The sequence below is a fragment of the Callorhinus ursinus genome, unplaced genomic scaffold, assembly GCF_003265705.2.
Source record: "Callorhinus ursinus isolate GAN/ISIS: 27379988/994484 unplaced genomic scaffold, GSC_fseal_2.0 scaffold81, whole genome shotgun sequence".
Taxonomy (NCBI): Eukaryota; Metazoa; Chordata; class Mammalia; order Carnivora; family Otariidae; genus Callorhinus; species Callorhinus ursinus.
Window position 1 is genome coordinate 1,873,698 of NW_027397143.1, and position 107,739 is coordinate 1,981,436.

A 107,739-nucleotide genomic window follows, 5' to 3' on the forward strand; every position below is an offset into this window, starting at 1 on the left:
AGAAAAAGGAGGAATGACATTCAACCTTAGAAATAATTACATAAATGAGAACAATGTCATATAAATAAAGTATAAGTCTGTCATAGGCTTTGGATACCAGACTGTGCTTAATTCATACCCTCCTAATCCTGTCTCCCCATTCATTCTCCTGGTCACTCATACACTTTTCCCTTCCTTAAATTAGCTTCCTTTATTCTTTTAGTCACCCTAGTCCTTCTGCCCTCATCCATTATTGTTTTATATGTTACTTTCCTATTTATTCCTCTTGCTAGTATCTATTAGCCAGAAAGCAAGCCGTTATTTAAATATCATTAATATTTATTCTTTCTACACATTAAGTCTCAGCCAATCATGTGAATCATTAGTGATTTTTTTTTCCCCCAGGATGTAAGAGCAGTCCTAAAACTACAAAGTCAACTCAAACCCAAGATTCATCATTTCAGGGGCTTAGAAGGAAAAGACTCAAAAGGGATGAACCCTGGAATTTCATATCAGAAAAACCCTGCATATATGAAGACAGATTAAAGAAACAAAAGGACAAAAAAGAAAGTTTACAAATAATTTCAATCACCCATACAAAAATCCTCACTGTAGAAAGAAGCCATAAAAATACCAACTTTGGCCAAAATTTCAGCCTGAACTCAGTCTTTGTTAAGCAACAGAGGGTTGCTAGGGAAAAAACACCCTCAAAATATGAAATACAAAGAAATAGTTTCAAGCAGAATTCAAACTTACTTAACCAACCAAAAATCAAAACAGCAGAGAAGCGGTATAAATGTAATATATGTGAAAAAGCCTTCATTCACAATTCTTCCCTTCGTAAACATCAGAAAAACCACACTGGAGAGAAATTATTTAAATGTAAAGAATGTTTGAAAGCTTTCAGCCAAAGTTCAGCTCTTATTCAGCATCAAAGAACTCATACTGGAGAGAAACCCTACATCTGTAAAGAATGTGGGAAAGCTTTCAGTCATAGTGCATCCCTTTGTAAACATCTAAGAATCCACACTGTGGAGAAATCCTATAGATGTAAAGAATGTGGTAAATCCTTCAGCAGAAGGTCTGGCCTTTTTATACATCAAAAAATCCATGCTCGAGAAAATCCCCATAGATATAACCCAGGTAGGAAGGCATCCAGCGCATCCCTTCCCGGGTGTCAGAGAATTCATCTCCGAAAGAAGTCCTATTTGTGTAATGAATGTGGCAACACCTTTAAGTCTAGCTCATCCCTTCGTTATCATCAGAGGATTCACACGGGAGAGAAACCTTTCAAGTGCAGTGAATGTGGGAGAGCCTTCAGTCAGAGTGCGTCTCTTATCCAGCACGAAAGAATTCACACTGGAGAAAAGCCCTATCGATGTAACGAGTGTGGAAAAGGTTTCACTTCTATTTCAAGACTTAATAGACACCGGATAATTCATACTGGTGAGAAACTGTATAACTGTAATGAATGTGGCAAAGCCTTAAGTTCTCACTCAACGCTTATCATTCATGAAAGAATTCACACTGGAGAGAAACCATGTAAATGTAAAGTGTGTGGGAAAGCCTTCCGACAGAGTTCAGCTCTCATTCAACATCAGAGGATGCACACTGGAGAAAGACCCTATAAATGCAATGAGTGCGGGAAAACATTCAGGTGTAACTCATCTCTTAGTAATCATCAGAGAATTCACACAGGAGAGAAACCATATCGATGTCTGGAATGTGGGATATCTTTCGGCCAAAGTGCAGCTCTTATTCAGCATCAAAGGATTCATACAGGAGAAAAACCCTTTGAATGTAACACATGTGGGAAAACTTTTAGACAAAGCTCATCACTTATTGCCCATCAGAGAATTCATACTGGAGAGAAACCGTATGAATGTAATGCATGTGGGAAACTATTCAGCCAGAGGTCATCACTTACTAATCATTATAAAATCCACATTGAAGAGGATTCCTTGAAAGTAGATTTGCATGTGTGAAAGCCTTAAACCAAAGCTCAGCAGAGTATACATACATGAGATTGATTTAACAAATGTCATGAACATGAGAAAACTTTTCAATTTTAATTTTGTTTCATCAGATATTAAATTCTAAGGATAAAAAGCTCTGACTATGTGATAAATATGTGGAAAACTTTCATACCTGTCAGTCACTTTTTAAAATATCCCAAGACAAGGAAATCACAATTGTAATTTGATTGCAAAATCACAATTTTGACCATTTGTAAGATAAAAGGTGGGGTTTTTCTATCTCTTTATACAGCATTATACACTATATGTGATATGTAAACATGAGAAAAATCTGGGTGTAGGAGTGCTGGATTTCTCATTAGAAAGACACCAACTGTATAAGCCAGCAGCATATTTATTAGAATTTATTAACATTAACATATTAACATTTTAATAGCAAGCAGAACTGATCTTAAAATATATGCATATGTAGACCAAATAATAGATTTAAAAAAAAAAAAAAACCCTGCAAACTACCTCAGTCTCTGGAATCTGCCTTTTCCTAAACTGTTGTCAAACTTTGTGCATGGTTTTCATTAAAAAAGAGAAAGAAAAAAAATGAGTTCTCTTACTCCTTTATTCTAGTTATTTCCAAACTACATCTAACAGTCTCCCAAAATTTTTTTGCACAATTTCTCATTTTGTTTCAAAATTACTTTTGTTGCCTTGAAGTCATTTATTATTGAACTGTACTTGCTGTGTTCCGAACAGCATGTTAATTTAAGTAGAAAAAATACGGTTTTTTGGCAGTCACTTCAAGGTTAAAGCTATTAATATTTTTTTAGTTGGCTGCAAAAGAAATCCTAAGAAATAATTTAAAGAACATGTCACTGTGGCAAAGTCTTGAAAAGAAATCCATTTCATGAAATAAAAGCATGTTTTCCCTATTTGAGGTTTTCAGATTTTTAAAAAAAAAAATTCAGACTGCAAAAGCAAATAAAGGAAATAATTCTAAGCCTTAGAAATGATTCACTCAGTAAATATTTGCTTAATCCTAGGGTTGAGCCAGGTACTATCCCGGGCACTGGAAATTGTACAGAAGAAACAGGTCCTAATCTTCAAGAAGTCAGGAACTGAGAGGATGGGGTTAAGGGAATAGAGAGTAATTAAGCAAATTATCATCATGTGTTGAAGTTTTCATGGAGAAAGAGATGTTACAATGATACTGTGTTACAAAACATCTTGTAGAGATTTGCACAGGATTCAGAAAGAAGGGAATGGAGCCTAACCAAGGGAGCTTGACCAGGTATAGTGTCCCAGAGACAGGGCCAACACTGGAAGAACAGGAATTCTCCAGAGATTGAGATAAATACTTAAAAGAGAGGGAGCCACATATGTAAAGGTACAGGTGGGTGACAGCATGGCGCATTTGTAGAATATCTACTAAGTAATGAGAATGACAGATGTTGAAGCTTGAGAAGGAGGCAGAGACCAGATAACCAAAGGTCTTAACTGCCATTCTAAGGAACCTGAATTGATTCTGAAATTATGGAACTGATGAAAGATGATATATAAGGGAAATTGCTCTGACAATAATGTATGGAGAATGAGTTTAGGAGGTTGAGGACAACTGAGCACCTGGAGCCTAGAAGTATGGGCTGTTACAGTAACTTGAATGATTGGTAAATGAGGCTCTAAACTCAAGCAGGGGCAGTGGAAGTGAAGAATATGTGACAGATACTAATGTGGTAAAATATGGCATGGTTTTTACAATCAAATAATTGGAAGAGGTGAGTTAAGAAGGAAGGTAGGTTGACTCCCAGGCTTCTTCCTGTTTAATTGGATGGATGATGGTGCCATTCGCTAAGCAGGAAATACAGGAGTGAACAAGTGTGATTTGGCACACGTTAAGTTGATCATTCAGATCCAAAAGGGAATTATGAGTCAGACTAGAATTAGGAGTAATTAAAATACAGTGGGTAGTCAAAACCATGGTACGTGAAATTGGTCAGCAGAGTACAGATTAGAATGAGAAACAAAGGAGTCACAGATAAAACTCAGGAAAACAACATATAAGGAGTTGGTGAAAGAGGAATTGAACTAGATGAAAAGGAATGGCTCTACAGCCAGAAGAGTGATGTCACTGAGCCTAAGGAGAAATGAATGTCAGACGGTCAGTAGTGTTAGGTTACAAATCAAGTAAGAAGGAGTAAACTGGAATAGTAACCAGGAGAGTACTGGAGACAACTTCAGTGATTTACAGTGAATGGAAGCCAGATTATTCTAGGTTGTATTATTACTAGGAAGGCGAGAACTAGTGGGCTGTTTTAGACATGTTTCAAGAAGCTTAAAGGAAGAGAAGAAAAGAGGGCTGTATTTAGAGGGGAGAAAATGATTTCCATGTTAACGGGACAACTGTATACACATGCTGAGGGTGAATTAAAGAAGAGACCATTAGGTGAGACAAATTTTCTGCGATGTTCTAAGGGAATTAGAGTTAGAGCACAGGTGAAGAAATTAACCTTATCTTAGGCTGGAGGGAAAAGCCTACAGAAAGATGGGAATGCAGATTAAGTTTCTGTTTGATTTGGAGGTGAAGAAATTTCCTCCTGCAGACCTTCTGTAAAGCAGGAGAAAGATGTCATTTTTTAGAGATGTTAATTATAGTAGCAATTTTGGGGTCTTTGGGTGCCTAAAATATGTTAATGAGTTTTGATCTGTGATTTGCAGATGTTCTTAGAAAGTCATGGCTCTGAGTTCATTCTATATTCTTGTGTCAAAAGCTCTGCTTTTATCGCTTTTATATGTCTGGCACCTGTGTTACTTTTTTTTTAAGAAAAAATTTGCTTGTGAATTAGAGTTTAGAAACTGCCTAGGAAGGGGTGGGTGCCTGGATGGCTTGGTCGGTTAAGCGTCTGCCTTCAGCTCAGGTTACGAACCCCGGATCCTGGGATCGAGCCCCGCATCAGGCTCCCTGCTCAGTGGGGAGCTTGCTTCTCCCTCTGCTCCCCACTTGTGCTCTCACTCTCTCTCTCTCAAATAAATAAAATTTTAAAAAACAAAAAAACGACTTAGGAAGGGGAAGAAAGAATGCTTTATGAGTGATAAGCCTGGAGACCGGAAAAAAATGTTCAACAGGTGTGTGAAGGTAGATGGAAAGGCATTCACATCAGATGCATCAGAGGAAAAGTTTGTGCAATGATGAGGAATCATGAGAGGACACAATGTGCTCACTGTACTACTGTAGACAGCATTTTTTAAACTTCATTTTCCAATTCTTTGTTACTAGTACATAGAAATACAACTGATTTTTGTATATTGACCTTATATCCAGTAACCTTGATAAATTCACTTTTTTCCGATAGCTTATTTGTGTATTCTTTTGGATTTTCTGCATATCATCATCTGTCACAAATGGCTATCTTATTTTTTCTTTTCTACTTGTAATACCTTTTAAATTCTTTCCTTACATTATAGTACTATATGGCACAAGCCAGTGCAATGCTGAATACAAATAATAACATTCAGTATTTTACCATTTAATGTGTTACCTTTAATTTGTGGTTATCTGTTATCAGAATAAGGACATTCCCTTGAATTCCTAGTGTGCTGTGAGTTTTTATCACAGATGGTAGTATTTGGGGCGCCTGGGTGGCTCAGTCCTTAAGCGTCTGCCTTAGGCTCAGGTCATGATCCCAGGGTCCTGGGATCGAGCCCCGCATCGGGCTCCCTGCTCCGCGGGAAGCCTGCTTCTCCCTCTCCCACTCCCCCTGCCTGTGTTCACTCTCTTGCTGTCTCTCCCACTGTCAAATAAAGAAAGAAAGAAAGAAAGAAAGAAATCTTTTTTAAAAAAAGGTAGTATTTTGTCATATTCATTTTCTTTTTTTTTCAAGACACTGAATATGTTTTTATTGAGCCTTTTAGTTTACAACATGAGGTAAAAGGAAAGTCATTTCTCCTTAACCAATATTTTACACAGCTGTAGTAAAATATTTCGAACTTTAGGGAATTATAATGGATTACATATATTAAAAGTTGGGGATTGGGTAAACAATATCGGAGTTCTTGAATTCTCCAGTTGACTCTTCCCTTACAATAGTAACCAGCTCTAATTAGTTACATAAGTTTCTTCAAGGCCATGTTTTATTGTTGCTGATGTCTTTATATCCAAAGCATTGCTATTTCAGTCAATATCCACTAACTCCACTTCAAAAATGAGTTTTGCATTTGGTGGAATTTTGGCATCAGGCTGTCCGTCCTTTCCATAAGCCCATTCTGGTTCAATCTCTAGTCGAGCCTTTTCTCCTTTACTCATAGTTAAGAGTGCTTCATCCCATCCTCTGATAACTTTGCCTATTCCAACCTTAAAACTTAAAAGCTTGGCATTTTTCTTCTTCTTTGAACTCGTTTGAATATTAGTATCAAAAACAGTCCCATCCTGTAGTGTTCCTGTATACCAGCAGTGAACAACATCTCCCTTTTTGGGAAAGTTCGTTTTATCTCCTTTTTTAAGAACAGATTTTATATATTTTGGTGGGCCCTCATCCAGTCTCTTCAGACTTGGTTTCTTTGGGTTTATCTTCATTAAGCTTCACATTTTTCACCTGCTCAGACACTTTACTTATACTTTCAATACCCTTGAAACGTTTACTTTCAAAAAGATGGTTGTAGGCTGTAACCAAATGGTCCTTGTTAGCTGTCTTGGCCACATTTTTAATGTTTCCTAGTAACTTATGTTCTGCAAGAAACGAATCTGAACCGTGGTCCTGTAGAAACTTGATAATGTCCTTCTTGGGTCGCTGCACAGCTGCTCCACGGTCCAGGCCCGCTGTGGTACGGCCGCCGCCATCTTCCCCCGCTGCCTCTGCTTTACTGAGCCAGCCCGCCTCCTGTCATATTCATTTTCTGCATTGGATCAAAATGACCATATTATTTTTCTTCATACTTTATTTTCTAAAGATTTTAATTCTTTATTTGACAGAGACATCGAGAGAAGGAACACAAGCAGGGGGACTGGGAGAGGGAAAAGCAGGCTTCCTGCTGAGCAGGGAGCCCGATGTGGGGCTCGATCCCAGGACCCTGGGACCTGAGCCGAAGGCAGACACTTAACAACTGAGCCGTCCAGGCGCCCCTTCTCTTCACACTTGAATAGAGAAGTACATTGACTGAATTTTTATGTTAACCAACGTCATATTCCTGAAATAAATCCTACTTCGTCATAATATATCATCATATATGTGTATGTGTGTGTAAGATCGGGTTTCTTCCTTAATAAGTAGAAGCCTGAAGAATCGACCAAGACTGTATTCTAAGAATTCAGAGCAGAATTTTTATCATTCAGATCTGAATGGATGGAATCATAATACCTGGAGAGGAAAGAAAAGGCAAGGACAAGTGTCCTATGGGAACAAAAGACTCAGAGGGAGAGTGAATACAGCATCTGTGGGGACCAGCAGGGAAACTAGCCTTGCTGGTGTAGAGGGCTCCTGATAGGACAAAAGAAAAAATAATACTGGAAATGAAAGCTAGAATTAGGCTATCAGAGACCCTGAGTGCTGTCTGAGACTATAATAGCTGGGGTATGATCCTTTAGATATTAAATCACTATATCTGAGGAGCAAATGGTCAATTTGAAGACTATGTTGTCTGATGGGACTGAAGGATGATTTAGTAATTTCTGGCTTGTGAAACTGGCTGAAAGACAGGTTCTTGGGAGTAGGCGTTGGGAGGGTCTGTGAAAAATGTTCTCAGTGAGTAGTACAAAGAGAACAGAGGGTAGCTCCATTCTTGGTGCCTGACAATTGTCCTGGTCTTTTGTCAAATGCCACAGATGATAAAACTCTTAAAGCTGACCTTGTGACATTTTTCAAAATCAAGGTGCAGTTATACTTTCAAAATCAGAAGATACAATCCAGTTAGTATTGTAGGCCAGTATGTTTCAGGTTATAAAATCAAGTGTTTCAGGTATACATTTTCTAAGAGCTCTAAGAAAAAGTTTTTCATTTTGAGAAATAACTTCCTATTGGAAGACAAAGAGTCAAGAGACCTGCTTATTTGTCTGTCCCCATTCTGCTTCAAGTTATATAGTCTCCAGCCTTTTCAACTCTACAAAGTCCACTGTGTTGTTTCATCTACTGCATCTACTTTCATTATGGTTCCTAATGGTGTAGATCAACTCAAAATTTTATATTTCTATTTTATGCATTTTTGTGTCGAAATGTTGAGATGAGCACAAAAAGAACAACAAAGAAATCCTATTTTCATCAATCAAATTGTTAGTAATACTATTAGCACATATTGTTGGATAAAATAATTAAATTATACATTATGAACTAAAAATTTCAACCTAAAAATGAATTGTTGTAGGAAGAGGGAGTTGACAGATTTCCCTGGTTTCTCCACTAAGTACACCTAAAAACTCATAAAAAGACTAAAAAGTGGAGAGAAGACATGTCAGGTACGAACCTCAGGAAAAGAGGAGTGATGTGATTGTGGAGATTTTTTGCCTCATATGCCCCAGACCTGGAGCTGAAGAAGCAGGAACTTAGACAGACACACAAAAATATTGCAAAGCCCCAACAAGAACCTGCTTTCTTTAACCAAAGGGCCAAGAAAGGGGTACCCCTAGCAAGACAAAAAACTCTTAGACATTAACCACTCTACTCTAGCCAAACAACACAGAAAAAACTGGTCCTATCACTACCCACACCAGCAAAGGCTGAGTGGGGAGTCTACATGTCCCCCCTGCTTGTGAGGCTGTAAAAAGAGCTCATAAAACCCTGCTGGGTGGTGTCTGAAAAGGCCAAGTGCTAGGACATGCATCCATGCTGGCTGGCAATAAACACCCCACTTTCTCAGCAATGACAGTGGAGACCATGTGGGGAACCTGGACATTCCCCACTCCCACTCAGTGGTAAGAGAGCATCCCCTCCCCCCTCCCTTCTGGGGTGGTATCAGAGGAGGCCCAGTGCAAAGCCGCAACTTCTACTCCTGCCCAGGAGTAATGAGCCGCAATCCCACCTTATGGTGTCAGTGGAGGCCAAAAGAGTAGTAACAAGGCACTCTAACCCCTCAGCCAGAATAATGTCAGTGAAGGCCTAGTGCAGAACTAGAAATCCCACTTACCAAAGCAATAAAAAGGAGACCCTTACCTCCTTGGGTATTTGGGGAGGTGGGGAGGGAGCAAATGGGGAAATTGGGCTTCTACCCTCCATGGCCATAATGAAGTAGCACCTCCTCTTCCTTTGCTAGAGCAGTATCAAAGCAAGCCAGGTGAAATAGAAGGTTCAAATAAGATCCAGAGTTTCACAGCAATATTCAAAATGTGCAGGATTCCACAAGACTTACCAAACCAAATCATGACCTTAGCCAAAATCAAGAGTGGGATGCTTAACTGAGCCACCCAGGTGCCCCCTTTTCTGTCAGTTTTTGCTTAATGTTTTTAGTGCTCTGTTATTAGGTGCATTTATATTTTTAATTATTATACTTTCTTTTCTGATTAAGGGCTTTAATGCAGAATATATAAAGAACATTCACAAACAGGCCCCCCAAAAGATTTGACCCTTCACTTAAGAAGATACACAAATGTAGAGTAAGCACATAAAAAGCTATTCAAAATTGATTATTGGGGAAATGCAAATTATAACCACAATGAGACAGCATATCACACACACACACACACACACACACACACACACACACACACACACACAGAGCCCAGAATGCCTAAAATTTAGAAGACTGACAATGCCAAGTGCAGCCAAGGATACAGTACAAGTAGAACAGTCACACATTACTGAGAGGAATGCAGAATGGTTCACCCCTTGAATTATTACATATTCTTAATGGAATGGCTTTTTCATCATTATAAAATGTCCTTCTTCATCTCTAGTAACATTTTTGGGGGGGAGAGAGAGACAGAGAGGGGGAACAAAATTTACTCACGTAAATTTCCTATTTGAGAATTTATCCCCTGGAGATGTAATCATTGGAAATAAAATAACTTTTGGATTGTTCTTGTTGCACTTTATTTTTCAACGTGGTGCACAGTCTCACAACCCTGACATCTTGACCTGAGCCAAAATCAAGAGTTGAAGTCTTAACCGACTGAGCCATCCAGGTGCCTCAACATTTTTTGTTTAGAATTCTAACTTGTCTTTTACTAGTATAGCTAGTCCAGCTTTATTGTGATTGCTTTTTGCATGAAATATATTTATTCGTCCTTTTATTTTCTATTTGTATCTTTGAATCTAATGTATCTCCTGTAGACAGCAGATGGTTCAATCTTTTTTTTTTTAAATCTAGACTGACAATCTCACCTTTTTTTTTTTTTATTTATTTGAGAGAGAAAGAGAGAGATCATGAGCAGGGGGGAAGGTAGAAGGAGAAGCAGACTCCCCACTGAGCAGGGAGCCTGACACGGGACACTATCCCAGGACCCTGAGATCATGACCTGAGCTGAAGGCAGATGCTTAACCGACTGAGCCACCCAGGCACCCAATCTCACCTTTTGAATGTGTTGTAATCCATTCACATTTAAGGCTTTTATTGACATAGTTTTATTAACAACTGCATTTTAGCTTTTGTTTTCTGTATGTCTTATGTATTTTTTGTTCCTCTATTCCTCTTTTACAGTAAGCGGAAATTTTATAAAATAACATTTTAATTTCTATGATTTTTTCACTATAATTTTTAAAGTTGTTTCTTTAGTGTTTCCTCTAGGGCTTACCTTCTACATCTTAACTTACTAAAATCAGCTTCAGATTTATTGTAACTTAGTTCCAGTGAGATATAGAAACATTACTCCTATATAACTATTCCCCTTCACCCCTTCTTGTGGTATTATTGTTAGACATACTATATCTATAAATGTTACAAACCCAACAAGTACATTGTTATAGTTATTATGTAATGTTATGACTTTTGAAGAAGCTGAGAAAAGGAGAACAAGAAAATATTTATAGCTTTTTTTTATATTAACCTCATTATTTACCATTTCTGGTTTTCTTCATTCCAGTACATAAAAAGCTATTCAAAATTAATTATTGGGGAAATGCAAATTATAACCACAATGAGACACTATCTCGAGTAATATTCTTTTTTTTAAAAAGACTTTATTTATTTATTTATTTGAGAAAGAGAATGAGATAGAGAGAGAGCACATGAGAGGGGGGAGGGTCAGAGGGAGAAGCAGACTCCCTGCTGAGCAGGGAGCCCGATGCGGGACTCAATCCCGGGACTCCAGGATCATGACCTGAGCCGAAGGCAGTCTCTTAACCAACTGAGCCACCCAGACACCCTTGAGTAATATTCTTAGCCCCAAACAGCTTTACTTCCACCTACCTTCTTTGTGCTGTTACTGACAAATATATATTTCTAAATGTTAGGCCTGACAATACATTACATGCATATTGCTTTATGTTGTTACTTTTTAAATCAGTTAAGCAAAGGGTAAGAAATATGAATATACACTTTTATAATTACATGATTACCTTTTCCAGCATTCTGTTTTATCATGCCAATTTAAATTATCAACTGAAAAACTTCCTTTAATGTTTTGCAAGATGGGTTTGGTAGCAACAAATTTTATTTTTATCTGGGGTTGTCTTTATTTTTGTCTTCATTTTTTAAAGATAGCTTTGCTGAGGGGTGCCTGGGTGGCTCAGTCGGTTAAGCATCTGCCTTCGGCTCAGGTCATGATCCCAGAGTCCTGGAATTGAGCCCCACATCAAGCTCCCTGCTCAGTGGGAAGCCTGCTTCTCCCTCTCCCACTCCCCATGCTTATGCATGTGTGCTCTCTCTCAAATAAATAAAATCTTTAAAAAAAAGATAGCTTTGCTGAATATGTGATTCTTCTCTGACAGATTATTTTTCCTTTGAGCTCTTTGAATATGTTAGCCCACTGCTTTGTAGGCTCCATTGTTTCTGATAAGAAGACAGCTGTTATTCTTACTAAGTTTCCCTCCTAAGTGATGAGTGATTATTCTCCTGCTGTATTCAATATTATCTCTGTGGTTTTGGCTCTTTGTATTTTTAATATGATGTATCTAATTGTGGATCTCTTTGAATTCATTTTACTTGGAGTTTGTTGACCTTCCTGACTCTGTGAGTTGTTGTTTTTCAATAAATTTTGGATATTTTCAGTCACTATTTCCTCAAAATATTTTTCTGCTCCCTTCTCTCTCCTGGTACTGCCATTAAACATATGTGGGTGTGCTTAACCATGACCTACATTTTCCCTGAGTCTCCTTTCATTTTTCTTTATTCTTTCTTCTCTCTCTTTCAGATTACATAATTTCTGTCCATCAATCTATTTTCAAGTTTGCTAATTCTTTCTTTTACTAGTTCAAATCTGTTAAGACCCTCTAGTAAATTTTTCATTTCAATTGTACCTTCCAGCTATTTTGAGGTCTTTTTCTGTTTAATCCAACATCTATTAACAGGCAGTTTCTGGGGCCTGCTTATTTCCCAATGTACATACGGGGCATCCTTTCCTGTCTCATATTTTTTGTTGGAAACTGGACATTGTACATAATGTGTGGCAATATGGTAGATAATACTGTGGCAAATCTGAGTATTTACCACTCCCACAAGATCTTTATTTCTATTTGCTGGTTTATTTTTTTAACTGGCTAGATTATTTTAGTGAACTCTACCCAACACAATGTTAAACCTCTGATATTGCAATTCAATGGGTGCAACCCTGGCCTCTCAAACAGAAGTGGGATCCAGGTTTAAATGACTTTAAGTTCCATCTTTAAGTCCTAGATCCGGTTTAGAGTCAGACCACCACTGTTGCTGGGGCCTGAGGTCTCCAAGCAGAAGTACAGAAAATGGGTATAGATGTGACCAGCCAGGAGCCAAGGTTCCCAGAACCCATCCCAGTACTTGGGTGTCCTCAGTATAGTTTTTTGTGGGAGGGACCTCAAACTGACCCTCAGGAACACAGAAACGGGCCAGGCCTGGAGCTGGTCCTGGGAAGTGGGACATGGCCATGTGCACAGGGAAGGCTATATGGAACACTTTCAGGGCTGGGTTAGGCGGCCCAGACCTCTGTCCCTGGATTACTGCCTCAAAACTTGCCTTCCATTGGGATCATGGCCACTCTGAACAGGCTGGCAGCAGAATCCCATGGAACCATTGCTTTGGGCCCAAGTTGTTGAGGAGGAACCAGGAAAGAAAGGCAGGGACAAGCTCGGAGTGTTAAATCCTTTCCAGTCTCATGCAGATAGGACCATGGGCAGAAGATGGTCTCATAATTCTCCACCCTGCTCAGGGCACAATGTGGTGGCTGGGCCAGCCCACGTTGGTCATTTAAGAGCCATAAAGTCGAATATAGAAGAGACCTACCTGAGGAGATATGTTCCTCCCAGTTCTGGCCCCAGCATCTGCTTCAGGGCTTCTCCACAAGGACAGGCCAGGGTTCACTTGTTGGCCACATGTATAGTCAGTCCAAGGTAAGTCCTGCAAACTCATCAGCATCTGGGGACATTGTTGCCAGCTCTTCTTTATGGCCCTGGGCTTGGGCACAAAGCAACTGTCCTTGTCAGGATGTGATTCTTGGGTTCCTGGGTGGCTCAGTCGTTAAGCATCTGCCTTCGGCTCGGGTCATGATCTCAGGGTCCTGGGTTCAAGCCCCACATCGGGCTCCCTGCCTGGCAGGAAGCCTGCTTCTCCCTCTCCCACTCTCCTGCTTGTGTTCCCCCTCTCACTGTGTCTCTCTCTGTCAAATAAATAAATAAAATCTTAAAAAAAATAAAATCTCGGGGCACCTGGGTGGCTCAGTCAGTTAAGCGTCTGCCTTCGGCTCAGGTCTTGATCCCCAGGGTCCTGGGATCGAGTCCCACATCGGGCTCCCTGCTCAGTGGGAAGCCTGCTTCTCCCTCTCCCACTCCCCCTGCTTGTGTTCCCTCTCTCGCTGTGTCTCTCTCTGTCAAATAAATAAATAAAATCTTAAAAAAAAAAAGGATGTGATTCTTCTTCCTTGACTCAAGATGAAACTAATTTCCAAGGACTCCCCATTCTTGTAGGAAACTCTGGATTTCCTGATCTCTCCAAGGACTGGCCTGGAAGGAACAGAGAAATGTGGATGCTCCTTGGCATGACTCACTCCTGATATGTGAGTGGTTTTCAGAGACTCTCCTTCTATGCTGATAAGGCCCATATATGCCTTTATGTCTGCTGGTGGGAGATGAGAAATCCTTAAATGGGAAGGTCAGGAACCAGTATCACTGGGCAAAGTAATGTCCAATCCCCATACTCATAAACCTATCAGGAGGCATCTGTATGTCTGGATATTATTCAAGTTCATGAATGAAAAAATCTGAAAACTGACTGAACAAAAGAATTTTAACTAAGGAATTCCTGGCCTGGAAGGGGGATCTTCCTTTGTTTTAGGGAATGTGGTACCTGTCCTTGTAAGGGGCCTCATTTACCTTCCACTCACCAGGATTCTGTGGGCAAAGATAGGGCTCCAGGTACCCAGAGTCACACCTATCATCCACGGAGTTGCCCCGTGGGCCAGGACAGGAACTTAGGGCTGGTGAAGGTCCTAAGGCTAAGGTGGGAAATATGGAGAAAAAGAAAAGTGGCTGTTAAACTGTTGTGACCAGAAGGCTGCTCTTGTCCCAGAGTTTTTTCTTTTTTTTTTTTTTAACATTTTATTTATTTATTTGACAGAGAGAGAGTGTGCACAAGTAGGCAGGCAGGCAGGCAGGCAGAGGCAGAAGCAGAGGGAGAAGCAGGCTCTCCCCTGAGCAGGGAGCCCGAAGTGGGGCTCCATCCCAGGACCCCGGGATCATGAGCCAAGCCAAAGGCAGACATTCAACGACTGAGCCACCCAGGCTTCCTTTGCTGCCTTAAGATTTTTAATATTTCAGTTAACATAATGCCCTAGGTCCATCTATGCTGTCACAAATGGCATGATCTTATCCTTCTTTATGTATGAGTAATAATCTATTGTGTTTATATACCACCTCTTCCTTATCCATTCATCTAACAATGATGGACACTTGGGCTGTTTCCATATCTTAGCTCTTATAAATAATGCTGCAATAAACATAGGGGTGCATATATCTCACAAATTAGTGGTTTTGTTTTCTTCGGGTAAATACCCAGTAGTGGAAATATTGGATCATATGGTTTTTAATTTTTGAGGAACTTCCATACTGTATTCCACAGTCACTGCACCAATTTATATTCCCACTAACATTGTACAAAGGTTCCTTCAGTCAGATTGAGAAAGACAAATACCATATGATTTCACTTGTATGTGGAATCTAAAAACAAAAACACAAGAATAAGCAAACAAAAAGCAGAATCAGACCAAAAAAACAAACTGATGGAGGGGAGTGGAGAGATAGGCAAAATGGGTAAAGGGGAGTGGAAGATACTGTCTTCCAGTTATGGAATGAATAAGTCACAGGAATAAATTAATGGTACAGCATAAGGAATATACTCAATGATAAGGTAATAGCATTAAATGGTGACAGAAGGTAGCTACACTTGTGGTGAACACTTGTGGTGAACAAGTGTAAAAACTTGTCAAATCACTATGTTACACACTGAGACTAATATAACATTGTGTCAGCTATACTCGAGTTGAAAAAAAGAAAAAGATTTTTAATATCTCAGTGGAGTCACCTTTTTTTAATTAATTTTTAAAATTTTTTAATTTAATGATAAAAGTTATTTTAACATGAGGCAATCTATTAATGTCTTACCTGCGAACCTGTTAAAACATGGGAAGTCACAGTATTGAAAATAATCTAATGTTCTAGGAAGTAAGCTAGAATCATGTCATTTTTTTTAAGACTTTATTTATTTGAGAGAAAGAGAGACAGAGACAGCATGAGCAGGAAGGGTGGCAGGGGCAGAGGCACAGGGAGAAGCAGGCTCCCCACTGAGCAGGGAGCCCGATGCGGGGCTCGATCTCAGGACCCTGAGATCATGTCCTGAGTCGAAGGCAGCCGCTCAACTGACTGAGCCACTCAGGTGCCCCATGTCAATTTTTTTTAAAGATTTTATTTATTTATTTGAGAGAATGAGCAGTGGGGAGGGGCAGAGGGAGAGAGAGAGAGAGCACAAGCAGGGGAGCAGCAGAGAGAAGCAGACTCCCTGCTGAGGAGGAAGCCCGATGTGGGACTCGATCCCAGGACCTGGAGATCATGACCCAAGCTGAAGACAGACACTTAACCAACTGAGCCACCCAGGTGCCTCTAGAATCGTGTCATTTTAAAGTAATAAAGAGTCCCAAGCTTCCCCTTCTGCCTGTGATGAAAGCCTAAGATCCCGACTTCCAACACCAAATGAGTACAGAGACAGATGAACTATATGAAATGTAACAACAGGAGAACAGGACAGCGTCTGGAGGCAGGAACCAACTGACAGGAGCCCCAGGGCTGTCCCAGCTCAGAGCCTGCAGAGCTTCCAGCATGCAGTGAGGAAGGGATCCAGGCAGAGAGTGGGGGTCCCCCTGAGTTAAGGAAACAGGGATGATAATTTGAGGAGGGAAAGGCAGCCTCAGGTCCAAGTACCAAGGAGGTACTTGCTGCAATGAGGGGCAGTTGAAAAAAAATCAGAGGAGTCCAATGAGAATTTGGTAAAAGAATCTGTTAGCACGACTGTCCCAATCTCTAAATAGTTCCCTTTACCTAAATTTTTAAAGAAGTTTCTAGTCTTTTTAAAAATGTCTAATGGGGTGTGCCTGGGTGGCTCAGTCAGCTAAGCTGCCAACTCTTGATTTCTGCTCAGGTCATGATCTCAGGGGTATGGGATCGAGCCCTGCATCAGGCTCTGCATGCTCAACAGGGAGTTGTAGCCTGCTTGAGATTCTCTCCCTCTCCTTCTGCCCCTTCCCTTGCTTGTGTGCTCTCTAAAATAAATAAATAAATCTTTAAATAATATCTAATTGTCGCTGTGAAATTACTTGGCTTTTATGATACCAATTCTTTGAAATGTTTAAGACTACTTCATAGTGCTTCCATTTCTAGTCTTGCTCTAGTGTTTGGGTTTTCTTTGTGGCTGCCCAAGATGAACCTATTCTTCGGGAAAGTGAAACCCAGGGCTCTGCCACCCAGCCTGACTGACCGCATTGGCACGGTGGACAGCAGGGCAGAATCCATCGACAAGAATATTTCTCGACTGGATGCTGAGTTTGTGAAGTATAAGGATCAGATCAAAAAGATGAGAGAGGGTCCTGCCAAGAATATGGTCAAACAGAAAGCCTTGAGGGTTTTAAAGCAAAAGCGGATGTATGAGCAGCAGCGGGACAATCTTGCCCAACAGTCATTTAACATGGAACAAGCCAATTACACTATCCAGTCATTGAAGGACACCAAGACCACGGTTGATGCTATGAAACTGGGAGTAAGGAAATGAAGAAAGCATATAAGCAAGTGAAAATCGACCAGATTGAGGACTTACAAGACCAGCTAGAAGATATGATGGAAGATGCCAATGAAATCCAAGAAGCGCTGAGCCGTAGTTATGGTACCCCAGAATTAGATGAAAATGACCTGGAAGCAGATTTGGATGCACTGGGTGATGAGCTTCTGGCCGACAAACAGCTCTTACTTGGATGAGAAGCAGCATCTGCACCTGCAATTCCAGAAGGTGTTCCCACTGACACAAAGAATAAGGATGGAGTCCTGGTGGATGAATTTGGATTGCCACAGATCCCTGCTTCATAGACTTGTGTCATTCAAGTACATCATGTAAAATAAACACATATTGTGGGACTAGGAAATATTTATCTTTCCAAATTTACCATAACAGATTTAGGTTTCTTTCCTTTGTTCAAAGGAAAGTTTAATTATATTGCTCTTTCATTTTTTTCTGAAAAGAGATTCATTGTTTGGGGGATGCTTTCCTCATACTAAACTTTATTTCCTTTCTATTATGAAAAACTAACTTACAAGTATCAGCGACTTGTTTTCATTTATTAATAATTTGAAATAAAACCAAGGAAATGGAATCTTGAAATTCTATGATCGTGTAACTCCACAATCTCAAACTGACCTGACAAATTGATAAACAAAGATGAGATTACTGGGACCGTTAATATTATGATTCAAACCATTTTCTATTGTGGTATTATAGGTTGGTTAAAGTGATAGCCTTTTTTTGATGGCTTTTGTTGTGTCTTGTGAGTAAATCATTACTATCATGAGTGGATATTTTGATTCTGTGGTTCCCTCAGTATTACAGCCTGACTTGTAAACAATAATGACTATTTCTTGATATTTAATGTATAGGACATTTATTTATACTCAATACTTTTCAAAAGGAAAAAAAAAGACTACTTCATAGCCTAGCATGAGATCATTTTTTTAAAAAGTGTAATAAAAATGTGTTTTCATTAATTTTTGAATGCAGTGTCCTGTATGTCTATTCATTAAATCAAAGTTGTTTATTTTGCTCTTCAGAAATTCCGTATCTTTAGTGACATTTTGGGGGGAGGAGTCAGCTTTTCTACCAGCTACTGATAAAGACAGGTTAAAAATACCTCTGTAATAGATTTGTCAATTCTCCTGTCAAGTTTTGCTTTATATATTTTGAAGCTACATTGTTAAATATATGAGTTTATTAATATTTTTTCTTGAATTAACTTTTTATTGATATGTAATTACCTTTCCTATTTCTAGTAATATTTTTTTCTCAGTGTGTTATTTTTTATTTAAATGTAGCCACATGAATTTTCTTTGGTTAATATTTGCCAGATGTATCTTTTTCCAACATTCTACTTTTAAGATGTGTGTATCCCTGTTTTAGCATATAGCTATGTTTCTAAAAATCTAGTCTTACAGTATTTTACTTTTAATTGGAAAGTTCAGTCCATGTGCCTATCTAGTGATTACTGATAGACCTGGATTTATTGCTACCATCTCCTCGTGTATCTTTAATTTGTCCAAATTTTTGTTTCTGGGTTTTTTGCGTATGTGGTTTATTTTATTTTATTTTACTTTATTTTTTTGTCCTCCCTCTCCCCTACCCCATTCCCTCTGCCTACTTGTTTGGAAACTGCACACTCTATGTTGTGAGTTTTATCAAGGGCCATTTCTCTATCAGAACAACTATGACGAATATGTTCATGTAGTTTCTAATGTAAGAATGACCTGTAGTGGTGGAGAAACTGGTTCAAGGTATTTGTCTTACTGTAGAGCCATATTTTTACTTAGTTTGGTGCTATCTGGGTTACTTTAGCTTGATTAAATGAATTGTGAAAACTTTCATATTTTTCAATACTTTGCAATAGTTCACCCAGCTCTCAAGAGGAAATAAAGTTAGTTAAATAAATTAAGGCACTAGTTAAAAGTAATAAAGAAATATTTTATTCAGTACTACTTCAATAGGGGAGAGAGGCTTTAGTAAAACTGAACTCAACTCCCAATACAGCAAAGACAGCTGGGGATTTACAGTAACACAGTTGGGATCAGTGGATGGAAAATTACCAAAAGGAGACAGCAAGTTGGGGGGATTCTTGCAAACTTGTCTCAATAGGATTCTTGTTAAAGGCAGGCCAAGGATGTAGACATCAAGGGTAGGGGATAAGGAAATTGATCAGATACCAAGAATGGGTTTCTACCTAAACTGACTTCGCAGGACTCTGGCTAAAACTAGGGCACCGCAGGCTAGGGCTGGGCCCAACGTGGCCTAGGAGAAAGAGGACTCAGAGGTAACTGTCTGAAGTTTGTGGTCAACTCTGTCACAGCTATAAAAAGAGGCAGAGAAAATAAGCATTTATCTTGATAAAAACAAGTATCACAATCATACGATACCATGTAAGTCCCAAATGTCACGTATTTCTCCAAGTTCCGGCGACAGATACAGCTGAAACAACCCTGGCCATACGTTTAATTAGACACTTTCGCCGCATTCTACACTGGGCAGATATTGAGCACCTAGCGTAGCGCCCGACACCGAGCTAGCGGTGGGGGTACAGTAATCACCAGTCACGGAGGGCCCACTACGTATACGGTACCTTACTACCTTCTTCTGACAACTTTGCAGGGGACTCATTTCACAAGAGAAAAGTGAGGCTTAGTTAAGGCTCTCTGCCCCTTCTCCCCTCCGCATGGGTTAAGCACCGACAGGCTCTAACGAGGAGGGGCTTCTTTCGGGTAGCCGGGGTAAGGTCGTTGCCCAGTACCCTCCCAGCTTCCCAAGACAACATCCGATTAACGACAGGCAGCCATGCTAGAAGCCCCCACGGTCCTACGGTTGGGATCGCCCCGCCCTCCCGCGGGCTCGCGCCTGCGCACTCCGACTGCCGCGCCGCGCCCCTACGGCCTTGTGGGAAATGTAGTCCGGTGCCCAGGGCGTAGGCGCCGGGCAGGGCTGCCTCCGCACTGGTTGCTCCGGCTCCAGCTGGGAGAGGGTGAGTGCTGGGCCGCGGTAAGACGCACCGTATCGGGTTGGCGCCAGGCGAAGGCCCAGGCAGGAGGAGGCCCGGACGGCCGGGCGAGGCCCCTGAGGGGCGGGGCCAGCGGTGCACGGGCTGGGGGCCGCGTCCTCTCCGTCCCCGCGCGGCGCCGGGCCGCTCGCTCCAGGTGCGCCCTCTCTCGCCCCGGGAGCCCGGCCGGGTGGGAACACCGAGAGCTGAGGGCCGCCACCTGTCGGGAGCGACGAGGGCGGGGGACGTGGTACGGCGGCCCCGGGCCGGAGGGCTCTGGGAGTCGCTCAGATCCTGGGTTCCTCCCCGCCGCGGGCTTTCCCAGGGCCCCGCTCCGGAAGTCTCGGGGGATGCTGCACCTGGTGCGCGGTCTCGGGGCTCCAGCACCTGCCCTTTGTGTCCGCCTCATCTCGCGGACGCGCGCTCTGTGATCTCCGATGCCGAGAGGCGCTGGCGTGGACTCCCCTTGACCCATCTAAGAATGGGGAGTCCGACCCCGTCCACGTTTCTATTTCAGGGACTCCTTTTATTTATTTTTTAAGCAATTTTTTTCTCCGCTTCAGCCCCCCAAAAAGAGTAAGTTCACAATAGGAATAAACTAGGAATTTCAGAGCAGCATTAAAGAAAAAATTATTTGAAAACTGTCAAAAATCTGCATGTCGGCGTATAAACAGAGAAAGGGTTTGTTTTTACACAAAGATGTGGATATTAGTGTCCTTTTCTCCATTTACTTTTAAAACTGAGCTTTGAAATACATTTGGAAAGGGTTTAAAGTGCACAAATATTAAGCTCCATGATTTTTTACAAATGTTTTTATCTGGTTTAAGTACCACTCGAACCAGGTAGAGAATAAACTTTTTTAAAAAACAATATTTTGAAAACATATAGTTATACCAATTTTTAAAAACAACTGTCATTTTAAAGAGCGTGAGAAATTCAATCCTCCCTTTAGGCCTTTACATTCCCTTCTCAGGGTTTTTTTTTTTCCCCTCATGTTATAAACCATATAGACCATTTGGCTACACACATCTTTGCATTCCTGTCTCATTCTTTAAATCTCTTCAGATGAAATTTCTGGGTCATACTGTAAGACTTGATACCCTTCCATCTTATTCTCTCCAGAAAAGCAGTCTTTTATAAACATTTGCAATATAAGGGTGCCTGATGGACCCACAACCAAGTCTGGGTGTTCCTATTCTCCAACTTCCTGTGAGGTGGAGCAATAGGGTTGTTTAAATGTGTTTTGAACACTAATGAATATTTTATGCAATTTTGAGTTTTGTTTTTAAATTCTGTATCTGATACAGTGTTTTCTTAGTAGGCAGAAATGTTACATTTTTAGATGGTTAGACATGAAAACCATCCCTTCACGTTTGGGTCTTTGACATCATTGTTAGGGGGACTTCTATCCCATTATCACAAAAAAAGGTTCATCTGCAGTTTCTTCTAGTACTTTAATTGATTTAATGTGCAAATTTTTATTCTTTTCCAAATGGTAAGTCCTTGTTCCAAGTTACTAATTCTTTTTTCACTAATGTGAAATGTCACTTTTTCATATCCTGAATTCTTACATACAAAATGTTTTCTGAATTGTTTGTGTTGGAAGGATTTTAATTTTTCTACTGATCCTCTTCTCTGTTAGACTATAATCCATGAGGGCATGGAGAACTTGTTTATCTGTTTTGTTTACAGCTGTATTTACCCTCTCCCCTAGGAATGGTGCCAGGTACACAGTAGGTGTCAGCATTGTATCTGGTGAATGAATAACTCAGCCTGTTCCATCACACTATGTTCTAATTATTGTAGCTTTATGATATCTGGTGGGCAGGCTCTCCCTCACCACTCTTCCCTTTCAAATGCTTCCTGGCTATCGTTAAATGACACAATTAACTTAAAATAAGATCTTTTCCATAATTATCTTTAAAATACTATTACTTAGGTATAACTTGGTTAGGAATGTGCTAAGTTTATAAATTCATTTCAAAGAAGTGACAACTTAGATATTGTGACAGCCTATCCAGAAATATGGTAGGTCTCTCTGTTCATCCTTTATATATCTAAATAAGCTTAGCAAAATAAATTTTATTCATGAATTTATTCATGAATTTATTCAAAATTTATTCATGAATAAAAAATACAGTTTTCCTTAGGTAGGTACCATACATTTCTTATTTGGTTGATCTGTGGGTATTTTATTTGTTGTTGCTGCAGGAGTCTCATTTCTCATGGCTTCTTTTCCTTCCGTCAGCTCTGCCTCCTCTGGATCCTGCCCACCCCCTAGGAAGGACCACGCAGGAAGGAAAGGGAAGGCAATGGCTTTTGGGCCTCTGCCACTGGCAGCTCTGGTGAGCTCATATTTCTCACTGAACCCTCTCCCTTACTCCTTAGCACTTATTACTGTACCATATGTGGGCTTCACTGCAGAGGATGGAGCTACTAAGATCTCGGAATGTTGGGTATTTCCCATACAGCCCCCCTTACTGTCCCTCAGCTCTGTCCTCAGCAGCCTGCTTCCTTATTCAGCTGGGAGCCCTGGCCTCCTGAGCTTTTGGTGCCATTCAAGCATCATCAAAGGAATAATAAAAATCATATGAAAGATGATCTGGGTGCTTATAGGGTTTATGGACCCTCGGGGAACTTAAGAGAGGTTATATCTCTACAAGATACAGTCATGAGGATTATATGTGAACATGATAATAAGAACAAGTATGGCCAGGTACTCAGATTGTCAGTGTTCCAAGACTCGTGGCAACCAGAAGTAGGGTTAGATAGGGATAACTGGAGAAGATTTGCTCTAATGGAGTTAAAGTGTCCCGAGTTTAAACCCCGACTCTACCATTTATAGTTGCTTTGTCTTGGGTAAGTAACTTGACTTCCCTGAAGTTCCTCATGGTGATGATAGAAATAAGAGCATTAACTGAGTGTTTGCCACCTACATGACATTAGTAAGCATTCCACATGGCTTATTTCATTTAATAATATACTTGATAGGTTTGTTGAAAGTTCAAGTGAAATAACATATGTAAAAAGTGCCCAGCATGGTTACTGGAATGTTAGAGGTACTCAGTAAGGCATTCTTAGCATTATTCTAGCTTGGTATTTTAGTTTTAGAGGTGGAGCAAATGTAGCAGTGACTGGTGATGAGAGGGAATCAGATACAAAGTTTGGGGTCAAGTTCCAGGAAGGAGGAGTTTGTGCCTCTGGTTGGGTGGTAGGCATGGGGGTGGAGGATGAGGAGGAATTTTGATAAGGAAGCTGGGATGTTCCAAGAAAGAAGCAGTGTCCATCAGTTAAAGAAATTCATGCAGTGTAAAAGTAGTGAGGAGTCCAGGGGTTTTTTGCCCTGAGAGATGGCTTGAAAATAGAACCTGCTAGGGGCGCCTGGGTGGCTCAGTGGGTTAATCGTCTGCCTTGAGCTCAGGTCATGATCCCAGAGTCCTGGGATCAAGCCCGGTATTGGGCTCCTTGCTCAGTGGGGAGTCTACTTCTCCTCCTCCTTCTCTCAAATAAATGAACGAATGAATGAATAAAATCTTTTTTAAAAAAAGAAAAGAAAATGGAATTTGCTAGTTTTTACTAGAACCTGGAGTTGTTGCTTCTCTGGAAAAATAAGGTATCAGGGGGACTTGGCCCCAGGAGACCCTGCGTTTTGTTTTGTTTTGTTTTTTAAGGTTAGGCTTATTTAACTTTGTCTCCTATCCCACGGGACTCGTGGTGTTTTCTCTATTTCTAAGATCATGTATTAGGGTTCTCTCAGATATGTCACTGGTTTATTTATCAACAGAACCAGTTTAAAGAAGGCTTCATGAAGACAAGTACTAACTGTTGTGATTTCTGTTTGTACTACTTTCTCTCCTTAGTATTATCAGCTTAGTTATAAAAGGCAACATAACTCACAAAAATAGGCAGAAGAAAGAGGGAGTTTCCAGAAAAGAAAGTTTAAAGGGGGAGCATTCAGAAGATTTTGGTTGATGAAGGTTGTGGTTTGGCTATCAGGAGTCTTGATTTTATTTTATTTAGTTAAAATAGTGTTAATTAAGTTTTTAAATCAGCTTTTCTCCCAGGTGTAATTTTACATAAGATAACCCATTTTAAACATATAATTCATTGAGTTTTGACAAATTGATGCACTAACATAGTCGCCGCCCCAATCAAGCTATAGAACATTTTCCTCACCCCAGAAAGTGTCGTCAGCCCCTTCCAGTCCACATCCCCCACCCCAGGCAATCACTGGTTTGATTTCTGAATACTTCAGTATGTGTTTCCTAAAAACAAGCTCTCGTTTTACATCACCAGAATACAATTACCAAATGAGGACACTTACGTGGACGCAGTACTGTTAGTTAACCTACAAACCTTACACACATTTTGCCACAAACTGGGTCCTTTATCTGGTCCAGGACCCAATCTGGATCACAGCTAACATTCAGCTGTCACATGTCCTTAGCCTCCCTTAACCTGGAACAGTTCCTCAGTCTTTGTTTTGGATGACCTGGACACCTGGACCTGGGATGTATCAGTGAAGCACTGGAGCTGTTCCCCTTTCTCCATCTTTCCTTTTTAGGCTGGTCATGGGACTATGAATCGCCCAAGCAGGACTTGTGTTTGCCTTTAAATTATATCTTCTTTTTCTGAATATACATACTAGCTGTGTTGTCATAAAAAATTTTTTTAAGACTATAATATATATTTGCAAGTCTTAAACCCTCAAAAATAAGCGTGGACATACATTCTTCTGGCCTTTGAAATATCTGTTTACATCCTTGCCCAGTTTTATATTGGGTGGTTTGTATATAAAAGAAGCCTTTTATGCAGTGTGGACATTAATCCTTTGCCGTAAATCGCCAATATTATTTATTCCCTGTCATTTCTCTTAAATCTGTTTATAACCTCTTCTGCTACGAGTAAGTTTTGAAGTTTTATGCAGTTAACTTTCCTTTTCCTTTGTTTGGCTTTGGAATCATGCTATGAAAGGCCTTTTGTACCCTAAGATTATATAAATATTTTTCTCCGTTTTCTATTTTATTATTTTAAATTGACATCCTTGAACTATCTAGAATTTATCATATGTAAGTGAGGTCAGGCTCTAACTTCATTTAACGTGGTGTAGCATTTCATCATCTATCCATTCACTAAGCAGGGACTGAGCACCTGCTTACCATGTGTTAAGCAGTATTCTGGACGCTGGGAAGATGGCAGTGAGACAGGCTAGGTTCCTTTCTCCTAGATCCTGTCTTACAGAAAGGGGAGGCAGCACAGAAGAAATAATTCCTGAGGACATTGTTAGCTGCTGTGAAGGCCACACAGCAGGGCAGCATGGTGGAGTGTGACATCTCTTTTAGCTGGGCAGAGCCAGAGTGGCACCCCAGAGGACATGGCATTCCAACCGATGTAATCTCCTGAATAATCTGCTTCTCCACAGGTTGGAAATGCTCAGCAGGGAGCCCGATGTGGGACTCGATCCCGGGACTCCAGGATCATGACCTGAGCTGAAGGCAGTCGCTTAGCCAACTGAGCCACCCAGGCGCCCCTACTGTACCTTTCTTTTACATTTATCCTTATAGTTAAATTTTATTAACTATCGGGCGCCTGGGTGGCTCAGTCGTTAAGCGTCTGCCTTCGGCTCAGGTCATGATCCCAGGGTCCTGGGATCGAGTCCCACATTGGGCTCCCTGCTCAGCGGGAAGCCTGCTTCTCCCTCTCCCACTCCCCCTACTTGTGTTCCTGCTCTCGCTGTCTCTCTCTGTCAAATAAATAAATAAAATCTTTAAAAAAAAATTTTTTTATTAACTATCACCAAGTTCCAACAGTAACAGTTAAAAAGTATGCAATTCCAATTTGAATTCCACTAAATCTATATCAATATGAGGAAGACTACCATCTTTAACAGTGTTTATTCTTCCTAATGAATAAAAAAACTACCCTTCATTTTATTCAGATTCTTCATAATGGCTTTTGTTAAGTTTGATCACAAGGATCTTGCATATTCATATTAAGTGTATTCTGAGGTGTTTCATTTTTTTGTTGCTATTGTGATTGTGATTTAAACATAATTGAGATTTAAAAAAAAAAATTGGATTGCTGGGGCACCTGGGTGGCTCAGTCAGTTAAGCATCCGACTCTTGGTTTTGGCTCAGGTCATGATCTCAGGGTTGTGGGACTGAACCCCATGTTGGGTTCCGTGCTCAGCAGGGAGTCTGCTTAAGATTCTCTCCCTCTGCCTCTGTACCCTCCCCAACTCTCACAATCGTGTGTGTGCTCCCTCCCTCTCTCTCAAATAAGTAAATCTTAAAAAAATAAAATAAAAATCAGATAGCTAAGAATTATATCTGAAGACATTGTGTTGCTGTGGTGCCTCAAAGTCCATCACCGTCATACCTTCTTTATAAATTATACTGTGATCATTTAAAATATCCCAATTTATTCCATTTGATCCTCAACCTTTTCAAAGGATAACAATACCAAAAAACCCATGTCTTTAGGTTTAAGAAAAGTTTTTGCACAAATGAGACAAACCCATGAAGCTGCTTATTTCAAACACCACGAGTTACCCTGTGCTTTTAATGTAGAGCTGGGGAGAAAAGACCATACTAAGTGGAAAGGCGAAAGGGAAAAACCTCTGAAGGGATAAACAACAAATATGTTTTATGGACAACAGAGATTAACAACAAGTAAGTTTTGTGAACAGTATCATTAAGTTTCACATTAGCCTTTGAAAGTGCTCTTCTGTACTTCTCTAAATCAGTCTTCAGGAGCCCTTCTATAGCTCAGGAGGCCACAGGATGTTTCATAATAGAGACAAGCTCTGGGACACTCTTGGAAGCTCTGCACTGAAGCCCACGAGAATCCAGGGAAGTGGGGAAGACCGGCATACAGCCCATAGGAGTCTGAATCTGGGCTTTTAATTTTGCTCAATATATTCCAACAAGGCAATTTATTGAAAAAACAAAGTAGATTAATTTTTGGAAACAGAATATCCTATTCCTGATACCTTTTTTCCAAAAGAAGGGGCTTATGCTTTGTTTCAACATACATTCTACCTTATCTGATATTCATATGTTCTCCTCCCAGTTTCTTCTTTCTTCTTTTCTCCTTGCTTTCTTTTTATTTATACTGGCCTAATGTATCTTGTCTCTACCCGCCCTTCCCCCCCTGACTTTTTAACATTCTGGTTTGTGCTTTAGATATATCTCTTGTATATGCTAGATTTGAAACCAATTTTAGAGTTTTTGTCTTTTAGTAGAGAAAGTCAACTCATTCACATATGTTGTTATACAAGTATCATGTCTTTTTCTGATTATTTAATGATATATGTTTATTATGCTTTCTTGTTTCCTTTCTTTACATTTGTTAAACTGATTTGTCTTGGTTCCTTTTTTTCCTTTCATAAAATGGAAATTCAGCCATATAATGATGTCCTACTAGAAGCTACCTTTACATTTCTTGACAATATTTGTGATTTTTAACATTATGTTGATACATTGATTAAATAAATATTAGCAGAAAATAATGAGGCAGAAAGAGAATGAACTCTGCCTCAGTGCTGACACTTTTTCTAGAAGTTCACAGCAAGCAGGATGTAAAATACACATACTTCTTGGGCGTGGGCTTCATCCCATGTCTGGTATCCAGGCCTTTTCTCTCCATTACTTTTCTCCCTTTGCCCACTTATATAGCACAGCGCTCTCTGACCTTAAATGAAAGCCTCCTCCATGGCTTTATCCCCATTTCCTTGTCCTTACTTCTTTCCATATCATCCTCTCTTACCTTTTCCACATAAGTCTGAAGTAATTTCATCTAGCTGCTTCTGATTCCTTATCTTCCATTGAGCCTTTTACCCACTGTAAGCTGACTTCTGCCTTCACCACTCTGCTAAAATTAGCTCATTTTCCAACCAGCAGCTCTCTTTTCAGTCATCATTCTGTTTGACCCACTCCTTCCTCCTGGACCTTCAGTCCTGAGTCTCCTTCCCTCCTCCCACCCCCAAGCCCACACTCTCACTTGCTCTGATGGGGGTTGGCTGCAAGGGTTCTTTTCTTGGCCTTTTTCTCTCACAACACCAGGAGATAGATGGCCTTGGGTTTGAGTCCCAGCTGTGTGATCGTGGAGAAGTTACTTAGCCATTCTGATCCTCAGATTCCTCATCTGTAAAATGATGACTTTAGTGCTAACAATCTAGCAGGTTGTCATATGGATTAAATAAGGTGAGGTGTGTGACTCTCCTATTAGTGCAAAACTCAGTATAACTGTGAGCACCCCATCAGTGCTCCCTCCTGGTACTAGTCAGGCTTCTTCAAAGAAAGAGAACCCAGAGGCCTGAGATCCGGGACTGAGGGGTAAGTCCTGGTCCGAGTCTGAAGGCTCAAGAGCTAAAAGCACTGTCTGAGGGCTGCCGCAGCTCAAGCAGAGCCAGCAAATTTGTCCTTCCTCAGCCTTTCTGTTCTATTTGGGCCCTCAATGGATTGGATGATGCCTTCCCACATTGCTGCGGGCTGATCTTTACTCGGTCTCCTGACTCACTGGGAGCACCCTCACAGAAAAACCTAGAAATAATAACCCTATACCAGCTATCTGGGCATACCTTAGTCCAGTCAAGCTGACACATAAAATTAACAATCACACTCATTAAACAGATACTGAATACTTATTGTGTTTTACTTCCTAGTCTGAGGGCTAGAAGAACAATGCTGAAATGGGCTTGTAAATTCAAAATGCCACTCTCAGGTCAAGCTGGGTGTTTTCTTGGTCCTCTTAACCATATTCTGCATGTATCCTGTTTGTACATGCTTTCCCTCCATTACTTGGGACTCCGCCTATATTGTAAAGCCTGAAATTCCATGTGCCGCCTTGACAACGCTGAGCCTTGCAGGGCTCCAAAGACCTGGCTGTGAGCTCCCCGGTCTCCTTGCCCTGGCCCAGCAGGAAAAGCACCCTACTAGCTAGCCCTCCTATCAGCCAAACCGGGTGCAGCCCTCCCAGTACTCAAGCTAATAGCTTTTGCCTGCCTCCCAGCCCATGAAATTGTTCAGACAAGCCGAGTGCATCTTCCCATGGTAACCAAGGGTCCCCTCACTCTCTTGTCACTACAAAGCCTGCTTCCCGCAGCCCCTGCTGGTTCACAAGTGCAGTCCCTGAGTGGCCCTGCATGGTGGGTAGGCTTGCCCAGGCTATGAGAATATGTGACTGGTAAACTGCTGTCAGTCTCTTCTGACTGGTGCTGGGTGTCGTGTGTTCAGTCATCTTGTGCTCTGTAAGGCGCGCGATCCCTCCTTCACCAATGGGGTAAATGGGAGGCCATGGGAATAGTACCTACTCTTCTCCAGTGGTAATCTAGAGCAGCCTTCCCTATTACTCTCTAATACCTCCTCCTCTTCCTGTTCTACATGTCAAAGCACTTTCTTTTTATTTACTCATTTATTTAATTATTTGAGAGAAAGCATATGATTGGGGGGGAGGACGAGGCAGAGGGAGAGAGAGACTCTTAAGCAGGCTCCATACCCTCCATGCCCTCAGGACCCTGAGATCATGACCTGAGCCGAAATCAGGAGTCGGATGCTTAAGCGACCTAAAGCACTTTCTATTATTACATTTATCTGATTATTTCACGATAATGTACATTTTTGTTTAGTTTCTTTAGGTAGATAAGACTTTTTTCTCACACAGATCTCTTTATCCTTCCCTTCTAATGCTGCTTGTTTTTGTTTGTTTGTTTTCACTTCCCTCAGGAGGTTTTATTGGCATAATCCTCTGAACAGGAATTTATAGTTTCAGGAGTGACATTCAGGGATGTGTCTGTGGATTGCACTTGGGAGGAGTGGATTCATCTAGATTCTGCTCAGAGGAACTTTATGGGACAGTGATGCTGGAGAACTATGGGGACTTGGTTTCAGTGGGTAAGGACCTCTCATTCTAACTCAAAACCTCCCTACTGACATCTTTCCCCACCTACTGACACCTTGTACAACCGCAGAAATTCAGGAATTTGCACTTGCAATCCTGATATGATAGGTCATTGTTTTAGGGTGGTTGCTTGGTGTCCTCTCTGGACATGGAATGGAAAATGGAACCTTCTGAAGGCCAAGGGACAAGGACAGGTACCGGGAGTGGTTGTTATACTCAGTTCAGAACCCATATTTAGTGGCTCTCCTCCCGAGCAGGGCATCAGCTTTCCGAACCAAATGTGATTTCTCAGCTGGAACTCGAAGAACTGAGCTGGATGACAAAAGGACTTCCAGTGGGCCTCTCTCCAGGTACAGATCAGGCGGCAGGTACTTGTTACCTGAGTGTGTCCCCTTGGGAGAAATCACCACGGACCCCCCTGGGTCTCCTGGAGAGACCTGCACCCCCCAACGTATTTTCTCTCAAAGGCCTCTGCATTATTCATGTCACTGCTCCTCCCTCGGTCTTGCAAAAGTCTTCACCATGGAGGGAATAGTGTAGGAGGATTAAATGAGTTACTACATTTGTAGCACTTATTAATTGCTGTGAATATCAGTAAATGTTACCAATTATTATTGCTTTTCTGTCTTCATCTGTATTTTGAATCCCTGTCTTTCTGTCTTCCTCTACTTTATATTCTCTTTCCTGTTTCACAGGTCTTTCCTGTCGGCCATAACCTGTATCCATGGCTTTCTTTCCCTCATTCATTTAAACCTTTGTCAGCTTTCTTAAAGGAAACTAATGTTTTTCTCCCTGAGTTGCAAACTTGTATACATGTTTTATAGTCTTCATTTAAAAACAAATGAAGACTTTAGCCTTGTTGTTTTCACTAGTAACCTCATGTTTTATGCATTCCCTTTCTCATTCCTAAACTTTCAGTCTTCATCCCATTCTACTCTAAGCATTTAATGCCTCTCAATCTTTGTTAACTGGTTTCTAACCCCCCTCACAAATGAAATTTCTGTTAGAGGTTATCGCTGAATTTCCTCTGAAAAAATAACACTTTACAGCCTTATATTCTCAATATGAAAGCACTGATCACCATTTCTTCTTACACATCTTTTAAATTAAAAGAGATAGTAGGTACATATTTTTATCTCTGAATAGTGTATGACTACCTAAGTATAAAGCAATAAAAGAAATCAGTAAAAGAACATATTGACAGGAGAGCGCCTGGGTGGCTCAGTTGGTTAAGCGACTGCCTTCGGCTCAGGTCATGATCCTGGAGTCCTGGAATCGAGTCCCACATTGGGCTCCTTGCTCAGCAGGGAGTCTGCTTCTCCCTCTGACCCTCTTCCCTCTCATGCTATCTCTCATTCTCTCTCTCTCTCAAAAAAAAACCATATTGACAGGAAAAAAAGAATCTTACAAACATTGCTGCTAGTTTCTAGTAAGCTTTCTAAAGAACAGGATTTTACAAGAATCACTGGGTCAAAAGATGTATTTTTTATGGCTGTTGTACACATTGCACAACTTTGGATATTTTTATGCCTTTTAATGGTAATTTATTAGGTATAAAATGATCCCTTAAGGTAGCTTTAATTGCCTTTACTATAGATTCTGTGGTTTGATTACTATTGCTATTTGTATTTATTCTTATGTAAATAATCTTTTTTATTCAACAAATATTTTGTGAGCACTAGGCCCTGTTCCTAGTTGTGGCTATAGCAATAAACATGACAGGCAGTTTCCCAATGGAGCTTATAGTCTAGTGGGGGAAACTATAAATTAATAAAGAAAGCATGGAGGAAGAAGGGAAAGGAAAGGAAGGGAATGAATAGTGTAGAGTCCTAGTGCTATGTGGAAAAAGCAAGCAGAATAAGGGAACTGGATCAGTTAACAGAAGCTTTATTTTAGAGGAGTGATCAGAGAGGGCCTCTCCTTGAAGGTGGATGTTGAACAGATAATTCACAAAGTGATAGGCTATATAGACCATTCTGGGTCCAGGGAACAGCAGGTGCAAAGACCCTGTGGTCGACTGCATGGTCTTGTTTGAAGGGAAGAGTGCCAGGAGATGTAAAGATTTCCTTAAATTTATTTCTTAAATAAATTCCTTAAAGGAATTTTTCTTTCTTAATATTTCTTAATATTATTTCTTAATAATATTTCTTAAATAAATTCCTTAAAGTCTTTCAGTCCTCTGAAAAAAATTTATTTCTATTATATTTTTAAATTTCTATGAGCCTTCTTTTCATTCTGAGTGTTCCTTCTTTCTTAACAGCAATATTTTTAATGCATGCATTAATTTCTTTTGTCTGTATGAGAATATTTTTTATTTGTTTTGTTTTTTTGATATATGTATGCAGCATTTTTTCCCTTGTTCTCTAGATTATTTTAGTAGGTTTATATATGCCTATTTAATTATCCTACTGTCATTTTGGTGGGTTTTCTGGAGGCAGCAGAGGCAAACACATATATTCTTGATTGTGGGTTTTCCTCAATCTTCTTTACTGGTCTTAGGCTTCTCCAACTGGGCTAAATCTAAAGATTCTTCATTTGTTTATGATTGCATTTCACATTATATTTGCCTTGTCTCTCTGAACGTCTGTCTAGCCACTAGTGTGCAGGCTCACTGAATTGTCATGATTGAGCTAACTGCTTTATATCCCTGCCTGGCATGTTGCCTGCCAGAGTAGGTATTTAATATATGTTTGTTAAATGAATATTGAATGACATCAAGTAGAATTTTTAGACATTAGATGAAAATACAGATTTGAAAGTTATAATCCTATCCTTGACATTCATATCAATGAGTATTATTAATTATCAGGGAGAGGGAATGAGAAGGGCAAAGCAGCAAGGATGGAACCCTAAAGGACAATAAGATTGACTTGGGGCCAAAGATGCCCCAGTGAAGAGGACAGAAAGAGTTGTCAAAGGAGGAGAAGAGAATGTAGGGAGAGCCAAGGGAAGAGAGAAGCAGTGGGAGAGTACTGCATGCCAACCAAGAACTGGAGGGTGCTGTTGGCCTTAGCCAGAAGGATGCTAAGGATGTGGCCTGAGGAAGAGCACTCCTGGTGCAGAAGGAAATGTGCTGTGGGTAGATGAGTAAAGAAGCAAACAAGTAAAGACATTACAGACAGTTGTTTCAACAGGGTTCACTTTAGAGGAAAAGGAAGAAATGGCAAGAGCTGAGACAAGTCAGAGGTCGAGTATCTCTGGTTTGTTTACCAGCGAAGAGACTCAAGTGTATTTATGGGAGCAGAGAGGAGAAACCAAAGACCCAGAAAAGTGGAGCCAGAGGATGAAGCCCGGAAAATTGGTGGTGTGCTAACTGCGGGTCTTGTTTTTTCCAGATTTTCTTCGACGTAACTGCCAGATTAAGCTACCATTTAGTCTTCTTCTGTTCAAAACCAAGACAAGAAAGCGTGGAGGACTGAGTGCTGTGCTCAGCTCTTCTCCAGCCATCATGACATACTCCTCATAACCATCCTATGGGGTAGGTACTGCCAGCCCCCACTCAGTGGGACAGATGGGTTCAGAGGGGGAATGACATGCCAGTAGTTGAACACACGTTTCTTATTTTGTTTTGTTTCTGCCTTCGAGTTTAATGCTAATTCTGAAACAAAAAAGTTATAACTTTCTTAACCTGCCTTGCTGTGACTTCTTATTTCCAAGTACATCTAGCAAAAATAGAACCTCTACATCCTGGCCCAATTTTTCTTTTAGATGATTGTTTTCTTCCTTCCTTCCTTCCTTCCTCTCTTTCTTTCTAGAGAGAGTGTGTGTTTGTGAGCTTGTGGGGAGTGAAGAGGGGAGGGGCAGAGGGAGAGAGAGAGAATCTTAAGCAAGCTCCATGCTCAGCTCAGAGCCCAGCACAGGCTCAATCCCACAACCCTGAGATCATGGCCTGAGCCAAAATCAAGAATTGGATGCTCAACCAACTGAGCCACCCAGGCGCCCTGGATGATTGTTTTCTTTTTCTGTACTAAGGTTTTCATGTGTATAGTTCTTGAATGCTTCATTAGATTTTGCCTCTATTTTATAAAAGCTGAGTAGAAAATGTAGAGATACATTTTGCTTCTGTTAGAGACAGCATTATTGCTAGGAAACTTGTTAATGTTGAAATAAAGATGGCAATTATTAGTAACGTGGAAAGCAGTGAATTTTCACCCTCTAGTCAGTGGTCATTAGACTTAAATCTGTTGGTGAAGTACAGTCATGAAGGAAACAAACAAGAACATGTGCAAAGTATTAAAATCTATTACCAAAGATTATGTCTATAAAATAAGATACAGTTAGGGATTCTGTAACATTTTAAGCTCTCCAGGAAGCCACCCTTTACTACCCCAAACACAGAAACCTATTATTTGTGTTTTATACACGACTTTGTATCATTCTCAGAAATGTACTGGGTGACTTCTTGTGTGTGTGTGCACGTGTGTGTGTTAACATATATGTACACATACATACAGAATTTATATATTGTTACAGAGTCCCTATTTACCTTCATGCTAACCTGAGCCTCCCTCATGTATTTACCTTCATGCTAACCTGAGCCTCCCTCATGTATAATACAGACATGTCTTTGCCTCCATTAGTAGGAAAACTAATCTAAAAGACCATAATAAATGTAGAAGTATCCACAGTTCACTGATCCTTACACAGGGCAGGCCCACATCTGCCTCGGGGCCTCAGCACTGGTATTTCCTTCTGTGTGGGATGCTCTCCCTTTGATAGTCCTGTAACTCCCTCCTTAGCCCCTAAAGTCTTGGCTTCAATATCACCTTTTCATTGTGGCCTTTCCTGAAGACTCTATGAAAATTACAAACCATTCCCCTCACCTGTCATGTTCCCTATTTCCATTTGCTTGCTTTTATTTTTTCCAAAAGGTATGCCACTTACATTCTAAGTATTTTACTTATTATGTTGATTGCCTTTCTTGCGCTCATGGAAATATAAGTTCCTTAAGGGTAGAAATGTGTTTTGTTCATTGTTAGCACCCTAATCAGCACCTGGCTCAATAGATATTTCTTAAAGAGATATTTCATGTTCAGAGGATCCATCTGGCTGCTATATGGAGAATGCATTGTACAGTAGCAAGAGTGTTAGGTAGGAAGTCCAGTCAGGTGAATTAAGTGGTGGAGTGGAAGGAGTAACTTACCTACTACACAGGGGATTGAAGAAAGACAAAAAGAAAGAAATCGACTTGCCATAGGAAGAGCAGGACCTGCTGCCCGAGAGCTGTACCCACCCCAATTCTCTGCAGGCTCTTGGCCTCTACTATGGCCAGTGTCAGCCATAAGGACTGAAGGATCTGTGTTCTCCCAGATGCCTCAGTCCTGGGGGCTCTTGTTGATGTCCTGATGAGTACCAAAATTATATAAATCCTATAACTAGACATTCTAAGACAAAAAGAGAGAATGGGCTATCACTCCAAAGTCCTGTTTAGGAAAAAAGGAAGAGGGGGCTGTATATTGTTTAACACAAAATAATAAGGGTAATGATAAAAGCTAACAATCAATGAACCCTTATCCTGGCCAGGCACATTGCTGTGCACGTTACAGGGTCCTTGATAAATGAGATAGAGAAATAGCAAGCATCTGAAACCTCATCCAATCCTAGAAGAGCTACAGTTTTTGATCCCTAGTGCTCCAGTCCCAGCCCTTCAACACTTCACTAATTCTGAGTACAGCTACCCTAACACTTTTATGTTTTCCAGGGAGACAGTCATGTGATCTGAGAAAAGTAAAATTTCCTCCCTTCTAAGTTGTCTAATGTACTGGTCACACTTTGGGAACAATATTAGATAGTAAGCATCCTTTCCTTGATTCTGTTGCTAGTGTGAATTCTAGAGTTTTACGTGTATGCTTGGTACACTGCTTATAATTTTGGTTTTGAATCAGGATCCAACACTGGATATTATCAAATACTTCTGAAGCATCCCTTGGGTTGGTCACAGGTCCTTTTTCCCATGTCCCATTAATATATTAATAGATTCCTAATATCGAGCATTCTGGAACTCCTGGATAAATCCTTTGTTCAAATCGACTATCTAAGCAGTATTTCAGGAATGGCATAGGAGTTCTATAAATACTAAATCTTTCATATTTAAGATTGTGTTTTGGTTTTCTCTACACATGTATAGAGTACTGGCCGTGTGCAATTCTGGAGTCACATTGGTCTTTCCTCAGTCCCTTGTAGACACGGCTTCCCTGTTTTTGGCACCCCATGTACCCGGAGCGATCACTTCAGTCAGTTTTTAAAAAAATTGTTGGCATGGATATTTTTCATTTCCTGCAGGAAATCTCCAGAATTAACTTTTAAATTAGATCTCCAAATTCCATGAAGATATACTAAGTCTCTTTTCTTTAGTACATAGTGATGTTTCAACTTAAAATTGTTAATATTTTCCAAAATAGCAAATATTTTGTTGTTCTCATTTTAAGAAATGTCATATATACAGAATATGTAAAATACATATACTATTTAGCAAAAATCTACATATTCTAAGCTCTTTATAAGTATTAACTAATTTTTGTTCGTATATCAACACTATACAATAGGTGCCATTTAACAGATGAGGAAACAGGAGCACAGACAGAACCAAGGTCACCTAGCTAAGTGGAGCCAGGTAGCCTGGCTCCAAAGTTGTCTTAACCATTATGCCATACAGCTTTTCCCTATAGTTCATGATGATAAAGATGAACAAATAATAAGGAAAGCAAACACCCAGGCACTAGAACCCAGATTCGGAAACAGAACGTTGCTTGTATCTTAGAAAGGCTTTGTTTGAGCCTTCTCATTCACATCCTCTTACCCAAGACATAACCATTCTTCCCACATTTGTGATAATTCTCTTTCCTTGCTTTTCCTTACAGTATTGCCATCCATAAAGGAATCTCTAAAAAATACATTTAGTTTTAGCCTGTTTTTAAACTTTATCTAAATGGCCTCTTACTATATATATTTTTGTGTGACTCTGCTTAAATTATTTATTAATTCTGATTATTCTACGTAGCTTTAGTTAATGTTCTCTGTTGGTTCGGGCTGCTGTCACAGAACACCATAGACTTGGTAGCTCTAACATCAGACATCTATTTCTCATAGTTCCTGGAGGCTGGAAGTCTGAGATGGGGGGCCAGCATGGTTGGCTTCCTTGTGAGGGCTCTCCTCCTGCTTCATGGACAGCTGCCTTCACACTGCATCTGCACATGATAGAGAGCAGAGAGAAAGGAAGCAAGCTCTGTCATCTGTCACTTCTTATAAGGGCTTTACCTTCATGACTTAATGACTTCCAAAGGTCCTCCCCCTAATGTTATCTCATTGGGGATTACGCTTCAACACGTGAGTTTTGGGGAGACACAAACATGACATCCTTAACATTCACTGTTTTCAGTTATCCTGTTGTTATAAATATTTCACAACTTAGTTATCCATTCTGTTGTTGGTAGCAATTGGGTTGTTTCCAGTTTTTTGCTCTTGTGCATGATGTTACCTTAAAAATTATGAATTGTGGTGTACCTCTGCAAAGCAGATTCCCTAAGTGTATGTACCTACTAGTGGGTTTGCTAAATCACAGTCTGTGTGCCTGTTCTACATTACTAGGTAGTATTAAACTTTTTCAAACACCGGAACCAAATTACATCTCCACCAGCAGTATGCCAAAGTTTGCATTACAGCACATCTTTCTAAAATCTGAAGCTATCAGTCTGCACTTTTTTATTTTCTTACTCAGGTGGATGTTACTCATTGGAGCTTTACTCTCCCTTCTCCTGGTTACTGTTGAGATTGGGTATCTTTGCTTATTTACTCCCCACCACCGTTTCCTTTTCTTAAGTGCCTATTCAAGTCTTTTGCCCATTTTTCTGGTGGGCTTAGTGTTCCACGACACTGTTTTCCAGATCTAGGTTCGAGTCCTCCTGTATGGGCTGTGTGTTGCAAAGATCTCCTTCCAGTATGTCACTGTTTTTGTTTACTTCCTTTTTGACACCTTTTGATGACTGGAAGCATTTCATTATTCTTCCAGTGTTTATTTTCCAGGTGGTTTTTATGTTTTTTTCTTCATTCTCCTGTTTTTATTATTTTAAAATTTTATTTCTTGAACCTCTATATAGTTTCCAAATTTGTTACTTTCTGTGTATCATTTATCTTTGAATGAGGGCAGTTCTGTCTTGAGTTTGTATTTGTCTAACAGTGTGAATGGCTCCTCCTTTGCCCTTTATGTTGTTTATTGGGTACAGCTTTGGTTGGACAGTTGGATGTGATACAGTGACAGTACAGGAGGTAGCCTCCAGTTCATGTATTGCCTGTTGATATTCACACTCAATTGGATAGGTCCTTTCTGGGGTAACCTGGTGGTTTTAGAAGTGGAGCCTGCGTGGCTTTCCACTTTTTCTCTTTTTTTACATAAGCAGGTCAGGTTGCAAGGAGGTGGTCCAGTTAATGCATACCTCATGCTTCATAGTAAAGCCTCCTGCTCACAGGCCTTTGGTTTGTTGGTTCAGTGTTGATCTTGGCTCTGGTAATTTTGATCAAGCTGACAGCTGATTCTCAGATTGTAGTTTTCTGTCCTCTGCCTCTCATTGCCCGGCCCCCACCCCCAGCCACTTTGTCTAGGATAAGAAGTGGGATCTGAGAAAGTCAGAGTGGTCACAAGGTCCTTCCTTCAGCCCCATCTCAAGCAGCTAACAGATCCTGCTTTGCCTCTCCCTGCCTGTTTTTATTACTTTAAAATTTTATTTTTTGAGCCTCTACATAGTTTCCAAATTTGTTACTTTCTGTGTATCATTTATCTTTGAATGAGGGCAGTTCACATCTCTAACAAATGGGTATTTAGTAGGAAACGGTAAGGCCCTGTAGGACCCTCTTACCTAAAGAGAATGAGAAACTTATAGCCTGTTGAAAGTTGGTGGTGGGGTGAACCTTTAGATTGTGCCATCCTCCCTTAAGTTTCAAGTAGGTTGTGGTATTTTATGTTCCAAACAAGCATATTCCTGAAGGGTAGTTTATATGCATTATCTTACTTAATCCTCATCAGATTATTTTTATCTTTATTTTATGTCTGTGAAAACTAAAACCCAGAGAAACAACTAGTTAAGAGGGTAAGTTAACAGCCAGGGTTTAAACCCAAGTGTGTCTGATTCCAGAGCCAACAATCTTTCATGGTGTTACACTGTGGTGTTGTACAAAGATTTAGTGTCAGAATTAGAGGCAGCATTGCAGGGGAGAAGAAACTGCTGGTGGGAATACCAGGGCTTTCTGATCTGCCTCCCCCGATCCTAGCTTGTCTGTATATTTTCCCTTCATTCCCTCTTCATTATTCAGCCTTGTCCAAAGGTCAGTGATTTCAGTGTCCATCCCTCCTGCATAGACAGGCTTACTCTTTTCTCTGCTTACTGCCTCCTCTAGTTCTCCTGGTATTTATGAACTGGTTCACTGTTCTTTCCCTCCGTTCTGGTTTTCTTCCTCATTGAAGGGTCATCTTTGAAAGCTCTCACATGTGCCCCACAGTTATTCTCAGTTTCTTTCTCTCCTCCCCACCTTAGACAGTTTTTTGTCTTCCAGCAGAGAAACCGATGTGTATTTGAATTTTTATTTTTTTCAGACTGGGAGACAAGACTTGAAACCAAAAAATCAACTATAAAGCCCAGCATTACTGAATATTTATCCTATGGGGTAATAATGGAAAGGGAAGATCTCTGGCCTTCTTCTTTAGGGGAAGCCTGGGAACCTGATAATTGGTTAGATGGGCAACAGAAAAACCAGGACAGACATCTGCGCCAAGCGGCCGTTACTCATAAGGAAACCCTCCCTGAGAGGAGGGCATGTGGAGGTCATGAATTTGAAAGATGTTCTAGTCAGGGGTCAGTCCTTGATATACAACAAAGTATTCCTGTGGGACAAAGGCCCCATAATCAGAATTCACATGGAGAAGACACTAAACAGAATCCTGAATTAATTAAAACTCAAAGTATGTTTGTAGGAAAGAAAATCTATGAATGTAATGAATGCGGGAAAACCTTCAGCCAGAGCTCATCTCTTCTTAAGCACCAGAGGATTCATACTGGGGAGAAACCCTATAAGTGTAATGTATGTGGGAAGCATTTCATTGAACGCTCCTCCCTTACTGTACATCAAAGAACTCATACTGGAGAGAAACCCTACAAATGTAACGAATGTGGGAAGACCTTCAGCCAGAGCATGAACCTTACTGTTCATCAAAGAACTCACACTGGAGAGAAACCCTATCAGTGTAAAGTGTGTGGAAAAGCTTTCCGTAAGAATTCATCCCTTATTCAACATGAAAGGATTCATACTGGAGAGAAACCGTACAAATGTAACGAATGTGGGAAAGCTTTTACCCAAAGCATGAATCTTACAGTTCATCAGAGAACTCACACAGGAGAAAAACCCTATGAGTGCAATGAATGTGGGAAAGCCTTTAGTCAGAGCATGCACCTTATTGTACATCAGAGAAGTCATACTGGAGAAAAACCCTATGAGTGTAGTGAATGTGGAAAAGCTTTTAGTAAAAGCTCAACCCTAACTCTGCATCAACGAAATCACACTGGAGAAAAACCCTACAAATGTAACAAATGTGGGAAATCCTTTAGCCAAAGTACATACCTTATAGAACACCAGAGACTTCACTCTGGAGTAAAACCTTTTGAATGTAATCAGTGTGGAAAAGCTTTCAGCAAGAATTCATCTCTTACTCAACATCGGAGAATTCATACTGGAGAGAAACCTTATGAATGTATGGTATGTGGAAAACATTTCACTGGGCGATCTTCCCTTACTGTACATCAGGTTATTCATACTGGAGAGAAACCTTATGAATGCAACGAATGTGGAAAGGCCTTCAGCCAGAGTGCATACCTTATTGAACATCAAAGAATTCATACTGGTGAGAAACCCTATGAATGTGATCAGTGTGGAAAAGCCTTCATTAAAAATTCATCCCTTATAGTGCATCAGAGAACTCATACAGGAGAGAAACCCTATCAGTGTAACGAATGTGGAAAAGCCTTCAGTCGGAGTACAAACCTTACACGACATCAGAGAACTCATACCTGAGTTTTTTCATTGAACCCTTCACCAGGATTAACTCTTTGGTGATAATCAGATAAGTCATGTAACATAGAAACCTAATAAATGTGATGATTGTAGGAATCTTTTAATTGAAGTTTAAGTTTCTATATCAGATAATACCACCACAAAGAAACCATATAAAATAGAGAAATCTTAATTCAGAATGTAAAACATTCCTTTACACCAGAAGGTTTAAATAGCTAATGTTCTAAACAATGACGATTCATGCTGAAGGTAAGTTCTGTTATGTCATACTGCAGATCTTCTTTGGATATCAGAGACTTCACACTGGAGAGAAAAGGTGAGAGTGCTAAACTGGACAGCCCAAAGACTTGGTATGTAGTCTTGATCTGCCACTAACTTGGACAAGTCACCTACTTTCACCAGGTCACAGTGTCCTTATTTGGTAAATGAGGGATTTTGAATTTAAAAGGTCTCCAGGATCCCTATTAGCTCTAAAATGCTATAAACCTATAAATATAACCAATACTGGGAAATCTTTGATCTTTTACCATGTTATATATGTTACCTAGATGCTCCTATTTCACAGTCTGGTTTCCCTGGATGTTTTGAGCCAAATTCTCTACCTCTACCAAATCCTAGTATTATCCATCCATGTCCCTCCCCCTCCTCCTGCACTGTTTTTTTCTCCCCTAAAATATAGGCTGGTTGCTACCCGGGTGATGAAACAATTGTACAGATCTTAATGCAATAGCATGCTATTTTGAGTTCTCAACTAACAGTCATTAAACTACTGTTAAGTAAGCTAATTATTTAGAAAACAGTATAACTTAAATATAGTCTCTAAGTACATAGGATTCAAATATGTATCTTTGTACCAAACTCTGTATCAAAGTGAAAAGGAGAAAAGGTTAAACACTAATAGACATGAAAATGTGACATATTAACAAAATCTTTGCAACTCAAAACATATTCAAAACAATCGTAGGTTTTATAGATCTCTAGTGATGACAGTAGTTAAGACAATTTCATTTATTTCATACATACTTAATAAGTGCTAAATATGTAATAGACGTGATGAGAAGATCAAAATGGATAAGATATATTCTTTGCTTTTCAAGGGCTAAACTAAAACACTGGCCATGGCATGGGAGAGGAAAGGAAGAATTCAAGCAATAATGAGGCAGAATCTAGATAACGTGGTAATTGATTAAATGTAGGAACTTGAATTTATTTGGGTGGATGGAGTACCATAATTAAGAACACACAAAGTTGACCAATTTTGTGGGGAAATGATAAGTTCAGTCTGGGGGCATTTAATGAGTCTGTGGGTATCCAAGTGAAGATTCCTGACAGACACTAGACTAAGTGGCAGGACAGTTGTGAAGGATACTCTGAGAGTACTGTTACTGAACGGGGGAAGTGGAGGAAGTGGAACCAGTGAGAGCTGAGAGGAAACAGCAACCAAAAGGAAAATGAAACACAAAAGGAAAAATTGAAGATGGTGGCACAAAAGTAAAAGAATTTCACATAAGGTAAGAACAGTTAATATTTTCATATGCCATGGAGGGTTAAAGTAAGATAATTAAAAATGGCCTTTGGTTTTGGTTACTGATAACCTCTGTTAAATATTAGTGGGTTGAAGAGTGAGTTAAAGGCTGAAAAGGACTCATTCACTTGCCTGAGAAAGGAGACACTGAGAAAGATAACTAGAGGGAGACCAGCATGGAGAGCAGGTGTATCTATCAGAAGAGTTTTATGGCTACAAGTACTGGAAAGTCCAGTTAACAAGGCTTACGAGCAAGCAGGGTTTTTATTTTTTTCCTCACATAACAAATCGGGAGGTGGGTGGCATCGTTTCAAAGACAAAATTAATTCAATGTCTTTAGTTCCATGGCTTTTCCATCACGGTCACATGATGGCTGCTCTGCTTCAGGTAAAGTATGTGCATTCAAGGTAGGAAGAACGGGGGTGGGAAGCACCAGCACATCTGTGCTTTTCAAGAAAGTTTGTCCCAGAAGCCCCTCAGCAAACTTCAGCTTACATCTCACTGACCACAGCTGCGTTATGTGGAGGCCAGTAGAAAAGGAGGCTGAGAAAATAAATACTCTTCCAGCCTCTAAAGGGGGGGTAGGCAAAACAAAGGAGGTTTGAGCAAGGTGTTGATCTGGCCAATGAACAGTCTGGCATGAGTGTGTTTACATGACCACTGAAAAGAAAGGTGTGGAGAGTCAAAGGTGCAGCATGGGGGGGACGGGCAGCTCAAAGTGGGAAAACGGGACTGGGGCAGAGGTAGAAACTATAGGAACCTTTTTCATTTTTTTTTTTTTTTAAAGATTTTATTTATTTATTTGACAGCACAAGTAGGGGGAGCAGCAGGCAAAGGGAGAAGCAGGCTCCCCACTGAGTAGGAAGCCCGATGCGGGACTCGATCCCAGGATCCTGGGATCATGACCTGAGCCGAAGGCAGCCACTTAACCAACTGAGCCACCCAAGCACCCCTATAGGAACATTTTTCAAAGGAAGGAAATTTTTCATTGGGAGAGGTGGGAATCAATAAGTGATGGGTACAGAAGATGTTTGTGGGTGGCGATGGAAGAGACTCCCCATAGATGCTGGGTCCCCGGGCAGGTTAGGCTCGTTGGGCTATGTGATCCCTAAGCTCTCACTCTTGGGAGCTGGAACAAAGACGGAAGGGGAATGAAACAACCATATCCTCGGAAACTTAGATCTTTAATATTTGTCCCTTATACCTAGTTTCCTCCTTTGCCTTCACATATTTTTTTTCTAGAGGAGGCAGAGAGAAGAGATGGATAGAAAGTAGATGAAAATGATAAAGCAAAATAAAGGGTCAGAAGGATGGCACAGGACAAGGGGGAGAGGAAGAATGAAACATACTGAAGCCTAAGAAGATGCAATAACTCAAAACTTGGTGAAATATTAACCTTTAGAGGAAGTAGCTGGAGAAACGGGTCATTAACATGGAGGTTGCAGTACTTTTTCAGGAGTTTTGGAAGCCTTGGGCCCTTATATGTCAGTTCTCAGTCATTCTGGGCAACGAGTAAGGAGGACAGTCTCTGCACCTCTCCTCTATCACCAGGGCCAAGACTCTGGGTTCCACTTACGAGACATGAAACCTCGGGCAAGACACTTAACATCTCGGTGCTTCACTTTTCTTATTGTTAGTAGTGCAAATCGCACAGCTTCGGATTACAGTAGATCCCCATGTAAAGTGCTTATAAAAGTGCCCAACACACAGTGCTCCATAAATATATTTTCATCATCCTTGGGCGCCTGGGTGGCTCAGTTGGTTAAGCGACTGCCTTCGGCTCAGGTCATGATCCTGGAGTCCTGGGATCGAGTCCCACATCACGCTCCCCGCTCGGCAGGGAGTCTGCTTCTCCCTCTGACCCTCTTCCCTCTCGTGCTCTCTGTCTCTCATTCTCTCTCTGTCAAATAAATAAATAAAATCTTTTTAAAAAATAAAAAATAAATATATTTTCATCATCCTCATATACCTGAAAACAAAATAACATCCAGACTCCTTAGCACGGCATCCAGAAAATTATCTTAGAGTCACTAGGCCCTCAAAACCAACGCCGTGTACACACGCAGGTTCTATCACTGTAGGAGGTTGTCCCTCCCCGGCACGGCTGTAACAGCCTCCTACCTGGTTTCCCTGTATTGCCTCTGGCCCCACCAGAGTCTCTTCTTCCCCCCCGCCCCCACCAGCTGACCCGCGATTCCATCAAAATGTGCTCGGCCACGTCACTCTCGCGCAGACTCCTTCAGTGGCTGCCCATCACACACGGAACGAAGCCAAGGTCTTCCGATGGCCTTCAAGGCCCCCAGCCCCCTAACCTCCCGCCCAACTCTCGCTAGTTCACTATGCCCTCTCCAGTCCCTCCAGGCTTGGAAGGCCTCGGGCTCAGCAAGCACACACTTCTGTCTCGGGACATCGCCGTCCCTTCCCGTTAGACGGCTCTTCCCCCCGTATTCACACGGTTTCCTCCCTCGCCGGAGTCCAATCCCTGCTCACGCGTTCCCTCCTCAAAAGAGGATTTCCAAAACACGACTTAACCTCACCCCCCCACGCCCACCGTCACAGGCTTCCCGACAAACACTAAGTGCAGGTTCCACTGGTCTCTCCCAGCCCCTAGGGCAGTGCCTGACACACAGATGCTCCCAAACTGTCAAGAGGATGGACTCTTCCATAAAACCCCAAACAGGAGGCCGTCGTGTCACGTAAGTCACTGACGCTGCTTCCTAAGCTGACAGTTCCCTGACAAACCTCAGGTCACATTTTTGACTTTTTTTTTTTCCCCCCAATTCACCACCGACAAAGTTAAAACCTCCTCTTTCCTCCCCGAGCTCCGCGAAAACGTGTATTCAAAGGCAACTCAACAGCCCCAGGGGCATTTTCCACAGGTCACCCCGTTCCTGCCCCGCCCCCGTAGAAATGAACGCCACCCCCGGCTCCTGGCTCCTTCCTTCCCCTCGGCGAGCCGCCGACCCCCAGGTCAGCTCCACCTCCTCGGCGCTTCTCCCGGGCGCCGTGGCCGCCGCCTCGGTTCCCGCCGCCCGCCCCGCACCTCTGCCTCACGCCCCCGCCCGGCCCCCGGGCCACACCGCTACAATGGGTTGCGTCCGCCGCCTTCTCAAGTCGTCCCCGCGCGGTCCTCCTTCACGAAGGAGCCTTTTGCGGCTTCTCACCTCTTACTCCGTCCTCGGGGACCGCCCCCGATCCGCTCCCCACGGCGACCGACAGACTTTATGCCGTCGTCAACTTCTCGCTGGTCTCTACCTATCCCGGGCGTTACTTCAGGGCTGAGGCGGACCCCGAGTCTGACTAGAACGGAACGAAAGCCTCACGTGCCGGTTAGCGCACCGGGGAGAGCCGCACTAAGGGGAACCGCGACGAGCCTGCTGTGGCCTCTGGGAAATGTAGTTTCAGCACGCAAAGCGCCCAGGAGTCGTTTTGAAGGGCGAGGCTCTGTCTGCGCAGGCGCACGATATCACTTTCTCCGCCCTGCGCAGCGGCTGACGCTCGCCGCCGCTTCGCCCTCTGGGAAGTGGAGTCTTGGGAAGCCAAAGGGTTGCGGCTCTCGGACTCGCGGGTATTCGGCTCCGCGGCTCCCCCGGCAACGCGCAAGCGCAGTTCCGACCCGGGCTGCCGACTCCCGCTCATTGTGTTCCGCCTGCGATGTGGCGGTTGCGGTTCCTCGGCGCCGGCAGAGGCTCCTTGAAGGGCAATCCGGTGGTGACCAGGCACGGTGGCCAGAGCCGCGTCGGGAGAGCGGGAGCGGCCGTGCGGTGGTCGGGCGGGGGGGGCAAGGGCGGGGGGAAAGAAGGCCGAGTAGGTACGGGTCGTAGTCCGTTCCGGAGGACGCCGATCGGATGCCCCAAACTTCCCGGGACGTATGGCCGAGGTTTGATTCAAGAGGAAAGGGGAGGACGGCCAGGTGCGGGCTGTTGGTTTTAGGGTCGGAATGTGCGAGAGCATGGCAGGAGGATGCGGTCCGGGCCTCTGCGTGTGTCTCGGAGGAGCCGACTCCGGGAGGTCGGTGGACGCTCCAGGGATGGATGCTCCGGGCTGTGTCGGAGCCCTGTCTGCGGACCTCGCCGAGGCCGGGGCAGCCGCAGCCGCAGCAGCAGCTCCCGCGGGGGACCGGGCAGGGGGCCGGAGGGTGGGTTCTATGAATGAGACTCCCAGCCCCCTCGCGCCACCCAGCCACACAAATGCACTGCCTTTCGCCCACCTCTGGCTCTTTGTCACCCAGACTGGGCCCCTGAGGGGGAGAGGCCTGAGGTCGGAGAAGGGCTTGGCCTGAGAGGCCTTGACAGTGAATATCCAGCCCTCTTAGTTTGCCTTTGGAGGAGAAAGAAGACCATCCTTCCCCACTGCTTCCACTCCCCTCCCAGGCAGGGGAGAAAGTTCTGTTGAGACCTGTCAGGGTAACAAGGGCAAAGGCCAGAGGGTGGGTAGAAAGCCTGAGATCTGGGACTGAAGGGTGCTTTCTGCAAGGAGAAGCCAACGTATTTAAGATAAAGAAGGGAAGATGTGGCGGATTTGATTCAGTTGCTGGGGGAAAGTGTCGGGCTGGGAATGGCTGCATGCCGAGGGATTCCCTTTAGAGTGGAGGCCAGTAGAACTATCCTCAGAGAGGAGAGAGAGTTGGGAGCAAATAGGGACTGAGAGTCTACTGCTTCGGGGTACTGGAGGACTCCCAGGATGTGAATGCTCACAGCCTCAGTCTGGACTGTCCTGTGATCTCTTTTAACCCAGTTCTCCTCATAACAGGTGTGTAGAAGTTTCTAGCCTAAATCCTGCTCTGCCAGTCCCTGAAAGGGCTTATCAGAGAAGGAATGGCCGTCAGGCACCTGCCAACCATGGTCCAGGTGAGTGGGGAGTTGCTGCAGGGTTCCCCGCCCCCACTTTGCCTTATAAAAGTTTTGAATGTAGAGGTTTGAAAAGGGTGGGCTTATTTTTTCACCCTGACCAAGAGCTTGTCTCTTAATCAGTCTCAGTTGGAGGCCTGACCCCGTTGCTCCTATATGTATATACATAAAGAGAGAGATATATATGTGTATATGTTTATATATGTATATGCATATTAGCTTTCTTCTCTGGGCTTCTTAACTCTTTCTCAGGGCGCACCAGCTCTCTTGGCTTCTGAGCCAAGAGTTTGCAGGGCAGGCACTAGTTGTGATCAGAGGGGACAAGGTCATATTGTTCAGAATGACTATTCCTGTGGGAACCGTGTATGTGTGTTGGGAGTGAGCAGGTGAGCAGCCGAAGACAAGCAGGAGCTGCTAAGCAACAAGTAATAGGTGCTGGGCCATGTTCTCCAAGACATGCCAGGAAGACAAGAGAGATGTGGGAAACGGTCCCTAGCTTCTTGGAGTTAACAGTCTAGTGGGGGGAATCTGAAAGTAAATGAGAACTCACGATGAAGTGGGACGGTGCTTTGCTGGGCCTGCACAGGAGTTGAGGAAGGCTCTGCCCGGGAGGAAATGTGGAGGCTGAGGCCTGGGTAGGATTTGGTCATGGGGTGGGGTGGAAGCAGGGCTGGGGCAGATTGAGGGAGATGGGAGAAAATGTCCAGGGCAAAATGAACAGCAAGTATGAAGTCTCAGTGCTGAGGAAGCATATCTTCTCCACAATACGTGTTTCTTCAAGACAGGAAGTAAGGTCTGATAAAAATTCGGCCCCTAGGACACCCTGAGGAAATGCTTATGTTGTCACAGAACACCGGCCGGCCTGCTCTGTGCTAAAAGTCCCACACCTCTCAGCCGGCTTCTGGGGACTCCGAGGCTCAGCACTTCCCAGAGAGCCATGGGAGGGGGTCCCCGCAGGTCACCAGGGATGGGGTTTGCTGTTACAGGAATCAGTGACCTTCAAGGACGTGGTCGTGCTCTTCACCCGGGACGAGTGGGCACAGCTAAGCCCCACTCAGAGGGCCCTTTACAGGGATGTGATGCTGGAGAACTACAGCAACCTGGTCTCACTGGGTAAGCAGGGGGCCTCCGAAGGCTGATCTTCACATCTGGGGATCCCTTTGGGACCCTTATAAACTCTTAAACTGGTTCCACACAGAAGACTGGGCTGGGAGTGGGCTGATGGAGGATGTTCTCTTCAGGGCTGCTACATGCCTACCCCTGGTGTCCTGGGGATGTGACCCCTTTGGAGTCCTAAGTGCAGATGCTTCGAAGGCGATGAGGTTGAATCCTCTCTCCGTTGCAGACCTTCGGGGAGAAGGACATGGGAACAGATGGTCGGTGTCAGGCCCCAACCGTCTGTTCTTCCTTCTGGGGACTCACCTGTCCCCTGGCCTTCCTAGCGGGTCACCTTTCCCAGGAAGTCCCGAGGACACCAGGTCTCTTCCTTACAATGATTTTATCGCTGGTATGAACAGATGTGGTCCATTTTCTCCCAAAAACAGGACTCTTAGGACCCCAACCAGAGCTGTTTTCCCAGCTGGGAAAAGGAGAAGAATGGATGCTGGAGGACGCATCGGGAAGCTTCTGTCTTGGTAAGAGCCCTGCATGTGGGAGGCACCTGGAGGGACCCCACAAACACTCCAGGCCCATGGACTGTGAAACAACGTCTTTTCCCTTCTCATCCACCGCAATATCTGGTTGCCACACTGGTTCCCGTGTGCATGTGGGCTCTCCTCTCCATGAATTTTCTTCTGCCTTCTTGGGCATAGATTAATAGTCTCCAGTTGGGAAAAGGCCTCCGGTGTACTCCGGGCCGCTCCCACCAGCCCACGTCTCTTTTAGCATTTAACGGTGCAGCCTCTGTTCACGGTTCTCGGTGGTGAGGAACCGTGCCAGGTTACACACAGCAGGGTGTGATGGGCCGGCTAACCATCTGCCTTCTGAGGCAGCCCTTCCGGCTGAACGTTGCACACTTCTTCAACCGCCTTCGTATTTGTTCATCCATATGTACATATATTCAGCCAGCATTTAATTATTCTCTGCCTGTTGTCAGCACCACCCTGGACTGGAAGCACCATGAGAATGTGGCCAGGTTTATACTTTGCCGGGTCGCTCACTTGGCGCCTGCTGGGTGGCATAGACTTGTAGCCTGGGGATACGGAGAACATGACAGTTTGGTGGTGGTTACTTGTCTCAAGGAGCCCTGTGGGTCTGGTAGCTTAAGAGCAGGAGTAGGGGTGCCCCTCCCCTTGCTCCTGAATATTGTAGGGAGTGTATTGCCTTATCTGAGACGTGACGACATTTCCCTTTGGGCTGGCATTTTGTAGGCTGGAAAGTATTTTTTAAAACCTTTGGTACTGATTTTTCAGTCAGCAAAACAGGCAGGGATTTATGGATCCAATCTGTTATGGAATTTAAATGTCTTTTTTTTTTTTTTTAAGATTTTATTTATTTGACAGAGAGAGACACAGAGAGGGAACACAAGCAGGGGGACTGGGAGAGGGAGAAGCAGGCTTCCCGCTGAGCAGGGAGCACGATGCGGGGCTTGATCCCAGGACCCTGGGATCATGACCTGAGCCGAAGGCAGACGCTTAACGACTGAGCCACCCAGGTGCCCCGGAATTTAAATGTCTTAACTCTAAAACTCAGTTATCCAAAAAAATATCTTCTAACTTACCCCAGTAGCATTCTGAATTTGTATGTTCTATTATACCCAAGCTAAGGCATTTTTAGTATTTCATTCTGTATTATGCAAGCAGTGTTCTAACAAAAGAAGAGGGGTGGGGGAATTAAGCAAGAGAAATTCATCCACTGTCCTGCCGCTCTAGCATAACATCATCCATTCTTCCATTACTCATCATTACCACTAGTTCTTTCTTGCACTTGGGTGGGGGGAATATGAAGATGAAGGAGTTTTATGCCTAGAAGCAGTTTGATAGTCAGGTGTAGGTAATGACATAAAAAACCAGGTGGTCATGGTTCAGGCCCTCCCAGGTGCCTTTCCCGACCCTCAGGGTCCAGCACCTCGCATTCCTGAGTTGCCTGGACACCCCAAACCTTGAGCTGATTCTTGAGGGATGATAAGTGGTTAGTTAGCACTGATCAGGAATGGGAAGAAGTCTTATTTTACACTTCCCAATGAAGTTTTATAGCTGTTCCTCTCATTATCTATTGAAGATATAGTTTTACTTTTGAATAGAACCATCTTCTCTTTTGTTTTTTTTTGAGCCAGAAATTGCTGCTATAGAGAAATGGTAGTCATTTCCAAATACTTATTGCCCTCTTGTCACTCTCTAATTATTACTGTTCTTAAAGCATTCATTAGATCATTTTTAGTTTTGGTTTTTTTCTTATTTCTGTTTCACTTCATAATGACTGACTGGGACTTCAAAAACCCATCTAGAATTTCTCCATTGTTGCACCAACTACCCTTGGTTTAGAACAGATACTTATTTTCAGTCGTAGGAAGAAAAAGTCCTTCTGATAGGTTTCTCTTCTCTGGGCCATGCGCTACTGGAGGGAGAAAAGTGTTGGCATTTGAGCCCCTGGGGACCATCACCATGCTGAGTGTTTTCCCAGGGAATTTATGCGAATTGCCCCATTCAGTTCTTACAACCTGTGAGGCAAGTCACATCAAGCCCACTTACAGAAAACCAGGCCTCAGCATGGTTAACTCATTTGGACAGATTTAATGTTGCTATTTCCTGGCAAGTCAGGATTGGGGTGAAGCCAGCACTGAAACCCATCAGACCCTCAAACTCTTTTTCTCCCCTCCTGCAAATTAGCTTCAGTCACCTAGAAATTGTTTACTCAGTAAAGCTACAGATAACCACCTGGTCCCTTAATTTGGGTCATGTACTAATAACTTTTTATAGTTCTTCCATATTTATTAATCTTTTGAGGTTTCTTTCTGTTACATTGGTTGTACATTTTACCAATTAGCTTTAAACTGTTGGTGGTTTTATTTTATTGTTTTTTGGATTTTTTGTTTTTTTTTTTTTGAGCCTTGAAGTGTATTCGTTTACAACTGGGCATAGCATTCATCTAAAAATTTAACACTTTTTATTGTGTCTTCTTCCTCATTTCCAAACTTATCTGCTGTTTCCCCCCCCCCCTAAAATTTTTTGGTATTTTTTTTCAGAGATCCAGCTCTTATTTATATCTCTTACAGGTTGTGATTTTATTTCTACGCTTGTGGTCATTTCCTTGTTTTACTTTAAAATAAATGTATTTTGATGGCTGTACGTTCTGTATACAAAAGAGAACCCGTGGTATCTTTTGACAGTTTGAAGAGTAAGGCAACAGTACCCATCCCCCACTGTCCAGCTGAAGAAACAAAATGTAGGGGCACCCGTGGAGTCGTGTGCACCCCGCGTCACTGCCCCCCGCCCCCAGCCAGAGCCCCTTGCTTGAGTAGTACCGGCAGCCCTATGCTGCTCGTCATGGTCTTTCCACATTTCTCTGTAGCTCTGAGCAGTCATGTTCAGCTTTGCATGCTTTAACGTTTGACCCATGTAGTGTATAATAGATCCCTTTCCACAGGTTACACTTTTTAAGCCCTTGTTGAGATGCGTAGCCCTGCACTTTGATACTCCCTCAATGGCGATAGCCCAGTTTTTCCATTCTGTTGCTGGTAGACCTGTAGGTTGTTTCCGGACTTTGCTGACTGAATATTCTTATACACGTTTCTTCATACACACGGGCCTTCTTTCGGAGTCTTTTTTAGGTGTCTTCATAGGTGTAGAAACACTGGCTTTAAGAGTAGATGCTTCTTCAACTCTGCTAGATTTTCCCAGATTACTGATAGTTGATGCAAGTTCTTGTTACTTTAATTCTTTTCAAAATTGGGAACTGTTAGACTTTTTTCCCAGTCCCATTCCTGCAAAACGGTATCTCCCTGTGGTTTTAAATTACATTTCCTTGTTTCCTAGTGAAATTGAACATCTTTTCGTGTGTTGCTAATTTGTGTTCTGTGACTTACATGTTCATATTCTTTGCCCATTTTTCTGTTATAGTTTATCTTTGTCTTACTCATTTGTAAAAAGTCCTATGTATTCAGGAATCCAGTATTTTTATCAGTTAATATGTGTGTCACCCTATAGCTTCTCTTTTCTCTTTACTAACAGAAATTCTTAATGGAGTAAAGTGTATCAGTCTTTTGCCTTAATGGTCTTTATCTTCATGCTTTTTGTGTCATGTTGAAATGGTCCTTTCTATCCTTAGACCCACGAGGGAAGGACTTGGTCTTGCTTGTTCTTTTTTCCTCAGCGCACCGGGTCCCAGTGTGTATTTGTTGAATGGAAGCATGAATTTCTAATAGTACTTAACTTTTGTCTTTTTTTTTTCTATAAAATCTTGTCAGAGGTTTGCTTTTTAATAGACTTTTTTTTCTTTTTTTTTGAGTAACTTAACACAGGGCTCGAACTCAAAACCCTGAGATTAAGACCCGAGCTGAGATCAAGAGTCGGACGCTTAACTGACTGAGCCACCCAGGCACCCCTCTGATAGACTTTTTAATGAATGTTTGACTCTGCTGATCCTTTCTATTTTACCTTGATCTAGGTCATTGATTTTTTTTTTTTTTGCCCTTTATTTCTTACCTCTGACTTTCTTAGAGTTTATTCTGTTCTTCTTATATTTGGTATTAAATTTTATCACACTAATACATGCCTTTCATGAAACTACAGTGTTTAATACAAAAAAATGAGTGGCCCCTTTGTCCCCCCTTTTCCCCATTCTCCCCTCTGGAGAGATAGCCACTTTTCTTTTAGCTGATTATTTGATGTGTTTGCTTCCAAATAATCAGGTTTTTGCTATCCCTAACCTAAGAGGTCCCTCTGATCTCTTTGCAGTTAATCCCCTCCCCCATCCCTAGCCCAGGCAACCCTGATCTGCCAGGATTTCATAGGATTGGACACGTGGCCTTCTGTGTCTGACTTATGTCACTTAGCACAGTATCTCTGAGACTCTTCCTTGCCATTTCACGTGTCAGAAATTCTTTGCTGTTGCTGAGTTAGCGCCCTGTCATATGGCAATAGCTCTGTTCAGTCATCGTTAATTAGCATTTGGGCTATTTCCAGGTTTTGGCTAAAGCTGCTATGAACATTCCAGTACAAGGCTTCTTCGTGTGGATGTATTTTAGTTCATATGCTCTTTGCGGACATATGGTTTCACTAAGGTACGTGCCTAGAAGCAGGAATCCCGTGTTGTGTACTAGTTGTGTGTTTAAACTGGGAAACTGTTTTCAGTGGATGCAAGATCCAGGTGCTCCTTACTGTACTGGGTAGGACTCCAGCACCACGCTGAGCAGCAGCTGTGCGAGGGGCCATCCCTCCTTGTCCCCTGTCTTAGGGGGAAAGCACTCGATCTTTCACAATTCAGTATGTCAGGTGTAGATTATTTTGTAGATGCCCTTTTGACGTCAGGTTGAAGAAGCTGACACATCTGATGAGAGTTTTATCATGACTGGATATTGCATTTTTCTCAAATGCTTTTCTGAATCATTATGATGCTGCTATGGGTTGATCAATTACATTGATTAGTTTTAAAATATCAAATCAGATTTGCATTCCCGGAAAACCCCAACTTAGTTTTGATTTATTGTTTTTAAAATATTGTTGGATTAAATTGGCTAACATTTTGTTAAGAATTTTTGCATCTGTATTCCTGATAGATTAGTCTGATCTGTTCCTTGCAATATCTTTGTTTTTGGTATCAGAGTAACATTAGCCTCATAAAATGAATTTGGACATTTCCCCTTCCCTATTATTTTTTGGGGAAATCTGTTTAGAATTGGTGTTATTTCTTCATTAAATGCTTGGTCAACTCAGTGAAGCTTCCTAGGCCAGGTATTTTCCTCATGGGAAGGTATTAAACTGCAAATTCAGTTTCCACAGCTTCTCCTCAGTGGGCCACAAATGTTAGCTGCCTCAGCCTCCCCAAATACTGAGCTCTGTCACTTCAATTCACTGAGCCTCCTGGGCTGTCTTGGCCCCTGTGCTGTGACCTGGACACTGTCCCCATGGGCTGAATCCCTAGGCCTTCCCTTGTCTGTTTCCTTTCTTCCAAGGATCTCCATCTTTCCCTGTCATTTGTCCGTTGCCTAAAAAGTTGTTTGTTTCTCTCTCTCTCTCTCTCTTTTCTTTCCCCCTGGTTTTCTAATTGTTTAACAGCGGGAATTCTCAGAGTTTTCAAATCCTGCCATCATTTTTTATTTTTTTTAAAAAGATTTTATTTATTTATTTATTCATGAGAGACAGAGGGAGAGAGAGAGAGAGAAGCAGAGGGAGAAGCAGGCTCCCAAGGAGCAGGGAGCCCGATGCGGGACTCGATCCCAGGACCCTGGGATCATGACCTGAGCCGAAGGCAGATGCTTAACCATCTGAGCCACCCAGGCGCCCCTGCCATCCTTTTTTAATTTCCAAGAACTCTTGTTCCTCTGGATATTGCTTTATTTGTATGCTGATATTCACATTTTATAGTTAAAATTTTTTACCTCTAAAGATAAATGATTTTTAAAAACATTTTCTTCTCCCTTCATAAGCTCTGTGTTCTCAAATTTTTCTCTTTGATTCTTTTGATATCTCTTTCCTGTTAGAAGCTTTCCTCCGCTATCTGGTAGTCCCCGATTGTCTACCCAGGTAAATGGTGGGAAGATCAAGCTCCTTTTTGGAAACTCTTCATGGGTGAGTGGGGCTTGAGTCTCTAACACCGCTCTCCTGCCACCAGCTGCCCTGGTGTCTTCAGTCCAGAGCACCTTCGATTTACTCCCTCCAAAGAGAAAAGGCCTCCAGTCTTCTCCCAAGTTGGGAGAGGGGAGTCCCCGAGCTCCTCTGAGTTGGGGAAGGGATGTGGGGGCCTAATGGCTTTTAAACTGACCTTAAACCAGTGCTCCATAATCCACTCCCCACTTCCGCATGTACGTGATGGTGCCAGTTCCTGAAACTCTAGGTGATTTGGAAGTAAATCGAGTTAGTTTCTGATCCCTCCCAAGGGGGTGACCTTTTGAGTACATTGTAAAGGGGGCTTGGATCACACCACTTGCATACCTTGCATGAAACCCTGGAGTTACATAGTTTAAGACCATACTTTGTTTTTTGTAACATGGGACAGTGCATCTAGGGTATTGCTTCTTAATTCAGCCCACCCTGAAGTGACCTGGGAGCCCCAAGGAGAGCAGATCCTGCCGGCTTAGATCTTCAGTGGGGGTCCAGTCTCTCCTAACCTCAGTTCATCTTCAGTGTGGGAAAACCGGGGTGCATTTGACTCCCCTCTTGATTGGATGAGTGTTCTCCTGGAACACTATAAACATTCAGAAGACAAATATTTTCTTAAATGTAGATGATGTGATTTTATTATCACAATCAAGAAAAGGCTTTAATAGATAAAACTATCCAGCAGCTGCTAGAAAAGAAAGCCAGCAATTGGTTATTTTTGTTGTGCCACAGTATGCTTTTTGAAAGCCATCTGCCGGATTTTTTTAAGTAAAAATGTTTTGTAGTAATGTGTAAAACTCAACAAATTTTTGCAGTGTAAATATTGTATAACTGGCACCTGTAATAAGAAATAGAATGTTACCAGCATGTCAGAAACCTCCCATCCCCTCTCTTTCTTTTGTTCTGAAGATAACTACTACCCTGACCATAGGCTTGTTTTGCCTGTTTTTAAAGTTTATATAAATGGAATCATACAGTATCTACTCTTCTGTGCATACAGTATGTTTGAGAATCATCCATGTCTGGCAATAGTTCGGTCATTCTCACCGATTTACAGTATTTCACTCAGTAAACCTACCAACATTTCTACTTTCTACTGTTGCTAGACACTTGATTCATTTCTAGCTTGGAGTGTACATTATGAAGTGTACTGCTTTAAACGTGCCTATACGTCTTTTAGAAAATATATTTCTATATTCCAATATTTCTCTTGGGTATGTAGCTAGGAGTACTATGTTCATGAGTATGCAAGCTTTAGTTGACATTGCCAAGTAGTTTTCCAAAGTGGGTATACCAGCAGTATGTGAGGGTTCCATATTCTCCTATAGACCTAGTATCACCATTTAAATTTTTTTTCCACCACTCTAGAGGGTTTATGGAGTATCAGATTGTATCTTAACTTACGACTGATGAAAATGATCTTTATTTTTAATCTCTTTAATATCCTCTTTTTTTTTGAAGATTGATTTATTAGAGAGAGAGAGAGCACAAGCGGGAGGGGCAGAGGGAGAGGGAGAGAATCTCAAGCAGACTCCACGCTGAGTGCAGGGCCCAACTTGGGGCTTGATCTCACAACCCTGAGATCATGACCTGAGCCAACACCAACAGCCGGACATTTAAGTGCCACTCAGGTGCCCCTAATATCCTCTTTTGTAAAGTACCTATCAGTCTTTCCATTATTTTCTATATAGTTGTCTAATCTTTTTTTTTTATGATTTTATTTATTTATTTGCCAGAGAGAGACACAGCAAGAGAGGGAACATAAGCAGGGGGAGTGGGAGAGGGAGAAGCAGGCTTCCCGCTGAGCAGGGAGCCCAACGTGGGGCTCGATCCCAGGACCGTGGGATCATGACCTGAGCCGAAGGCAGACGCCTATCTTTTCTTATTGATTGATAAGGTTGCGTATTTGGGATTTGAGTCCTCAAATGTCATGTATATGTATGTGTATTGCAAATGTTGTTTCCCACTTTGAATAATAGTGTCATTTGATAAATAAGTTCTAAATTTTTAAGATAGTCCTGTTAATCAGGGTGTGGGTTTTTGTGGTTTTGTTTTGTTTTGTCTTTTTGCCCCTTGTGGTTAATGCTTTTTGTGTCCTACATAAGACGTTGAAGGCCATGAAGATCTTTGTTTTCCTGTAGCAGCTTTATTCTTTTGTCTTTCGTACTTTGGTCTGAAATCAACATGGAAGATTTATCGTTCATTGTTTTCCATATGGGTATCCAGTTGACCCAGGATGGTTTACTGAAAAGACTGTCTTTCTCCTCACTGTATTGCAGTATCTCCTTTGTCATATGGCGACTACATGTGCATGGGTCTGATTCTGGATTCTATAATCTCTTGCATTGGTCTGTTGGAATATAGGACTGTTCCTAGACTCTATTCTGTTTCATTCTTTTTGTCTAATCTTGTGCCAATACAATACTGTTTTCATTACTCTGACATTATAATGAGTCTCACAATTGATGATATACGTCTTCCAGCTTTATTCTTTTCTTTGCTTTTAGAATTTTTGAATTGACTATTCAGTTTCCACAAAATTTCTGCTGGGATTTTAATAAGAATTGGCCTGAGTCTGTAGCTTAAATGGGGAGAATTGGTAGTGTTCCATCCTGTGAACATGTTTTATCCCTATGTTTGTTTAGGTTTCCTGTATAATTTCTCTGAAATTTTTTGTCATTTTATTTGTATGGTTCTTGCACATCTTTCATTATATTTATTTCTGAGTATTTTTTGTTTTTGATATAATTATAAAATCTTCTGAAAGTTTTCTTTTCCAATTATTTGTTGCTGATATATAGATAGACTATTGATTTTTATATATTGATCTTATGTCCAGCAACTTTACTAAGTTCCCTTATTAATTCTAATAGATTAGATTATTTTGTTGTTTTATATGAATATAATCATATTATCTGAGAATAATGATTTTTTTTTCTTTCTTTACTTGCACTGGTTAAGACTTCTAGTACAACTTTAAATAGAAATTGTAATAACAGGACGCCTGGCTGACTCAGTCAAAGAGCATGTGACTCTTGATCTCAGGGACATGAGTTCGAGCCCCACTTTGGGTGTAGAGATTACTTAAATAAATAAACTTAAAAAAAAAAGAAATTTTGATAACAGGCACTTTTTTTCATTGTAGTCTCAGGGCAATGTTTTCAGTATTTTGCAATTAACTGTGATGTTTTGTGTAGATTTTTTGTAGGTACTCTCTATCAGATTAAGGAAGTTATGTTCTACTCCTACTTTACTGAGTTTTTATCATGACTGGGTATTGAATTGGGTCAGGTGCCTTTTCAGCATCTATTGAAAGAATGATACCATTTTTCTCCTGTATTTTGTTAATATGGTGAATGACACTGGGTGATTGAAATGTGAAAACAATGTTGAGTTTCAACTTATTTGTGATCCATTATCCTTTTTTTTTTTTTTAAGATTTTATTTATTTACTTGACAGAGACAGCAAGAGAGGGAACATAAGCAGGGAGAGTGGGAGAGGGAGAAGCAGGCTTCCCACTGAGCAGGGAGCCCGATGCGGGGCTGATCCCAGGACTCTGGGACCATGACCTGAGCCGAAAGCAGATGCTTAACGACTGAGCCACCCAGGTGCCCCTCCATTATCCTTTTTTACATCACTTTTTTATATTCCTTTTGCTGAATGTTTCTTTTAGGAATTTTGCATTTGTGTTGATAAGAAAGAATGGTCTGTGATTCTTTTTTTTTTTAATTGTCCTCATCAGATTCTGGCAGGTTGTGCTAACTTCATAAAACCAATTAGAAATGTTTGTTCTCTTTAGTTCTCTAAAAGAGCTTGTGTAAGATTGGTGTTATTTCTCCTTTAAATGTTTAGACAAATTCACTAGTGAAGGCAGCTCTGCCTGGCAATTTCGTTGTGAGAAGTTTCTATATATTTATTTTTTTAAAGATTTATTTATCTGAGAGAGAGAGAGAGCGTGAGCACAAGCTGGGGGCGGGGCAGAGGGAGAGAGAGAATCCTTAAGCAGACTGACCACTGAGCACAGAGCCCAATACGGGGCTTGACCCCAGGACCCTGAGATCATGACCTGAGCTGAAATCAAAAGTCAGCCACTTAACCTACTCTGCCACCCCAAGCACCCCTGTGAGAAAGTTTTAAAATGAAATTCAATTTATTTATTAGATGTAGGACCATTCAAATTTTCTGTTTCTTTTTTGGTACCTTTCTAGGAATTTGAGCCTTTTGTCTAAGTGCCCAAACTTATTAGCATAAAGTTTCCTTATTATGTTATTGTCTTATAAGTCTCTGTGGAATCTGTCCTGATGTCATCTTTATCATTATTGATATTAGTAATTGATATTAGCAATTAATTAGTAATATTAGTAATCATTATTGATAATTAGTCATTAATGATAATTAGTAATTAGTAAAGCACACACATAGTTATTGTGTGCGTTCTATCTTCTTGATTAGTGTTGCTAGAAGTCTATCAGTTTTTATTAAGTTATTGATTTGTTGTCTTTATTATTTCTTTCCTTCTCCTTTGTGTTTCATTTGCTATTTTTCTAATTTCTTGAGATGTACATTTCCTTCTACACATGACTATAGCTGCATCAGTTTCATTTAATATTTTTATTATCATTTAAATTATTTTCTAATTTTTGTTATGATTTTTTTTTCTTTCCTCTATCAGTTATTTAGAAATGTATTGCTTAATTTAGAAATATCTGTGGATTTTTTAAGTATCTTTTTGGTATTTTGTTGTTCATTTCCAGCTTAATTCTACTGAGTTCAGAGAACATATTCTGAATGCTCTCAGTCCTGTGTAATGTATTCATTTACAGTTCAGTATAAGGTCAGTTTTGGTAAATGTTCTGTACGCACTAATAATACATACTCTGTCATTGTTGGGTATACTATTTTCAAGTCTGTTAATTGAGATTTGTTTATCAGATTGTTGAGATCATCTCCATTCTTTTTTTTTTTAAGATTTTTATTTATTTATTTGAGAGAGAGAATAGGAGAGAGAGAGCATGAGAGGGGGAGGGTCAGAGGGAGAAGCAGACTCCCCGCTGAGCAGGGAGCCCGATGCGGGACTCGATCCTGGGACTCCAGGATCATGACCTGAGCCGAAGGCAGTCACTTAACCAACTGAGCCACCCAGGCGCCCAGATCATCTCCATTCTTAAAGGTTTGATTTCTGAGTTATTGAGAGTGGTGTGTGAACATACATTACTAGGATTGTTAAGATTTCTCTATTTTTGCTTTTCATTTTCTCAGTTTCTACTTTACACATTGTGAAGTTATGTGCAAATGTAGACTTGTAATATGTTCCTAGAGAACTGTCCCTTCTGTCAATATGAAATATCTGAAAGTCTATTTTTTCTAAAACTATAAGATTTGTCTGATACATATATCAGCTTTCTTGTGGTTAGTGCTTGCATGATAAATCCTTTTCATTCTTTTCTATATTTCTATGTCTATGTTTTGGTATTTCTCTTCTAATAAGCATCTAGTTGGATTTTTTTTTTAAGATTTTATTTATTTATTTATTTGAGAGAGAGAGGAAAAACAGCATGAGAGGGGAGAGGGTCAGAGGGAGAAGCAGGCTCCCCGCTGAGCTGGGAGCCTGATGTGGGACTTGATCCCAGGACCCCAGGATCATGACCTGAGCCGAAGGCAGTTGCTTAACCAACTGAGCCACCCAGGCGCCCTAGTTGGATTATTTTTAATACAGTCTTACAATCTTAGTTTTTTAATAGGATATTTAAACCAGTTACTAATATGTATGGGAGGGGCGCCTGGGTGGCTCAGTTGGTTAAGTGGCTGCCTCCGGCTCAGGTCATGATCCTGAGGTCTTGGGATCGAGCCCAACATCCGGCTCCCTGCTCAGCGGGGATTCTGCTTCTCCCTCTCCATCTGCCTGCCACTCTGCCTGCTTGTGCTCTCTCTCTCTGTCAAATAAATAAATAAAATCTTTAAAATAATAATAATAATAATATGTATGGGATTGGATATCTGTTATCTTCACATTTATTTTGTGTTTTACTCACCTACTTTAAATTATCTTTTGTCTTTCGTTTTGCCTTCTCTTGCTTTATTTTCATCCTAATGCTTGTTAATATATTCTTCTCTAACTATTACACTTTTTTGCTAGTACCTTAAAATATTAACTCCTCCCACCTTTCTTGTTATTTTTTTGTAATTAATTTATTTTTTTTGACGTAGTGTTCCATGATTCATTGTTTGCATATAACACCCAGTGCTCCATTCAGTGCGTGCCCTCTTTAATACCCATCACCAGGCTAACCCATTCCCCCACCCACTCCCCTCTAGAACCCTCAGGTTGTTTCTCAGAGTCCATAATCTCTCATGGTTCATCTCCCCCTCTGATTCGCCCCCCCTTCATTTTTCCCTTCCTGCTATCTTCTTTTTTTTTTAACATATAATGTATTATTTGTTTCAGAGGTACAGGTCCGTGATTCATCAGTCTTGCACAATTCACAGCGCTCACCTTAGCACATACCCTCCCCAATGTCCATCACCCAGCCACCCCATCCCTCCCAGCCCCCACCACTCCAGCAACACTCAGTTTGTTTCCTGAGATTAAGAATTCCTCATATCAGTGAGGTCATATGATACGTGTCTTTCTCTGATTGACTTATTTCGCTTACCATAATACCCTCTAGTTCCATCCATGTCGTTGCAAATGGCAAGATTTCAGGTTTTTTTGATGGCTGCATAATATTCCATTGTATAAAAAAAAATACCACATCTTCTTTATCCATTCATCTCTTTCGTGTTATTTTTGCTATGTATATTTAATTACATATATATTTTCAACCTCTCAAGACATAATTATTGTGTGCAATAATACATGTATTAACATATTTACTTTTCCTATAGCTTTTCATTCCTTCTTACATTTCCATGTTTCCACCTGGGATTTTCTTATGCCTAGACATACTTGTTACTGTTTTTTTTTAAATATGGATCTGCTGGTGGGAGAGTCCCTTGTTTTTATTTGTATAGAAACACCCATTTCATATTCACTTTTTAAGGATATTTTCTTTCTGTTGAATTCTGTTTGGCAATTAGGTTCTTTCAACACTTCCTGATGTTTCATTTTTTTCTGGCTTCCATTGATTTTGTTGAAAAGATGGCTGTCAGTCTTACTTTTTTCTTCTTTAAAAGTAATGTATTTGTTTTCCTGTCAAGTAACTGTCAAGATTAAACTTAGGTTTTCAGTAGTCATGTGTTTAGATGGATTTTCTTTGTATTTATCCTGCTTGGAATCTCTAGTGCTTCTCAAATTCATTTTTCAGCCTTCATATTTTTCAGATAGTATTTTTGTCCCATTTCTTTCTTTCTTCCATTCTAGAACTCGTCACACATATGTTCAGTCTCTTCATCATGTCTTCTATGTTTCTTTTTAATTTTTTTCAGCAAGTTTTACCATAGATGTTTTCTGCTTATGTATTTTTCCAGTGCACTATTGCTCCCTTCTGCTATGTTCAATATACTATTAAATATATCTCTTCAGTTCTTAATTTCAATTATTCTTTTCTAGAACTTTCATTTGATTCATTGGTTCCAATCTTCTGTTGAAATTCTCATTCTTATTTGTTTTATTGAACATACTAATCCCGGTTATCTTAAAATCCATGTTTGATAACTTTGGTATCTGATACCAGGTTCTGTGGGTCTTTGTGTATTATCTGGTTTTTCTCTTGACTTAATTTCTTAGTACTCCAGTAAATTTTGATTGAATCCCTGATACTGTATTTGAAGAAGTGAAGAGGCTCTGGGTGATGTTATATTCGTCCAGAGAAGATTTACCTTTTCTTCTGGCAGATAGTGAGTGTATGGGAACCACCTTAATCCAACCAGGGACGTGTTAGCTGGAGATTAGGTTGTGGTGTTTATAAAGCTTTGCTTATCTCTTGTTTGCCTTGCTACTAGGTTGTAGCCCTCCAGGAGTGCCTACTGAGAGCTTTACATGTTTACTGTGACCACTACCCCCTTCTTTGGAAGATCCTGATCTCAGTTTTTGGCACCATATTTTCTTAAGATTAGAAAAGTTTGAAATTCTGCTTAGCTTTGGTCTCTTGCCCTGAGAAGTTTTAGAATTCAGCAAATTCTATAAGGAAAAAACTGGTAAGTATTGGGATTACCTTTCTATATTTCCCTTCTCTCTCAAATATTAGAGTATCAGATTGGCCTCGAGTGACATATGCCTTTAGACAGAATTTTTGTTTATCGTTTAAGATTTTCTAGTTGTTTTCTGCAGGAATGTCTGCCACTGCCTACTTTACCAGGTCCAGAAGTGAAAGCCAGCCCTTAAGGTGTTAAGATTTGGCAATCCTGGCATTTAACTGACGATTTTTGTTTTGAGCAACATTATTGTGAGCTCACCAGGATTTTAGCTTTAAAATGCACCTGTTTAACTGTCTTTTCCAGATAAGTAAAGGGGTTAGTTTAGTTTGGTTTTGTTGATTATAGCTCTTTGTAGATTTTCTGGAGTGTGTAGGAAAAAAAAGTGATGAGGAGGCTTGTTCTTGATAGGATTTTCCAGGCATCTTTGCATCACTGCCACAGTAGTATCTAGCTCTTATCGTTTCTTTTCTTAGTACAAAGTCTTAAATAGACTTAACATCAAAGGCAGATATTCACAAATACATAGGAAAAACTAGTATGCAGTCCAGAACTCTGCGTGTTAATATGGACATACCTCATTCTGTTGTGCTGTGCAGATATGCATTTCTTACAAATTGAAGGTTTGTGGTTATCCTGCGTCGAGCAAATCTATTGGTGCCATTTTCCCCACAGTGTTGGCTCACTTCACATCTCTGTGTCACATTTTGTTAATTCTTGCAATAAAATAGTTAAACCTCTGGAAAGGATTCACTATTCTAGATACCATTAAGAACATTCATAATTTATGGTCACAGGTCAAAAAATCAATATTAATAGGAGTTTGGAAGTTGATTCCAACACTCATGGATGACTTGGAGGGGTGCAAGACTTCAGTGGAGGAAGTCACTGCAGATGTGGTAGAAAGAGCAAGAGAACTAGCATTAGAAGTGGAGCCTGAAGATGGGACTGAATTGCTGCAAGCTCATAAGACAACTTGAACAGATGAGGAGTTCCTTCTTACAGATGAGCAAAGAGAGTGGTTTCTTGGCATGGACTCTACTGATGAGGATGCTGTGAAGGTTGTTGACATGACAACACAATATTTAGAATATGACATAAAGTTAGTTGATAAAACTGAAGCAGTGTGTTTGAGAGATTGACTCCAATTTTGAAAGAAGTTCTACTGTGGGTAAAATGCTATCAACAACACCTCATGCCACAGAGAAATCATTCCTGAAAGGGAAGGGTCCATCGATGCAGCAGACTTCATTGTTGTCTTATTTTAAGAAATTGCCATAGCCACCCCAGCCTTCAGCAACCGTCATTCAGCAGCCATCAACACTGAGGCAGGACCCTCCACTAGCAAAAAGATTTTGCTGAAAGCTCAAATGCTGGTTAGCATATTTTTAGCAATAAAGTGCTTTATAATTTGGCATATAGAGTGTTTTTCTAGACATAAGGCTGCGCTACTTAATAGACTACAATGTAGTGTAAACGTAACTTTTACATGCACTGGGAAACCAAAAAGTTCATTCGACCCCCTTTATTGCAAAATTCACTGTATTGCAGCAGTCTGGAGCAGAACCTGCAGTATCTCTGAGGTCTGCCTGTACCATGAAACCAAGTGAGACAATTGTTGAGTAAGTACAGAATTTGTCTGTGGGGAGAGAAGTGATTCTGTCAGATAATGCATGGGACCAGGGCTCGTATCCCAGTAGCAGAGTCCCATTTCTAGTGATTAGTATACTGCTTTCCCCAGTCAGGGCCTCACTCTCTTAAGATGTACTGCATATATCCAGGCAGATTTGCTGCTTTGTTTCTAATTTTCCATCCTCACATATACGTCCTCATGGTACATTTTCCTCATATAGATGTTAAATTATTTGTATAGGTTTAAAGACTTTACTTCCTCATCAGTAGTAGGAGGTCCTAATTTTATTAGCAGAGTGTTTCACACAACCTTTATTTTTTTTTAAAGATTTTATTTATTTATTTGAGAGAGAGAGAGAGCACATGAGAGGGGGGAGGGTCAGAGGGCAAAGCAGACTCCCCGCTGAGCAGGGAGCTCGATGCGGGACTCGATCCAGGGACTCTAGGATCATGACCTGAGCCAAAGGCAGTCATTTAACCAACTGAGCCCCCAGGCACCCTCACACAACCTTTATAGTGGCCTTTTTATTAGCCATCTGAATGCTAAAATGAGTCTATAAAACATAAAAATGTTGCTTTTAGTAGTTAAAGGAATTGAATTGCTTCTCTACCAAGTGTTGACCTCTAGTTTCCCTGGTTTCCTAAGGCCTAGGTTATCTAGGTTATTTTAAAGACCATACCCCTGGGGCGCCTGGGTGGCTCAGTCATTAAGCGTCTGCCTTCGGCTCAGGTCGTGATCCCAGGGTCCTGGAATCGAGCCCCACATCGGGCTCCCTGCTCCGCAGGAAGCCTGCTTCTCCCTCTCCCGCTCCCCCTGCTTGTGTTCCCTCTCTCACTGTGTCTCTCTGTCAAATAAATAAATAAATAAATCTTTAAAAAAAAATAAAGACCATACCACTAAGATAGACAAGGTACTTTTTTTTCTTTTTTAATCTATTAGCATAGTAGGGTCTGCATAGGCTTTTTGAGGCTTAGAAAGTCAGGTAACTTCTCTGTAATCACAAAGAAAATGAGTATTGTACTCAGGATCCCAACCCAAGCCTGTGACTTCTGACTAAGTTCCCAAGCTGTCCTGCTTCAGACATCTTCCATTAAATCAACCCCTACCTGCCGTGTCCTCTGTTCACCTCTCTTCCCCTTTCCTGCCCTATCTTCCCTTCAAGATGCCTTCAAAACTGCAGCCTCTTTGTCAGCATTATAAACAGGCTTATCTTCTTACCCTAAGGAGATAAAACATATGATTATGTTTGATGTCTTTCAGACTGGATGACTATGCCCGTGAGTAAGAACTCTCCTCTCAAGGAGGGTATTACTGATGAAGACTTGGATCAGTGGATGATAAAGAACGGATTCACTAGAGATAGTCACTGGAAATACGATAGCCTGTTGGAATGGCAGCATGGAGGCCAGGGGGTACTTGCTCACCAGAAAACCCCCTCTCTGCTCAGTGCTCAGACCAGGGATGAACCTGGGAAGCACTGCACTGTGAGCTCATCTGTTGTTCAGAGTCAGGGATTTCAAGCTAGCAAAAAAGCCTTCGAGTGTAGTGAGTGTGGAAAAGTCTTCACTAAGAGTTCAACCCTTAATAAACATCAGAAAGTTCATACTGAAAAACTGAATGCAAATCAGAAAACTGTTATTAAAGAGAAACGATATGAATGTAGAGAATGTGGGAAAGCCTTTCACCAGAGTACACACCTCATCCATCACCAAAGAATTCACACTGGCGAGAAACCGTACGAATGTAAGGAATGTGGCAAGGCCTTCTCCGTGAGCTCCTCACTCACTTACCATCAGAAAATTCACACCGGAGAGAAACCTTTCGAATGCAATCTATGTGGGAAAGCTTTTATCCGAAACATACACCTTGCCCACCATCATAGAATACACACTGGAGAGAAACCTTTTAAATGTAACATATGTGACAAAGCCTTTGTGTGCAGGGCACATCTTACCAAACACCAGAATATTCATAGTGGAGAGAAACCCTATAAATGTAATGAATGTGGGAAAGCCTTTAATCAGAGTACAAGTTTTCTTCAGCATCAAAGAATTCACACTGGAGAGAAGCCCTTTGAATGTAACGAATGTGGAAAGGCCTTCAGGGTGAACTCTTCCCTTACTGAGCATCAGAGGATTCATACTGGAGAGAAACCTTATAAGTGTAGTGAATGTGGGAAAGCTTTCAGGGATAATTCATCCTTCGCTCGACATCGGAAAATTCATACTGGAGAGAAACCTTACAGATGTGGTTTGTGTGAGAAAGCGTTCAGGGATCAATCAGCCCTAGCCCAACATCAGAGAATTCATACTGGGGAAAAACCTTATACATGTAATATGTGTGAGAAAGCCTTCAGTGACCATTCAGCCCTCACTCAACATAAGAGAATCCACACCAGGGAAAAACCTTACAAATGTAAAATCTGCGGGAAAGCCTTTATTCGAAGCACACACCTTACTCAACATCAGAGGATTCACACAGGAGAGAAGCCCTATAAATGTAATAAATGCGGGAAAGCTTTCAACCAGACTGCAAACCTCATTCAGCATCAGAGACATCATATTGGAGAAAAGTGATAGGATTATAGTTTATATGGCAGAGCTTTGAGACCGAATATATTAATTATTGAATGTAAGAGAATCCATTCCAGAGAACAGCCATGAAAGCCTACCCGAAGATGGAATTTTTATTTATGGAGAATCCAGCTTCACGGGATTGTGGGTTTAAGAATTTAAGAATGGCATGCCCTCCTAGTTCAGAACTGCCTCGATTGAATACCAGTAATGTTTAATTAGTCTGAATTATCAAATATCATAACCAAAATCAGGCTTCATTAACAACATAGAAATTAGATGATCAAATTTACATTTTTACTATTAAGAGAAATTATAAAATTGTAAAAGACCAGGTTGAGAAGCAAAGGAACAAAAAAGAAAATGGTCTATAAGCATTTCACTCACTTCTTTTATATAAGAGGGTTTCTACTTTCAATGGAACCCTTTGTTCTCACCCACCCACTTTCCCGGTGTAAGGAAAGTGTAGTCACCATGCATTGGCCCCGGAGTTACTTAAATTATGTTTCCCACGTTATGCTTCAAACCATCTTCTCAGATTTCCCTGACTTCGGTGTCCACTGGCTGCTTACCCATATTCTCCTCCTGGGACAACTCATTTGAATGGTGTGTCCCTCTTGATTTACCACCTCCTAACTGGTGACATCATGTCACTTATCACCCCATTTGCCCTTGGGGAATGTGGCCTCATATAAACAGTCCGTGATTCTGGGATATCGCACCCAGACCCAGCATTCAGAACTCGGGACCCCTGTGAGGCAGAGGTCGATCAAACTTCTTGAGTCCCCCAGTTCCTCTGGGCCTCACCTTGACTCTGACACTGGGATGGAACCTTAAAGTAGGGGCTTAGTTTGTGTAGACATTACCTCCAGTTGTTCCTCGCTGTACTTACCCCAGTCAAGGGACTGCTCGGCTTCAGATGTGACAATCCAACCCCCTAGCAGTGTTCTAGGCCCCCTCAGCTTCTGTGACTTGTCATTTCTTAACATGCAACTGACACGAGTTAGAGCCCCAAAGCCGCTTCTCAAAGGCTCTGACCCCCTCTCTTGCCCTTGGCTGGCAGTCCTCTGTGTCCACTGCACTAGAGTATATATTCGTTAACCCCAGAACATTAACTGCTGCATCCTGGTCCCTGACCTGTCCAGTTTTCTGAAGGTCTTGACTGTGTTCACAGGACAAACAGCTTGGAATTTATGCTTTGGCATTTGAAAGTGGGCATTTCCTCTCCTCCATCTGGGTATTCTACTATTTAGAGACTGTCCCATTCTGACAGTGGTGAGCTATCTGTAGAGTAATTCCATGGGTGAAGAAGTCGAGAGCATCATGACATTCCCTGGCAGGGCATTATCCATGCCCAAAAGTTTTAGCGATACTCTGTTCCTGCAGGTACGGTTCCTTTTCCATCTTTGGTTCCTCACTGCTCAGTAGAAATCACAGAGATAACATGTGTGCCTTCACACACACAGCCACTGGTAGCGCTGTCCCCTTCCCCACCCCAAAGGATGGGGAGCCCACACTACTGCAAACTGGAACACACCACATCATGAAGACGGAAGAGCAAGTCAACCGTTGTTCTGGGAGACGGAGTGGCAAGTTCTTAGCCCACGGAGGTGCAGAAGAGGATAGTCTGTGTCTTGGTGGAATCAGTAGGCTCCAGGTTGAACACAGACTTGGAAGCTTCCAGCCACTCTAAAGCCTAAGTTCTCTAAATTCAGCTTCCATTGAATAAAGGCTGCCAGTGTGGGCAGGCATCTCCTGTGTGTGTTGGGGAGGGGGGATAAGCAGCTCATACTTTCTCCCCTACCAAGCTGCAGGTGAAGCAGCATTTCAAGGGGTGACTTGGAGCTCTTTGTACATTGGGCCCACACGTGTTCATCTGCAGCCTCACAGGGCTGGCGGCCCCAGATTCCACAAGAAACCCGAAAACCCGGTTGCTGCTACAGATCCTTGCCTTCAGTACTAGCCATAGGGCCTGCCTGGTCCTAAACCTTGAATCCCTGTGGAACACTGCTCAGCTGAGTTCATTGTTCATTTTGTTTGTGTTTAATGAGAGCTGATGCCACGGGGCCTGTGCCTGCAGTTGAGCCAGAGCCAAGACCGGCTGCCCTCTGAGAGCCTCCTCCATCCCAGGAACGGCTCCAGCTTCTGTTCCTGCACCACAGTCCGTGCAGCCTGGAGGCCCTCAGTCTGGGTTTGCTCCCTGCCCTGTCAGCGCACCCATGACTATGCCATCGCAGGATAATGATTGAGCCAGTCTCCCCACCCCTTTGTCGGGACTAGAGAGAGAGGAGCCAGAGAAGCAGACCTAGACCCCACCTCCCACATCTGACACGTCAGAGCTCCCCTGGCCTACTGTGGAATCGCCCAGTAGGCAAACCCAGTGGAAGGGCCAATTCCCCTCTGCCTGGGGGAAGGGTTTGAGAAGAGGATTAGCACTGTAAACTTTGTTAAAAATCATCATTGTCTGTGGGCTCCCATGAATACCCCTGAAACTGCCAGCTCTTGGGGGAAAAATAATTGCTCCAGTTTCCTCTTTCACATTCCTCCAATGCTCTCTTGTCAGGTCGTCCCATCTCCAGGTGATAGATTGGGCGCCTGGGTTCTCCCCCGCCGACTGAGCTTGCCTCGCTCTGCCAGCAGTGTCTGCCCAAGACGTTGCCTTCCTCCACATTCAGCAACAGCTTTTAGAATGGCACCTTGACCCTCAGCGGACTAGGGCTTCCCAGTGACGGTGACGGTGCCTGAGCCTCAAGAGTCTTGGAACAAAACAGCCCTAAATTGCATTCATCTTTGGTCGAGAAAACAACTTAATTCCCTTGAACATGAATTTAGTCTAAGTGCATAGCCTCCAGCTGTCTGACTCCTCTTCCCTCTGCACTTTGCCCTCCCCTCCGTTTAACTGGATTAGAAAGCAAGGTGATGTGCACACAGAAAACACTCCCACCCTATGCTAGCCTGCAGTTGGGAGAGGTCCCAGCCTCAACTCCTGCTAAATATATTTTTGGTAATATTTTTACTTTTAGTAATTTTATACCAGTTTGTGAAGGGAAAAAGAAAATACAAGGTTTGATTGTTTCCCATCACTCATGAACTTCTCAGTTGTGCTAATGACCATTCTCTGCCAGTGCCAGGATTTGGTTGCTTGGGCATGTTCTTCTTCATCCTGTGTATTACCCTGTCTGCCACTCATCACTGTTCTTAAAAATTGTTGCCATAGAATGATCCATCAGTGTGTCTTTCTGAAAATAAATGAGGAAAGTACACAGTGTTCAAAGAGATACAAACTGCATTTGTGTTACCTGGTTATCTCTTAAGACATGGCCAAAAGTAGTGCTTCTGGGTGTTTTTATCTTTATATGGCCAGTCTGGTCGTAGCTGCCCACAATGAGCACCCAAACTACCTGGTCCCAGAAACCATAGTTCAGGCTGTGCAATAGAAAGAGTTGTATCCCCAGTTGCTGGGCACAGCAGCTACTATGTGAGGACATCCTTCAGACCAGGTACTGTTGTAAGCACTCTGCACATAATAACTCATTTAATCCTCACAATTATGTGAGACTGTCCCATCCCCACTTGAAAGTTGAACAGAGAGGTTTACAAGTATTTCGGAAGTTGCACAGCTGGTAACATGCATGATTTGAGGATGTGACCCAGTCATTGTAGCTCTAGGTCACACATGCCTCCCTGCTGCACTCACCCCCCTCCTTCATGGACACATTCTAGGTCACCCTGGAAGGGCCGCTTGGCTCCAGACATTGGAGTGGGGCTGATGTGGCTATTGGGTGGAGGGCTATTGTAGCAAGTCCCCAGCCTTGCAACTATCTTCCAAGCATGGTTTTCCATACCCACTTCCTTCACAAAAAGACCTTTCCTCAGCCCTGGGTTGGCAAAGTGGAAAGGGTTCAGGTGCTCCTCTAGCTTGAGTACAAGAACCATGGGTTCACGACCATCAGCCCTGGGATATCTCATGGGCACGGCCTGATAACCATGGTGGGTCCGGGACGCAGGCCAAATGAGAGCAATTACTAGGAGTGCCCTTGTGGAGGTATTCCAAAAGCAGAAAACCAAAGCTAGTAGCTAGAGAAACAGCAATAACCCTTAATAACCATTAATAGTTTCTGCCAAGCATAGTACATACACAGATGGTATGCATGCATCTAGGTACTGCTTTCATGGAACTTAAATACAGAAGACAGGTATTGCAAAATGAAACACAAATAATTAGCAAAATAATTGTAGTTTGTGGGATGCGTGTTTCCACAGATGGGGTACCAGGAAAGAGTGTCAGAGACCCAGCTGTAGATTGCGTGGTTGCATCGGACTTCTCTAGAATTAACAACAGACACAAAAATGTTGAGTTCAGTGAGACAGGGAAAGAGGTTTGGACACACAAGGCAGGAACTATCAGGGGCTAGTTATGTGCCATTAAAAAGGTGTGGGTGGAGCCCAGAGTGAGGACTTGGCGTTAGCAAGATGAGGTTCCACAGGAAGAGGCAGGACCACAGCCCAATCAGCCACTGCAGTGAACTTGGCACAAGTGATTGCCAGGTGTCAGGTTTTGTACTTTAAATTTCTAAGCTTCAAGTCGTTGCTATTGATGAATAAATTTTACCAGAGCATAACTATTGGGAAGTTTTCCAATTAGTTTGTTCTTTCCCAATTAATTTTCCTTGCAGTGAATAAGAAATTCCAAAATTGGAAGAACTTAAATATGGGAACTTAAAAACCACCTAAGGTTCCATTGCTAATTTATTTCAGCAATATACTTCAACCAAGGTACAGCATTGCTCACTGTTATGTAATGTTATCATTTCTAGTCATTGTGATGGGGGGGAAAATGGGGTTATAAATATTTACAGATGAGGATACACCAGATTCCCCTTGGTGCATTGCCTCAGGCTCCTCATCAATCTTTCTGGTTCCCTCTGGGCCACCTCCCACTCCAGCCACCAGTGACTTTGTCCACCCAACAGATCCAGTCATGGCACTCACCTGTGTAAACCCTTCCATGGTTCCCCTTGGCCAACCTTGGGAAGCAAAGCCTTTCAAGACCCTTCACAGCCAGACCCGTGTAGAATTCATATTTTTGTGAGGGAAATACAGCGCACATTTCTCTAGAGAGCAGTTTTGAAGAAGGAATGTTATTTGGGGGGTCTGAGAGGTGGTCTTGGGATCGGTCAGCTGTGGGGTTTGTGTAATGAGCGGGGTCTGCGTGGATAGTGACTGATAGGACTGGGAGGGTGGATGTTGGGAAATGGGGTCAGTGATGTGGGCATCTGTAGGGATCAAAGAGACTCTGTCAGCGACTGTGGGAGAGGCTAATCATCTTGTCCAAGGTCACTTCCTAACGTGGCAGAGCTGGTATTGATCTCAAGAAGTCTTAACCTTGACACTGTACAATTTCTAGATACAAAAGCTGACAAGGAAGTCTACGGTGTCTGGGGTAAGACAAAGTCTGTGGGCCCTGGAAATTTTCCTGTCTGGCAGATCAGGATGGGAAAAAAAATAACTCAGAAGTTGATAGTTTGGGTAAGTTCAACATTGAGGAGCCCTGGTAGAATAAGCTAATAATATTTCATCAGCCAGATTATATCAGTGAACAGCATGTGGGGCAGGACCCATGTATCCTTCCTGCTATTTCTATTTCTGAGTCTGCAGGCAAATAAGAGAATGAATCACAGCCAGATACAGGTGCCAGAAGAGGGCAGGGCCCATAGCAGCATTCCTATGAGAGTGGGGAGCTGGTGCCCCGGAATGATGATTTTGATACTGGTGTGTGGGATGGAGGGGAAAGACACAGGAAGCAGAGACTAGTTAGTATCCCACCAGAGTAATCCACAAACGAAGCGATGAGGCTCAGTGTCCAAAACCAGTCCCTTCACTAATCTGCCTCTCCACACACTCGACTGCCTTTCATCCAAGCCTCCCTCAGTGTCTCCGTGTTCAGAGCTGCACTCCATCTTGGTTCCTGCCCTTTGCTCTTGAAAGGTCATCTCTGAAACTCCCAGCCTCCTATAGCTGTCAGTGCTCTGTCCACACGGCAGCAGGCTTCCCACCTCCTCAAAGCTCAGGAAATGGAAAACACTTACACTTGGGAATTTTTCATATTTAGAAAAAAAGGTGTCAATAGAACAGTATTTCTGAAGAGGTTTTATCCTACAAAATGACGTTGGAAAGATTCACCTGGAATTGTGCACTTTATTCCAGTTTAGAAGGAGTCTTGCAAATTGGCGACTACATAAAAAAGCAGCAGAAAATGCAAGCCAAACTTCTGGAAAAATGTATATTTATTCAACAAGAAGTCACTGAGTGAGAGACAATGAAAGTAATGAATTTGGGGAAAATTTCCAAAGAGCACAAAATGTAGTAAATGTGACAAAGCTATAATAAATGTAATAGATGTGTTGAAAAATTCACACTAGTGAAAAGATATGAGCACATAGTTAATATGAGAGAGGCCATCCTTATACAACTCTCCACACATTGGACACAGATGATACCCTTACGAATAGGTGAATAAAAGTTTATATCAAAATGTAATCTTCCTCTGCTTTAGAGAACTCATACTGGAGAGAAACACTGTGATCGTAATGTGGGAAAGCCTCCAATCCAGAGCCCCATTTTCACTGGAACACAGAATTCATACTGGGAAGAAATCATTCATGGGCAATGAATGTGAGAAAGCCAACAAGCATAGCCCAGTTCTTATTCAGCATAAAAGAAACCACACAGGCAGAATGCCTTATAAATTTCACAAATTTGGAAAAAAAAAAAAGCCTTTATTCAGGAGTTCAAATTGACTGAACCTCAGAGAAGGCAAAACTATGCTTGTAAATAGCATGGGAAGACCTTCAGGAAGTTGTCAACCCCGCACTGAATATCAAATGATCCTTGGTACACACTGATCGTAGAAAAGCCTTCTCCTGGGAGTCCAAACTTTGCATACATTAGAGAACTCATAAAGGAGAGAAACCTCACAAGTGTGCTACATATGATAACACGTTTAGTAATAGAGGATTCCCCACTGCGCACAAAATGGCACCTGCTGTGGAAATCATTACAAGTGGACTGAATATGAGACGCTCGTAAGAAGGAAGCAGAACCTGCTTGTGGCAAAGCTTTCACATCAGAGAGACTGGTATGAACGAATGTGGGGAGTGTGTAAAAGTCTTCAGTAGGAAGCCAGGACTCTAAGGCAGAAACCTCACACTGGGGAGAAATCCTCTAAATGTAGAAAAGTTATACTAAGAAATCCTCCAAACTCTAAGTCACAGAGTTCAAAGAGGGGAAAACCACAAATATATAAAATATGTGGGAAAGTTTTTAACTAGAAGTCAACATTTACTGCACATCAGGGAATTCATCCTGGGAGAAACACCAAGAAAACAACAACAACAAAAACACAAGAACACCTTCCTTCTGATATCAGAGCTCACCGACTCTCTTAGAGTTCATATAGGAGAAAAACCCTATCAAAGTGCTAATGTGGAAAAGCCTTCAGCAAGAAAACACACCTCATCACATTACACATCAGAAAACCCACACAGGAAAGAAGTCCTATGAAATAATGAATTTTGGAAAGCACTGAGCGACAGATAAAACTTCATAGTTCACACTGTGGAGAAACCAGAGGAATGCAAAAAATGTGAGGAAGGAGCATCTGTACAACAAAAATGTTATTCTGAGAAGCTCTATTAACTTAAGGAACACAGAAACACCTGGTCCCAGGGTCAAAATCTATTTATGCAACAGAGGAAGAGGAAAGAGTCTTTTATGTATGAAGTGTGGTTGACCTTCAGAATCAGTTCTGGACATTAGATACTAGAGAATTCAAACTGATAAATGAAAAGAGCCAATTTAACAAATGTAAATTGTACCACAGGGAAATACAATTCCATAACTGAAACCAAGCTTTTTGGAAAAAAAAAAAAAAAACCCTGAAAAATAATGTCCATGCATCTGAAGTCCAAGTATCTTCCTCCCCATGCTTCATGTTTGCCTTTCAAAGGGGACCTCTCAGTAAATGTTGGGAAAGTTTTGATAGTCATCCTAAGATGTCTACTTGGAATTAATCATCACCAGGGATACAACCTGAAACTCCTGACCATAATCCCTCATGGGCATCAGAAGAGGGCAACTGCCACCCTGTTGCTTTATTCTCACACCACTAACACCACACAAGTGTTTGGGGGTCATTTAAGGGGGTGTGCACGGGAAAGGCAAAAATCTATGGTCTAAGTGTGACATGCCCCAGACCCGACGGGCGAAGGTCCCAAGAAAAAGACCTCAACACAAGTAACCCCATGGGGTATGTCCCAGTTCCTCTGCTGGTTCCCACGTCCAGTCCCAGGTCCGTCCTTGCTCACAGGGCTCTCTCACCCAAGGTTCTATCCCTCAGTGCCAAGCCTGAGTTACTCAGGCCAGAAGACAGAACCCCAGGTCTCTTGTGGAAACTGCCCCTCCCCAGATCCAGCCCTGTATTTCTAGAGTGAGACCTACACATTTTCGTGTGCTGCCCAATCCCCACGTTCTGATGGCTATTTGGGTAGAAATCTCACTCACGCTGGGCCATGCCCAGGGGCTTCATCACACTCTCTGAACTCAGAGCAGGGGTGTAAGTTCAGTCCCTCCCTAGAGTAGGATCCTCTTGGTAGCTGTTTCCCACCACGAGTAGAAAGCCTGGTCTGCCGCAAGTACACATGATGCCAAGAGGCACGGAAAAGCAGGGATGAAGTGTGGTGTGTGGGTGCAGGTCTCTCTGGAGGCCAGTCCCATCCTGGTGGTCATGGACTTCGTGGACTCTCTCCTTCTGATTGTTCACTGCAGACCTGGACTTTCCACAGCTTCCACCGTGAAGCAAGAGAAAGGAAAGAACAGAAGGGAGGGAACAACCATCCCCACTCCTTCCCCACTCACTACTTGGGGGCCTCTGTGTCCTCGCCCTTGGGTGTGGCTGTCACTGTCGAGGTCGCCTTGAGGCTCCGCTTCCGCTTCTGCACATTCTGCTCCGGGTGGAACAGGATGACGTAGGTTTTGGGCACATAGAGCATGCCGAGGGACACCGATGCACTCAGGCTCAAGGACACAGTCAGTGTGGTGGTTTGGATGTAGATCTGAGCCGTGGAGGAAGGGACTGGGTGGGACTCGGCCCTGTTCTCTCCCACCCTCCACCCCCACATAAGTCTGTGTGCATCGGGTGAATGGAAAGAGCAACCAGAGAAGCAAAGGCCCTGTGGTATGAAGAAGTGATGGTCATGGTGTGGCTCTGATGTAGGCAGGAAGGAGGATGAATAACACAGGACCAAGTGGACAAGTGACCAAGGGAAGCGAAGGGCTCATTCACAGCGAGTGACACCTGGGGAAATGGTCCATATGCCTAAAAAGTGCTAGAGCATGTTAATGAATGGATGAATGTTTTCAAATGTACAAATGAGTGAACACATTGAATAAAAGAGCAAGTGGGCAAACATATGAAGGCCAGGGGTGAATAAACATGTTCCACTATACACACAAATAAATCACTGAATTATGAGCAAGCAAATGGACTGATAGATTAATGGACTGATGGGTATAAAGTATATAAAGAAGTAACTGAATAAAAATAAGTTAATGGAGGGACGCTTGGGTGGCTCAGTCAGTTAAGCATCTGATTCTTAGTTTCAGCTCAGGTCATAATCTTGGGTCATGGGATTGAGCCCCGTGTTGGGCTCCATGCTCAGCATGGAATCTGTTTGAGATTCTCCCTCACCCTCTCTCTCTGCCTCTTCCCTGGCTCACATGCTCGCTCTCTCTCTCTAAAATAAATAAATAAATCTTTAAAAAAAAAAACACCCAAGTTAATGGATGGTTAGAAGCATGGATGAACACATGAATGAATGAAGGAAAATGGGACTGACTGAAGCAGCAAAGGGAGACTGACAAGTGAATGAGTTTTTAAGTACATGAATGAATTAACCAACAAGGAATCATGCATGTGGGGTGGCCCAGCTCTTGGGACAATTGAGCCCTTCCTCGGACAGGCAGGAAACAAAGGAGGCAGTGGAACCAACAGGGGACCCCAGATTACCTTTTCAGCTGACTGGGCGGTGCCAAAGAAGATAGGCACAAAAGCCAGCCAGATGATGCAGGTGGTGTACATGGTAAAACCAATGGGCTTGGCCTCATTGAAGGTCTCAGGCACACCACGGGCTTTGATGGCATATACCGTGCATGTGACCATGAGCAGGAGGCTGTAGCCCAGGCAGCCAATGAGGGACAGGTCCGACATGTCACACTTGAGCACCCCTCTGGCCTGCTCTGGGTCCACTGTCCGTTGCTCTTCATAGTCAATCACACTGTGTGGGGGCTGGGCCCCCAGCCACGCCATCACTCCCACCACCTGCAGGAGCCAACACCAGATCAGGGACATACCCAGCCTGGCCACCCACCAATGTCTCTGGCAGGTTAGGGTCGCCTTGAGGTTCCTGGCCTACTGAGTGGGATGCTCAGGCCTGAGAGCCCCCATGGAGAGGGACGGGCCATTCAAGAGGGGACTGCCCATGCAAAGGCTGGTGGACAGTGAGGTATGTGCTGGCAGTGTCAGGGCTGGCTGGGTAACAGGCCCCTGGATGTCCTTTTCCTGTGTTCTACCCCCCAGGTAGGCAGGACCATCTCCATTCTGTAGATGTGAAAACACTAGCTTAACCCTGTCTAGCAACATGGCAAACCTCATTCCTGAGGACCCCTTCCTTCTCCAGATCCAGAGAACTTTTGAACATAATGTAATGAAATCATGTGGGAATGCAGAGTGAAGCTCAGAATGAGGCATGAAATAGAGTAGTAAGGATGTGAGGTGATTCCGGGTGGCTCGGGAGTTTATCAAAATCAAACACAGGGATGCCTGGGTGGCTCAGTCAGTTAAGTGTCTGCCTTAGGCTCAGGTCATGATTCCAGGGTCCTGGGATCGAGCCCCAATCGGGCTCCCTGCTCATCAGGAAGCCTGGTTCTCCCTCTGCCTGCAGCTCCCCCTGCTTGTGTGCTCTCTCTCTCTCTCTCTGACAAATAAATAAATAAAATCTTAAAAAAAAAAAAAGTCAAACACAAGCACTAACAGGGAGGAGAAGGAGTAGCAGTTCCCTCACAGTGACAGGAGACATGACCTTGAGCCGAGGGAAGCTGGGGAGCAGGAACTTAAACACCTGCCTGAAGGCAGGACCCTGGAAGGGCTGTCCAGTTCGTTTGTGCAGGTTGTTCACTGTACAAGACTGCCTAGTGTGTGTGTGTGTGTGTCTGTGTGTGTGTTGTGGGACAGGTAGGGCTGGAATTTAGCCAACACTTCAGTGCCATGCTATGTACCTAAAGTGGGGCTGTGTGATCCTGGAGTAAGGAATGCTTTTTAATAATTTGTACACCCAGAAGGAGAACCATTTTGTGATTCTCCAGAGGCAGTAGCTCCATGGACAAGGGACTAATAACACCCCACCCAATGTCCAGGAAGGCAGTCTGGATGCTCCTCTTAGAACAAGCTTCTAGGTAGGGAAAAAAGTTGCCTATGAGAAACCTATCCAAGGCCTGAGGTACACTGGAATAGCAACCAAAATGGACCCCGCCAATTTCACAACCCCTGTAATTGATAAGGAACTAGCATTTAGTACCTATTAAAAACAAAAACCAAAAAACTAAAAAAAGACACCTCCTACAAAATAATAGAAAATGAGCAAAGCACAGGAACAGGCACATCACAGAAGAGGAAACTTCAAAGGCCAGCTGCGCTCGTAACTAAGTAGATGCAAATTAAAACAATGAGATGCCATTTCGTGTGCACCATATTGATAAATAACCTAGTAAAACTGCACGTGTGCCTCTTTTCAAGGGTCTGGGATTTCCGGAAAGGAAAGTATAATGTGGGGAGTCCATAGATGAGCCAGGAAGTACTGACTGTAGTCTAAGTACCTCTGTCCTGGGGGTAGGGGCACCACAGGGGTTTCAGGCAGGGAAGCAGGGAGGTAAGAGGTCGGGATGCACTGGGCATTGGTGTTCTGGCCCTCACAGGGATAGCTTGGGCCCTGCTTTCTGCGGGAAGATGGCAACACCTTTCAGTTGTGGAGAATCGCACGGACCAAGGCCTGCAGGTGGGAATGAATGTGGCATACGCAGAGCTAGGTAGGGGGAGGGGTTTTCCTGGAGTGCAGAGTGTGCTATGTCCAAAGCAGACTGAGCGAAGGCCCTCCGCGTAGCCCTGAGAACTGGCCTGGTTCTACAATGCCACAGTGTCACCCACACCTGAGCACTGAAAACATCCAGTGCTTCCCAGATCATGAGAATAATTTCCAATGCTATAATGTTACTACCTTAGAGAAACCCCTGAAGGAACTTTGCTTTTGCTGTACACATGTTTTGAAGTCCTGGCCATTTATGGAGTTCGACGCCCCACTCCACAGTAAAATCGCTGGAGCCTGCGCCTCTCATCCAGGTTACCCCAGTGACCGGGCAGCAGGAGCTCCCTTTATGGAGACTGATTCTTTTTCTGCTTGAGAAAAATTGTCAGATAACTCTTTGCCTTATTATTATTATTTTTTTTTAAGATTTTACCTATTCATTTGACAGAGAGAGGGAGAACACAAGCAGGGGGAGTGGCAGGCAGACAGAGAGGGAGAAGTAGGCTCCCTGCCCAGCAGGGAGCCCTACGCAGGGCTCAATACCAGGACCCAGGGATCACGACCTGAGCCGAAGGCAGACACTCAACCGACTGAGCCACCCAGGCGCCCCTCTTTGCCTTATTTTTATTTGGGAGCCAAATTGTGGAAGAGCCTGTTCCGTGTAGGAAAATAATCTCTTTTTTTTTTTTTTTTTTTTTTCGGAAATGGAGCTGGGGGCTGGCACTCCCCATCTTACTGACCCAGCTCCTTCCAGGATGGAGCAGGATGGGGGGGGGAGGAGGAGTTCCGCTTAGAGAACAGTGGGGCCCTGTCTCCTGCAGCCTTTTTTTTTTTTTTTAAACATAGGAGCCAAAATAGAAGAGCGCTTCTCTGATTTTCAGAGTGGAGGACAACCCCCCAGCCCAGCCGCCGTCCATCCCGCCGCCACCCCCACCCCCACCCCCACCCCCACCCCCACCCCCAGCCTGGCCCTGGGAACCCGAGACCCACCTGCACCGAGGTGAGGCTGAAGGTGATGGCGAGCTGCGAGGTGGGGCTGATGAAGGGCGGGGGCGTGACGGAGCGCTTCCCCTGCTCGAAGATGCGGTAGATGCGGTTGGTCTTGGTGAGCAGGGCCGAGTAGCTGAGCGTGGTGCCCAGGCCAAGGAAGAGCCGGCGGGCCGCGCACACTGCCGCCCCGGGCTCGGCCACCATGAGGAAGGTGATGGCGTAGATAAGGAAGATGCCCGTGAGTAGCACGTAGCTGAGCTCGCGGCCCGAGGCCCGGACGATGGGCGTGTTGTTGTGGCGCACGAAGGTGGCCACCACGGTGGTGGTGGCCATGCTGCCCAGCACGGCCAGCAGCAGGGGCGGCGCGGCCCAGGGCGAGGACCAGCTGAGGCGCACAACGGGCGTGGGGCGGCAGCCCGTGTGGTTGCGCGTGGGCCGCATGTCCCCGGGGCAGGCCTCGCACGTGAACTCGTCCACCTGGAAGCGGTACCCGTCGCACGGCTCGCAGTGCCAGCAGCAGGGCACGCCCTTCACCATCTTCTTCCGCTCACCCGGCCCGCAGGGGAGGCTGCACTGGGACGCGGGCACCTCGCGGGGCTCCCCCGACCACTGGAGGGCTTCCACCTGCAGCACCGGAGACGCGCGGGCCTGGCACCTGCATCCGGGGGACCGGTGCGCCCTGCGCGCCCCCGCCGCCCCAAGCTCGTGTGTCCGCGCCCACTCACGTCCAGCCTGAGGGTCTCTGCCCACTGGCCCACCGCCTGGTAGCCGCCGCTGCCTGCGCTGCCGTTGGCCGCCTGGTACTGGAAGATGTCGTATCGCCCCGGTGCGTCCCCATTCTCGTTGAACATCACGGGGGTCCCCGCGCTGCCTGGACCGAGAGCCCGGCACCCTCAGCTGGTTGTCCAGCCCCTCCCGGAGAGGCCCAGGGCCCGGCCAGGATAAAGGAAGAGTATAACGAGCATGCACAAAGACACTCAGTGTCCTCACACCCATTAGGATGGCCACTGTTACCACTCCGGGAAAGAACAAGCCCCAGGAGCATGTGGAGGACTTGGAACCCCAAGGCATTGCTGGTGGGGATGGAAAATGGTGCCCTCACTGTGGAAAATAGTGTGGCAGGTCCTCCAAAAACTGAACGTAGGATTACCACCTGACCCCGCAACCCCACTTCCAGGCATATGCCCCAAAGAAGGGACTCAGCTCCAGGACTCTCAAAGATGAGTCACCCATGTTCACAGCAGCATCATTCCTGGTAGCCAAAAGGTGGATGCAATGGGGGTTGAATGGATAAACAAAATGTTGCCTATTCATTCGTGCAAGGTTATTCTTCAGCCTTAAAAAGGAAAGACATTCTGACATGGGCCACAGCATGGGTGAAGATTGAGGACATTATACCAAGGGAAATGAGCGAGTAACAAAAGGACAAATACTGCATGATCCCTCTCATAGCAGTTACATAGAGTAGGCAAAATCATAGGGACAGAAAGTAGGATGGAAGTTGCCAGAAGCTGCAGGAGGGGAAATGGGGAGTTAGTGTTTAATGGAGACAGAATTTCAGTCTTGGAAGATAAAACAAGTTCTGTTTCTCAAGAACGGTTGCACAACAGTGCACATGACTAAACTGTACCCTTAAAAATGAAGATGGTAAATTTGATGCTACGTGTATGTTACCACAATTTAAAAAGAAAAAGAAAGGGCTTAGCTGGCCAAGAGAGACGGTGGGTTCAGACCTGTACAAAGAACAATCAGCCTTATTTCTTTTAGAGGCTTGTTCTACCAGCTCGTAAAGCTGGTCTGGGGTGATGTTAAGCTGTGCTATTTAGCAGAGAGCTTGGCAGAGAGAAGGTGCTCAATATTTGGTGGGAGAACAGTTTTTAATTTTATAAAGGATCGTCACTGAACAAGAAGTGTATCTCTCCGCACAAACCATGAGTGTGGCTTGAGTCCACCTGGGCCTTTTCCAGATCTTATTCTGAGCCCTGCCTGTGTGCCAGGCCCTCTGCTGGTACCAGGGGACACGATACCACTCTGCTTCTCCCATCCCTTTGATCCTGAGTCACCCAGGTCCAGCAGAGAGATCCATCCCAGGCATGTCCCTTCCCTGTGGGAGGAGATCTGGCTCCTGCTCACCATTGAAGCGGACGGCTCGAATATACTGCAGCAGCATCCGCCCGTCGGTGGTCTCCATCGCGGGGCACAGGCCAGTGAGCCCGGGGCAGAGCGCCTGGTGCATGCTGTGGAGGGCGTGGGCAATGGCGTACACGGCGTCGATCACAAACTGCACCTTCCCCTCCTGCTCGTAGGTGGAGTCCCGGCCGATGCGTTCCTCGCCTGTCCTAGGGATGCCCAGAGGAAGTGTGCCTGGCCCTCCCGGGTGCCCCGCCTGGCCTCCCGCCTTCTCCCTCATCTCCCGTGCCACCCTGGGCAGCTCTCACCTGTGCATTTGCGGGTGGCGTCATCTGACTGGGTACCTGAGCTGATCAGCTTGCAGTTAAAATTCTCCTCCCAGAACTCGGCAAACCAGATGTTCCGACGGTTGTTCTCCAGGGAGCGGGTCATGAAGTACTGGTCAAATCCTGAGAGGGAGGAAAGAGGACGGCACCCATCTGAACAACTCTTCTGTGTCCCTTCACCACTTGCTCACTTTGCAGCTAGGACTGGCCACGTGACCAGCTTTGGGCCCATGACTTCAAAGCCGCCTGGGGGCCTCAGGGTAGAATGTGCATCCTGTTGTAAACTCAGAGCCTTGCCACATCGAAGACTTTGATGCTGCTCCTTTTTTCCTTGTTAGGACGCTTCAGTGAAGATGTAATGGGTGGAGCTTCAGCAGCCACTTTGTGGATACCTGAGTCAGGAAGGCACAGAGCAACCACCGAGAATGGTGGAACAGAAACGGGGACAGAGCTCGGGACTTTGAGAACATCATTAACTCACTGTCCCAGACCTGAAGTGGCCTATTTTCAGATGTCTTAATCTGGCAATGACATGCCTTTATTGCTAAACCCATTCTCATTCTAATTTGTCAAATGCAACCAAGTGCACTCTAAGGGAAAGAAAGAGTGTAAGGGTGGGTAGGAGGCTGGGAGCCCCTGAAAGTCAGGGTTCTCAGTCTTTACAAGGTTTAGCTTCATAAAAGAGCCCTGAAGCACCTTGTCAAGGCATCTTCAGTTCAGGTTTTGGGAAAACGATCAATCCTGTTGCAAAGGATCGTGGAGGAAGGGAGGGGAAGCAGGCTTCATGATTTGATCAACAAGACAATAGGTCTGCATCCTCAGTTTTGCTCCCTCTCCCCCCACCGTCAAATTAGTGTGTCTTTTGCAGAACCAGGAATACCAGGAAGACAGGCACTGAATTAAAACAAAAACAAAAACAGAAAAGACACAGCTAACTCTTGACCCTGTACAGTGGGGTGGGCTTTCCCTCCTTTGCCAAATCAAACACTGCTTGGAGGGATGTATTCACAGAATCTCAGAATCCTAGAATCCGGGAATCCCGGAAGGGACGTGGAGCAGGATACCATTTTACGGATGGGGGAAACGCGCACCCCCAAGAGGGCATCGTGGGGAAGGACAAGCAGGGGCCTGGGACGTGGTGGGGGTGGGCATCCCTGCACTCACCATCTATGGAAGCTCTTTTGGGCAGGATGGTGATGGCCCCCACAGCAACGTCCTCCAGGTTCAGGATGGGAGAGGTCTTGGCTCCCCAGCTGTCTGAGCCAACCCATAAGAAGTGACCTGTCAGGTTGGCCTGGCTTGCGGCCTCCAGGACCCTCCTGGTAGGAACAGGGCGAGGGGCGAGGAAGGGCCTGAGATCCTCCTCCGACTTCCCTCTGGCCACTTCCTGTTCTTCTCTCTCCTTCTGTCCCATTCCAAACCACTCACCAGACCCTCGTTTATCGGGAAAAGTGGGGCAAAGGGTGTTCTGGACACTTGCGCCCGGCTTCTCAGGTAGTAAAGGTTCCAGCCAGGCTCTGGCCCCAGGCCCGCCCTCCTGTTCGGTGCGCTGCAGCCCACCTCACGTGCCTGGAAGAAGGGCCTCCCTTCTCTTGCAGAGGCTCCTGCTGCTCAGAGCCACACAGACCTCAGGTCAGGGTCCATGGCCACCTGCTGATACCCCCTGAATTGCCCCCGGGCCTCCTTCCTGACAGCTCATTTTCGGCACTTAGATCTGCCCACGGGTCTCTCCCCCGCTGTGAATGATAAGAACAGACAGCTATTCCTGTGTGTTCCCCTTGGCTAGTCCTGGAGCATCTCCACCCAGGCTGGGCCCAGTTCATTTCTGGGTGCACCAGACAGACAGATGGCAGCCGGAAAAGTGTGTAAGGGCAGAAGAGGGGGGGCGGTCAAGAAGAGGGAGGAGGAGGAAGGGAGTATGTGCACAGCTGGGGGATGTGTAAGAAGAGGGGGCAGGGCCTTCAAGGAGAGCCTCTGATAACTATAGTGATTGAATGTGCCCACCGTCCCACCTGATGTCATCTTCATTGGCAAAGATGATGATGCCCCGAGCGTTGGGCGTCTCCATGAGCCTCTTGATCACCTTGTTGAATTCTCCTGGCTTCGGTTCCCTGGGAATCTTGATGGACTGGGCAATGCAGAGCCCCCCTGGGTGTCGGGGATGCCAGAGTCACCTCTTGTTCTACCCAAGCACCCACCCACTGCGGCCACGCATACTGTGGCAGGGGCTGAGTGCTCCAAAGGAAAGGGGCGCCTGTCCACAGCGGCACCATCCAGGCTCCCCACCATGGACCCAGCGCCCCATCTCCTGGTTTTGGCCCTGCTCAGTGGCCCCTGGCTCAGCCCTCTATAGGCTCCTTGATGCCTTGGACCCCCGCTCCCAGCTCACCAGCCTCCCGGGAGATCTGCACAAAGGCCTCAACCCCGCTCTCGCCATAGTTGCCCTCAGAGGCCAGTGTGGACACATAGTTCCATCCCAGTGCCCTCACGATGTCCACCATGGCCTGGGCCTGGTAGGAGTCCGGTGGCACCACTCGGGAGAAGAAGTCGTAGCGCGTGGAGTCACTGAGCTCAGGAGCTGTGGAGGCGTAGCTGATCTGGGGTATCTGGAATAGGGAAGGACACCTGGGCTACGGATGGAGGGCCAGGGACCCCCGGAGGAGGGAGGGCAGTGGGGATCCAGGACACAGGTCGGGGCACGGAAGTCTGGGATGAGGGCACCAGGGGCCAATGTGGGAGAGCCAGGTGGAGAGGCCCAAGGGTGTGGGAAGTGCTCTGTATTTGAGACGTGATCTGACGGAATGTGGGAGGTATGAGGGTCTAGGGGAGAGGGCAAGGCACCGTATACATAGGTGCCGGGTGTGTCCAGGCAGAGGGGAAGTGGGGCCTCAAGTCCAGCCTGCAGGAATCCAGCTGCTGGGCACACGCTGCAATGGCAAGGGGAATGGGACTCCTTGTCAGCCCCAGGGGACAACCTATTTTCCTAATTCACACAAAGGGACAAGTCTGTGTAGGGAAGCGGCAGCCCCAGGCAGGGTCAGAGCGGGCAGGGGAGCTGGGAAAAGGTTATTTGATTCAGAGCTGTTTCTGGCCTAATGGAGGGGACCGCATGGAACTGGGTTTGTCTGTGTGTCCAGTTCCATGGGATTATGGGCTGAGCTGATCCTGGAGAAGGTGGGGGTGGGGAGGAAGAGCAAGTGTGAAAGGAGAATGGAGAGTGGTAGCAGAAGGCTGAGGAAGTCAGGGAGAGGGAGGCTAGCAGAGAAGAGGGATGAGGGGGGAGCCTGTGTGAAGGGCAGAAGAGAGGGAATGTTCCAGAAGGAGTGGGCTGAGCTGGTCTAGGGGAGACAGGGATATCTGAAGCAAGGCAGAAGGAAAGCGTGGAGTGTGGAGACGTGATGGGAAGAGCAAGAGGGAGAGAGAAGGAAAGAGTGAAGGAGGGAGGGGTGAAGAGAGAAAGGGAGATAGAGAAAAACAAGAAGAACCACAAAGAAGGAGGGAAGGTCAGAGAAAGGCCCAGAGCAGTTAATGGACAGCGTAGCTACTGTGGGCACTCTAGACGCGAAAGTGTGATCTTCAGAACCACCTTCCTGTACGGGTTGACCCTCCTCCGGGAAGTTCATCTAAAATGCCTGCAATCACAGTGATGCCCACACATATGGAGGTGAACTCGGAAACCCTCAGCTCGGCTCCTAGACCAGGAACTGCAAAAAGGCCCCCCAGGGAGCCACATCTGGCCCCCGGTTGCCTTTCATGCACCAATGTCTTCATTTTTCTAAATTTTTGAGTTGGCAGCCAGTGTCTAAAATGTGGGAGTGGGGCACCACCCCAGTCTTGGGCTGAGCTGGCGGCAGTGAGCCCTGGACTCGCGGGATCCTGCTTCACTCATCTATACCCCAAACCTGGCCCCTGAAGGCCCCTGAGTTTGAGATCTCTGCACTCAGTCTAGAGGGGCAGACACAGGGAAAGGGACAGAAACCAGAGCTCCAGGCAGGACAGGGGACAGAGGTACAAACACAGACTGACATGGGCAGGCGTGTGAGACGGAGACTACCCCCGCAACACACACATAAGCTCTCCCTGTCCCAACTAGAAGGTACTGTCTGTACGACAAGCTGTTATTCAGTGGGAACCGGGGTGGGGGGAATTACATGGATGCAGATGATGGAGGGGGGCCCAGATAAAACCCCTACCCAGCACGGTAGAAACAGAGGCCACACCTGGGAGAATCAGAGAAACTCTCAAGAAACAGAAGTCCCCTCCCCTAGCCAGATGGAAGCAAAGCCTTCCTCTCTTCACAGAAAAATCGAAGGACAGACATGCCCCCCCCCCCCCACCGAACCCCAGTGAATGACTACTACAGAAAACCCCCAAACTTTAATGCCAAAGGCCCCCCAGTTCCTGATTCCTATGCCCCTCGCCCAGTCACTGTCCCCCAGGGTTCAAGGAAGGGGCTGCCCTGCATTTAAGACGGTTTCCTAAAGATGAGGGAATTACCCTCTCCCCACCCCAGCAGTCAGGGGTATGTCCTAATTGCCCCACCAGAAGGAGGGCCCTGGTTCCAGGAAAAACTTGCACCTCATTACCCAGAGATCTCCCAAGGGCCCGGGGCGAGACCACCACACAAGGCGGGTGCAGTGTGTCCCAAACGAGGACACCCAAGCAAACGACCGAGTAGGGGCTAAACCAGAGGCTGCCCTGTTCTAGTCAATCGGCCCCCAGGAGAAGGCTGCAGCCTCCCCTGGGAGGGGACCGCCTTGACCGTGCAGAAGGTGGGTTTCCTTAATTCTCACAGAGGGCTGTGAGTGCAGATGGCAGCTCTGGCAGGGCCCAGAGCAAACAAGGAAGGGTGCACCGGTTGGGTTGATGTGGCTCAGGCTTGCATCTGGCGCACGGGACAGGGTTTCTCGGGGAAGCAGCGGTTGATCTTTGCGAATTTGAGGATTTCTGCCAGGAGACCAGACATCAGCCACCCGGAGGCCGAGGACGGGACGGGGACAGGGAGAGAGTGCCCTCACCGCAAACAGGCGCAGCACGTTGGCGACCATGATGGAGACGGAGCTGGCCGAGGCGCCGACCACAGCCACGACGCGCTCGGGGGGCGCGGTGCGCAGCGGGGGGACGCCCCCGGGGCAGCGCACGGCCCCCTCATCGCTGTCGCCGCGGCGGCGGATCAGCGCCTGCACGAAGCTCAGCGCCTGCTCCAGTGCGTACGTGTCCCGCGAGCAGGTGTCGAGCAGCCGCGCGCCCAGGCGCACGCCGGGCAGCAGCTCGGGGTCGGCGTTCACGCGGTCCAGCGCGTACAGCATGGCCTCCAGCCGGTGCACGCCCTGCTCCTTCTTCAGCTGCCCGCACGCCCGGCCCGCCGCGCCCCGCGCGTGCACCGGGAAGAGGCCGCCCAGCGTGAGGCCGCCCGCCAGGCGCACCGAGCCCGCCGCGCCCGCCGCGCCCGCCTGCGCCAGCACCAGCACCAGCACCAGCAGCGGCGGGTGGAGCCGCGGCTCGCGGGCGCTCCCGGGCCGGGCCATCCGCGGTCCCGCTGCGGGAGGAAGACAGGGCCGGGAGGGGAACAGAACGCGGGAACGCTCTGAGCGCCTGGCACAGGAAGAACCCCGGGTCGCGAGGAAGGGGAAGGAGCCCCGGGTCCCGGGGAGAAGGGGAGGCGCGCAATAAATGTTGGCTGAGCCGGTTGGGGAGGAGATGGGATAGCAATTCGCCCTGCCCTCCCAAGCCTCCACCGCGCTCACACACCCTCTGGATCTTATCACTCAGGTCCCCCTGCCCGACCCCTGTCTCCACCGCGCCAGCCTGCCTCTCCCGGACAGCCCCGGGCCCCTCGTCCTCAGCGCACAACCAACCGCAAATGCACTCCCTAGCCACACTCACCTGCGCCAGCCGCTGTCGGTCAGGACAGGGCCGTGACAGATGTGCAGGGCCCAGAGAGGATTTAGGGATTCTGGGGAAGGGATGAGAGGCCGCCCTGAGGGTGGAGACCCCTCCTGAACATGGGGTGTGCGCAGAAGGGGCGCTCTCTCCATCTCCTTTCCCTCCCTCTTGGGAGAGGAGGGAGCCCTACTCCCCTGGGGCTGTTTCTTTCCTCTCTGGGTGTGTGTCTGACCCCAGCTCTCTCTGGCTGTCTCTGACACCCACACTGTCCTTCTCTGTCTCTTGGTTTATTTCTCTATCTCTGTCTCTGCCCCCTGCCCATCTCTGTCTCTTCTCTTTCTGTCTCTGCCAATTTCTCTTTCCCTCTTTGTCCCTCTCTTCCTCTCTTTCCTAGCCACCAGGGCCTTGGTTCCAGCTGCCTAAGGCGCTCCCCAATTTTGTCCTTGCAAAACCCTGCAGTACCCCGGGGGAATGGAGCGAGAAAGAGCTCAGGCTGAATGAGCCAAGTACATCTGAGCAGCAGGAGGGAGAACAGGGCTGGCCAGGAAGGAAGCACCAGCAAGCAGACCTTTAATCTTAGCAAGGACTCTGCTTAATACACACACAACAACCCTACAAAGAGAAGCCGTTTACCATGAGCCTTGTTTTGCAGATGGGAAAATAGAGACCTCAAGGAATTAAATGACTCATCTAAGGTCACATAGTTGGCATGGGTCAGCATCAGGATTTGCACTCAGGCTGGTATGAAACCAGTCGCCCACACTGCCTTTGATGGAGGAGGCTGGAGGGACAGGGCCAGCTCACCCTACAGCTTCTGCCCCGACCTCTCTCATCTGATGATGGAACCCTAAAGAACTGTTCTTCTGGTCATGTGGAAAGCCTTCCTGGGCTCTGGGGTCTTGAAGCAGTGACTTCCACAGTGTGAGGCTCTGGACTTGAGTTTCCCCATCTCATCACTGAGGGCTACGGTGAGGGGGCTTTAGCCACAATATGCTTTTACCATCATTCCTGTCTGAGGCCCCGGATTTGGTTCTCTGATGCAAAGAGAGAGAGAGAGAGCAAAGGGCATCCTGGAGACAGGTGGGGAGCTCCCAGCCCCAGGGATTTGCAGGCTTATCCCACAGGGGCTTGAGCCGGCTTGGGCTCCATTAGGCAGGGCAGATTAGGGTGGCCGCAGGGATTTGGGCAAAGCTGGCAGAGGGAATGAGCAGAAGCCTCTCCTCCCCTACCACATCCAAGGGCCCCACCAGTCTTGCTCCCAGAGCTGTCCAGGCACCTCTCTCTGGCAGAGGCTGGGAGCCAGGAGAACGGGGTCCAGCTCTACCCATTTTACAACTTGGGAAGGATGGAGCACTTAGCTGGTGCTAGGTCCCAAGCCTGACATTACAAAGATCCATACAAACTGGATGTTGGAGGTGGATGGCCTGGGCTCACACAGCCCCTCACGGCTCTCCCCTGCTCAGAATGGATCAGATGAGGCCACCGCTGATGTCACAAAGCAGGTTCCAGAATCCCACTGGCTCCTGAATGCAAGACAGACCATCAGCAACTGGGGCAGAGCCCAAACAATGGTGCAGAGGGAGGCGGGAGGGTCTGTGACCAGGCTGCTGGAGGTGGAAGGGAAGGGAAGTGGGTGGGCTCCAGGCATGGGGAAGGACTGGCTCTGAGTGTGAGGAAGAGGAAGGTGTCATGGCTGGGGCATCTGGGAGGAAGAGGGAGCATTCCTTGAGAACGTCCAGACGAGGACCAGGGCAGAACAGATCCGTGGAGGGCAGAAATCAAGAGCTCAGTTTGGGACACAGGAATGCCGAGAATCTCATTCAAATGGTTGGATTCATGAGTCTGGAATTGAGGGAAGAGGCCAGGGTGGGAGATGAAGCTGGGATGGCATCAGCAAATGTGTGGTATTTAAAGTCACGGATGGATGAGCTCACCCAGGCAGAGGATGTGGACAGAGGGTGAGGACCGAGCCCCAGGCTCCCCAACAGTAGGAAGTAAAATAGAAGGAGGAGGCTGGGAGGAGGGGCCAAGGAGGTGAGAGGGGATGGAAAATTGGGCGGCACAGAGGCCAAGAAACAGGGGCCAATGAAGAAAGGAAAATTCATTATAATTAATTCAGCCCCATGCAGTGGCAAAGGGGTCCTTGTTCACCTTAAACAGACGACATACCAAGCCAGCGAGGTACAGTGACTCCCCCAAGTCCACACAGCACAGGAGACTAGGGGCTGCTCACACAACCCATCATAAAATGGGTCTTCAACAACTTTTACTTCTGAGTCCATAATTTCAGCTCCAGCTAGTTCAACTGACAAGACTAAATGAAATTTAAGGCTCGGGCTGCTACTCTCAGTATGTTTTCACATTTCTAACCCCAAAGCTGGAAGGTTAAATATATCTATATTTTTAGGCTAGCCTCCCGACTGAACCACCAGATGATTTTTATTGCAAAATTCATTTAAAACTCTGTGTTCCCGGGGTTCACTTAATATTTAGCTTCAAAGCTGCTGATCCCTGGGTTGGATTACACACAGTCCACCTTCATGTTTGTTCAAAGAGAGTGGGGGACATGGTTTGTGAGAGAAATGGCATGGTCTGTGGCACGAGTATGTTGAAACATCTGGTTGTATCTGAGGACATCCCCCTGAGCCTTCCCTGAATGTCCTGTGTGGACAAATGTGAGGCACATGTGCCTTCAGAAGCCTCCCATTCCGTTGCTGCCCTGCCAGGCCTGGCCCTCTGCACCTGACCCCCTCAAAAATCCTTCTACACAGATGTTCATGGCGGCATTATGCCTAATAGACAAAACTTAGAAACAACCCGAGTGTCCATCAGTGGGTGACTGAAAGAAATGATTAGGATAGGTTCATGTAATGGAATATTATTTGGTTGTAAAAGGAATGAAATACTGACACAGGCTACAGTGTGGATAAACTTCAAAGACGTTATGCTAAATTAAAGAAGTTAGCCCCCAAAGGGGACATACTACATAGACGCATTTATGTGAACTATCCAAGATAGGTAAATTCAGAGAGACAGTAGATTTGTGGTTGCCACGGCTGGGTGGGGGAAAAGATTGGGGAGTAACTGCTTAAGGGACAAAGAGTTTTCTTTGGGGATAAGTCAGACGTTTTGAAATGATATAGAGGTGGTAGTTGTCCAACACTGTGAATGACCTGTGACTATCATCAATGGAAAACAACCCAATCCAGACAAGACTGCTAGTGGCTTATACCCTTGAAGGTCACCATATTAAGAGCAACTTGTTGAGGGCAAAGGGACTATAAAATGGGTAGTGGAAGAAGGTAGTTATAAATACCAGCTACGACCACGTGACCAGTTAACATAAACAAGGATTGTGATTATCATGAGTTCATTTTTTGTGATATGAGTATGTTTATATGCTTTGTTTTCTTTCTTCTCTTAGTCCCTTTTTTTTTTTTAAGATTTTATTTATTTGACAGAGAGAGAGAGCAAGAGCAGGAACACAAGCAGGGGGGAGTGTAGGAGGGAGAAGCAGGCTTCCCGCTGAGCAGGAAGCCGGACATGGGACTCGATCCCAGGACCCTGGGATCATGACCTGAGCTGAAGGCAGACGCTTAACTGACTGAGCCACCCAGGTGCCCCACTTCTCTTATTCCCTTATCATGTAACAGAAGATTTGTTGACTTTATATCATAATAGTTAAGTATTTTTTTTACTTTATATCATTGTATTGAAGTTACAGATATCAGGGAGAAAAGTGAACATCACTTAAGGACTTCACCTCCTCTTCTGGGGGAGAGATTAGTACATTTTTGGTTGTACTCGGGATAGTTGTATCATGTTAGGTGGAAGTATAATCTTGTTATTACCTTCATTTGAAGATTAAGTATGGTTTAAGGAGACCCAAATGGGTGTTGACAAGGGGTTGATTGGTGATGGTTAATTTTATGTCACGTGGCTGGGTCAAACATTATTCTGGATGTTTCTGTAAGGGTATTTTTTTGGATGAGATTCAAACTGGTGGACTTTCAGTAAAGCACATTCTCCTCCATAATGTGGGCGGCCCTCATCCCATCAACTGAAGGCTTGAATAGAACAAAAGGCTGGTCTCACCCAAGCAAGAGGGAATTCTACCAGCAGACAGCCTTCACACTTGGTCTCCAGCCTGCTGACCCACTCTACAGATTTTGAACCTGCCAGTCTGCGTAACTCTGTGAGCCATTCCTTAAAGTAAATCTTTCTCATTCTTTTCCGTACACCACACACATACACACAGATTTCTGGTTTTTGTGAAGACCCTGACTAATACAATATGTTTTCAGTTTTCTTGGGCATATACCTAAGAGCAGAAGTGTTGGATCATATGATAATTCCATGTTTAACTTTTTAAGGAATTATAAAAATGTTTTCCACAGTGGCTGAGCCATTTCACATTCCCACCCACGATGCATAAGGATTTCAATTTCTCCACATCTTCACCAACACTTGTTTTTTTCCATATTTTTTATTTTCCTAGCGTATGTGAAGTGATACTGTGATTTTCATTTGCATTTCCCTAGAGACTAATGATCTTGAGCATCTTTTCATGGGCTTTTTGTTTGTAGATCTTCTTTAGAAAAATGGCTATTTAAATACTTTGACCCTTTTGGGGTGCCTGGGTGGCTCAGATGGTTCAATGTCTGCCTTCGGCTCAGGTCATGATCCCAGGGTCCTGGGATCGAGCCCCACATGGGGCTCCTGGCTCAGCGGGGAGCCTGCTTCTCTCTTTCCCTCTGCCTCTCCCCCTGCTCATGCTCTCTCTCTCTCTCTCTCTGTGTGTGTCTCAAATGAATAAATAAAATCTTTAAAAAAAATACTTTGACCCTTTCATATTAGGTTTTTTTTTTTAATCTTTTTGTGGTTTTAAGAGTTGTAAGAGTTCTTTATATATTCTGGATATATCCTTATTAGAGATATGATTTGCAAATATTTTGTTCCATTCACTAGGTTGTCTTTCACTTTCCTGATAGTGTCCTTTGATACACAAAAGTTTTCAATCTTGATGAAGTCCAAATAACATATACGTCTTATTGCTCATGTTTTTGGTGTCCTAAGAATCCACTGCCAAATTTGAGACACGAAGATTTACACCTAGGTTCTACTGTAAGATTCTGATAGTTTTAGTTCTCACATTTAGGGCTTTGATCCACGTGGAGTGAATTTTTGTGTATGATGTGTGGGTAGGGGGCATCCCTCTGCACATGGACATCCAGTTGGATGCATAGACGTCCTCTATGGTAGGTCATATGTGGGCAAAGACCTGAACCTGAATGAAGTGTGTGACAGAGCAATGTCTCCCAGGCAGAGAGAAGAGGCACCCAGTGACTCCAGATATAGTCAGGTGGCACAAATGAATCAAGGAATGCATGCAGGTGTTTCTGCTGGAGCACAGTGTATGTGTTCCTGATAACTTGTGTCATGTAAAAATGCCAACGAAAGATAACTGGAGTTACTGTGGGAAGAATGGGATTGGAACAGACCATTCAAACCATAAGCAGACCATTCAAACCATAAGCAGGTTTAGAACCAGAACACTAACAAAAACCACCATCCTTTTTTTTTTTTTTTAAGATTTTATTTGTCAGAGAGAGAGAGCACAAGCTGGGGAGCGGCAGGCAGAGGGAGAGGGAGAAGCAGGCTCCCCGCTGAGCAAGGAGCCTGATGCAGGACTCGATCCCAGGACCCTGGGATCATGACCCGAGCAGAAGGCAGGTACTTAACGGACTGAGCCACCTAGGCGTTCCACCACCATCCTTTTTTGAAAAAGATTTAATTTACTTGAGAGAGAGAACGAGCGGTGTGGAGGGGCAGAGAGAGAGAAGCGGACTCCCTGCTGATCAAGCTTCCTGCCCAATGTGGAGCTTGATCCTAGGACCCAGAGATCATGACCTGAGCTGAAGGCAGACGCTTAACCAACTGAGCCACCCAGGCGCCCGCCAAACCACAATCCTAATAAAAAGTAATCGCATAGTTAAAAAGATGTTGTAAGTTATTAGATACATAAGTACATACACACGAGACAGAGAAAGAGCGAGGGTGCTTCACTTATTAGGAATGGTGAAAGGACCTTGGAAAAGGAATATGATGGAAAGTTTGTGTCACTGAGTTAGGAAGACCACACGGAAGCGTTTCAGACTGAAAGCAGGTGGCCACACTGAGCTATGAGAGACAGTGGTGTCAGGAATAGTCCTGTTCTCCCCAGCTGGACTGCTCTCAGCTGCGCTGGCTTGCCTGCATTCAGATCCTCTTGCCTGAAGTGTAAAATACTAATTTTCTGGGGAAAAAACTCATACAAACCAAGAAACCTTCCATATAACACCGTATTAATCCACAATACAGACGCATTACTGCAGTAGAACACATTTCTTCACAAAAAGTTTTCAGAGTAGAAAAAAGAAAGTATTTTATCATTCATTTTATGAAGCCAAAACATAGCTAGAATAAGAAATAAAATTTTCAGCCAAACTAAGGAGTGCAGAGACCAAAATCTGAGTCAAAACATTTGCAAACTGAGATACTTAAAAACCTCATAAGCAAGTCTGGTTTGCCCCAGAAATGCACTTCAGCAGATTAATGACTTAAAATTTATTAACGTAATTCATTGCATTAACAGATTAAAGGAAAAAAAAGATTATCTAAATGGATGCAGAGAAAGCATTTGATAACATCTAATATTTATTCATGATTTTAAAAACTTAGTAATCTAGGGATCTTCTTTAGCCTGATAAAGTTAGCTACCAAAAGCCTACAGAAAATATTATACTTGGTGATGAAATCATTTCAGGTATTTATTCCTTTAAACTCAGAACAAGACAACAATTCCAATCATCACTCCCTCTTGGGGGCACTAGTCAGTGCAAGAAAAAAATAAGCATGATTGAATTAAAGACACACACTCTCATCATTTGCAGATGTGATTAACTACTGTAGTCAGCATCCTCTAGAGAAACAGAAGATAGATGATAGACAGACAGACAGACAGACAGACAGACATGTAGTTTCAGCCTGAGGCCTCAGAACTAGGAGAGCCCACGGTGTAGGTTCCAGACAGAAGGCTAGCTAATGTTTCAGTTCGAGTCCAACAGCAGAAGACCAATGTCCCAGCTCAAAGAAGGGAGGGTAGGTCTGGGCGCTTGGGTGGCTCAGTTGGTTAAGCAACTGCCTTCGGCTCAGGTCATGATCCTGGAGTCCCAGGATCGGGTCCCGCATCAGGCTCCCTGCTCAGCGGGGAGTCTGCTTCTCCCTCTGACCCTCCCCCCTCTCATGTGCTCTCTCTCTCACTCTCTCTCAAATAAATAAAAAAATCTAAAAAAAAAAAAAAGAAGAAGAAGAAGGGAGGGTAGGTCTTTTTGTCCTGTCTAGGCCTTCTGGTGATTGGATGAGGCCCACCTATGTTAAGGATGGCAATCTGCTGTATTCACTCTGCCAATTCAAATGTGAATCTCCTCTGGAAAACACTTTCACAGACATACCCAGAATGATGTTTGATCAGATATCTGTGCACCCTGGGCCCTTGTCAAGTTGACATATGCAATTAAACATCACCACATCACCCCTTGTCTACTTGGCACACATATGCATCTCCTTAAGCCACACTTAAGCCCTATATAAGGGCAATAACAAGGTCACTTCACTTAACGTGATACAACTCTCCTGCATACAACCAAAAACTCACTAACCTCTTCCCCAGAAGGGGAGGTAATGTTTTTGAGTGATGTTTATGCGTCTCCTTGATATACTGTAACATAAATACTATGAGCCATCAATAGTCCTGCCTGGTTGGGTGGTTATACTTTTCTGTTGACCTTAATCGCAGGGCATGGTGACACTACAGACATCCAAAGGGGTCTCCTGTATTCCACTGTGGCACAGCTTTCTACTTTCCCCTGGGTGGTACTCGGGATCAATCACCTTGGCCAGCACGGTAACCCCCTGCTTTGCCTGTTGATTCAGAGGCACGAGGAGTCCAAAGTGACCACCTTAACTTCCAGTTGAGGGTAATTATTGCTGTGTCTCCAGGTGGAAGAATTCCACCCTCTGGAACTCAAGACCGCTGCGCCAGCAGAACACGAGGTTGTGGGAACCAGAAGCAAACATTTTTCTAGCGGGTCTCTAAGGGTAATAGTGGTACCTCTTTTTCTACCCCTTGATTCCTGGGTCCTCTAATCCTGGCTACGTGGGCAATAGCACCATCTGTTGGAATAGGGTTAGATTAACCCTAGGTCACCCGCCGACCTCAAGAAAATTCCCGTGCAACGAGGTGCGTTGTAAAATACCACTCAGTCTCTGACCCCACGGTACATCCCTCTTGGGGATCAATTCGGCTCCCAGAGACCCAAAGGCTTAGTCAGAGAAATGGGATCCTTAAAATTCTAAAGAGTTCAGGATGCCCCCTTCCACCACACCTGCTTAAGAACTATGCTCCCAGAAGCTATAAAGCTCTATAAAAATGGCCACCATCTGACCAAAGCAAGCCTAGAATTTTGTGTCCCAAGAACTTGGCTTGGTAACTGTCAGAGTGGGGGACCCCAAAATGTGGCCAGACAGAAATGTGGGTTGCACCCCCTTTACAGCCAGATAGGACTCAACAAAAACTTGGGGGTGAACTCAGTTTGCAGCTCAGGGTCCCAGCAAACTGCGGCCAGCCCTCAGGGAAAATTACAGCAGCTATTACAAGGAATATTCCAATCAGACAAGATTGTTTAGGCTGTGCACTTGAAAGCAAGGGTTCTCGAATCAATAGACAGAATGGGGTAACTATTTTAATTGGCATGCAGAAGTCTCCAAAGGGCTTCGAAATTCCTAAGTAGCTTCATTGGAAGATTTGTTGCTAAAGGCTAATGAAAAACTGAAGACTTAAGAGGTACCTAAAACAAAAGGCCATAAGCCTGACATCCTCCTCCTGCTCCCCTCCACCCTCCTTTATTTGAATACTCAGCTCCAGTAATCCTTGGTCTGAATTGCATCTACGAGATGTCAACAAAAGTCTACCCAGTTAGTGGCCTAATGGACATCCCCACATCCCCAAAGGAAGGCCCCTGTGAGGGTCCCTCTCAGGAGTTGATAGGACTTGGGGATTTTTCTGGAGCCAAGGAAAAATAAAATTAACACTAATGAAATATCTTGCCAAATTCTGGTAAATAGCCGAGTTACATCCTCTTCTTTAAACCCCATTCAGAGCCTGCAGATGGGATCCTGGGGAAACTGGCAGAAGCCAGCTGATGTGAGACTTCGGGCCAGAATCAGCTCTCCTGCCCGGATCTCTGTCTGTAGTACCCGGAGAGACAAATCAAATTTCCCATTGTCCTTTACCTTTCCAAATCCAGGGCGTTGGTTACTGATCTTTGGGAGTGGCTCTGGATCTTGTGAAGACATTATCCCTTGCACCCTCTTTGAGGGTGCCTCCTGGGGCCATGGGGTTGTTTAATGCTGCCCAAAATATTGACTGCTTGGCCACGCTGAAACCTGGCAAGGTATTTAAAAGGATTTAAAACTCTACGATCAGAAATTTGGCCAAATTGAAAGCTGACATTCAGAGCCCGATAGAAAAATTTTTAGCCCCCCCCCAAAAAGCAAATAGAAGATAATGCGGTTGGGCGGGTGAAATAAACTTCAGAGGTCATTTAGGTTATAGTGTCATTCTTTGGGGAGTGGAGAGCAATTGACCTCACAAATCCTTGCAAAGCTAGAGATGCAGCTCCAGAGGCAGTTCAAAGTCCACCTATTCCTTTTTACCCATCCTGAAACCTCCCCTATTTCTCTTAAAAGGCTTGTAACTTGCATTCTCTCCCTGTGCCTTTGGGAGGCAAAGGTTAAAGCACAAACTTCGGGATGGTCATTCTTATCACAAGAAAAATAAATGGGGGAAATCTCATTTGAAACTTAGCTTCAGCCATCCGAGCAGGCGGCTTTAACTTACTCCACCTGCCAGAAAAACAACTGAGATCCAACTTCTTTTAGAAGGAAAGCGGAAGCTATAAAGTCTCTGTTTATTCCGTCTGCATGTTTATGTGTGTCTCTATATGTGTGTTGTGGATGTGTGGTATTTTCTACCTCCAGACGGTACTACTAAAGTTAATTTGCATTAGACTTCTCTTTCGTTGGTTTGAACAAATAAGCACTTATATAAACTTCATAAAAATTCTCAAGAATATAATAGAAACTAACCCAAGGGAATTTCAGGTTCATGTGATCTGGGAAAAAGATTTGGCATTAAAGCTAGTTTAAGGTTGTTGGTTTATTCAATCAACGTTAAACATAAAACTTGTATTCCACCTGAGCTGACTAGCCAAGTGAGTTCATGTTATCTCTTACAAGATACGTCAGCAAGAAAAGTAGCTTGGGGGTAATGGCTAACTTTGTCTAATGTTTAATGAGGTTTCTGTAGGTACTCCAAACATAATTGTTGAAAACAAGTGATTTAAATAGATGTAAGGGGGATAAAAGTTTTTAGGTGAACTTTTTAGTTTCCCTGAAAATTTCAGTCACCTAAAACTTTAAGGTTTTGCCAAGTTAAATTAAATGATGAGGTCATTAAATAGCTAGATCTTTTCCAAATAAGATACTGAAACATTTATTACTGAATATATGTTTATTTACCTCTGGCTTATTACAGAGGAACTGCAAATAAATTTGGGTCTGTTAGTAAACATATATGACACCCCATTGAAACATTTACTATGAGAAAGCATATGTTGCTAGAAATTATGAAATGTATTAATACATTTGCAAAAACACAGAATGCTAATATAAAAGACAGTTCATGATTGTTTACTTATTTCACTAAAAACTAAGGTTTGTAAAGGATAACAATTCTAATATATGTAATTAAAACTACTAGAAAAGCTAAGGGAAAGGAATTTTATACATAATCTGGATTAGATAAGATTGGAACAAATTAAAAAAAATTAAAAAAAAATTAAAAAAAAAGATTGGAACAAATTTAAGTAAATGAGTTTTATATTAAAAATAAGTGGGAGCAAAGTTAGAATTGGGTTTTCTCTTAGTTCAAAGGACAAAATTTTCTTGGACTATTGGTCTGCTCTCAATAATAAGGGATTACGAAAGGTTGCTTATTTATTTACCTTTTAAGTAGTCTGCCTAGAAAAAACAAAGGCCTGTGTCTTGTCAAAAATAATCACTGACATTAAACCTGGTACACTCATCATTGAAAGACCTAAGTTTTGCTCAGGACTATGTAAGCTTCTATATTTGCCTGCGAAATCTTTTGTCAGTATGGTTAAATGGATAACTAAATATTGTTCCCATCATAATCCTAGTTATTATCTTAAAAGTTGTATGTCACAAAAATAACCAAATTTCCTTGTCAACTGCCTCATAATGAACTCTAATCAGATCTCTAACCATGGAAATTTTCAGTCTTTGTCATTTACAGAGTTATTATTTTACTCTGATGCTTTTGCAAAAGTGTTTCATCTTGAGAGAGATTCATAGAAAGGGCTTTGCTGGTAATTTTAAGATCATAAAACTGAACCGGGCAAGAATTTCCAGAACTAATGGTCAAACTGACCTGCTTAAACTGACCTGCTAAATCCTGGACTAGAAAGCCAATTAGATCAGGAACTCAATGCAGAGAGTGGAGCTCAGAACAGAAAGGGGATCTGCCTATGGTCCTTGGAAACCGTGAGAAAGACTAAACTCAAAAGGTTTACGGGATACCACACCTATGTTTTTGTTGTCCCTGAAGCCATCGGAAGCCTCCTTCAGTCCCGTCACTGCCACCAAATCTGTTAAATAATAAAAATGCAACCAAGTAAGTCTGAAGGTCTAATGGGCCTTATTAATTCATAATTCAGGCAGCATCCAATCTAATAAATACAGAGGAGCTCCAAAATGCTGCAGAAAAGGTAAGGTTTGTAAAGGCAGAGAGGGGGTAGAGAAAAGGAAATTATTAACAGAGAATGAATGCATTCTTCCAGGCCAGGTGGACCTCCTAACTAGTGCTGACCAGGTAACTTCAGATTAACTGGTTAAAGGTCACATTCCTGGAGGGCTGAAACTAATTAGATTGGATATTAAGTCTTGGTTTGCTGATGTGGGGTTTAGCACAAGTGACTCCATCCTGGGCCTGCTGTCTTCTTTTTAACACTACAAAGAAGGAAACTGAGTTATAACTCCCAACCCTTATATCAAGTATTTCCTAATTTAAAAAAATAATAAATGCTTCCACACAGCAAAGGAATCTATCAACAAATGAAAAGGCAACTTACTGAATGGGAGAAAATATTTATAAATCATATATCTGATAAGGGATTAATATCCAAAATAGATAAAGAACTCATATAACTCAACAGCAAAAAAAACCCCAGTCTGATTTAAAAAATGGGCAGAGGACCTGAATAGACATTTTTCCAAAGAAGACATATGGATGGCCAACAGGTACATGACAAAGTACTCAACATCACTCATCATCAGGGAAATGCAAATCAAAATCACAATGAGATATCACCTCATACCTGTTAGAATGACTATTATCAAAAAGACAAGAAATAACAAGCATTGGCCAGGATGTGGAAAAAAGGGAACACTTGTGCGCTGTTACTGGGAATGCAAATTGGTGCAGCCCCTGTGGAAAACAGGGAGTTTCCTTAATTTTTTTTCTAAGATTTTTATTTATTTATTTGACAGAGAGAGAGAGACACAGTGAGAGAGGGAACACAAACAGGCAGAGTGGGAGAGGGAGAAGCAGGCTTCCCGCTGAACAGGGAGCCCAATGTGGGGCTCGATCCCAGGACCCCGGGATCATGACCTGAGCTGAAGGCAGACACTTAATGACTGAGCCACCCAGGCGCCCCCAGAGTTTCCTTAAATTAAAAATAGAACTGCCAAATTGTAGGGGAGGGAAAAAGTTTCCTCTACCCTTCTAGATTCTTTTGGCTGTTCTAAAAATTAAATTGACCATGGGGCGCCTCAGTGGCAGAGTCAATTGGGCATCCAACTCTCGTTTTGGCCCAAGTCATGATCTCATGGGTCATAAGATCGAACCTTGTGTCAGGCTCCACACTCAGCATGGAGTCTGCTTAAAGACTCTCTTTCCCTCTCCCTCCCACCTAAAATAAGTAAATAAATCAATATTAAATTGACATAAGACAGATTAATTTGCATGTACAGGAGCTCATAGAAATATAAGACTCAGAGAAGTGACCAAAGCAGGCAGCTTTTAGACAAAGCAATAATAAATTTGTGAAAAGTGGACAAGACAAAGAAGTTTGGGCTTGGGTATTAAATTAGTAAAGAATAAGGTTTGTTTATACAGCCTCTTCACCACTGAACTCCCTCTCTCTTGTGCTCCTTTACAGTTAATCCCTTCCCCCCATTATCCCCAGCATTAGGGAACCACTGATTTGACTTCTGGCCCTTCTAGCTTTGCCCTTTCTTGTATTTTATATAAAGGAGCACACAATATGTAACCTTTTGTGTCCTGCTTCTCTCACTTAGCATAATGCTTTTAAGATTAATCTATCTTGGGGCGCCTGGGGTGGCTCAGTTGGTTAAGCATCTGCCTTTGGCTCAGGTCATGATCCCCAGGGTCCTGAGATTGAGACCTGCATTGGGAGTGGGGAGCCTGCTTCTCCCTCTCTCCCCTGCTCATGCTTTATCTCTCGCTATCTCTCTTTCAAATAAATAAATAAAATTTTTTTTTAAAAAAGATGAATCTATGTTGACCAATGTCAGCAATTTGTTTCTTTTTACTGCATGAAAGTATCAAAATCTATTGATTTTCTTACAGGGACACCTGGATAGCTCAGTTGGTTAAGCATCTGCCTTCAGCTCAGGTCATGATTCCAGGGTCCTGGGATCGAGCCCCACATCGGGCTCCCTGTTCAGCGGGAAGCCTGCTTCTCCCTCTCCATCTGCTGCTCTCTCTCACTCACTCTCTGTGTCAAATAAATAAATAAAATCTTTCCCAAAAAAAAGATGTTCATACAGGTTTTTGTGTGGACATATGTTTTCATTTACCCTTGAGTAGATACCTAGTTGTGAGATTGCTCGGTCATATGGAAAGTGCATGTTTAACTTTATAAGAAGCTGATAAAATGTTTTCCAAAGCGTGAGAGTTCTGCTTTTTTCACATTTTCACCAGCATTTTGTATTATCCTTTAAAAAATTATTCAATCAGGGCGCCTGGGTGGCTCAGTTGTTAAGCATCTGCCTTCGGCTCAGGTCATGATCCCAGGGTCCTGGGATCGAGCCCCACATCGGGCTCCCTGTTCAGCGGGAAGCCTGCTTCTCCCTCTCCCACTCCCCCTGCTTGTGTTCCCTCTCTTGCTGCATCTCTCTCTGTCAAATAAATAAATAAAATCTTAAAAAAAAATTATTCAGTCATTTTAGTAGGTGTGTTAGTTTCTTATTGCTGCTGTAACAAACTGCCACAAATTCAGGGGCTTAAAACATGCATTTATTCCCTTGCAATTCTGGAGGCCAGAGGTCCAAAATCAATTTCACTGAGCCCAAGTCAACATGACAGCATGGCTGCTTCCTCCTGGGGCTCTAAGGGAGAATCCCTTTCCTTGCCTTTTCCAGCTTGTGGTAGGTACCCACATTCCTTGGCTTACAGACTCTTTCCTCCATCTTCAAAGGCAGCAGTTTGGCATCTTCAGTTCTTTTTTTCTGTCTCCCTGCTTCCATCACCATATAACCTCCATTCTGACTCCCTGCCCACCTTTTGTAAGGACCAATGTGATTATGTCAAGCACACCTAGATAATCCAGGATAACTGCCCCATCTCAGAGTCCTTAACTTGATCACATGGGCATGGTCCCTTCTGCCATATAAGGTAACAGTCACACATCCTGGGGATTAAAAATGGACGTATTTGAGGGGCCATTGTTCCCTCTACTGTAGTAGGTATGTAGTGGTATCTCCCTATAGTCTGAATTTGCATTTCCCTAATGACTAATGATGTTGTGCAACATTTTCTGAGCTTAATTGCCATTCTTATAACTTCTTAGTGAAGTGTCTGATCAAATCTTTTGCCCATTTAAAAAATTAGGCTGTTTGGTATAGTACAACAGAGTTTTTTGAAAGTTCTTTATATATTCTAGGTACAAAACTATCAGATATATGCTTTTCAAATGTTTCTCCCCACCTGTGTCTTGTCTTTTCATGCTCCTAAAACTGTCACTTGATGAGTAGAAACTTTTCATTTTGATGAAGTCCTATATGTTGCTTTGCAGGGACCTGGTAAGGCAACATCATGGAAGTACAGATTCCCACATATGCATAATCCAAAATAAAATACAGTAAGCTAGATTTCTAAATTTTGGTTCTAAGTCTCCTTGTTGATACTGGTGGATAAGCAGGCAGTAACACTACTCCAAGAGATGCAGACAGCAAAAAACGTACTAGACAGTTTGGAAGGTGAGCTGCCAACAGCTAAAGTGGCGATTCCATCCTTGGCCAGTGTCTCTCTGTGGTCCAGACCACTAGTGCATTAGGTTCTGGTAGAAAAGCCCTCCTTTTGGGGGCTGTCTTCATTCTCCCCAAGATACTCAAAGCTGAGCCAGCATTACCTCCCAATGTGTCAGGTCCAAGACTCCAAATACTGATGGCCCAGTGGGCTAGAAGGTGCAGGCAGTGCTGGTGAGCGGGCACTCAGACTCTGGGGAATGAGGCAGCTTGGTGCAAGCCCCGCTCTCCTCCCCACTAGCGCAGCCCAGGGCCCTGGGTCCACATTCCTACACAGAACGGGTTGATGCCGAGGCTCAGGACACGCTAGATGTGTAGGGAAGGAAGAAATATCCAGAGCTGGGTGATGGAGAACAGGGCTGCAGGTCTCTCTCCACTACACTGATTGGGACCTGTAGCCACGCAACAATCTTATTAAAAATTAAAAAAATGTTACTTCAAAACTTTTATAATGTGATCACATGACGAAAGCTTTTGCAGCAGATAAAATCTTGCATTTTAAGACAAATATCCTTTTATTTCTGTTAAGCTGAATATACAATTATTGTTCCCCAGGTGACCAACTTTTGTGTACTACAGTATAATTTCATGTTAGCAAAACAAACTGAAAAGTTGAAAAGACAACTTTGTGAAGATCTAATTACAAAAATAAAACAATTTATATTTAAAAAAGAATGTTGACTTAAAAGAATATAGTTTAAGATTACTCTGCAGCTGGTTAGGAAGTCATATACCCTGTTTCCATTTGCCTACTGGTCTCTATTAAATACTTAATATACATGAAATTTACATCTGAAGTCAATTGGTATCTGTGTCATCCCCCCGAAAAAGACAAGAACCTTAGCCTGTCATCATACCCTCTCCACCATTCCCCTTTGTTATCATCTGTGTTTTTTTTTTTTTTTTTTAAGATTTTATTTATTTATTTGACAGAGAGAGACACAGCGAGAGAGGGAACACAAGCAGGGGGAGTGGGACGGGGGAAGCAGGCTTCCTGTGGAGCAGGGAGCCCAATGCAGGGCTCGATCCCAGGACCCTGAGATCATGACCTGAGCCGAAGGCAGACGCTTAACAACTGAGCCACCCAGGCGCCCCATCATCTGTGTTTTTAATCCTATTATCTTCACAATATGCTCAAGAATCATTTTGAACCCCGATGTTTTACTAATGTACTTACTACATTCTCCTATAATCCACACAAGTTATACTTTCTTTGATTTTTTTCTTTTTTGAGAAAGAGAGAGAATGAGAGCGTGCAAGCGTGGAGGAGGGGTAGAGAGGAGAGAGAATCCCAAGCAGGCTCCATGCCCAGTGTAGAGACTAACATGGGGCTTGACCTCACAACCCAGAGATCATAACCTGAGCCGAAATCAAGAGTCAGACATTCAACTGACTTGAGCCACCCAGGCGCCCCTCTTTGATTTTTTTAATGGATTATATTTATCATTAATTCAATCAGAGACATTTTAGGGATTACAATCTATGCAAATACTTCCATCTTCCAAATGCCTTTACTTCACTCACAATTGAATGCTAGATTAAAAGGTTATAGAATTACAAGTCCTAAGTCATTTTACTTTAGAAATCTGAGACTATTGCTCCATGCTGTCTTCGAGAATCCAGTGCTGCTGCTGAGAGTCTGATATCAGCCTCTTTGCTTTGCCTGGAATAGTGGGCATTCTTGATGACCCAATATCCATTCAACCCCCTCTTCCTATTTCCCAACAGAATTTGATTTTGTATCCATGTCCACATTGCACCCAACTCCTGAGCAGCAGAGAGGAGGGAAGGAAGAAACTTGTTTTTTTGATGACCTCACTGAACTACTCATTCTGAGGGAGCTAGAGTCCGACCCAAGAATTTCTCATTCTGCCTTTATCATTTAAGACAATTGAAGCAGTCCCATCTTCTATAATAGCAAGGGACACATAGGTAATCTTTTATTTCATTCTTATATCCTGGTAGCTCCTAGGATTTTCTGTTTATCCTTAAGAGTTCTGAAATTTCATCCAGGATATATTTTTTGTAGGCCTCCCGTGGCCCAACCCCATCATTATGTTCAACACCTTATATTCTATTTAATCTGAAGACCCAAGCCTTCTTCAGCTCGAATGTTTCCATAGCTTTATCTGTAATCTATTTGTAATTTTTCTTCCTCTTCATTTCCTGGTTTCTTCTTCTGAATCTATTAGATGGATTTTGGACCTCAGGGCACACTGCTGCATGCCTTCCAAGATTTTCTCTCAATTTCTGGGGGTTTCATGGTATTTTCTAGAGCTGTAGGGGATCTATTCCTTTGAAAATTAAATATGTACGTGTTTTTGTCATTTTAAGGAATATTAAGAGAAAAAAGGAGGCAATCATGTGTACTCAGTCTGTCACTTTATTTATACTTTGTAAATCTCAATGTTATGTTGTTTTGCCAGTAACAGTTCACAAGTGTTACTTCTTTATTTTGTATTGCTATTATTTTTATCGCGGTAAAAGTCACATAACACAAAATTTACCATTTTGGCCATTTTTAAGTGCACAGTTCAGGAGTACTAAGTTCATTCACGTTGTTCTACAACCATCACACCCATTCATTTCCAGAACTTTTTCATCCAAACTTTTTCAGTTTGGATACTGAAACTCTATACCCATTAAACAATAAATTCTCATTCCCCTCTTCCCCAAACCCCTGGTAACCATTTTTCTACTTTGTCTATGAATCTGACTATTCTAAATACCTCATATAAGTGGAATCACACAATATTTGTCCGCTTTGAGTCTGCCTTATTTTACTTGGCATGTCTTCAAGATCCATCCATGTTGGAGCATGTGTCCGAATTTCTTTCCTTTATACGACTGAATGATTTTCCATTGTACGCACACACCACATTATGTTTATCCACTCATCTGTCCAATGACACTGGCTTGTTTCCATCTTTTGGCTACTGTAAATAATGCTACTCTTAACGTTGTACAAATACCAGTTTAAGTCATCGCTTTCAATCCCATTGGGAATATACCCAGAAGAGGAATTGCTGAATCAAGAACGACCAGCAGCGAGTGGCGAATTTTCC

At 43.7% G+C, this 107,739-nt stretch overlaps 3 protein-coding genes, 1 long non-coding RNA gene and 2 pseudogenes across 11 annotated transcripts in view; 3 read left to right on the forward strand and 3 right to left on the reverse strand.

The window, feature by feature from the left end:
• Positions 1-2,839, forward strand: part of LOC112816266 (zinc finger protein 354B) — a 19,377-nt gene extending 16,538 nt beyond the window's left edge. For 4 of the 5 annotated variants that reach the window (XM_073887603.1, XM_025862682.2, XM_025862683.2 and 1 more), the window contains one exon: positions 385-2,839. In XM_073887603.1, coding sequence (XP_073743704.1) covers positions 385-1,964 — 1,580 coding nt within the window. In that variant the 3' untranslated portion in view covers positions 1,965-2,839. Of the gene's footprint in view, positions 338-384 lie in introns of those variants that run through there. The other variant, XM_073887605.1, reaches the window with a different exon arrangement.
• Positions 2,840-5,809: 2,970 nt separating this feature from the next.
• LOC112816267 (peptidyl-prolyl cis-trans isomerase FKBP3 pseudogene) lies at positions 5,810-6,783 on the reverse strand (annotated as a pseudogene).
• A 10,132-nt stretch (positions 6,784-16,915) lies between these two features.
• LOC112816268 (charged multivesicular body protein 5 pseudogene) lies at positions 16,916-17,820 on the forward strand (annotated as a pseudogene).
• A 24,645-nt stretch (positions 17,821-42,465) lies between these two features.
• Positions 42,466-46,355, reverse strand: LOC141371620 (uncharacterized). Its single transcript, XR_012376709.1, has 2 exons — positions 45,973-46,355; positions 42,466-44,708 (listed from the first exon to the last, which is right to left on the reverse strand). It is a non-coding gene; the product is annotated as an uncharacterized lncRNA (long non-coding RNA).
• Positions 46,356-71,011, forward strand: ZNF454 (zinc finger protein 454). 4 transcript variants are annotated; one of them, XM_025862684.2, is made up of 5 exons: positions 46,356-46,527; positions 47,561-47,658; positions 48,645-48,771; positions 49,203-49,292; positions 66,443-71,011. In XM_025862684.2, the coding sequence occupies exons 2-5, from the start codon at positions 47,626-47,628 to the stop codon at positions 67,756-67,758; spliced, it is 1,566 nt and encodes a 521-aa protein (XP_025718469.1). In that variant the 5' UTR covers positions 46,356-46,527; positions 47,561-47,625; the 3' UTR covers positions 67,759-71,011. The 4 variants fall into 4 exon arrangements, with proteins under 4 accessions (XP_025718469.1, XP_025718470.1, XP_025718471.1 ...); XM_025862685.2 differs by lacking the exon at positions 46,356-46,527 and adding an exon at positions 46,560-46,721; XM_025862686.2 differs by lacking the exon at positions 46,356-46,527 and adding an exon at positions 46,577-46,688.
• A 5,659-nt stretch (positions 71,012-76,670) lies between these two features.
• On the reverse strand, positions 76,671-88,866 carry GRM6 (glutamate metabotropic receptor 6). The gene is made up of 10 exons (XM_025862681.1): positions 88,357-88,866; positions 85,728-85,944; positions 85,351-85,486; positions 84,503-84,657; positions 83,321-83,461; positions 83,016-83,216; positions 81,608-81,753; positions 80,883-81,506; positions 77,822-78,133; positions 76,671-76,868 (listed from the first exon to the last, which is right to left on the reverse strand). The coding sequence occupies exons 1-10, from the start codon at positions 88,864-88,866 to the stop codon at positions 76,671-76,673; spliced, it is 2,640 nt and encodes an 879-aa protein (XP_025718466.1).
• Positions 88,867-107,739: the final 18,873 nt, after the last annotated feature.

Coding starts and splice junctions, on each gene's coding strand:
- ZNF454 (XM_025862684.2), top strand. CDS start 47,626: ATGGCCGTCAGGCACCTGCCAACCATGGTCCAG. Junction 47,659..48,644: donor ACCTGCCAACCATGGTCCAG/GTGAGTGGGGAG, acceptor TTGCTGTTACAG/GAATCAGTGACCTTCAAGGA. Junction 49,293..66,442: donor ATCGGGAAGCTTCTGTCTTG/GTAAGAGCCCTG, acceptor GATGTCTTTCAG/ACTGGATGACTATGCCCGTG.
- GRM6 (XM_025862681.1), bottom strand. CDS start 88,866: ATGGCCCGGCCCGGGAGCGCCCGCGAGCCGCGGCTCCACCCGCCGCTG. Junction 83,462..84,502: donor CAAAAGAGCTTCCATAGATG/GTGAGTGCAGGG, acceptor CCTCCCTCTCAG/GATTTGACCAGTACTTCATG. Junction 78,134..80,882: donor TCAGCCTCACCTCGGTGCAG/GTGGGTCTCGGG, acceptor TGGCTCCTGCAG/GTGGTGGGAGTGATGGCGTG.